Below are 107,500 nucleotides of genomic sequence, written 5' to 3'. Positions count from 1 at the left end.
ATCTTCATCGCTCCTGCAGCCACATCAGACAGTGTGGAGAAAACAATTAAAGAAAAAGAAAAAGAAAAAGAAAAACACCTCGGAGGCTGTTTTGAAATAAAAACACTGACGATTAAAGAGCTTTACGCACAGACGGGCCTCTGGGATCGGCTGTGCGTAAAATCCATCTCCTGTGGATCAGAACTTGTTTTCTCGGGAGAGAAAAAAAAAAAAAGCAAAAAATTACTTTAATTACCCAAAAGTGGTTTTAATTGTTTGTTTTTTTGACTCTCCTGATTTTCAGCAAGCTTGTTTTATTGAACAAGAGATAAAAAAAAAAAAATCTGCACCTTCGTTTTCTGTTCCGGCGTCCCGTCACTAAAAACCAAAAAAAGTGCAGAAAATGTTTAAAATTTTCGCTGGAAGTCTAAAATCTAACTTGATAAAGTGCAACTCGTTAACGACAAGATAATTAAATAAAGCTGCTAATTTAAAATCCGGTCCGGTCCGCGCGGGTTTCTGCTCCTCCCGGATCCTCCGGGACCCTCCGGCCGCCTGCAGACGCTCTGGATGCGGTGAACTCGCTCCTCAAACATGCGTCAAACTCTCCGGGCTGATTGGCTACCTGCACACACACACACACACACACACACACACACACACACACACACACACACACACACACACACACACACACACACTCAGATCTCCAAACTTTTTTCCGTCTCCTCTCCGCCGTGAATGATCGAGCCTCTTTAACATATTCAGACCAACGTCATCCGCTGAAGGTGGATCACGCCGAGCTGCCTCTTCTATAAAACCCCCCGCGGCCCCGCTCAGTGTGGAGGAACAGGCACCGGTCTGACGGAGGAGGAGGAGGAGAAGAAGAACAGAGAGAGGAAACTTTGCTTTTAACGCGCGCGGATCGTCCTGAGCGCTCGTCCGGAGGTGAGTCCGCGGTTCGAGTCTCGGTGCGGAGAGAGAACTTAGAAAACGAGCTGCTGAATCTTTATTTCACTTCTCTGCGCTCAGCTCGAGTTTACTGCTGTTGATCCGCTCCACACTGCAGCGCACTGTATTCAAATCCTCCTTTCTTCTTCTCTGTGTGTTTTTTAAAAGCTGATTTATTGCCATTGCTCTATAAACCTCGGGCCGCCCGGGGGCCGGCTGAGCCCCCTGAACTGTACCTATAAAGGCGCAGAACCTAATAGACAAGCCGGCGCATGTAAACCTGTAAAACTATTTGGAATAGTTGACAGCTACTCCTCATGTTGAAGGAGCAGCGGAATGAAGGGGAGTTTCCTCCCAGCAGAGCTTCTCCTGTGTGAGGCGCATCCATCCGGTCTGATGACTGGAACTCTCCTGCTTCCATCAAAACACGAACTTTAATCTCTGATTTGTGGAAGGAGGAGAAAGCAAACTACAATAAAATCATTCAACGAGCGCACCATCAGTGCATGTGTCTGAATGAAGGTCCAGCCAGTTGGATTTTTCTCTAACTCGCTGGAAAAAGCGCGGCTGCCTGCAGAGACTCTGGGTTCATTCTGCTTTGGTGGGGCTGCAGGTAAACCCGCCCGCACCGAACTAACACCTGCATCTGTATGTGGACAGATTTATTACAGGAGCGGAGAAGAAGAAGAAGAAGAAGAGGAAGAGGAAGAAGAAGAGGAAGAAGAAGAGAAGCAGCCGGAGGGGAAACTTTCCGCGACAGAGTTTTGAACGGGGACACACGCGCCTTTACGCACAGACACAGGTGGATGCTGGGAAGCGGACCGGCTCGGAGGAGATGTTACCCCTGGCCCAGTTCGGGGTGCTGTCGGCCCTGGCCACCGCGCTCACCTCGGTCCTGTCCGCGCTCCTGCTGCTGGCGCTGACCCGGCAGCTGTGGAGCCTCCGCTGGAGCCTGACCCGGGACAAAGAGAGCAGCCTGCCGCTGCCGAGGGGCTCCATGGGCTGGCCGCTGGTCGGGGAGACGTTCCACTGGCTGTTCCAGGTGAGCGTTGACCCGTCCGGGCTCCTGTAGCTGCGACTTTTTACGAGCTTTTCCAAAATATGGGTTAGCCTGCTGCGCACACGTGTGTGTGTGTGTGTGTGTGTGTGTGTGTGTGTGTGTGTGTGTTCTCTTCACGTCTCTTGTGGAGTTTCACCAGATTCTCCTGCAGGTTTGTTAATGAAAGGCTTTGCACGCAGCAGGATGTGTTAATAATCAGATTATCGATGATGTGTCTGAGCGCGGGAAGCTCCGAGCAGCTCCGCGGATTCTTGTGCTGTTGATGCGGCGTGTGCGGACATGATGCTCGGTGCGTAATTCCAAAAACAGACGTTTTCTGTTCAATTCTTCCAGCCCTCCCTCCCTCCCTCCCTCTCTCTCTCTGCAGCAGTGAGGAATGCGCTCTCTCATCCCTTCATCTCTCTTTCTCTCCTTCCACACATCCATCCATCCTCCACTCCGCCTCGCTCTCTCAGTTTTCACCTTCTTGTTCATTTCGACTTCATGTTTCTAAAAACTGAAATCAGGCAGAAACACGCTGACTGATCTTCTTCACTGTGGACAGAAGTATGTGGACACCCGATCATTAATTGATTTTTGAGGCATATTGTTTAAAATGTTTCCTGAAATGTTGTTTTCAAACACTTAAGATAAAGAGGCAGAATATTTCACACTCTAACAATAGAATATATATAAAATGATGAACTTCTGCCTGACTTCTCTCACTGATCAGTATGTCAGAGCAGCATGTTGGTCAGATTCTGATCATGGAGCCCAGACACGAGTTGTGTTTTAGTCATTTAAATAGAAGCAGTAGTGAAGATAGAAAATCTGAAGTCCTGCATTTGTTTCTTGCAAACCAAACAAACTTGAAGTTTTGAAAAGTGAAGTGAAATCTGGAGCGGTGATTTAAAAATGTTCATTCAACCCAAGAAACCTGAGATGTGTTGAAAAGTTGGGTTCAGTCTCACATTGTGTCGGCGCTGCGCTCGTGTTAGGTTTAGTTAAACATCACGGTTTGGTGTAAAATACCTGGTTGTGTCGCCACAAACTCAGCTGGAAAATGTCTTTAAGATATTCAGAGTCTGGAGCAGCTCCGCCTCCATCGCTCCTCCATCTGCTCATATAAAGTCAGGTCATAAACATTTACTGTGAGCGTGATATGAGGCGTCTTGTATGAATGTCTACATGATCTAATCCAGGTTTCTTCTTCTTCTTCTCTTCGCTCTTCAGGGATCCAACTTCCACATCTCGCGCCGAGAGCGTCACGGTAACGTCTTTAAGACGCACCTGCTGGGGAAACCCGTCATCAGGGTGACGGGGGCCGAAAACATCCGCAAGATCCTGCTGGGCGAACACAGCCTGGTGTGCACACAGTGGCCCCAGAGCACCCGCATCATCCTGGGACCCAACACGCTGGTCAACTCCATCGGAGATCTGCACAAGAAGAAGAGAAAGGTAGGAAACGAGCCGTTGATCATCAGCACCGTTTAGTTCAGTTGGATCTGAGTTTAACGAGCCGCGTCACTCTGGAACCGACTGATTAGTGAGGAAAGGTCATGATGATGGTGAGGTGCTGCTGTAGGTTTGGCTATAATCAGATTATTGTTTCACCATCCGAGAAAAAACAGATGAAAACCCGAATCAGAATCAGAATCAGAATCAGAATCAGAAAAGCTTTATTGCCAAGTACGATTTTACACATACGAGGAATTTGTTGTGGTGATGTTGGTGCATGCATCAAATGACTATTAAGTGAAAATATAACAAATTAACAATATAAACTATTTAAAGAATAGAAAATATAACAAATTAACAATATAAACCATTTTAAAAAGTAGAAAATATACCTATACAATATAAATATATATACACATTCTGTTTTTTGGGTAAAACAGCCCTTGAAACACGTAAGTGGAGGGAAGATGGAGGAAAGTTTATCATTTATCATCCAGATGCAGCTCGATTGTATATTTCTGTTGGAATTTTACATTTGTTCAGATTAAATTATGTGTTTTGAAAATGCTGATGCTTCTGCTCTGTTAGATTCAGACACTAAATCCACTTCATGTTTTTTACTTAAAATCCTCTTTTGGTCGCCACAAACTCTCGTCCCTTGAAAATTCGCCTCCACCTCAGTGTGGATGAAAATGCTGATGGACAAAACATTTCTTGAGTTTCACAGCAAAACAGCAACGCAGCACAAAAATCACCACACGTCTCCTCACAGCTCGTCTGCTGTCATCACAGTGAAGATGAAGACAAACCGCATCGCTCTGTCCATCCTCTCTCGTCCCGTCTTATCTCCTGTATCTTCGACATCCTCACCCGCCCCACCCTGTCCTCTGTAGTACTGAGAGGTGTTGACTGTCGTGTACCAGGTTATAACTTTTTATGACTCCTCTCTCTTTGTTTCCTTAACCCTTTCAAGATCCTGGCCAAAGTGTTTAGCCGGGGGGCTCTGGAGTCCTACCTGCCCCGGCTGCAGGACGTCGTCAAGTCTGAAATCGCCAAGTGGTGCTCAGAGCCGGGCGCCATCGACGTTTACAGCGCCGCCAGGTCGCTGACGTTCCGTATCGCCATCAAGGTCCTGCTCGGTCTGCAGATGGAGGAGGAGCGGATAGTTTACCTGGCGCAAATCTTCGAGCAGCTGATGAACAACCTGTTCTCGCTGCCCATCGACGCTCCGCTCAGCGGCCTCCGCAAGGTGAGAGGTCACAGAGAAGCCAGTTTACTCATAGCTGTGAAACAAACTTCCAGAAATTCAGTTTCATTTTCGCCGGCTGTGCTGACATTTGGTTCTGTGTCCAGGGGATCAAAGCCAGAGAAATCCTTCACGCCAACATGGAGAAGATCATAGAGGAGAAGATGGAGCGGCAGCAGGCGGAGGAGGAATACCACGATGCCTTCGACTACATGCTGTCCAGTTCCAAGGAGCACGGCCACGAGCTCAGCATCCAGGAGCTCAAGGTACCAGAGCGACGCGACGATATGACTCAGACTCCAGTTTTGATGGGATCAGACTGCACAAACTAAGATACAGACACACGAGACTTCACACTGAATTTCAGGTAAAATAATGTATCATTCCATCCACAGGAAACAGCAGTAGAGCTGATCTTCGCCGCTCACTCCACCACAGCCAGCGCCTCCACATCGCTGGTTCTGCAGCTCCTTCGCCATCCGGCGGTGGTGGAGAGGGCCAGAGTGGAGCTGGAGGCCGAGGGCCTCGGCCACGAGTCCAGCAGCCCGTTCAGCGCCGCCGCCGACACCGAGACGAGCTGCCTGCTGAACGGAGGCTGTCTCCAGAACCACGGCGGTGGTTTCCCACAGTCCCAGTCTCATGTCCCGTATCTGACCCTGGACAAGCTGAGTCAGCTCCGCTACGTCGACTGTGTTGTCAAAGAGGTGCTCCGCTTCCTGCCGCCGGTCTCCGGAGGTTACCGGACGGCCCTGCAGACGTTTGAGTTAGATGTAAGTTCAAGTCTCAACCCTTCATGTTTTCTTTCCCCTGTGATGTCAAAATTTAAGATTTTTTTTCCCAAAGCTACTTACAACATGCAGGGTGAAATCTACAGAACAGATACAGAACAGAACAGAAAACTTCTTGCACCTTCTCTTGGAAACATGGTGTGAAAGTTGTATTCAAAGTTTAATGTCATGTAAGGTGAGCTAGAGGGCGCACGTGAGGGTGCAACAACAAAAAACATCCCAAAAACATTTCAACATGCATCGAAATAGAAACAGAAAAGTTGACGTGAAATTTGTAATTTTATTCTGCAATAATCCCAAAGAAACCCTGAACATTTCCCTCCATGTGTGACGGGCACCAGCTCTTCCTCAGACGTGTCATGAACGACTTCCTCTGAAGAAAAACTAAATCTCGCTTCGATTTCTCTTCAGTCCATTTGTTGCCTGGCTGAGCCGTACCAGACGAAAACGCTCCCATAGGGTTGCGAGGCCTTTGCTGAGAAACTGCCCTTACATGCCTCCATCCCTCGTCCTTAAATGCCCCTTCCCTGCCCTCTGCGCGCCCCCAATTTACTCTGTTCATTGCAAAGGGCCGATTGAGGTTTAAGCGAATGGAAAGATTCCCAGAATGCCATTGTAATGCACATGACACCATTTATGCGCCGCTCTCTCTCTCAGGGTTATAAACTCCTATAGCTGAGACGTAATTGCAGTATTGAAAATGTAATTATTCCTGTTCATTCATCTGCGTCTTCCCAAAAGCCCAAACAAGGAATCCCAACTCTGCAGAAATAATGGGAATTAGGTCATATGAAGTCTGGATTAACAGAACGACTGGATGAAAACATGGAGCTGAAAACCAAACGAGAAAACGTTTTACACATGACGAAAATCATCTGTTAAATCTGATAATCTGCATCTTTCCTAAATCATTTTCAGTTCCGTCGTATTTGTCGCTTCAGATTTCTCAACATTTTTTTTGTCCTGTTCATGTATATTAATGGATTTCTGTCCTAATCTCGCAGGGCTACCAGATCCCCAAAGGCTGGAGTGTAATGTACAGCATCCGGGACACTCACGAGACTGCAGCGGTCTTCCAGAGCCCGGAGCTGTTTGACCCAGACCGGTTCGGCCCGGACCGGGAGGAGAGTCGGTCGTCTCGGTTCAGCTACGTCCCGTTCGGCGGCGGCGTGCGGAGCTGCGTGGGGAAAGAACTGGCACAGATCATCCTAAAGACTCTGGCTGTGGAGCTGATCGGGACGTGCAAATGGACTCTGGCCACAGAGAACTTTCCCAAGATGCAGACGGTCCCGATAGTTCACCCGGTGAACGGGCTTCATGCCCACTTCTCATACAGCAACCCGCTTTAGATACTGTACAGACTCACCCAGGAGGCATTTTAACCTGCCCGCGAGAAAGGAGACAGAACCACCTGGCTGGGCCTGATGGTGCAGTTCAGACCCTCTTCGGACCTGAAGACAGTGGTGTGGTCCAGACTGATGCAGACCGCTCTGTTGTAGCACACGTACCTGACGTGCTCACCTGCATTCGTTTTACACAACTTGTCCCAACTTTTCTCTCCATGTTTAAGTTATTAATGTTTTCCGTGTGTGTCTGTGCAGCGTTCTCTCTGCTGATCTCAGACAGAAGTTCTGGGTTCTGGGCTGCTGCTGACTGGACTGCATGTTCACCTCGCAAACAGAAGGTTTCTCTTCAGGGTGGTTTAGACTGACTGACAAACACACTCATCTGCAGCGATTTTATATTCTGTCGCCTCTCAGAAGTCCGTACATGCACATTAACTTACTGAAACATCCAGGCAGAATGTGCATCAGTGAGAATGAGCTACGACAAGTGAACACACACCAAGTTCATTTCAGAAAATGAGGGGAAGTCGTCTTAGCTTCAGTTTCTGCCGGCGCTGGTTCGGACCAGTTTGTTGTGAAGTCTCGTAGTTCACAAAACATTTCTGGAGCTTCACAGCAAAACTGAAGTGGCAGGATAATTTAATAAACTGAAGAAAACACGAATTGGCTCCGAACACGACCCATGTTCCCACAAACCCATAGATCCCAAAATCATTTCACAAGATGTGATTTACAACCTTTTTTAAAAAATGGAATCTTCACTGCAGCTGCTGATGTAAAGGTGTTTGTGCCCGTCCCGTCTTCTCAGATCAGTTCGATTACAGCAGTTGATGAAGATTTTATGGTAGTTTGATCCGTTTTAAAACGCGTCTCCAGCGTCTTCAGTTGTTCAGGAAAATGCTGCAACACCAGAAATGTTTTGTTGGCTACGAAACGTCTCCTGTAAGCACGAGGGTGAGAAGATGATGACTGACGAAGGTTTAAGACTCAAAGACGGCCATTTTGAAAACACATCAAAAATTCAATTGGTAACACTCTTCCAGATGAACAGTCCTGTAAACCGATCCTGTCTTCTCTTGTTCTCCAGCCCTTCAGTTGTCTTTATTTATGTCTTTGAACCAGGACTTGTCTCTCTGAGCAGCCTGTGAGCAAGGCACTGGATGCCTGCTCGCTCTGTGGCAGTCTAAAATAAACTGTGACAGTTCTCATCAGAACCCAACTCGAGCCAGACGTTCAGCCATCTGCAGTGGAAAACTATTGAACACTTTTGGAAGATAGTTCAGGACCCACGTGGGCCGCAGGAGAGTCCAGAACCACCACAGAAACTGATGGACCTTGCACTTGGATTTGACACATGGGACATCAAGTCATCACTCAAATGGTTCTACTTTGTTTTTAAATATGAATGTAATATATATATATATATGGTTGACAGTGCTATCATGTGTGTATCAAATGAAGTAGCATTCTGAATAAGCTGTATTTAAAATGCAGATGTACAATTTCTATTGAACTTTTACTCATTCTGTAATAATATTTGCTGTAATTATGATTAGATAGAGACACTAACCTGTAATGTAAAGGACTGTCCATCAAACCTTGTTTCACTGCTAGAACATAGAAATCCTTCATTGTTTAGAGCAGCATGTATTGAAAGTAACGTTATTATTATTATTATTATTATTATTATTATTATTATTATTATTATGGTCTGATTTTAGGACTGTTTCTGTGTCGGTCTTGAAGCCTAATAGACGTGCTGTGAAATGTTACGTACGGATGGATTCGTGGAAGGAGATAGCACTTTCTCCACTTTAAGGAGTTTGTATATATTTGTCCTGTCAATGCATTCGCTGAGTGTATCAGATGTAGCTGCTGTACAGTTGATGTAAAGAGTAAATTAGAAGACGATAAACACGGTTTGTTGGTGTTAATTATGTTTCAGCTAAATCAGAGATCGTGTGACGGTAATATTTCATGCGCAGGTTGAAAGTGATTTTTGTTTGAACTCCTTCATGAAACATAAACATATACACAGTTATTTTAGGGTGAATGAGATCAGGATGGTGATGATAATACAGTCAGCATCTTCACATTAAAAGCCTGGGAAACATTTTCCATCAAGTTCCGACTGCGTTTGAGCATCGAGCATCACTGACGTAAACACAGAGTCTCGTTTGATCTGATCTCTGCAGTGAGTAACGGCAGTGAAGTATCATCCTAATGGTAATATTAAATATCTAATCGTCTGCAAACAGTCGGTGAAACTTTTAGAGTCCAATCACCAAATCTTAGAAACTAACAGCTGCTGCCAATGTAGCTGCGGTAGCTTAGCTTGTAGCTTAGCTTGCAGCTTAGCTTGCAGCTTAGCTTGTAGCTTAGCTTGTAGCTTAGCTTGTAGCCATGCAGCATGCAGGCTAACTCGCAAGAAGACCACCTAGGTACTGTAGTCCCTGTCGTCATACTGGCCTCAGTCTGCTCCGTATGTCAGCTGACTCTTAATACTACAATACCCAAAGCCTCAGTAACTGCTAGTATAGAGAAGAAGTCAGTCAGAAGTTTAAAACACTTTATTGCTGCAATCAAAAACTGACCTGGAAACAGATTTCTGTGAACATTAACAGTGTGGAGACCTCTTGACTGCTGCTGTGGTGCTGTTAGCTGTATCAACAACAAGCTGATAACAATACAACTTCATATCTTGACCTCATTAAAGGCAAAACTGACAGTGAGGCCACCGCTGAGGTCACTTCTGAGGTCATCGCTGAGGTCATCGCTGAGGTCATCGCTGAGGTCATCGCTGAGGTCATCGCTGAGGTCACGCGTCATTTCCAGCCTCCACCTGCCGCCTTCATTGACAGGCAGAGAATGGGGTGAAGCTATGTGGCAGAAAATTAACAGGACACAAAGAGCCTGGTCTAATTATGTCCGCTGCAGGGCCTGGTAGCGCTGCCAAGGTCGTTATCTGATGGACGCTCAGTCACTGTGAACGCTGCGACGTTTTGAACCAGAGTTCACTCCGGTGCCACCGCCTGTGCAGGTCAGCCACCGGTCAGCTGATGGGAGGGTGCATGGGAACCAAAGAGGGGTCGCAACTCGACACAAGACAACACAACAGTCATCGCTGTGCATTATACAACTGGCACAACAATGAAGTCTAACACACTCGCTAGCTCCCGCTCCGGGCCGGAGAGGCCGGACTGCGTCCACGTTGAAGCTGGGCCCCAAATCCACATGACAAACCCGTTCTGCTGAACATGTGAAGAATACGTATTCGTAAACATGTCAGTGAGCTGAAATCTGCTTCATTTTTATGTTTAGTAAAGTTTATGAAGTGACATATCAGGTATTGGCCCTGAATGACTGAAGAAAATGTGTGAATATACGTTTGTGGAAGGAAATACGGGGGAAATGAAAAGGTAAACAAAATACAGGAGCGAAGGATTTGGTGAATCCATTCCTAATTTTATTTTTGTGCATTTAATGTCATAATAATTAATTTACTGAACCTTGGATTTTCTTATTTATTTGTGTTTGTTTGCAGTTCAGTCCTCCAAACACAGACTTCACCACCAAGTGGCTCTTCTGGACGAGCTGTATGGGGCCATTTTAAGTTTTTATGTTTTTTTTTTTTAATGTTTTAAATCAAGTCAGCAGCTGCTTCAGTTGTCGAGGAGAATTCTGCAGCGCTGTTTTACTGTGAAGCTCCAGAAATGTTTTGTGGACTATGAAACAAACGTGAGTTTAAATGAAGCTGATGATCCAAAGACAAAACATACAAAATCCAAAAAAAGGTGAGCAACAATGGCAGGCAGAGAAAAGTCCAGAAAGCAAAGGTAGTCAAAACAGAAAGTGCAAAACTAAGATGGGAGGCACACAGGATGGAGGCCAGGTGAGACAGGTGAGACACACAGACAAGCCAAACAAGAGATGAGAGGAAACACAGGTGTAAATACACAGTGAGTGATTCATTAACGCGTCTCAGGTGAGGAGCATGACGGGCGGGAAAACAGACAAAGGGATGAAGTAGAGAGTAAAACCTGATGCGAGGATACGATCACCAAAATGTAACGCTGACAAAATGACAAGAAACCAGAACTGAGTCAAACTGAAGTGGAATAAAAGTTTTCTTTGTTCATCGTCACTTGTGAATGAAAACTAAAGAAAACATCCAAAAACAGACGATGTTTCTCTTTATCCGTCCCGTAAAATCTATTTTTTCTCCCCCTCTGAGCTATAAAAACCTTCCCACTGCGCAGCTCTCCTGCCTCCTCCTGCTATTTGCTTGTTTTCTGGTTCAAAGGCAGTTCTTGGGCACGATAAGAGACACCAATTTGCAAAATGAGGGAGAGAACGGGGTCAGATGGTGACATGGATAAAGCGTTCGGTGGCCTGCATCAGTTCCCCGGCCAGCCGGTGCGTGTGTGTCCAGATATTTTACCTCCAGCTTGTGTTTTCTTAAAGTTTATTTTCATCGCTGCTGCTGTCACAGGAAAAACCACAACGCTGCAATCTCGGTGGTTTTTCTTTCTCGTGCTTGTAATTGAAAGTTTACATTGCCATTTATGTGCTGAGTCAGTGTCAGGGACCTTTCGGGATTCATTGTGTGACTTCGGGAATAAAAACGGACCGAAGTTAAACCTTGGCAGCTGTGGAGCTCCACCAGCAGTTCATTCATCCTGAGCAAGCAGATCAGCTCTGCCAGATACGTTCACTGGCTTAGTCGTATTGCAAAATTAGAATCATCCATCCAAAGTAACCAATATTTAGCTTCTGAATATGTGTTTTCAGTCTGTTTTAGTCCACAGATTGACGTCCATTTTCGCCTACAACTTGCAAAACGCTGACAGCTTCACGGAACCTCAAGCTGTGTGTGTCAATGACCCGTTTTGTGTGTGTGCTGCCGCACATGATCATTAATGTTATTAATAGTAACATGGGTACCTTGAGTAACACATCCTCATAGCTAAATGACCTCGCTTCCAGGAAGGAACAGAAAACATCTTAAAAAATGTAAAGATTGTTGAATGTCTCGATGGTCAAAAGGCCCAAAAAGAGTTGATAAAAGAATCCAACTGGAATCCAGCGAACAGGGGACGCAAATACTGTTCCCAAGACATAATGTGGGTGTTTAAAACTGGATTAACAGGCAGAGAGAATGAACAAGACAAACATTCCTGCAGATGAAACTCACGCTGGGCCAAACCGCTTTGTGTCAGTAAAGTTGTATTCTGATTAATGCGTTGTGGCGCGTAAACACATCTGATCCTCTTAATTAAACATTTCTGATCAGAATGATTTCAATCGGATTGAAGAAACATTGTTGGTGTTTCAGTAACTCCACAGCTTCAGTTACACGATGAACCTCCATTAACTTGACTGCTTTAGTAAGTAAGACTAATGTTTTTCTGACGGGCTGAGATATCAGTGACATCATGTTGTGTAGATTCTGTACCTGTGGAGCTAAAAGACGTACAAACTTCAGATCGCTTCAGATTTTAAATTATGGATGGAAGCAACACTTTTTGCCTTGTGACCTCTTAAAAGAAAAATAGGTTTTCCAGTTGGCAGATAAACACAAAAATATTGGCTGCAGTTGTCTGTTAAAGTTGTGAGTCACACCCACATGAACTAAACACGTGTGTGCTTTATTGTTTTTGGTGATCAGCTGTGAATAAAAGAAAGAACTTTCTGGATTTGCCTGAAGTGTGTGGTGCTGTTTCTGTGGAGCGGGCGGTCACAGATGCAATCACTCGCTCATTAGTGCCACAAAGTGTTTTTTTCAAGAAGGAGGTTCACTGAAAGAAAGTAGGTCACAGTGGATCACCTGTTTGCTCTGCTGTCATGCACTTTGTTCACCATGAAAGAGGTAAAACTAAAAGTAGAGCAACTGAGATGAATTAACAGAGTCGAATCAAAGGAAGGCATTGACCTTGATAAAGAAATTGGATGTGAAAATCATCATTTTCAGTTCAGAGAAAATGCTTCTACTTATTTCCACTTCATTCTCTATTGGAAAAAATATGAACACAGATTTCAAAATTCAACAAAACAATGATTTGGCAGCATTTCTCAGGCCCTCACACGCCGCCTGTACGTGACCTCCTCACCTCTCTGGACTCGTGTCGCTTGTGTTCTGGTTGAAGAACAAAAGATACACATCGATAATGATTTCTCTAAACGGCTGTTTCAGGTCATTGGGAGAGCACTTAATTATTATAATGAGGTAAAAGAGCGGTCCTTAGAGAAAAATTAACTAACTGACTCGGGCCAGCGGCGCGTTACAGCGATCCGCCCACCTCCGCAAACAAAGTCAGGTCGGGCTTATTTATAACAAGACTTTCAGGGAAATCTGTTCACGTGGCGACGATGTTGACACGAACACAGAGAGAAATGAAAGTGACACGTGATGCAGCGCTGAAACTAAAGCGGATCAGCGCCAAATGTAGTCAGATATTCTTATATATGTATGCATAAGTTTATAGACAGCACGAGTTCAGCTGGCAGCAAGAAGTTACACCACAGCAGCGACTCTCACACGCGTCCGGTCCATTTTGTTCCACTGTTTCAAAGTGTAGAACAACAAAAGAGAAGCCAAACTTTCTGTACACGGTGCAGTTTTCAGTCTTTCATTGATACGTGTGAGTATTTGTCGTCCACAGCAGGTCATTTAAAAACCGCACAGTCTCATTCTGCATCATTTTAGCAATAACAGACATGCAGCATACCCAAACACCTTCAAAATAAAAGCATCAAAAATACAAAAAATCTCCTCCGTTAGGTTTAGATTGACATCATGAAAACAACAGCTGGACTCCCCGACTTCTTCCATTAAGGACTTTCTGGTTCTTTATGCAAAGTTCCTGCGCCCCCGTTATTATCGCCCCCTACAGGTACTTCACACACCTGCATGTGTCATATACAGGAAACCTCTGTCAGTGACAAGCTTTGCCATTCACCTGGACTGAGTCTAGACACGAGGTTAGTGTTTGGTCACAGCAGAAAGTGGCATAGAAAGCTTAAGAGACACATAATTTATACTCAGTTCATTTCAAGTTTAGCATTGTCGAAGAAATAGTTGGGATTATTCACAGTCACAGTTTCTGGAGAGACATTTTCAATGCTGATTGGATTTTTTTGCCTCACTCACATTCAGGATTTCTTAAAACTCTGCTGAATAAAACAAAAAAGTAAGCGAACGAATACTTGGAGATGGAAGTGATTTGTCATGGAGGTATTTCGGTGAACCTTTAGCTGGAATCTAAACATGAAGGGTAAATGTCTGACGGTGCAGCCGAGTCAGAGACCAGCTGGAGGAAACATCGATGGTGAACCAGTCGGAGGAGGTGGAGGAGGATGTGGAGAGGGAGGAGGAAGAGTGGGTATGGACATACAGCCGTACAGCAGATAATTATTGGTTTTGTCAGACAACATCTGTTATGTCAGCATTCCAGCCGTCAGCCTGGAGGAGGACGAGCTAAAAACCGCCTGCAGAGTTCAGAGACAGACAGAAACAAGGCCAGACACAGGAAGGCAAAACCCAGCGTTCACTTTGGACACTTTGGAGTTCACCTTCATGTTTATGTGAGCGGAGAGTCTGAACATTCAGCCTGAGGGTCACAAGTTCAAATCCCCGTCTGCCCCGCTGCAGTGTCCTTGACCAAGACTGTCTCCCCTCAGGCTGACCATGACCTCTGACCTTCTTGGAGTGTCCTACAGATTTTACATGGACTACCTGGTCTGGTCTGCAGCCACAGCTAAACATTATACATTAACAGTTATGTGACTCTCACCTGGAAATACTTTGCTTTGTCATTTTGCCCTGACGACAAATTCACAGCTGCTCCAGGATTTACAAGGAGCCACCAAACGAGCAAATTAAACATCAGTGTTGTTAGAGGAAAATAACTTTTCCATTACAAATTTTCAGAACCAAAGAATCTTCATGGGCTTCATGTGATCATTAATTATCGGGATCTTCTTCTTCTGTCAGTGATATATTGACACCACATCAGTGAACATGTTTCTATGCGTGTTCTTTTCACTGTTATCCTCGTCCTCCCGTGTGATAAGTTCACACTTCTATCGTTAGATGTGGTCGATGTGTAAACGCAGCCACTGATTCGTCTTTTGGTCAAAGTATTCTGAACTTCTGACAATATTCCAACTAAACAGTTTTCATGTCACTAATATTCCTGTTGTCATGCAGCTGTGCAAATGCTGATTAACAGGACAACGAACAGCTGGAGGACTCGCCCTCCTTTTCAGACTGCAGTCGTGCTGCTCCTGTGGTTTACCCTCGTTAACTCCCTTCTCCAGGTTTTTGCAAAATGGTGTTCTTTAAGCTTTTCTCCTTCACGCATGAGAACAGACTCTGATGCATATAACCAACACCACAGGCAGCTAATGCCACCGTGGACAACATGGAGGTTCTGGATGAGGTACAACAGCGTGAATGTTGGGAGGCTGATGGTTTTAAAATGGTGCACCACATCTTGCAAGTCATTAGATTCATTGATGGGACCCATATTCCTGTTATGCCACTATCAGACCAATACTTTTTGGTTTCTGTGATTCCTCTATATGTAAACTGTGGTATAAACCCCGATTAAGAGGTGTATTCTGAATGCACTGTCCATAGACTGATCTTTAAACAACAAGTCTTAAACAGAAATTGCCATTTTGAGAATAAGCTCTAATCTAGGTTGTCTAAATGAAATATATCGTTCTCATAATCCTGATTAAATTCAGAATTATAGTGAAAAATGAGTCTCAGTGTGTTGATGCGTTCCCATAAGAGACGGTTTTCCATTATCAACACATTACCTCCCTCCACTGCTGTGTTTAACTTCCCTTTACCGTCACTGTGGACGTCGAAAGATGAAACTTTACATGATGCAGCAGGTGTGTTTCCCTTTAGGGGTCATATAAGGAAAAGTGTGTGAGAGATGAAGGGATGTATGGAGCTGGAGAGAAATAAGAATAGAGCGAGAAATAATAAGAGAACTGGGCAGAGGAACAGACCAACTGACTGGTGATTTATTGGTTGTCTCCCTGACTGATAACATCACCGTTTGAACAAAAGACTGAAGGACGGATATTAAAGACTTTGTTCTCTGTTGGAGGAATGTTTGTTTTAAACCCCAAACTAAATTATTTTCAGCAATTTCTTAAATGTATGTAAACAAAATACAGATAATTAAACCTTTTTGTTCTCTACATTACATTTACGTCTACTGAAACATATTTTTCATCCTTCAGAATAAAATTTTAGGACTCAGTTGCAGACTTGTTAAGACAGAGATTTTTCCTGCGCACTTCGACTGACTGGTTGTCTGACTGACTGTCTGCCACATACCAGAGTACAGTTCAAGAGTTCAGTTAATTCATGAACTCTGTCGGGGCACCACACCCAGCCAACGGCACATTAAAGCCTCCTGCAGGAGTGTGTTTCTGTGTGTGTGTGTGTGTTTGTGCTGTTGTGTCCTCATGCATTAGTGACTCTACACTATGTGTGGAAGTGTTTGAGTTCCAGCTCCTCCACACGCCAGTCCACCTACACAGGTGTTCTCACTTATTGTGCCTGACTGGACCTCTATAGGTGACTGACATGTAAATATGAAACCTTTGGCATTCTCACTACCTGCGTCCTCTGGTTACAGCGGTGTCAGAGGGGGAGTGTCTTGAAGCATTCACTTCTTTCAGCAGAAACATTTCAAATGTAGTGTTTTTGTAGGTTTTAGGTGATTGTGCACATTCAGAAGTGATTTTCAGGGCTCAGAAGTGAGAGCTGCTGCAGCAAAAATATAAACGCTGTATAAGGATGGAGAGGAACGCAATGGTGTCACATTTTCCCACAAAACACAAAAAGACAAATCATAGAAACATCCCTAGTCTTGCTCAGGTTCCTCACTCCTCTCCTGAATCCACCCAAAACTCTTATTTCTGCTCCGAGGAGCGAGACGGGATCTCTGAGGAGCCACGAGCCTTCCTCTGAGGTTTTCAGCTGACTGCCATGATGTAGACTTCCACTGCCACCAAATCTGGCTTAGTTTCCTGGAGTCTCTCCATGTATCCCTGCTGAGACGCAAGGAAAAGATGCAAGCGAGGTCCACTAACTGTGGCTGCAGTGAATGAGTTCAGCTGTGACATCAGGAGGGCAGCAAACACATATTTTATGATGTAAAAACAGAAACTAGAAGAGAACAGAAGGACATGAAGCCTGCGTTGTGAGGGAAGTACCAGGTGGGTGTGTTTTACAGAGGAACTTCATGCCTCGAGTCTTTTTACAATTAATCTCTATCTTTATAAATATAAAGAGGAAACAACACCAGCACAAGAACAAGTTTGTTTTCTTGTTGGTAAAAAGTCACTGGAGAATAGAAATGTATGAAATTAAACCATGACAGGAACCAAGCAACTTTTATTTTCTTTGATATTCCTGAAACTGCGTCTGACAACCTGGAGACAAGCCAGAATTCATGAAGACTCACTTTAAACTTCCATTGGATGTGAAATCCTCTGGTCAAGAACTGTCTTCCAGCCGTGTCCTCCCTCATCACAAAAATAATCAACTCCTCCCTCATCTCTGAAATACTGGAACGCACCATTGCCGCTGACTCAGTTCTCCTTAAAGTCACCAACCACCTCCTCTTCTCCACAGACTCCGGCCACCTCAGCATCCTCATCCTCAAATCCTGGATGTCACAGTCATCTTTGACACCAGCCTCTTCTTACAGCAACACATTCATCAAATCACCAGAACTGCCTTCTTCCACCAAAAAACCATGGCCAGTGTCTGAACTATCTCTGCTTCAGGGACACATGTTGTTGGTTATAGATATAGATAAGATGTAATGTTGATTAAAAGTGGCCTATGCAGCATGAAACTGAGGAACAGAGTTGAGGGTGTGAAAACCGCCTGTATGGTGACACAACATTACTTACAGAACTTGACACCACCTTAACAAGCTCAAAAAGCAGAAGTATATTATAAAATCCAAACACAGCAGACTCGCCACCATTTGGGGAATAAAACAGTTGGTCTCCAGTTGCAGCTCTCGTTTCAGACCGCTGGTGGATCGTTCGCTCTGAGCAAGATGAGGAAAACATCCAAAGAGCCCGCAGTTACCTTCATCGATCCTAATGTTTATATGTCTGCTGGTAAGATTTATTACAACTTGTTTATTTACAGGGTGATCATCCTTCTGCACACCATGTCCCATGTGTGCTCGAGTTCAGGCAGCTGAAGCACTTGAAGTAAAGGAAGTACATTTATTTTTTATGCACTGGGTTGAAATTATCATAGAAACTCTACTGATAATTTTTGACGTGTGTATACCTCCATTTTGTTTCAACCAAATCTAAATCTTGTGTTGTAATTATCTAGTTATGTCACATGAAAAAAAAAACACATTTTGACAGCATTATTTAATTTCCTTTTCCTTTGTTAACTGTTAATATTTATTGTAAAAATATATTTAAAAACTAAAGATATATCATTTAATATTGTTAAATTTTTTTCTATTTTTGTATGACATATTGAGTCAGTTTTCCATTGTGGTGAGGACATTTGCAAGTCACAGTACACCGTCTAATGTCTGTAACTGTAATATTGTTTGCTGTGATGACTTTGCTCAATATTATTATTAATATTATTTTGATTATGCTTGATTCCAGTCTGGCAGCAAATAGTTACAACTGATCATTAGGTCCATCTTTGGCATTTTAATTTATATCCAGCTTTCTTAACACTGAATTGCTACTGTAAATATGCCTCAGTGTGGATATTGCTTTTCAAACATTTTTTGCATTTGACTATTTAACTGTTTCAGATGAGATTGAGGAAGAAGACGACTACATTAACACAGACGAATGCACCGTGGACAACATGCCGCCCACTTCAGGTACTTTATGAACAAGGCTGCAAATGTGTACAATTTGTACAAAAATGTACAAAAACCCCACATTTGACTATTAAATCCTATCTTTATGGTGATTCAAATGAATTCCTGTTGTCCTGTCAGATAAGAAGATTCCTCCCTTGGCTCAGTCTTTTTCACCAGTAGCAGCGTGTTGGGGGATCCTGTTGATCATCATGGCTCTGCGTATCCACTGTGAGTATAAAGCCAACAGTTATTCTGTGTTGTCTCTAAGCAAAGCATCAAAGGAGACGATGGATATAAATCTTAAATATATTCATGTAAATGTTATCCTGCCTTCACACGAGGCTGGAGGTGTTGTCTTTTTCATGTCTTTCATGGATTGTATCATTGATTTAAAGCTGCCCGGAAACAAATTCTTCCAGACCAACACCCTTCTGTTTTTTTTTTACATTGTAGTTACCTCTGTCATTTCCACCAAGCTGAGCGAGCAACTGAACTATTCAGAGGAAGCTGACGAATACATCAAACATGTCTCCAACCTGTCCTCAACCAATGACAGCTTGGAGAGGGACCCCGGCAATATGAAAGATCAGATAGACAAGATGGCGCGAGCTTATACTGTCTTACAGAAAAAGATCACAACCCTGAGTGGAGAAAACAAGCACCTGACAGCAGAAAACCAGCAGGTGAAGCAGGAAAACCAGCAGGTGAAGATGGAAAACCAGCAGGTGAAGATGGAAAACCAGCAGGTGAAGACGGAAAACCAGCAGGTGAAGACAGAAAATGAGCAGGTGAAGACAGAAAATGAGCAGGTGAAGACAGAAAATGAGCAGGTGAAGGCGGAAATCCAGCAAGTGAAGACTGAAAACCAGCAGGTGAAGACAGAAAACCAGCAGGTGAAGACAGAAAACCAGCAGGTGAAGACAGAAAACCAGCAGGTGAAGACGGAAAATGAGCAGGTGAAGGCGGAAATCCAGCAAGTGAAGACGGAAAACCAGCAGGTGAAAGCAGAAATCCAGCAGGTGAAGACAGAAAACCAGCAGGTGAAGACAGAAAACCAGCAGGTGAAGGCGGAAAACAAGCAAGTGAAGACAGAAAACCAGGAGGTGAAGGCGGAAAACAAGCAAGTGAAGACGGAAAACCAGGAGGTGAAAGCAGAAATCCAGCAGGTGAAGGCGGAAAACCTGCAGGTGAGGTCAGAAATCCAGCAGGTGAGGGCAGAAAATCAGCAAGTGAAGGCGGAAATCCAGCAGGTGAGGGCAGAGAACCAGCAGGTGAGGGCAGAAAACCAGCAGGTGAAGGTGGAAATCCAGCAGGTGAAGGTGGAAATCCAGCAGGTGAAGACTGAAAACCAGCAGGTGAAGACGGAAAACCAGCAGGTGAAGATTGAAAACCAGCAGGTGAAGACTGAAAACCAGCAGGTGAAGACTGAAAACCAGCAGGTGAAGACTGAAAACCAGCAGGTGAAGACAGAAATGAAGCAGATGAAGACAGAAATGAAGCAGATGGCGGCGGACATCAAGAGGCTGAATTTGTTGTTGGAGGGGTTCCGATCTACAACACAGGTTCCAGTAACGATGACATCATCATATGGATACTGGCGTTGAATGAGGTTGACAGTGAAGTCACCTGGTTGGATCTGTTAGAACGACTCTTGTTGTCATAATTACTATTGTCTCCCAGTCTCTCTGTCAGACAGACCAGGTGTTCATAAATACAGTTAAATGTCATATTCTATCAGAGAAGCTGTATGTATATGGTTTTCATGACACATATGAAAAAAGACGGACTACTCTGTGGGGTTCCTCAGGGGTCCGATCTCAGACCATTATTATTCCTTCCCTATGTTATTAATTTGTCTAAATGTCTCAAATCTACGATATATATCACAACTCTGTAGCTTTCACTCGCTCAGTGTTCACTGATAAGGATGCTAATTTGAGTTTAGGGACGGAGGGAACTTAATAAAACACATGAATAAAAATGCCAGAATTCTCAAAACGGCATTTTTAAAAAAAAAAATCATATGCAAGTTTAATTGTGAAAAACAACTCTGTTAAAGTGGAGGGAAGGTCATACTTTTTAAAATTTCAATCATGCAGTCACTTTTCTTGTTTTGGCAAAGTAAAAGGAAAGGACGTTTTTTAAGAATATTTAACTGATCTCTTGTAACAACTTTTTTTACTTTGTGTAATGATCCATACATCCATGTTTTATCTGTTTCACTCGTAAGTGATACTGTATACGTATTTACTGTTGCTCAGGAATTGATACAATTCATTTTGATATCATCATTGTTATTATTGTTGTTTTTTGATATATTGTCTCACTATGAGTTTAACGTTCCCTTCATGTTATGTCATGTCATGTTGAGTTTTGTGTGACTTTTATAACTTTCCTGCCTCTTCCTGTGTTGTTTGTTATGTTTTTATCATTTTCCTTTTTAAGGATTTATTCAAATCATGTGAAAATAAAATCTAATAAAATATACTGTAGTTATTATTTTTGGTAATTAAAACACTAAGGAATTTTTAATGACCGCCCACACCAAATGGAAGCGTAATATATTGAGTGCATGGACTGCATTTCACAAACATCTCAGAAGTGATGCGTGATGTGTGAACATCCAAACAGTCATTTGAACCCAGAATGCATTTCTGTGTTGCTGACACCAAAATTCATTGTGCATTTTCCTGAAGTCTGGCAAACATGCTGAATCCATTTCTTTATTCAGAAACATTTTGCACAGCTGATTTTATCAAATTATTTACATGTACGTCCATATTTATCTTGGCACATCACCATGTAGGCCTGAGCCATGAATGTCAAAGCTAATGTGTGATTCAAGTGACAAATGACAGGGTGGAGTTTGTCACCACAGCTCGAGCTGACGCGTCACTATCATGTCATTACGCTCTTAGCTGTCAAAAATGTAATGTAAAGCGTGAAAATCATGAGTTCCTCACAGGAGATAATCCACAGACAGTTCAAGAGTTCAGTTAATTCATGAACTCTGTCGGGGCACCACACCCAGCCAACGGCACATTAAAGCCTCCTGCAGGAGTGTGTGTCTGTGTGTGTGTGTGTGTTTGTGCTGTTGTGTCCTCATGCATTAGTGACTCTACACTATGTGTGGAAGTGTTTGAGTTCCAGCTCCTCCACACGCCAGTCCACCTACACAGGTGTTCTCACTTATTGTGCCTGACTGGACCTCTATAGGTGTGGGTCCTGACTGACATGTAAATATGAAACCTTTGGCATTCTCACTACCTGCGTCCTCTGGTTACAGCGGTGTCAGAGGGGGAGTGTCTTGAAGCATTCAGTTCATTCAGCAGAAACATTTCAAATGTAGTTTTTTTGTAGGTTTTAGGTGTTTGTGCACATTCAGAAGTGATTTTCAGGCCTCAGAGCTGAGAGCTGCTGCAGCAAATAGCAAGTAATGTTGTTTTGTTCACTGATAAGGATGCTAATTTGAGTTTAGCTATTTGTTGTTATGATTGTTTTTTGATATACTGTTTCACAAGTTTAACGTTACCTTCATGTTATGTCATGTTAAGTTTTGTGTGACTTGCATTGTAAATTATGTTTTTTATCACTTCCCTTTTTAGGGTATTATTCAAATTGTGTGAAAATAAAATCTAATAAAATGTATTGTAGTAGGAATTTTTGATGACCACCCACATGAAATGGAAGTGCAAGATATATTTGCATTTCAAAAACATCTCAAAAGTGAAGTGTGATGTGTGAACATCCAAACATCCATTTGAACCCAGAATGCATTTCTGTCTTAGAAAGTTCTGTCACCTGAAAAAATGTTTCCTTAAAGCTGCCTGTTGAAAAAGAATTACATTCATGTGTTGCTGACAACACAATTCATTGACCATTTCCCTGAAGTCTGACAAACATGCTCGATACATGAGGAATCCTTCCTCAAACATGTATTTGTACATGTACGTCCATATTTATCTTGACACATCACCCTGTAGGCCTGAGCCATGAATGTCAAAGCTAATGTGTGAATCAGCTGACAAATGAGAGGGCGGAGTTTGTCACCACAGCTCGAGCTGATGCGTCACTATCTTGTCATTTCTAAGAGAACTATAGAGAAGTACCTGTGTCGCTCTCTTAACAATATACACACTTTGCATTCAGAAATGTAATGTGCAACACGTTTGGCACTCTGAGGAGCTCAAAGGTGCCAAAAAATGTCTGAGTGAAAATCATCAATCAACCGCTTACATGAGATAATCCACAGAGCTTCATGTAGAAATTGTTTTCTATCTTCTGAACTACACCTGCCGACTGCTGTAACCTGTAGAGGGAAATGTGTGTGTGTGTGTGTGTGTGTGTGTGTGTGTGTGTGTGGTGTTATTGGCTCAACAATCAAGGAGTTCAAAGAGGCTAATGATAGCAGTCAGCTACAGTTTGAAGAGCGACAACAAACAATCAAGCGCTGCTACTCATCCTGCACTTCACCACACACACACACACACACAAAAGAGATAACACACAATTAAAGTCTTTGGGAAAATTACGGAGGGTTTGGTGCTCGTGCACATTCAGATGAATACACATAACAATCACATTCATGATCATAAGGCAAAGAAAATAAAGTCCAGAAACTGTCATTAAATACACGCGCATGATCACAAAATTGTCAATTCAAGTGATTCAAACCAAAACACTAGTGAGTGTGAGTGTGTGTTTGCAGTGTTGGTCAGTGTGTGTGGAGGCAGTCTGATCAGTGTGTTGTGTTAGAGACCCAAACAGAGATTTACGAGTGAACATGAACACACACACACACACACACCGGGTCACGGTGGGGTCCGCGGCCGAGTCAAACGGGCCGCGGCTGCCTGCATTCCTGTACGGAGGTCTGTGTTGATACGTGCGTCGCAGCGCTGCGCGGCTGTCTGGGCTCCCAGCCTGCGAATCCAAACACGGTGGGGTCAGGACCTCGCTGTATTTGCTTAACGCCGAGATAGGTGTCACCACGACGGGGTTACATCGAAGCAGCGCCAGGCATAACTGGCTCCGGAATGACAACAAACACTGCCGGAGTGTTGTTCTGGATAATTTGCTGGTGTTTTCCCAAAGCCGGAGCTTAGCTGACAACACAGGACGTTTAACTCGATCAGTGTTCCGTTTTTTATCTGTTTTATTTTTCACATAACGTGTTGTTGCTGCCCTCACTGTTCCTCCACCCAAGAACTTAACCCGGTCCAGCCGAGCCCGGTCAGCCCCGGTTCTGTTTTAATAGCTTCCTTTCATCGGCTTTAAATTGTTTTGGTTGGCCATCATAATTCAGCAGCCTCTTCAGATAACAAAGAACCGACATGAAAACAGAAAAGGACATGAACTGACAGCCACCCAACCAATGGACTCGCACCGTTTGATGGAAATTTTATTTCAACTCGGCTTTTTTGTCGTTCTGACGCCTCTTTTGACTCCTTTTGTGCAAATTACAATAACATTACTACAGACGGACAGATATAAGAGCGCAGATGGCAGAATAAAGGCTGGCCTTGTACCGCGCTGCAAACCACAGATAAAGTAACAACTTTACGTTTCTTTAGATTTGAAGTTTGACCACTTGGTTCCTGTAAGACAAAGATCTAATTTCAGCCCCAAATTCTTGTGTTTGGAGCCTCAACCACAGCTGGAAAATGTCTTGACACCTCCCAACATCTCATATACATGTAATGTTGACATGATAGGACAGATTTGGTTTGTAATGTGGTCACAGGTTGTTTGCACCCTGTCTGGTCGAGCTCATGGTTCCAACTTCAGTAGACGCTGTTTCGCAGTGAAGCACCTGAAATGTTTTTAAGAATTGGAGAAAGAGGTGATTAACTTCACAGTTGTGGCCACTTCCAGAAAACCGACATTGGAGAACATGTTCCTTATAGATAAAATAACATCAACCAAAGAGGAAACACACACAAAAACATCGTTTCTCGAAGGAGTAATGTTGATTCTCTGGATTGAAAATATAACCACACCCCCCTCCGATGATGTCATCAAAGGTACAGGTGTTTCAGCTTTGACAGGTGACTGGAAACACTTCACTACAAAATCACAATCATGTTGCATGTTTGCAACCAGAGCGACAGAAACTGAATCCGACCTGAACCTGAACCGTTCTGAACCGAGCTTACATCACAGCTTCAGACGGACATTTTTTACAGTGTATCCGTCTGTCCCTGCTGTAAAAGCAGGGCAGACTGTCTGTGTGTCTTTGTGTCAGTGTTGTTGCTGAGTGCAGTGACCTGGGGTTACTCTCCCTCTCTGTTCCCGTTAGGGTAAATATCCCTCTATTAGCAACAAGTGGTCTGAAAGCTCTGATCCTCTCAGAGCTGCTGGCTGCTGGAAGCTTTTAGAGAGAGATAAAGAGAGAGCAGCTCCGTCTGTTCAGCCCTCACAGCCGCGAGAACCGAGGCACCGCCTGGACCTGCAGATTCCAGCTACCGGTCGTTATGTTGATGTTTAAACAGAGCAGAGTTTCACATAGCTAATGTCTGCAGACACAGTATGTGAGACATGATGTGTGCGACACATCCACACACTTTACTTCAGATGGAAGCCCACAGACACGCAGCAGTGTGACACTTCAGGATACACAGCTCGATAATTCTCCAGAAACAACCCAGTATCCAGATTAAATGTCGGGAAAACAGGGGTTCTTTGGGCTCAATTTCAGTTTAATAACTTTTGGTCAGGTTTAGGAGAAGATCATGGATAAACTCAACAGATATCCCAGCTTTGATGCCATGAACACGTCTGGAGACGTCCCAACATCTCAAAAATATCCTGGATGGTCACCAGAAACACTTGGAGACATCCCAGCATCTCAATTAAAATATCTTGATCTCATCCCGACACATAGTTGGAGATGTCCCGGAGTCTCGTTCTGTTGCCAGATACACGTCTGTTGATGTCCTGATGTCTCGTTAAAAACATCATGTTTTGCTGTCTTAGCAGAAGTTTTTATCACGTGACCAGCAAACCTGCTCTGCCAACAACTACAAGCTGTTTGCTTTAACTCCATGTGAACAGAATAAAGAGCTGGTGAATCTTTTGTAATTTAACTCATGACTTATATTAAGTTATATCACACAATGGACGTGGACGTTCAGGACGAACCAGCAGCGACCTGTAGCTGATCCTACAACAGTTGATGAGTTTGTCTGAAGGCCTTTTCTTCCTCACAGACACTGTTGAACTTTGTTTGACCCTCCGCTCCTTCTTTAATAATCCATGACACAAACACAATCACAGCTTCAAAATGGCTCCTGTCTCTTCTTACTGTAAATATTTATGACTGAGGTTTCCTCATCTTCCTGTTACTCAGACGTCCACTCAGCGTCACTGTCAGACCTAAAAGCCTGCAGTCGGACACTTAGCTGGGACAGCTCCCTCTCTGTCGTCCTCTTTTGGTCTCTATCTCAGGTGTCTGTCCTACTCTGTCTTTCGTCTGGAGCAGCCGTGTCTAAACTTACAGTCCACGTCCTCCATGTCGAGCTTACGTTAGTCCCTGCAGGTCGCAGTAAGAAGCAAAGGATCAGTAGTGGAGTGTTCACAACGGAAAAACTGAAGAGCTGTGAAGACAACATCAACGTGTTGTTAAATTAAAGAGGAATCAAAACACGTCACAGCTTTATTAAATATTGTTTATTTAAAATCCTCACAAAGCTAATATTATCAACAGAATGTGAAGTAACAACTTCTTTGTGCTGTGTTGCAGAGATAGCCACTGAAGTTAGCATGCTAACCAGCTAACCTCAGAGGTGACATGTCTCGTCTCATCTCTGGAGTCATATTCATGGTCAGAGCTGCTGTAAATCGCCTCTGTAGTGCATCCCATGTTTTCATACCGACTTCTGTCACTCTCAGAGTTCAGTCCCAGTCTGGTGTCCAGACCTGTTGCCCGCGGTGATTCACCTGATCTGACTTTCATGATTCAGACAGGGATCCCACCAGCCGACAGTGCCACTTAGCTCCAGAGCTAACGGAGCTACTTGCTAACTGTAGCTAGCCAAAGATAGCTACAGCAAAGAGTATGTTGTTTGAGTAAAGTGTCTTTTCTCTGATCCCATTTAGTTCTTAATAGAGCAAAAGTGTTAAATAGATTCTATCAAAGATCTTTGTTCCAAAAGTCTACACATACTTTCCTCCAACTATTTATTCAACGTCTTTATTCAAGTAAAAGTAATAAAGTACAGGCTCTGAAATGAACTCAGAGTGTCAAAGTAACAAGCCAACAGCTTCAACAGTTCACTGAAATAAGTCTGTTTTTCAAAATGTGAGGAAAAGTCAAAGCTGTCAGGAAGTGAAGTAGCTGCAGATACCTGAAAGTACTTTTATTCTACTAGTATGTGTCACTTCCCTCCTCTGAACACACACATCTTCCTTTCTCAGCAGCAGCCAGAGGCTACAGACCACCTGTGTGTGTGTGTGTGTGTGTGTGTGTGTGTGTGTGTGTGTGTGTGTGTGTGTGTTTCTCGGTGACCCTGCCATGTGTTTGCTGTCAGACAGAAGGATTTATGACTGGACCTCTCTCTCTGTCTGTGGTTATCACAGAGGTGTTTTCTAACCACAGGATACAAACACAAGTCGAAATGGAAACAACACTAACACAAAATTTTGGAATACAGTTAAAAGTCTAGCGATGTGTTATTGTTATTGTCGCTGTCGGTCCGAAGCCTCCCTGTGAATCTCTAAATTCACTTTTTCACTTGAAAACACACAAAAGACTAAAAATATCCTGACAGTGAAGAGTTTATAGGAGTCAGAGCCAACGTGGCCGATAAAAGCTCTCGACTCTAAGAAACACATGAACCCTGAAAACTGGGATAAGATCTAAAACAAGCATGGCTGCCACAGTAACACACACACACACACACACACACACACACACACACACTTGTTCTCCAGGGTCATCATCCCTGCAGAGTTCAGCGGCGGGTCAGTGTCGACTTTCTGTTTCTTTCACTGCTCCTGGCACTCGTCTCTCACTCACTATTTTTTCTTAACGTTTTAAACGATGGAAACTAAAAGGTGCATGTTGTAAACAAACTGAGGCACATTTAGTTTAATTTACAAAAGCAGGTGACAGACTGCGACGTGATGGATCGTCCTCCGGATATCAAACATAATTAAAGCCTGTGGAGGGTAAACTTTGCTGCCTGCGACGTCAGAGAGAAAATCCCACAAATTAAAGTAACTACAGGTTTATTTTTTATTACACGATCCGGTTTTCTTCACAGTGCAACCCGTCTCCTCCAAGGTCTTTATAGTTTACACTTTGAATCCAGTTTCTCTTTTCCTTCCTTTTAATTACAGAGTGGCGCTCGCAGGTGAGCCGCGCCCTGCCGGCCGTGACGCTCTGTTTATGTTAGCGCAGGCAGAGACGTTCACCTTTCAGATGAAGCCGCTCCGGCGAGTTCACAGCGTGGCGAGTTCGTACAAGTTCAACTCCACCGCAAAAACACACACAGACACACACATGCACAAACAACACAGACGTGCACACACACACACGCAAACAGGCCTTTAATCTAACAGCAGGTACACAAGCTGGTTAGTGGAAGGAGCTCGAAACACTTGTGTGGAGTTTATTTAGTGTCAGCGCAGTGAAGACGACATGGATGTTTTCTTCTGTGGTACTTCTGCACATGAGTAAAACCCAGAGATGAGCAGCGGTGTGCAAAGTGTCCAAAAGAAACTTAAAAGTCAGTGACATGGTCAAAACTATTATTTTATTGTGCTACTCCTTTGGCTCCGATGCAGCATGCAATCTGTAAAGTAACGAAAAAGTAAAAGTTTGCAAACACATCAGGTACAATGAACAAAATCTGAACGTGTGTAGTGTTTCCCTGCGCTGGTACAGCTGTTGGCATCGTTAGCAACATGGCTACTGCTAGCAGCTAACTCTGATCTCAGAGTAAAACAGTCGGTCGTATAAATACGTCGGCAGCTGTTGTAGAACGGAGTCCCGGTTGCTGTGGAATTGTTTCTTCTTCTTTTTCTTCTGCAGTGTGGATTTTTTTCCGCAGTTATTCCGGTTGTTCCACCGTCACCTGGGAACAGTGACCGGGGAAATCAGCGCCTCCTCCTTCATGCACTTTGTCTGTGTGGGTTCCAGGACACACATCAACATGTTACACACATCTCACCGTGACGTCAGGATTTACTGCTGAACACGACGACTGTTGAGTCCACGAACACCAGGCGAGTGCACGGCTGCTCACACGCGCAGAGACCAAAACGACTCTTATTCAAAGAAACTCAAAATAATATACACAAAGACAAGTGTATAAACACACACACACTTACACAAACATCCCACACACACACACACACACTAATCAGTTGCTCCTCAACAGTCAAACCAAAACAGTGATTAGAGTTTCAACTCTTCACCTCGGCGTCATCAGATCTGCAGGTGAGGAGGAGACGGGTCGCGGTCGCACCCCATCAGCCCGCCTGCGTCAGAGATGACTCTGCCTTCACCTCGCCGCAAGGTGCACGGCAACACACACACACACACACACACACACACACACACACACACACATTAAATGAGCACATGTAAAAACAAGGCGTACAGTAGCAACCACAAGGAATGGAAGTTAAAAAAAAATCAAATTGGAAAGTTCAGGAATGACACACACACACACACACACACACACACACACACACACACACACACACACACACACACACACACACACACAGATGACAACACGCTCATGGCGGCGTACACTGTAACATACAAACAGGCCAATAAACACTGACACTCAGGTTTGTGTGTGCGAGAGGTTTTTATGGAGGTTCATGCGAGGACAGATTCATTATCAGGCTCCGGGGAAACATTGTAATCAATGTTTTGAATCCTCGGGAGGAGAAGTGAAGCTGACGTCCTGCCAGTAGTAGATTACAGTTCATTTACTGCGTTCACTCTCAGTTTAGGTACATTTAAAAGACGAAACCTGAGAGTGAACTTGTGATGATGCACGAGTGATGACGGTCAAACTGTTTTGCATGTTTTAACCCGTTCCAGCTGCAGCAGAGCGTCTTCTCATCAGACTGTAGATTGATTCCTGCGAGCGACTCGAAGGCTGAGTGATCAAACAGTCGGCAGGAAGTGATGTCAGCAGTTAACACTTCTGCAGACCACAGGTACGTCAAAGTCTGTACGTGGTCGTACCATTCTGACGAAATGTGACATCACGTTCACTTTACTCGTTTGTTAGGAGACATACTGAGAGGTGGAGGGGATGATGGTGGAGTTTCAGGAGATGAAGCTCACAGACGGAAACCTTGAGCTGATCTCCAGCCGCGTTGTGGCGACAGAACCAGGTGTTTTTAATGAAAGATCTCGGAACAAAGAGGCACATTAAACCGAACCACGATGTTTTCTGTAAGTATCTGGTTAGCTAACATTCGTCCTGTGCACAGTTCAGTATGTCTCTAACATCACTGGAGGTCTTTAATGGCACCTGTGGACATTTCCAGCCGTCGTTGTGGCGATAAAAACAGGCATTTTAGTCCAAACCATGATGTTCTCCTTCGCCATTCTGTCAGCGTGACAACACAAGACATCTAAATGTTTTTAAAAGGAGACCTGAGTCCAGCATTCACTCATCTTCATTGGATTTGGTGTGAAATCTGTTTCTTTAGCCTCTAAATGTTCTTCCATGTTCTCCTTCACCAGCTAACAGAGAGCTCACAGAAAGGTTACCAGACGTATTAAAGCAGTTTATAATTACTCTACTTTCCTGTGAACCATTTTCCGAATCATTGTGTCCGCTACCTCCCCACATGTGCAGGAAGGATGAGTTTCATGTTGTTACCCTGACAGCTCTCCTTTGTTTCTACTCCACAGTTTAAAATACATATGAACTCATGAATAAAAGGTGAATAAGTTGAGTCTTTGTGTTGGAGCATCAAGCTGACAGTAGACACGTGGCGCCACCTGGTGGCCACATGTGTTTTATAACAGCTCATCAATCAAGAGGAGTGAAACTCTGCAGGAGGATTTTGAACAGTTTTGCAGCTGCAGTCGATTCAGTTCATTCAAAACTTAAATTATAGGCTTTACAAAAACTTAACTGAGTCGCAGAGTTCAAGTGAAAGTTTTTCTACTTCACCTCACTGTGTTTCCACAGTTAAACGTGTGTGGCTTCCTTTGTTCAGACGTACCTGATGTGTGAATGTGAGGACGTGTTAGGAAACCACAGAAAGTAAAAGCCTCTTTCAGCTCGGAGCATGAAAAGCTGCTTCTCTTCACAGCTCAGTCCGGCCTTGACTTGACTGAGTGCTGCTGACTCGCAGTTAATACACCTCTGAACAGTTAATACACCTCTGAACAGTTAATACACCTCTGAACAGTTAATACACCTCTGAACAGTTAATACACCTCTGAACAGTTAATACACCTCTTAAAGCATAAAGCAAAGGCCAAACCCCTCGATGAACTGAATCCTCTTGTGACACGAAGCCTTCACCTTTTCATTCTGTGTGACTGTCAGTTCATGTTAAACTCTCCTGGAGTTCTGGTGCCTTTTAATGAAGCAGCTGATACAGAACACATCGAGTGCTCGAGCCAGCAGAGGGCGACCTCACGACCCACAGACTCTGAGATCCGGTTCAGAAGCCACATTGTTCATCACTGGATCGATGCTGTTCAAGCAGCACTTGAGCTCACAGAGAGATTAATCTTATTGAATACTGTTTGATTAGAAACTGGCAGAGAACTGATGCCAGAGCGCGTCTCAGTCAGTCCGCGAGGATTTTAGAACTGTTTCACCGTCAAATCGTCGAGTGCATGACGGCTCGCTCGAGAACATTTTTATTGTTTAATGCCGACAAAACTTCAGAAGAATCAGCCACAGCTCATGTTCACTGCTTCACATCCTGAAGAGACAGTGAAGAAATGTGAAACATGTCTGTCCATGTTGGACGTCCTGAGTGCAGAATGAGCCACGCGTGATGTGTCAGCCTGGATATGTGCTGCTCCACAGCTGCACCCGCTCGGTCATCAGCAGCTCGATTAAACACACATGAGGCTAATTAGCAGCATCACAAACACACCAGCAACACAACTGCAGAGCTGTGAAACACTAGCCGTCTTTCCACAAAACATTTAGACGACTATCACATCAGAAGTTTTATGGAAACAGAAACATTTGAAAGATGTCCTCTTATTCAGTAAAAACACTTTGTACACTCCCTTGAGGTGGTGTTTGTCTTCTGGAAAACAGAGTTCACGTGTAAGACGTTTGATGAAAACAGATTTGCAGAATAAACGTTGAAAACATGAAAACATGTCTGTAAGCAGTCGTCACATGTGGACCGATGAGCAGGATGAACAAGTCATGGCTGAAGACTTCTCTCTGCACTCGTCTGTCCTCCAGCCTCTGTGGCCTGCACCGCCTCATCCTCTCACCAAGGCAGAGGTCATTGTGAACTTCCAAAAGTTTGCATAAAATTCACTCGACATGTTCTGGAAACACGGCTGCTGATAAATAAAAGACACACTGTGTACTTTTTGCACATTAACAATGAGTCGAGTCACATTGAATTCCACATTTGAACCATTAAGTTGTAGAGCTTTAAGGTAAATATCTTCATTTTACTGTCAAGAACACTTTTCTCTTTGAGCTCCAGAGTTTGAAGGACTCATCAGGTCAGTTTTAATCTGTGAGGGACAGAAAATTAAAGAAATGTGATGAAACGACTTTGTTCAGAGGCTGTGGATGTTTTTCAGTCTGTGTGAATGAAACATTCAGTATTTTTCTTCACCGCCTCAGAGGACAGGCGGAAGTCAGGACATCGATCCTAATGACAGAGTGCTGCCTTCAGGGACACCAGCATGTTGTGTGAGTGAGAAGCAGAAAACAGGATCGCTGATGTTCATCTTGTTGTTATTCTGCTCTGTTTGTGGCGTTAAATCCCACCAGCAGGAGGACAGAGTGTCAGACTGAAGGACAGCCAGCTGCTGCTGCTCTGCTGGTTTATTCATCCTGCAGATCCTGACAAACATCTGTTCGTTATCTCTGACAGTTTGATTAATATTTCTTTCTTCGTGCGAGAAAACGCACAAAAGCGGCTGCGCGCAAATTACGCACACACCACGCAGGTTTCCCTCTTCGGTCCTGATCTCACACTCATCGTTCTGAAGCCGTTTTGCTGATTGCGCTCCTCGCTGACTTCCATGGCAGTAATCTGTTACCTGTGCTGAGGAGGTAACGAGCCTCCGCAGCCACAGAGAGCGAGCGCGTCACAGGGAGAGACTGAGTCCACCATGAGTCACGCTGGGACAGAAGACCGGGACACAGACCTTCTCCACCCCCCTTGTGGAGACGCTGAAGTGGGACAGGGTTTATTTACAACACAGCTTTTAATTTAATATCGTATTTATTGATTTTAATCTTTATTTCTGAGGATTTACTCGCGCTGCGCTCTCCGGATCTCTCAGGATCTCCTTTTCTCTTCAGGATGGTTTGTGAGGAGGAGGAGAAGAGGAGCAGCAGGGTTTAATCTCTCCCTCCGTGGAAAATATGGAAAACTACACGACCTGGAGTAATTTAACTCAAGTTCTGTCGGAGCTGGACGGGACGAGCGGCGAGGAGGAGGAGGACGAGGAGGAGGAGGAGGACGGCGGCTCCGGAGGCAGCGGCGGGCTGCGCGTCCTCGTCGGCTGCGTCCTCTTCCTGCTCATCGTGTCCACGCTGCTCGGGAACACGCTGGTGTGCGCGGCGGTCATCAGGTTCCGCCACCTGCGGTCCAAAGTCACCAACTTCTTCGTCATCTCTCTGGCCGTGTCCGACCTGTTCGTGGCGGTGCTGGTGATGCCCTGGGAGGCCATCACCGAGGTGACAGGCACGTGGCTGTTCGGGCGGTTCTGCGGGGTCTGGATCGCCTTCGACATCATGTGCTCCACGGCCTCCATCTTGAACCTGTGCATCATCAGCGTGGACCGGTACTGGGCCATCGCCAGCCCGTTCAAGTATGAGCGGAAGATGACTCACCGGGTGGCGTTTGTCATGATCGGGGTGGCGTGGACGCTTTCCATCCTGATCTCCTTCATCCCGGTGCAGCTCAACTGGCACCAGGCCGAGGAGGAGCAGGAAGAGGAGGTGATGGAGGAGGTGGTGGCGCTGAACTTCACCAACAGCAGCAACCTCAACACCAACACCAGCACCAACACCAGCACCAACGCCAGCACCGGCACCGACGCCAGGAGCTGTGTCGCCAACCTGAACAAGACCTACGCCATCTCCTCCTCCTTCATCAGCTTCTACATCCCCGTGGTGATCATGATCGCCACCTACACCCGGATCTACAGGATCGCTCAGACGCAGATCCGCCGGATCGCGTCCTTGGAGAGGGCGGCGGAGCAGGCGCAGAATCAGGGCCACGGTGTGAACCGGAACCAGCACCAGCAGCACAGATCCAACGATGAAACCTCGTTGAAGTCGTCGTTTAAGAAGGAGACCAAAGTCCTGAAGACCCTCTCCATCATCATGGGCGTGTTCGTCTTCTGCTGGCTGCCGTTCTTCGTCCTCAACTGCACGGTGCCGTTCTGCGACCCGCCGTGTGTCAGCGACACCACCTTCACCGTCTTCGTCTGGTTCGGCTGGGCCAACTCCTCCCTCAACCCGGTCATTTACGCCTTCAACGCAGAATTCCGACGGGCCTTCGCCACCATTCTGGGTTGCAACCAAATCTGCTCAAACAACACGGTGGAAGCTGTGAACTTCAGCGACGAGCTCGTCTCTTACCACCACGACACGACGCTCCACAAGGAGGCGCTGGTCCCGGCGCAGCCGCAGCAACACCCTCGCTCCATCAACGTCGGGTCCGACCGCCTGGAGGACATGAGCGCTCAGTTTGACGAGGAGTCCATCATCTCCAACGGCTCCCAGAGCAACAACAAACTGCTGCTGCTTCCTGCCACCGTCCAGCTCGAGGACGACCCGGAACTCTCCCTGGAAACAATCACGCCGTTCACCTCAGCGGCGCGGCTCGAGAGGGACGCTCTAATACCAGGACAGGTCCACCAGGACGGGTAGGACGGTTCCGCTCTGAGCTGACTGACGGCCACATCCAAACAGGAAGTTGGGTTGTGTTGTCTTCAAAATAAAAACATGATCTTCGACATGACTGTAATTGAACTTGTCCTCCAAAATGGACAGAATGAACATCAGCAAAGTACATTTCTGCAAAACCACAGATGAGTTAGAACGTGTTCAGGTTGTAACGTCACGTTCTTTTAGGTTCAGGAAAACATCTTGGTTTGACTTTAAAATACGTGTTTATGTCACGGCAGGAAACTGTCGACCATGAGCGTGATGACACTTTTAGTTCAAATGTAGACTTTGACATTTTTTTGAAAAGTTGAATGTTTTGCAGAAATGTTAACTGTCTTTCTGACTCTGTATCCTGGCGACTGGGCTGCAGCGTTACACATTATAGAACTTTTCCCTGTTGGACGGCTGTTTATTTGCACTTATTTAAACCGGAGCAGGTGTAGTTGTAGACGTAGGCGACAGTGAGGTGGAGGATTGTCAGAGAGCTGAGTGACGGCTGCTGCAGCAACCTGCTTGTCTGAACATTTTATTCTGCAAATTTTCAGTTCTGAAGTGTTGAAACAGTCTGATGGAACATTTCCTCCCTGAAATAACGATGTCTGAATGTTAACTGTGACTGAAAGATGAGCTGTTTTGAAAAACACATTAAAATTAATGTCAAAATGAAACCAATTTTCATATGTTGCCTGGAATTAAATGAAACGAGTCGCCAGATTATTGTTTGATGCATTTTTTTCTCTCCAAAATTCCTCAAGCATTCCTGTGCTAAGCTAACCGTACGCTACATCACTGTGAAGCACCTGTACATGATAGCGAGCTCGTCTGCTAGCTCTGCAAGACCTGAACATATCGTCCAGTGATCTGTATTATCACCCCACAGACGATCGCTTTCTAACTTATCGATCAATAAACTGACTGGAGACATTTCATATGCCCCAACAGTTGTTTGTTTGCAAGGATGCAGCTGAGCCGAACCCCCCGCCAGATGTAATCTGTTTCCGGTTTCTTCGGAGGTTGTTAATAAAGATTTATTGCTCAACAGAAGCATTTAGCACCGAGGCTGCGGCTCAGGAAGCTCTAAAATATTCAGACTCTCGGCGGCTTCATCGTCTCACCGCTCGCCTTTTATTGTTCCTGGGATCAGAGGTGAGAAAATTAAAGTCATTAATAAGGAATTAGTGTGAAAGCAGAGTTTTAATATGCTGTGGAGAACAGTAACAGCTCATAAGCTGGTTTAGACTCGTGTTGTTACTGACCTCTGAGGGGAAAGTTGGCCAGGAATCAGTCACGTCGCTTGTAGAAAATGAAGATAAGGAGGTCAAAGGTCGCAGCTTTGACTACAGAGGAATATTTTAGTGTTAGCTCATCATTTGCTCGAGCTTGTGACAGGCCGGTTCTGAAAGTCCGGTCAGGTAATTTGTGATCACAGGTGATCGACCTGCCTGATTATCTGCTGTTATTCTCACAGGTATCACGTCTACATCAGCTGCCGGAGAACAAAGTGATGCCTGAGATAATGATTCTGTTTTTAACTTCCCCCAGTTTATTATCTTAATATATCTTCTAATGTTTAATTGATCGAGTCCACCAGAGTCTCAATAAGAAAGCAAAAATAAACAGCTACACCTTAGAAATACCTGGTGAGAAGTAAAACACTAAACGAGAGACGAGCTTGTGGGTTTTCTGTCCTCGTGTTGGGTTCAGTGTTTCTCTCTCTGCTCGCTCCTTTCATCTCCACTCAGTGGTGGAGTTGAAACAGGGTGGAGGCGCCCCGACCCGGCGAGAGGACGACCCGCCTGAACCCAACAGGTGTCTCCCACAGGTTCAGCTGCTCAGACTCGGAGTGCGTCATCGCAGCGCTTCTGTTTCTGGTGTCGTAGTTTCAGACTGCAGTCGTGTTCAGACGCTGGAGGAGAAACTGAAGACGAGTGTTTCTGGGTGCTGGACGATCGCTCGAGTAGTTTGACTGTAAACTTTCTCCAAGACTACTGTAACATTATTAACAGTGAAGGAAACATCAGTAATATAACAGGAGATAAAAAAAGAAGACAGATACAAGCGGAACACAGGGACGAGGCTGGACAGGTCTACAGGACGCTGACCTTTACCTCTTCATAACCTCAGACTAATGATGTCCTGAGGGCAGGTGTGTGAGCAGGTGACAGGTCAGGTGTGGGGAACTAACTGTGTCCAGGAGACGATGTGTGATAGGACAGAGTCAAGTCAGGTAACCATGACAAATACAGGACGCTGAGATCCTGACGGAGATCCTGTTGATTTGCATCACTCATCCAAACTCCTGCAGTCAGTCGGCTCCTCCCTCCGACAAGAAGTGATGGATGAAAATCTAACATCCAGGAACAGAGCGTCTCTTAACGAGAGCAGCGACTCTGTAAGAGGAGAAAAAGGTTCTTCACTCCGAGATGTCGGCGTTTGTGTCACATTACATTATTAACCATGCAGGCAGCGTCGGTCCAGAGGAAGAAATGTCAGTCGGGAAAATGAAATAATCTGGTCCAGACTGAGACACTTCACCATTACAACATGGATTACTGAAACATATATTCATGGTCACATCTTAGCTGAGCTCGTCACAGCGCTGTGTTGATGCTCTGGTGTTGTTTAGGCACAAAAAAACAATTGGTCCGTGTCAGGAAAGCTTCTTAAAATACCTGTTTCTGTTTTTGCCCTAGTTTGTCTCCAGGTGTCCTTCAAAACGTCCAGTCGCTCCTCAGACACCTGCTGCGACAGGCGGCTCATGTGAACCTGAAGCTGCTTTAATTCGGGGGAAGTTCTCTCGATTACTTACTTGAAATGCACTTGGTCACATTGTGAATTGGTGACAGCAGAATGGAGCATGAATAATACAATGAGACTGAGTTGAAGTTGAAGTTAATTAACTGTTTTAGTTCACTTGATGGAGCTCCATGTTCGTGAAGCTCTGGAGAGCTTCGGCTTGTGTTTCTGCTCACAGGCGAGAGATGAATCGGTTCTGTTGTCCTCGTGCAGCCCGCATCATAAAATCCATCACAGTGAACACAAACACAGCCGAGAGTTTTCATGTCGGAGCTGCATCTCGTCACGCTCTGCTGCCCCGGAGTCACCTGACGCCATCAGGACGAGTCCAGAAAATAATCCCTTCAAACCTCAGACTTCTAAAGACAAACCCAGAGTGTGCAGATGATTATAAAGCAGACGCAGACGGTAACCTGCTGTCCATCTGCAGAGAGACGATGAGTGTCTGTACAACATGAAGGTCACCGTGTGTTCAGGTTGTCCGTCTGTCCGTCGGGGAACAGGACAGAAAACTAAATGTCAGGACTGTAACTGCAGAGCTGCAGAGCTGCAGAGCTGCAGGACGTCTTCCAGAGGCTCAGCGGCATTTAAACCACATTTATAACTGTGCTCACGTCTCTGCACACAAGACAAGTACTGCACAAACACACACACACGCCTGTATGTTAACAAGCTCACTTCAACTTCCAACACATTTAATTATTACAAAGAGGACTGGACGAAAAGGTTTCTGTCCTCCGGTGGAGCCTGATCAGGTATTTTATATGTTTGGAGGCAATTTGAACACATTTAATGTTAAAGATGATGCAACCTGAGGCGACGTTTGTCTCGTAATTACTATAAACTGATTGATGTTCAGACAGTACAAAACAAGATGGAAGTAGCAAATGTCTCGACCGGAGAGTTGGATCCCACAGCACAGGAGAGAATGAGACTCTAAAATTAGCTTTTTAACGAATCACCGGTCTTAATTTAAATTTGATGACTCAACCTTCCTTTGTAAGCAAAAAAACCCCAAGACAATTAAAAAACAGATTATATTTTAAGGCAGTGAAGTAGCCACGATCAGTGATGTCACCACAGGTGTCGCACCCTCCTCTGGATTCTGAGCTTTCATAAAGGTCCAAAAAGTGATTCTGGGGAAAGATGCCGGTCCAAAGCATCAACAGTCAGCACATGAAGTGTATATATCACAGCTGAGGTCACACAAGACGTGAATGCAGGCGGATGATGAATAAAAATCAGAGGTGATTCTTCCTCGCTAACATACAATGACAGTGATTATTCAAACGTGTGAGTGGAGTCTTCACTCTCTCTGAGGAAGACTTGTGTGAGATCTTTAAAATGTCCCTCAGGATTTTTAGCTCTGAAACGACTGAGAAATGTAATATTTGATCATCTGGCTGGTGCAGATAACGTCTCTCCTCCACAGATCTGCTCTTTGACTCTCCTGAGCAGAGACACATTTCTCCCTGTCTGACAGTAAAACAACAAACAATCTTAGCAGCGGTGATATTTCAAAAACATGATAATTACTTCTTGATCATGTAGCACCAGGGGTTTAGTATCATCTCTCTCTGCTTTTCTTTACATTTACACTCTGAGCTCATTAAACAGCTGGTGTTAAAATGCCGTCTGCATCCAGATAATAAATCAGCCGGTCGTCGGCCTGCATGTAAACCTGCTGTCTGTCTGCATCCTCCACATCTGCATTCAGTCCACACACAGATTAAGAAGCAGCGTAATTAAACCGACTAACGGGAGATATGTCATTTATTTTTTCCTGCATCGGTCCTGAACGAGGATGCTAGGTGCTAGCTATCTTTAGCAGCAGCTAGCTCAGTTAGCTATGGAGCCAGTGGCACCAGAGTGGATCACAGGGAGGAGTTAGCAGGGTGAACACAGTCTGACAGTGGTGGATGCAGTACAGAGGTGATTTACAGCGACACTGACCAGGACTACGACTGTTTCCTGTCCCAAAGTGGTTAAAAAAAAGTACGGTAATGGATGAATAATTAGGCCAAATCCAATAAATCACTTGTAAAGAGCTTTGGATTGCATTTGACTTGAAGATAATATATAAATAAAGTTTGTTGGAGTGATGTTTTTTTAAACCTAACCGAATGTTTTTCATGCCTAAACCTAACAAGCCAAAGAGAGAAGGAAAGACTGAACCCAGAGAAATGTTTCAGCATATCTGGGACTTGTATAAATGTTCATTTCCAACATTTCTTCCTGACATTCTGTCGGTTTTTACCTCCACATCAACAAAAAGACCTGCAGCCTTCACTGCTCCACACGACACATCACTCCAACACACTTTATTTACCGGCACTGCACGACAGAAATGACATTGTTGAAACAGAATAGCTGCGTGTGAAAATAAAACCCAGACGAGCGGCTTGTAATGAATTCAAACATCTCGACCAGCTCGACAGTCCTCGACCAGCTCGACACGTGACGTCCTTTAAACATGCCGACAGAGGACGACTCTCTCAGCTGTTAATGGCTTTTCAAATGACATCCAGCTTACTCTCATCCCATTCTCCTTCAGTTTCACCCCCTATCTACTGCCCTCACACACACACACACACACACACACACACACACACACACACACACACACACACACACACACACACACATTCAGGGTGTCATAATCAGCGCAGTAATCACGGCAGAGGAGGTGACAGTGCTGATGGAGCGCCTGATTGCGGCCGCCTGTCAATGACCGTTGAAAACGCCTCTGTTTGCTTTGAAGGACTCCGATCACCAGCTCATCACACACACACACACACACACACACACACACACACACACACACACAGTGATATTAGATGTTATACTCTCCAGTCAAGGAAGCAGGAGCTGAAATCGAGCCTGAATCTGTATGACGTGAAGAATATTTACACGTTATTGATGTGTTAAGAACAACTTCTGTCCCTGCTAACACAGATAAGATCTGTCAGGTGCAGAGGTTGGATTTCAGTGCAGGTATAAAAAGAGATGCAGACTGGGCTTTTTTAATATTTAACTCACTTGCAGCAGGAATAAATGTGAAGAAGTCTGTCTAAGATATTAAATCTGAAGCTGATTTGAAAGCAGACATGTTTGTTCTTGTTCCATGTTAGTTTAGCTGTTTGCAGGTCAGATTGATGAAGTGTTTCCTCGTCTTCCTCTCAGCTCTTCACTGTGTTTGTTTCCACAAACCACCAGTAGGAGGCAGCAGAGTCCCGGCTGCAGATCTGAGGCCAACACTGTCGTCTGGCATTGTGAGGTCAATTAAATACACATTAATTAAAAAAACAAACCACAGTACAGTCACTGAGGTTGGTCTGCTGTGCCTACAGTTTATTTTATTTTGGCCGTGGGTTGCATATGGTCACTATTCATAACAAGAGATCCGTATTGAGCTTGTCAGGCTGGGGAGGTTCCAGGTCTGCAGAACTGGACCGACGGTGAAACAGCAGCCAACCAGCCGGATATTTGATGAAACCAAGGACATACGAGACAAAAGCTGCTGCTCTCAGTAAACAGTTTTTACCTTTATCCCAACATCAGTACACTCTCTTCACATTTAAGGTCAGGATGTCCTGATAAAGTGTTGAGGTCACACGGCTCCTAACAGACAGAGTTAGAACTCGCTAGCCAAGGTTACATTAATATTGCTGGGAGAGTTTTTATTTGTCTCCATCTGAGCACTAAGCCTCCAACATCTTTAACTTCAATGCATCCTGCAGGAGAATAATGTTGCTTCTCCCAGGAAGCGAAGCTGATCGCACCCTCTCACACTGAAGGACAGAAGTTATCTTTGTTTGTTCGTGAGATGTTTTCTGTCCAGGGTGAAACATGTAGAATTGTACTAATTAAAATACTGATTTCTTTTCTTCCTCGTTGGTGTGTCAAAACAGTTTTGGGAAGCAGAAAACTTCCCTGGCGTGAAAACAAACTCACATCAGATTGAAAGAGGGATGAAAAACGACTTCTTCTTCTCCACACATCATTTATTTCCTGACACTTCACAAACGATCCTTCTCTCGCTCTTTGTTCTGCCCTTCAGATTGATGCCGCTTGGCGTGAAGAGAGACGTGCACTCTGCAGCTGAAAACAAGGTGACATATTTGTTCCTGATTGGTCCAGACTGTGCGGAACGACGCGTTTGCAGTCGTTGGCTCGTCTTTTTTCTGAGCGACCTTCATCTCGCCAGGCAGATTTCTGGCAGCGTCTGCAGCGAAAAGAGCCGCACTGAGATCTCCTGCGAGTCCCGAGCTGAATGAGAAGGAGCTGGGCAGCGATGACATGGTGTCAGCAGGGGGTTAAGCTGTGACCCAGATTTCTGCACCAGTCTTTGTCCTGGAGGACAGAGAAGATTCTCCTCATTCAGATCTCCGCGGGCCGAGTTACTGTTATAACCACGGAGAGAGAGCCAGCAGAGAAAAAGTCACTCTGAGTTCTGCTGGTCGTTCATGCGACAGGTCATGCATTATTGATTTCTTTTGGAGGGGAAACATGCAAATGAGGAGCTCACCAGATTTTTGTCTGTCGTGTATTTTTTTGTTTATCTCGTTTAAACACCAGCTGCAGGTTTGAGCTGTGAAGACCAGCGGCGGCTCAGCAGGAGGTCACGCCACGTCGCTCTCAGACTCACAGCCTGTTAATTGTCTCAGCGTGAAGCTCAGAGCTGCTCAAACTGAAATACAGTCATTTAAACATACATAAAACAACGTAAAGGACTGTTCAAACATGAAAACTACCCGACCACACAGCAGCAAAACTTCCTGATGAGGTTCAGTAACGTACGAGAAACGTTTGTATGTGACGACGTTCAGGTCGACTGTGTTACAGGAAGCTGAATGAACTCACTGATGACTTCTTGTTTCTCCTCAGTGAGGTCCCATCCCATCCAAACTCATCCTGCTCCTGCAAAATCAGTTGATTTTTACTTCACCTCAGTTTCTTACATAAATATAGTTTCTTTAAACTGCTTGCACAACTGATAGAATCTGTACGGCGTAAACTAGAGCAGAGAGTCTGAAGAAGTCCTGAAAATAATATGAAGAAAACAGAAAAGCAAATTAATTACATTTTAAATACATGAGGTGTATTTATTGATGTTATTCGTCTATTATGTGAAGTCTAAAGCTCAAGAGGACGTCTTTTCTCTACAAACCTTCAGAAGGTCTCTCTGCAGCACACGATCAAACAGAGAAAACATCAAGTGTGAAGGACTGAACCGTCTGAAATGTCCTCTGAATGTTCAAACAGACAAAGAAGACGTGGTTCCGATCGAAGTTTATGTTGCATGTTCAGGTTTCTTTGGGTTTAAATGTGATGCTGTGATGTTGGTTAGTTTCGGCACAGATACCACCAGGAAAAGATCTACTGGTTTTATCACCATGAACACGGCTGGAAAACGCCTGGACGTCTGGTGAAACGTATCCAGTGGTTTCACAGGAATAAATGTAGGAACATCTTGAACAGCGGTCTCTGGAAATGACGTCTTCACCTGGTTGTGTCGGCACAAACACGGCAGGAAGACGTTCTGACTTCTCACCAGAAATATCCAGTGGTGTCAAATTTACAAATGTTTGAAACACAGTCTGAGATTTCATCACAACATATCTCAATTTGAGATTTGAGAGACGTCCAGACGCCTCCAGTGGTTTCACACTTAATGAAAACATTAAACCCAGTCTTGAACAGCGGTCTCTGGCTTAGACCTGCCGTAGATACAGAAACGTTAACTACTGCCCTTAAACTCAGATTGATGGATTTAACATTTTTCTTTTCGTCATGTTTTCACCTCAGCAACATCCTCGATGACGAGGTGAACATGTTTACGAGCTGCTGCAGGTGAAGTATTTCTACATTATCTCATGAAAGATATTTCACAGAAGTTTTTGTGTACGAGCTGTTTTGTGGAGCGTAGAAACCCGGAGCTGTCGTCACTGTCGCAGTGAGGAGCCTTGGCAAGTACGTCCATTGTCGTGTTTCGGGGGTTTTTGTCAGGAGGGCTGAATGTGGGAGGGGTCCTCGTGTGTTTTTTTGGGTGGGCAGTTCTCCGTAAAGTCCTCCTCATTCCCCGAACCCCTCCACCTCCACCTCCTCCTCCTCCTCCTCCTTTATCCTCGTCTTCTCCCCTCTTTTATCCGAGTGCTGGCGGCCCCCACATTCTCACAGCGACTCAGAGCCGTGGAGCGTCACATGGTAAGAACACCGGGCCTCTGCTCACAACTAACAGCTACACAACAAACCTCCGACACTAACCAGCTCTTATTTCTGCCTCTTCCTGCGCCTGTCACAGTAAATATGACAGTGTTGGAGTCGCTGTTTGTGCTGCTCGTCATGACTTATTGATGAGGGTGTGTGTGGTGGGGTGGGGGATTATTTTTGTTTTGCTGCAGTGCGTCTTTGTTTTTTTTCATCTCCAACAATCTGCTGTTCAAACGCTGCAGATCAGTTCCATCCGTCTTCTTTTATTTATTCCTATTTCAGAACTTAAACTTTAGAAAAGAAAAGCCTGGATATTTTTAAAAGACAAGGAATCAAACTGTTTCAAATTTGAGAAGAAATAAAAATGGATATTATCTTTTATAAATTAAAAAAAAAAAGATTAATGCAGAAATAAAGCAAACTTTCCTCTTAACAGATGAATCTTGTTTCTCAATATTGCTGCAAGAAAATTCGCTTTGGAAACTGATTCACTGAGTTCCTAGTTTAATTATACACTAAATATTGAATAAGTTCAACTTCAGATACTCGTCCGTTGATTATTTCCTTTGCTATAATTATTGTACTTTTCACTGCACAGCAACATTTCTTACTTTCTTTCTTACATTCAAACAAATGGTGCGATTTTCTAGATTAAAACATTAACGACCTGCTGAAGGTAACTTCCATTAAATCTTCCCAGATCTATGAACCAACTATATAAAACTGATAAACACATTAATGCTCCTCAGTGTAACAATCTGTAGTCGTGTACGTGTTGTTGATGACAAACGTCTCTTTCAGCTCCGCTGACTGAAGATCAGAACCTGCAGAACAACAGAAGCTGCTCAGAGACGATTTCAGACACAATAAAATAACGTTATATATTCTGATCGATGTCGTTCTGCATGATCATTTGTTACACTCACAAACTTTTCTGTGAGATCTGAGAACACGAGCGGACGCTGCTGGTTTTTCCTCCGTGTGTTTTGCTGGATAGGCCGGAGAGGACCATAATCTTTATGTCTCTGAAGCAGGTGGCAGTTGATTTGACGCTGTGTAAGTTCAGATTAGACGCCTCAGTGTCGACATTTTGCCTCTCACATGGAAGCACGCTGCTCGTTGACGATGTCTGTCCATCGTCTGATCGCCAAGCAGCAGCTGGTGGAGGAGAAACTGGTAAACCTTCAATTAAACTGTTCAGATTCGCTGGTGGAATATGAATATCAGGTCGTTTTGTATTTTAGAGCAGGAACAACGTGCACACCCAGTTTCAGCCGACAGCGTTGTTCAGGTTTCGGTGAACGAGCGCCAGTGGACCGATACTATCATCGTTTCACAGAAGTACCTGAACTTTCCTTTTAGACATTATGAGGCAGAAAGAGACGCTCGGGAGGATCAGAATCATTAAAGTCAGTTGTTTTATTGTTCATGATCCATTAAGCATCTCAGTCACGAGCTTGTGACTCGATGAAAAGCCGGAACGAGTGAAAAGATACTAGATGTTGGACACCAGATGAACATGAACACATTGATTGTATCGTAACTGAACCTGACAGAGAACTCCAGCTCGCCATCATTCTATGTTCAGTGCACACAAATATTTCTCAAATGCACAGAAATCCCTGTTAGTCAGCGACCTGTTGGCCAGCAGCTGGACCGACGCTGCTGAGCTGCTTTAGTTACGCTGCTGCTCCTCAGCCAATCAGGACGGAGTATTCCCGGTGGTATAATTCACAAAAACTCACCATGTGACAGAAAAACATTTTTATCATGCACAGCCGGAGCTGAAGCTTCCATATATTCATCGTGTTTTGTGGTTTTTTTTCGGTGAGTTTTGAAAAACGAGCAGAATAAAGACTCACATCAGTTTGTTGTTCGTCTTCAGGCTCCAAGTGTGAAAAAAGATCCCACTCATTTGTTGAAAGAACACTTCCACCGAAACAAAAACTCCTCAAAGCTCTGGAGCTGCGTGTTCTTATGATTTAATGTCATTAATGCGACTCATTATGGCGACACACAGCCTGTTCTGTTCATTAGCCGTGTTTCAGTCTGTTTGGTGTGTCTGCTCTGACCCGACGGCTCAGAGATGCACAGAATGAGGATTCTTTCATTAATAAAGGACTCTTAATAGCTTAGACTGCAAACAAGTTAATCAAAACACACAGAAACTGAGCCGAGGGAGCGCTGAGGACATTTAAATTGACTGAGATCAGTTTCATTATCGTGGAGCGAGAAAGAGTTGAAGGATGAAACGTCAGGAGAGCATCAGAATGAAAAAGGAGGCAAAGAAATCTTTGGCTGTATTTCTTTTTTTACTTGTCAGCCGTCCAGAAATTGTGAAAACGTTTTTATTTCTAGAAGAGAAATAAATCATTAACTGTGAGTTCAGCTGTAATCCTCCCTCGTCTTCGTCTCCTCCCTCCTCGTCTCCTCCCTCCTCGTCTCCTCCCTCCTCATCTCCTCGTCTCCTTCCTCCCTGCTTGTTGTCTGATAGCAGCACGTCCGGTCTGGACTCTTCTTGGGGGGGTGTTTCTGACGCTTGGCTGATTCTCAATACGTCTCTGACGGAGGCTCACTCCCCCGCTCTGCAACCATTGTTCACTTCTTTAACATTTACCACTCTGGTCGCGCCTCCCCGTGGCGGTCCGGCCTCCCCGTGGCGGTCCGGCCTCTCTGGGGAACTCGTGAAGTTATCTGAAGACGGCAGCCGATACAGTCGTCGTGTTGCTCTGACCTGCTGATATGTGGGGAGGATTTCTTTGAGTTACATCACTGGAGAAAGTGAGGCAAAGGAAAAAATTCAGTTGAAATGTAAAAGAGGATTTTATTCAGCCTGTGAAGCTGCAGTTTAATTCCTCCTGTGGCCTTGTGGGGAGATTTTTATTATCTGATGAAGAATCCCAGCTGAACATTTAATAAACTGTCTTCTTGTCCAAGCTGGTCATAAAATGTCTTTTCCTTTTGAAAGACACGAACATCTCTGTTCTGTGCTGAGAGCCTGACCGACACTTCAGACTATCAATGTTGATACTTGTGGTTTGGAGTAAAATGTCTTGCCAACTGTTAGATATTAACAAGATATTCTGCTTCTGATTCACTGAACAAAAGCTAACGAGACGTCCTGTGATGCAGATCTGAGGCGGGACGGTTTTACATGTGTAGATATCGTGATGTTGTTGGTTGTGATTGGATTGTCTCACAGGTACAAACAGGAGAAAATCCTGACCAGAATTGTTTGCCGTGGTTTTCTTATATCGTGAATGATGATTATATGATTTTGAATGACACGTTTCACCTTTCAGCTCTGATCATGTTCCAGAAAACGTGCCGGTGAAACTCTTTCACAGAAACAGACTGACGGTGAAGTGAAATCTCTCTGGAATTATTCAGAGCTGCAGTTAGCAGTGGGACGCTTCCTCTAGAAGGACTTTTCTTGGCTAATGGCTGCATTTCTTTTTTCTGGCTGTTTTTTTTTAATATAAAATGGAAAGAAAAGAAGGTGAAGAAGTGTTTGTTGACCTGAGCAGATCGACGTGTAGGTCAGGAAGTTCTGAGAGAACCCAGCTGCCTCTGAGTTCAGTCAGTGTGCCACATGATTTTAACCACCAGCTACAAGAGGTTAAAATGTCGACTTCTCTTCTCTCTCAGCCACCATGAGCGTCCTGCCGTGCAGTTTCGTCCTCCTCCTCCTCCTCTGCCTCCCCGTCCTCGGTGAGGCGAAGCGTCAGCCTGGTCAGGCCAAACCCGACAAACCTCGCCAGCCGCCGCCGTCGCCCCAACCGGCGAAGAGGCCCAGAAACCGCTCGGTGCCCGGCTCTGGAGAGCTGAGCACCAAGGAGGGCCATCGCTGCATCTGGCAGACGTCCGGAGAAGGCCTGGTGAGCCTGCTGGTGAACTGCAGCACTGAAACACTGGGAGACCCGGAGAGGTGAGAGAAGAACCAACAGCTCTGGAGGTTGTTGGTGCAGCGTCCGGGTCTGTAAACACTTCAGTTTTCTGCAGGACAGGTCTGATGAACAGAGGCAGAAAACCTTTAAGAGAAGATCTAATCCTCCCTGCTTTATTAAAACCCTTATGTCACTCTTTATTCTTGCACCTCTTCATTGTTGCTGTTTCCTTCTCCAGGTACTGGTGTCGGTACGCCGGTAAACCGGACCTCTGCCAGGCCTACGGGGTGAAGTCCAGCCAGTACTGGAAGCAGCTGGTGGGGAAGCTGAAGAAGAGGCAGAACGCCTGCGAAGGAGAGAAAGTCCTGAAGGCCAAAACCTGCAAGAAGGCTCCGAGCGAGGCCCACATGAAGCTCGCCCAGCGCAGCGGAGAGGACGAGAGGAAGGGAGGCAAGGAGGGAGGGAAGAAGAAAGGAGCGCCGACCGGCAAGAGCTCAGACGGAGGGAAGGCAGAGAGGAGGAAGAAGAAGGAGGAGGAGGAGGAAGAGGAGAAGAAGAGGCTGGAGGAGAGGACTGGGTTTGACGAGGATGGAGTGGTGAACGACATGGACCCGGCGCAGAGCTACTGCAGCGAGGGCTGGAACTCCGTCTGCTCCTTCTTCGTCAAGTTTTTTGAGGGTTGATGGGAAACGTGGAGCTGTTTGATGGAGCGTGTTCACAATCTGGACCCAACCCACGTTTATACAAGCGCCAGGCAGCTTATTTTATAAAACCCATGAGCGAGAAAAGAAGTTTATCACAATGTCAAATAGAAGGTGAAACATTTACAAATGAGGCCCTGTGGCATCTAATTTGTGAGGTTATAGCAGGGCGGAAATTAAAATCCTGGCGATCTGAATGATATAAAACCTTGAAATCAAGCTGCAATTCATTATTAACGTCGCTCACAGGCGTCAGACACGCCGACAATCTGCTGATGTGAACTCACAGCGGAGGAAAATCAAGCAACATGATATCTGGCTCCAGTTTGTCGTGATGAAACATATTTAGCTGTGTGTCGTATGAAGCTTGTTGTAGTTTGTGTTTTAGAAAGGTAAAAAGAGTTTAAACAATCAGCCGGAGATCATCGCCGACGATGTGACAGCCGTCGTATTGATAATTAGCCGATTAGACGTGTTGTTGATTCTTATTCTCGTGATGTGAAACTAATATTTTCTATAAACTCTGTGAAACTGTAAAAACAATCTGTGTGATTTGTGACGGTTAGACTTTTTTTTATACATATTTGTAAAGATGTTTTAACACTGTTTTCTGGAATTCTGCAATAAAAAAAACAAAATGCTTGAAATAAAGAGACGTTTCTGTGGTCGCACCACTGCTCAGCTCTCATCTTCTTTAAGATTCATTGTCCTGAATTTGTAAAATGTTCTACGTGTTCCTGGATAATAACAGTGAAATCAGTGTCTCAGAGCGTTTATGAACAAATATTCATTCTGCAGGAGGGAGAAACTAAATGCTCTGCCATGTTTGTACGTCTTTAAACTGATCACATCACTGAATCAGAACGCAGTGTTGTAAGGAACTCGTTTTGCACATTGTGAGCTGGATTTAGAAATTACTAAATACCCACAATACAAGAAGACAAGAACAACTAAAAGCTAACAACCAGGCTTGGATGCACCACAGGAAATCACTGGTGCTGCTGTTTCTGTGACGTGCCTCCGTGTGATTGGCTGCTGACAGGGTTAATATCTCTAAACTGAAAACTAAAACAGGACACGTTCTGTATCTGCATCAGTCAGACGTGCAGCTGTCAGTGGTTTCAGCCGAGGCCACATCTGATGTTTCATCGTTCGTAGAATATAGACGAGCGAGTCGTATCCAGTTAGTTACTGATTCCTGCAGATTCCTTCAGATCGAAGCAGGATAGTATAGAAAGTGGCAGAAACGAGCGCCGCTGCTCCTGGTCAATACTGCAGCTGCTCTCTGGATCAGACAGAAAAACTCTGAGTGGTCAGAAAGAGAAACAGCTGCAGAAGGTCGAGGTGGATTTGTTGCACATGAAACAGACTGATGGCTGATTCAGTCTCATATATTTGATATAACCTTTAAACAAATCGCCCAGTCTGCTGCCTGAGTTAGTTTCAGATTCACCTTCACTGCAGATTCAGAGGGTCTTGGGTTGGAGCGCAGTGAAGGGAAACCTAATTTTAGCCCCTGACGGTGATTCAGGATCTGAAGATGGCGGCAGCGTCCCTGACGGTGCTCCAGCGTGGTAAATCAGAGGGGAGGCGAGTCCGGAGCAGCTTGTGGCGGTGGGGTGGCCCTGACATTTACAGGATTTTGGGAACATCTTTGCGGCCTTTGTTCGCGACGCTCGTCCTGTTTGGAGCGAGCGCTCAGTATTCAAGTCAGCGATCGGACGCCGCTTTAAAAATAGAAGGTCTAACTTTGTGGTGGAACGATTCCCAAGGACGGAAAAAGAGCGAAGAAACGGGTGTTTGGAGTGCTTGGACACCTCTCAGTGGTTACCATGCCAACGGCCCGAGAGGTGGAGTGTGTGTGTGCGTGTGTGTGTGTGTGTGTGCGTGTGTGTGTGTGTGTGTGTTGTAGTTGGATCTATGGTAATCTGGCAGGATGTGTAGTCAGCAGTCTGCAATTTGTTAAAAGGGATTGTTTGGACCTGTGGGCACAAGTGTGTGTGTGTGTGTGTGTGAGTGTGTGTGTGTGTACTGGCTGACACACACACACAGGTTTTTATAAAGTATCTAAAAGCTGTTAAGATTAAACTCGAGTACGTGGAGTTTAGAAACACGTTTTTATCATGATCCAATCTGACGTCTGCAGCTCTGCAGGTAACTCAGGTGATTCCAGCCTTCACCTGCCGTCAGCATCCAGACTGTTACAGCATGTAGATGATTTTTGAATTTGAGGCGATCCTTAACAACAACAACAACAACAACAACAACAACAACAACAACAACAACAACACCGACTTCCTCCAAAAAGGTTCCTGGTCGCTGGGGAAACACCCTGCGGTGGAAATGCAGCTGCAGATGGAAAATCCAAAAACGTAGGAAAAGCGATCAGGTGGGTCGCCTGTTCCTAACCTTCACAAGTGGGATACTCACTTCACGTCTCCACGCTGGCTTGACTGTCCTTCACACACACACGCAGCAGGAGGCAGCATGGGTCAGGTCCTCCATAGACTGGGACTCTAAGACCCCCCATGTTGGACGCTGGCTGCCTGCCTGTGAGGACTCGGGGCACAGCGAGGGTTTGGCAGCTCCTCCAGCTCGGCTCAGCTCAGCTTTTATTCCCTAGCTTTTCTCCACCATCTTCATTTTTCCTCTCTTTAGACACACACATCTTCACACACACAAATACACACACACCTTCACACACTGACAAACAAACACTGAGCTGCAGACGAAGTCGTGAAATCTTTCTGGGACACAGATTTCTCTCGTTCAACCTCCAGGAAACTTAAGGACACAAATGTGCAGTTTGCAGATGAAAGCTGGATCTTGACGTGTTGAACAAAATTGTCTCGTTTTTCAGTGACAGAAATTGAACCCACAACCTCTCCGTCACCAGAGCTACATCAGCTCTCACACAGGATCCAGTTTAATCACAGAAATAGGCTCATCAGAATATTCATGAAACGCTCAGTTTGAGTGTCGACACTTTTCTTCGTCGTGGTGCTGAAGCTTACGTTCAAACTCTCTGGTTAAGATGAAAAACCTGTCAGTGTGACATGTCGAGGTTCAGCGCTCGGTACATCCAATCATCCGCCCACGCTAATTGCTTTTGTGTGAGCGGAGCATCACATTTTTCTTTAATGAGTGCCTCTCTGTGTGCAGACGAGGCTGTCAGAGCTGCCTTTGTTTTCACTTTAACTCTCTGAGAATTCATGACTCTTCCTCTGACGCTGTGATTCCAGGGCTTGACTTGTGGTGTGATATGTGACACAAGCTGTCATCACAGATCTGTTCGTTTCCCCTCCATGAGATCAGCTGGTGGAACTCTTCACTCTGCAGTCTTCTGGCCCTCTTTTGTTCGTGTGCGACAGCCCTGATTTAAATCAGCAGCAGCAGCATCACTTTCACCCCTCAGTTCAGTGAGTGTCTGCCGTCCTCTGCTGGAAGGTGTTGAGAATTACAAAAAGTCAGTGGATAAAGGAGATATTCACAGTATTTTGTTGTTTGTTTGTCTGATGACCTTTCTCACCTCTTCGTTCGCCTGTGGAGGAGTAAATACTGCACATCGATTATCTGTGGGACTGCTGCTGTCATTTACCTCCTTGGCTGCTCACGCTGCATGTGAATGTTCTGGAGATTAAGAAGTGATGCTGAAGTGACATAACAACATTTAACATTATTCAGATGAATGCATTTTGCACAGCAGCCACCAGAGGTCACTGCTGGATCGCTGCAGTACAAACACAATGTGACTTGTTGGAGTGAACACAAGAGAACGAATGGATGAAGAGTCGAGAGTGAGAAATAAACAGATTGTTGTCGTCCACATGAATCATTTTAGTTTCTGATCTAACGTCCTGCAGCTGCAGACTCACTCGTCATCATCAAAGCTGCAACTAACAGAAAGAAATAAAAGATGATGTTTAAAGAAAAGCCAGACTTCTTCACAAGACACAAGATATTTCAACATGTTTTATTGCATACAAGCAGTTTAACTCTCACTGGTGGTCTACTGTCGGGTAAAACCTTCTAAGAGGAGCTGAGTTTAGTCAGTTTGCCTCCATATTTCATCACCCGTCTTATCTCGGCCGGCTGGTTTGTCCTGTTGAACCGTGACCGTCCGCCTGATCACAGCGTGCTCGCCGGCGTTTCACACAGCTGCTAACATTTACATCAGAACGAAGGTTGAGGCGTGAAGCAGGTGACCCGGCCTGGCCTCATTCTCAGCACCACCTGTGTGATTGATGAGTTTTGTGACTGATTAACTTTAAAAACACACAAACCGCTCCCGTCTGAGCGGGAGAGTGATATAATGACTGTGATCGGTCTCACAGCGTAGTTCATTTATCTTTAATGTTTGTCTGAAGGAGTTTAGACTGTCATCATTTTGTGTCTTGGAGGGAAAATATACACCTCACAGTCTGAAGTAGAAAATCATTTTACATTTGTTTGCTTCAAGAAAGACTAAAAAAATAATGACACTGATTAAACTCACTCAATAATCCTGCAAAATAACTCCAGCTTCACAAATGTCTGCATCTGTAGTTTGTCCCGGCGCTGAACCGAATCAAAATGTGCATTCTCTGTACGGAGGGCGTTCACCAACCTCGACTCTACTGATACTGAGTTTGTAACATGTTTGACTATTTCAGCGTGCATCAGTGTCGGGGGTCAAACACGATTAATGTGCTGAAGGAACATTTCTTTCAGCCAGCTGCAAACGTCCTCATCACATCCCGACTGACGACACACGAGTCCAGGCCTCTCGGTGACCTCGTGTCGTGTTGGACTGAAGTGAACGCTGGACTGTTTACACAGACTGCAGCATCAGCCCACATCAGTCTGCACACGGACACCTGGCTATTTCAGGACCAGCAGCTCTGCCCACTCAGGACGCTGCCAGTGTGTGTGTGTGTGTGTGTGTGTGTGTGTGGGGCTGTCCTCATTTCCCAACAATGCCTCTGCTGTGTGTCAGACTGAGGGTCAAAGGAGGACACACACCTCAGCCTCATGTAGAGACAGAGACCTTGACTTCCCGTCACACCAGAGAAGAACCTCACACACTCCAATGTTTTACTGCATTATTATATTTTTATAAGACTGTCGTGACATCACACCTCCGCTGAAAACAACGCTGACATCAGCGTCCTCGTTAACAGTTTCGAGCTCTGTATCTTATTAACCTGCTCGTGACAGATGAACAGGGCTTATATATATATTTTATACAACTCACAAACTCTTTAAGCTGTCGGATGGATTTCACATCAGCTGTTCCAGTCACTGACTTCACCCCTCGTCGGTATCTGTGGTGCTGATATATCAGACGTATGATAGGGCTTGTAGATAATTGGACCAACTGATTAGAGAGGGAAAAAAAAGGCACAGACACAGGTGTTTAGGATTAACAAGCATCCATGTTAACATGGACTCCTCAGGAACCTGAAGACTGATGCTTCAGCGGCTCTGTCCACTCTTTATACAGTCAATGTCAAGGTCAAGGTCCAGATGACACACTGAGTTTGTCTGCAGACTGTTTTACTCCTTCATTCTCTCTCAGGTCTCAGAAGCTCCGGCTGAGCTCTCCTTCTCTGTTTCAGTGCGACTCGTGTTTCTAGAAGTCTACAGTAACGACCCGAGTGAGCCGCAGCCTCTGGACGCATGTGAGGGCGACGTGGTTGAGACTCTCTCCTCGTGTTGCTTTCATTTTGAAAGGTGTGCAGTAAGGATGAAAACTTGATCCTGACTGTGAGAGACAGCTGCTGTGTGTGAACACCTGTGCAGTTGTCTGCAGTTTTCCCGGCTGATTAAACATTTTCAGCTGTGAGACCTGAATGAAATTCTTCCGATGCCTCCGTGTTTGTTGGTTGATGGAGGGAGACAGATTACACCCTCGACGGCTCATGAGACTAAATGAGGTCTGATGGCTTCACAGATTCTTTGAATTCAAATTCTTTCACACAATATGAAAATTGTTGAGCCTTCGTTTGTTATTAACGTTGAATTGTTCTGCAGACACCAACAGACTGAACTCAAAGGCATCCTGAAACATTCTGTCCTCCGTCCTGTGAGCCGGGACACCACAGCGTGTTGTGCAGCGTCACGGCGGGGGCGTGTCCGGGGTCACCTGAGGTCGGCTCGCAACCCAGCAAACATTTATAGAGCGAATCAAACATCAGGGGAAATCGTTCCTGAGCGCAGGCTGCATGCAGGATCATGTTTATCAGCCGGTCTCCCACAACCGCCTCACCAACCTCAGGACAAACAGACAGTGAGGGGCGTGTCAGCTGACTGCCAGGGTTTACCTGTCTCACCTGCCCGGGCTGCAGCCTGCCGATCATAAACACGTTAAGCTGATGATGAATTTAACGTCTGAGCGTCTGAAGGTGATGAAGCTCAACAAAGTCAGTCTGACGAGTCAGAACTAAACCGTCATTCTTTTGTTTTTGCTCACATCCTTTCTGTTATTCATAGACTTTAGTGTTGGTGGTTTTAAACTGTGTTTTTGGGGCGAAATTAATCCAAATAAATATTTTCCTATTGAATCCTTATTTACATCAGGTCAGTGGGCTGAGCTGATCAATACCCAATGAAACGTGGTCTCATTCTGCATATTTATACTGATACAAACAGGATCAGTAGCAGATAGAAACGGGCCCACGAACACTTTTTTTTAGTGCATGCCACTGATTTATAGTGATCAATAATACATGGATATTGATCATTGTGCATCATCTGATCTGAGCAGCGTGCTGCTATCAGAGAGCTCTGGTATGAAATCAAAGTGCTGAAATCAAATCAAAATAAATGTTTGCACAAGTTGCAAAAGTTCAGTTGAGTGTCAGTTTTCCCCCTCTGACCGTGACGGGACGTGTCCACAGCGGCGTGTTTGGAAGATGGCGTGTCCAAATATTTACATCCTCTGACGACCATGTGAACATTTATCACACGCCACTGCAGTTTAGAGATTTTATACCATCACAAAGACATACGGTGGCTGAAACTGGTGTTATATTAATTCAATAGATAAGAATGGTTTTCTTGGGTTTCTGCTGGGGGACACAGCTCAGCCTGCAGCACTCGGAGGCATCGTGTCCAGAAACGACTCCTGTGGACACAAACCGTCACGATGTGCCGTCACCCTGCTGCTGCTGCTCATACAGGCTTCTACTGTTTGCCTACTTTCACTCCTGCTCAGGACAGACCAGGGTTCATATCTCACAGTGGTGCAACAGCCACAAGGTCCATGTGCAAAAACAAAAACTCTCTGTGGTCAGTGTGTATCGACGAGCAGTGTGTGGATTGATCTTTGCTGTCAACATTTTCCCTTCACAGTTCAGTGTGTTGGTGTCTCGTCATGTTCAGCTGCTCTCAGTGTTCACAGAGACAAGGTGTTTGTTCTGGCTGCCATCACATCAGGTTACCGTCTGAATGTCTGAACACAGGTTTGACTACTTAGACCTGATTACACTCCCCAATAATAATACTAATAATAATACTAATAATAATAATACTAATAATAATACTACGTTTGGACTGTGTGGAGGCTGAGATGTGAGCATGTCTCTCCAAGTGTCCCCTGGTGATATTTCCGTCACGTAAAGCTGACGATCAACACCTCGTCTCGCTCGGCGGTCCGACTGAGCTCGGTGCGATCCGACCCGCTCGCTGTACTGAAGTCTGGATCTATTTCAGGAGCGCTGATATGTGAAGTGTCGACAGCTGCATTGTTTAAAGTGCACGAAGGCACCTCTGCTCCACTGAACACACACAGAGTAGAATTACGTACGTAGCTTTCAGAGGTCTGATGCATTTTATCACAGCTAACACACTCTGTGTCTCCGGGCTGCTTTCAGGCAAAGTGTGTCTGTAAAACTCATTTTTAAAGCTGAAAAACTAAACGTTCGTGCAGCTCCAAGTGTCGCTGTCCGCTTCATCTTTAGGCCCCACAAAAGGTCAGTGAGTAAAGTTCCCCTCATCCTCCCAGCGACAGACGGATTAAGGTAAAGAGGTCAGTCATTCTCTCTCGCTGCTGGAGATATCACTGGATTCAAGTTGTATTTATAGCTCTTGATACAAGAGTCAGTGACCAGGCATCGCAGCCAGACCTACATCAAGGACCTGGATGCAGCCCAGATGACAAGCATGTCCAGAGCTGTGGCCTCCACGTGACCCAGAGAGAAATAAGTTCAGTCTTAAAGATCACAGTGACCAGCAGCACATGTGAAAGGTTTATTTAATGTTAAACTTTTCATCAGGACGAGAGAGTGAGGAGTCACTCTGGACTGTAACATGAAGTCAAACACTGGAGAGGAGGAGAAGATTTAATGTGACAGAACAACCTGATTAATCTCTCTGGCTGAGAACAAACCGGTTCAACTCTGACGGTGAGCGCTTTTAACTGGAGGCATCAGGTGCTGATTGGCCGACACCTCCTCAGAGGGAACCAATGAGCAGCATGGACACACTGCAACAGCTGGAAACCAATTAGGTCTCTGACGCCCGGAGAGGAAACAGTGGAGGAGGAGAGACAACAGGCCTCGCTCAGAACAACTGGACATGATCAATAACCTTGAAAATATAGACACAAGATAATCCTTCAAAGTTACAGCACAACAAATGTACATTTTAATTTGGATTTTCCTTCATTAAACCTTTAAAATCACATCCTCAACATTCAGTCCCTCCTCAACTGGCAGGTGAAAACACACACCTCAGTCTCTCTGCAGGACGCTGAGTCACATCAGGTAAATCTTATCTGCTGTTTATTCACTTTGCTCTGTTTCATCACAGCTGCAGATGAGGGAGAAAGTCATGGATTATTGATCACAGCTTGACTTGTGCAATACTTACCAAAGTGTTTCACAGATACCGGCTGTTGATTCTGATCTCTGTGCACACCTTCAGTCACGAAGAGGACTCAGTATGTGCAGTTCGACTCTTTGCAGCAAAGTTTTGATGCACTCGTCCGTCTCCAGGTTGAATGTTGTGCAGGATTTCAGCTTTTTCACCCTGAAATACACAAAAAATCCCCAAACACAATGAAGCGTGTGGCATGTGTTCACTGGACCACTGACTACTATCATCATGAGACCTGAATGAATTAAATGATATGACAGATGTGACGAATCGAGGCTATTTCTGTTCTTGGCCAGCGTAACAGATAAGCCTGATATTACAGTCTCGCAGGTGTTGGTCAGAAAATATAGAGTCACGTAAAACCTCCGAGCTGTCGCCAGCTGGGGAGAGATCCGAGTCACGTGACCGTCGAGCGCTCACAGAGCCCGGCAGCCTCTCCTGACCTCTTCAGCCCGCCGGCCATCGAGTGGTTATTGCATGAATGAATGGGTGAGCTGACGGCGTCTCTGTGTGAGTGAGTGAGTGTCACAACCTTCCTGCCGTCCTCTGATCGCGTCAGGTTTCTGTGGTAATGCTGTAATTTCCAAAACACACTGAAAAGGAGAAGACGCGCCGTCGTGCCTGATGTTTGCACAGGAACGGTCTTTCCTCTGTGGTGGATTCCCAAAATTAGATTCTTCTCGTGAAAAGGTCAAACAAAGTGGAGCCTAAAGTACCCAGAGGTCAAACTACTACTACCATATTAATAGTAACCGAGTGAAAGTGTTGGATACTAAATGTCTTTAACCATCAAAAGAAGTAAAAATGAATTATACAGTTTTCTGATTATCAGAAGCATCATTGTCTTTGTCTCTGATGCAGCGTGTTCTCTGAAAAGTAACGAGTAATGAAATGTAGTCGAAGTATAAAATGAAAAATACTGCAGCAAAGTACAAGTATATTAAGTGAAGTACTTTATCTGTACTTCAGTGTCTCCTGATGAAAACAGTTTTAGTTCAGCGGTGAACTGCTCCTGACGCGGTGATGTAACGGAGGTTAACAAACACTCTGATAATCTTCCACTTTTTTTACGGTTTATCTCGACTGGTCCGTGTTTGTTGGCTCTGATTCTCAGATTTAGCAACATTCAGTACACAAGCAGCAGCGATGAGCCACTGAATCTAAATAACATGATGTGAAAAAGCTCCAGAAGAGACACAAGACTGGAAGAAACGTTCATGTTTAGATGCTTTTACACGACATATTAAATGTTAAATGTAGGTTTGTTGTCATTATGAGTATTGATGGTTAATGTTTCGCCTCATGTGACCTGACGGCTGGCTGCTTCTCTGCCTCTCGCTCGGTGCATTCAGGGACTCAGAGCTCAGAACAGAGTCATCTCTTCATTAGTTAGAACAGAAACAGGGTTACAAATTGAATTAACTGTTGGAAGAAGCAGTTTCATTATGTGACTCTGTTAAATCATTAACTGATAATGTAAATAACAGAGGATGATTGATTGTACGTGTGGACAGGTGATCAATCAGCCCTCCTGTCTGTTAGCTTTAGATGATTAGTGTTTGTTGAAGCTTTTAGTTTTCTGGGTTTTGTATCTTCAGCCTCTGACTCTGTGTGATAGTACAGAGATTGAACTGTCACTGACTCGTTACTGAGATTAACTGATGATTGATCCCAGTAAAGACGTTAAATATTAATTATTAGGACTTATGTTTCTAATATAAACTCTTAAGTAAGGTTTCTTGATGATCCACACATTTCGTAGTCGTTTCTCAGTCTAGAAAACATCTCAAACATTATATCTTGGTTTAGAGTAACTACTGTATTTATATAACTTAAGTTTAAACTGCACAGACGTCACATACTTAACACTGATGTGGCTTTTCATTTGGACACGAGCCTCCTCCATCTGATGTTTCTTTGGTTGTTTTAAATCAAGTCTCCAGCTGCTTCACTCAGTTTTACTGTGAAGCTCCAGAAATGTTTCATGGACTATGAGGAGATACAGACTGAATCTCTTATTTTTTGGGTGACCTGTTCCTTTAATCTGTCTGTGTTTATGAATGTGTTGTGAGTGTTTTAAACATGTTTCATGGTTTTCTGTCTGAAGCCTGTTTCCTCCCTGCTCAGTTTACTGAATGCTGCTATAAAAACCTTCTGATGCAACCCTGAGCGTGTTGTGAGTGACTGAAGCGACCAGACGTGGCTGATAAATACTGCGTGTTGTCTTTACCAGCATGTGAAAGTGGCGTGTTCGCTGCTCCGAGTCTAAAGTCTCCCTGCAGATGATCCAGAGGAGCACAGAGGCATCGCTGGGGGGGGGAAACCTTCAGTGACACGAGGACTCGATGCCTCTGACCTCCCACAGGACAGAAACAAGATCGTGTCCGACTGTTGTACACAGAAAAACTTCATCCCAAGAGCCTGAAATCAACCAGAGTTCAGATTTGTGACAGTAAGACTGTCTAACTGACTCTGAGGACGACAGTCAGGCTCACAGACGGACATTTAACTCTCAGCCTCATCAAGAAGTGATAAAAAAAATGGTCACAGCCATAAAAAGCCAGATCTGCTGGTCTGGAGCAGGATTTTGTCCTGACATTATTATCTTCAGATATCTGTCTTTCATTTCTCGAGTATTTTCATTTTCACCAAGACTGGTATTGTGCTGACGGGCAGCGTGTACATGATGCTGCGTCATCTGGTTTCTTGTCTTTTTTTGTTTATTTTAACTCATCTTTAATGTTTTCACACGTGTACATTTGTGTTAATGTCTAAAAGAAGAGAAGGGAAACTGAGTTTCACCTAAATCTGCCTCTGTCCTTCAAATAAAGTCGACTCAGTTCCATCTGAGATTTCTCTGGATAATGTTTAACCTGCGCCTGAAAATCAATGAAGCAAACAAACTTTAAAAATAGAATCTCTGTCAACAAGCAGATGTCAAAATCAGCAACAACTGAGAAAAGAGATTCTTACATTTAGTTCCATGATTCATCTTTAAAACTTTTAATCAAAGTGTTGTTGTCGTATCAGATGGATTTTTGATCTGATCTGTGTCGACGTCTTGGTGACGGGTGACATTAATTACTTTATTTATGAAGAAAGGTGTTGAAGTGCCATCAGATGAATCACATCCGATCAATTCATCAGCATCTTCGTGTAACACTCTGAAAATATGAAAAGAAAAAAACACACTGGCATCAAGAAAATGTGATTTCTGGAATTTCTGCTGAATAAATATATGTTTTTCCCTAAACGCTGAATTTGTGATTTTATCCTGGTCATGAAACAGGATAAATTTAAAAGCGATGCGTCTGTATAACCAACCGAGACAATCTGTGAGGATTAATAACAGTTATTAATCTCTCTACTCATTCTTTAAACAATGGTAATAAAAATATCTTTATAGCTTTCTTTGGACACATTTAAAGAATTCCTTTGCTGGATTGAAAAATGTTGGTCTAAAAATGTCATCACACAGGAAAAATTAATTAATTAACTTTATAACAGTTTATTAAACTTTCAGTACTAGTGAATTGCTTAAATCATCATTTATTAAGCAATTATTAAGATTTTTAAAGATCATTTGCAACTTTTCAATCAAAAAAAAGTAACTTGATAAATGTCAAATAACCATGAACTAAAGCTGAATTAACTTAATTAAAGATATCAGTTATTAATGATGTTATTATAAAGTGTCACTGGTTCATGAGTCTGATTTGTTTCAGGAGCTGCACTATTACAGTTTCCACAGAGTCACTGTGACAGATTTAGCAGTGTGGTGTGTGTCGGGGGTCCCGGTCGTGTCGGAGGATTTATGCAACAGTGTGCAGTGAGTAATGTGGAGATCACCTGCAGCCAGCAGGGGTCCATCATGTTTCTCAAATAGCAGCTGAAGCAACAGGCCGAGGCATCCGGCCATGAGGCGACACTCCCCTATCAGCTGGATGTCAGCCACTTCAAATGCTCTCTGATTGGCCGAGCAGGAATTCCACAAACTTCTCATTGGCTGTTTCAAGAACCATATGACAGCGTATGCAAATGGTCTCTATGTGGCAGTTGAAATCCCTGAGTGCTGAGCAGCCCTTCACTGAGAGGCAGCCAGAGAGAGAGGAGGAAGAAGAAGAGAAGGGGGAGTGACGGCAGCGTGCACTGGCAGAGAGAAGCTGTTCCAGCAGAGGAGCTGAAGACTTTTACAGAGCTCGGTTTCTTTTTCCCCACATCGCCGTTTCATTCTTTACCCCATGAGTGCTGCAAGGTAAGAATCACAGAGAGGGTTTGGTTTAGTTTCTGCATTTTCTTGTCCTGTAGATGATTCAGATTCCACAAACTGTTTGCATTGTGTTTGCGTAGTTTGGAAACGGAAGACGTGGTTTGTCAGATCTTGCTGTGTCACCGACCTCAAGCTTTTTTTAAAGTTAGAAAACTGAAGCGTGACAGTTTATTTTTTACTTACGCCACAGTTCTAATGTCTTCATTTTGTCTCCACCCTCTCCTGCTCACTTTCCTGCCTCCTCTCTCTCCTCTCCACCCTCTCACACCACCTCCCTTCTTCTCCTCCCCTCCCTCAGTGTGCTCAGGTCCTTCAGCCCATCAGCAATGCCTGGCCCAGTGATGCCGATGGACGTCGCGATGAGATTCTACATCAGCCACTCTCCGCCTCCTCTCCGAGGCTTCCTCAGCTCCTACGAGGAGCTGCAGAGGAATAAGAACCGGGTCAACCAGTCCACCGCCCGCAACCACAACCAGCAGCTGTACAAACCGCTGCGGCCCTGCCTCAGCAACCAGCAGAAGGCGGCGGATGACGACGGCTGCATGGGCTGGAGCAACAACAAGGTCAGCAAGAAGAAGGTGGTGTTCGCAGACACGAAGGGCATGTCGCTCACCGCCATCCACGTCTTCTCCAAGTTTGACGACGAGCCGTATCGAAACAAGCGGCGCGGGGGGATCACGGAGGAGCTGCAGTTCGACATGACGGACCTGGAAACGGCCACGATGGATCTAAAGATCAGCTCGACACGCAGCCTGGCGCTGGACTTTAAACAGCCCTCAGCTGACTATCTGGATTTCCGGAACCGCCTGATTCACAATTCAGTCTGCTTGGAGAACTGCTCACTTCAGGAGCGCTCGCTGACCGGCACCGTCAAGGTCCGAAACATTGGGTTTGAGAAGTCGGTGCAGCTGCGTGCAACTTTTGACTCGTGGGTCAGCTTCACCGACGTCGAGTGCACCTTCATGAACAACGTCTACAGCTGCCAGGACAATGACACCTTTGCGTTCGTCCTGGAGCTGCCCACAAACATCCCGCCTCAGAATCGGGTGGAGTTCTGCATCTGCTTCAAAACCCAGGACCAGACCTTCTGGGACAATAACGACGGCAAGAACTATTCTCTCAAGCACGTTGGCTGGAACGGAGAGGACCTGAATGGTCTGATGCCCCCGACTTCTGCTGAGCAGAAGAAGCTCTCAGAACACAAAAACGGGAGCGTGAACAAGCTGCTGGAGGTGGAGTTCGATCAGTTCGGCAGCCCACGCATGTCCAACGGACTCTTTCCCGGCTGGCAGAGCTGGGGTCAGATCGAGAACACTGTGCCTTACTGGTGAAAACATCAGCATGTTAATACTGATACAAGATAAGAGTCACTGACGGGGCATTCAGTATGAATCCAGCTGTGGGTCTGGTCCTCGGCTGGCTCTCAGCCAGAGACGAAACTGAAGCGAACAACCTCAGCTTTTTATTTCTTGTTTTTAGCAGAGGAAGTGCACAAACCACCCAGACAAGTAACTAATGTGTTCAACTGACCTGCTTTCTGCCTGAGAGACTTGATGGTCTGTGGCTGGAGGACGAGGGATGAAGGGGGGAGAAAAAAAATGTTTGATTTATTCCTCTTCTGTAAAATATAAATGTGCCTTCTCAGAGTGCCTGTCCACTAAATACAGACTGTTTGTGAAATATGCACTGATTGAGATGTTCCCTCTCAATGTGATGTCTGTCAGAAGTGGAGTTGATTAAGTCCTTCATATTGAAGGGAGAGGACGGGGCGAGTGCATGGCGACGAAGCGCTTCATGAGAAACCCAGCTGATTCTTTTTCTAAATGATAAATGCACACTAACTATTTGCACCTTCGACGAGGAGGAAATAATTCAACATGATTCAAAAAAAATGGCCTTCATTTTTTTTTTAAAAGTCGAGTCATGCAGCCCTTTTCTTTCCCTCCGTGTACATTGCACATGTTTTATCTGATGAAAAAAAATGTTGGGCTGATGTAATTTTTTTGATGTAAGTTTGCTGAGGAACTGAGCTGCTATCAACAGGTGTGTCACAAGAAAGAAAGAAAGGACTCTGCATGTGATTGGTTGTCTCCAACTGGGAAGACATTTTGAAATTTTCTGTGGTTCGGGTATGTTGAGAGGTGGAATGATGCAATGATCGAATGTTTTTACTCGCTTGCTCTCACAAAGTGCAATGATGTGATGAGTGTACAGTATGTGTGGCTGGAATTGCGATTTTTTTTTTTTTAATCTGTTCTGAAAACTTTTTTTCTTTCTCACGGTAAAGAAAAAAAAAAAGTGTGTGTACCCCAGCATTTTGTTTCACTTGAAGGTGTGTGTTACTGACATGTGCCCACGTCAGTCAAATGTTTCCTTTTCACAAATAAATTTCTATATTTGTGCTAAAATACACACGAGTCCTGAATCTTTTTCTTATACATACATGAAAACAACATGTTTCAGAGATAAATAAGTTCCAGTGTGTCAGAGAAGTTAAAACACCGACCCAGTGGTTCTGTAGGTCGGCCCGGCCAACGTCCTAAAGCTTCAGTGATCGATCAAAAATTAATAATTTACCAAACTGGACATTTAGAAGCAGCCCTAGTAGTTCATGTATGTACGGACAGTGGATATATTTTAGATTGATTTGAATTCATCAAGAATACCGAAAAACTACAACTGTTGTCACGCAAACACTAAAATATTCAGTGATATTTATTATACAATCGAAATAAAGATAATAAAAATAAGAATCAACACCTCAGAAGTTGTTTAGTGTAACTTTTCTAAATAGTTTTCAGCTCTACAAGCTTATTGTTTTTATACATCAGTGCCTTCCTAATCTGTGAGAAAATGCTATAAAATGATTATTATTATACAATTATTAACCCAAATATCAACAAACACACACGCCCCCCACAAAAACACAAAATAAGAACCGCCCACCTGCAATGTGATTGGCAGGTCAACTTATAAACATAACAAATCAAAGGTATTCATTGTTTATGATGAAGGTGAGATTACATAAGTTAAGTTTGCAAACACAGGAGTAAAACAAACTAATGTTTACAAACACTTCACTGAATCACATAAGCATGTGAATATGTAATGAGGGGGCGGGGCCTCAGCAAAAGGGTAAAACCAGGCCTTTACTGGAGATATGCCTTTGTTTACAAATGTGTTATTGTTATTATTATTATTATGAACGTAATGTTATTATTCACCGCTCCGCTTACACATTTAATACAAAACAAAACACCTGTTACACAATAAAAGTCTTTCAGCAGGAAGTGCAATGCATTAGCTAACATGGAGAGCCTTTATTGTGAAACTTCGACAGGAAATAACATCAGACTTTGTACTTCACTGCTCTCAGACATCAGTGGTCTACTTTGTTGTGCAATATATTGTCATTATTTTTATATTCTATATTTTTATATTTAATCCAAATAAGCAATATATTTCCTTTACCCCAAAAATTCTACAATAAAAATGTTGTTAAATTCTGATAATTGATAGCTTAGTTTTCTGAGAGACTTCCATCCACCATTTCAAATGTATGATGCTATATTTAAAAATGCAGATGAGATATTAGGTTAATAATTAACTGTGGACGAAGCCTCTGGGATCCACAGCAGGTGAATATAGGGACATGTTACTCAAACTTAAATAGTTAAATTTAAGTTGTGGACTGGAGTGGACCCTCTGCATCAAAGGGTTCAACTTACAGATACAAACATCTATAATTTCAGGACACTTCAGTCGACGTTTTAAGTCGTACACATGTAAAAGTGTTTCTCAAATAACTGATTCTATGTTCAGATGCCTCCTGCATACCCAAGTCGACCGAACACACATCGATGTTGCACATTTCCCCTCGAGTTGCAAGACCTTGAAATAAATAATTAACCCTGAAACTCCACAGACTGCAGCCCCCTGCAGATAAAAACACACTTTAACAGTCAACTTTGCAAAATTGTACAAACCCCGTCCATTTATCTGGAATGAGGAAGAAAAGCAGGAAAAGCCTGAATCGCTTGCAGCCGTTTTTCTTTGCTTCACTCAGACTCGTGTCAATTATCTCTGCTGCTGTCCATGCTGGATTCATATTGAGCAGGAAGTATGCTCACTCCCTTTCTCTGGCATGCACAAAGGAAGGACCTCGGGCTGCACCAGAATGACCTCAAATTCTTGCATCCTCATAGTTTAACTCTTTAAGTGCAAGCTTAAATTTGGGCATTTTACTTATCTGAGAGTCTTTGCTCAAAGCGCTTAAGAGTACCGTGACATAACCTTCCAGCATCAGAGCAGATTTAATAAACGTAACACTGAACTCTTCCACTCCGATCTAACGTCTGTTCAGACACATCTGGGGGGATTTACTGTCACCGCTGTTACTTGCCAAAGTTCTGAGCCTTTTTATTGATGTCTTAAAAAAGTAATGGCTGATCATTGTAACGTGTCGATCAAGAGAAACAAGAACAACACAGACTGTTAAAACGATTTGTTTCTTTTGGTTACAGTTCTGTGTTTATGGTCTGGTTTGGTTTCGGCACAAAAAAAGAAACACCTGGTCAGGAAAATATCTTGTTTTGGCTCAAAGCAGCTGGTGTTGTTGTCCTCAACATGAGGCTCTGGTTTTGTTTCCACACACACACTCTATTATTTAGCTTTGCTGCTACTAACACAACATGAAACTTCCCTGATATCTCATCAGAAATATACCATTTTATTGCACACAAGGCTGGAAAAAGGCCTGATATCTCTTCAGACACACTGATGAAAGTTGAAATGCAGCAGATATTTTGTAAGTTTGCAGCTCCACTAACACGGCTGGAAAAAGTCCCGACATCTCGTCTAAAACATCCAGTGGTTTCACACTTACAGATGTTGAACGTAGTCCTGAACAGTGGTCTCTGGCCTTCACCAGCCCCTCAGCTCATATTCAGGTGACGTCAACATGATATGAAACCTTTAATCAACACACACATTTGACAGTATTGGTGGTTTGAGTCATTTTATTGTCGACCGACTGGCTGAACTTGAATTCTTCCTGTGGATCATCCTGTTTTCATTTTCGAACAGTGTGTCAGATGATCCCTGCAGACTCCACTCTGATCCTCAGAGGTGAGTCTGACCTGCAGGACTCGTTAAAGATCGCGCTCCTCGTGCGCTCGCTGTGGGGTTTATTGTAGAAAATGGAAAAATGTGATCAGTGTTTGAAAGTCACCTTCATCCCGAACATAAACCCGCCCTCAGGCGTCCCGCTCACCTCCACCTGCTGGCTGCTGGAGCCACATTCCTCTAACACCTGTAATTTCCTGATGGATCACTGTAAACAGCCTCCCTCTCCCTCCACCCCCACATCTCACTTTTTCATTCCCTCTGCAGTCGGATGGAGGTTTTCTGTTTCTACAGTGAATTCGCTGTTTTTCTTTTCATTGCACGGCACACTCTCATTTCCTTTTCTCATTCTTTTTACATTCCTTTCTCCCGCCTGTTCAGAGGTGAATCCAAAAGATATGTCAGTAAAGAATGAAGGAAATACCATTTCACCGTCAGCGGTGCTGTTCAAGAGACATCTGTCCTTTTACACCAAGTCCAGTTTAACCAAGCAAACTATACAACTTGTTTTATTTTTAAAAAACAATCTCTGTTTATTTTAAATCTGATCTATAACGACAGCTACACAGCCACCAGCTCCACAGACGGCTCGCTGCTGGACTCCCTCAACAGCTTCCCTTCTCGCTTTGACCGCCGGATTTCTCCAGACACTCCCGGCTCCACCAGGGAGGGACGACTCCATTCAGCTGGACCAACACGAGCGTAGAGTCAACACGAGGGAGTACCTGTTACCTGTTCTCCTCCCCGTCCTCTGGGCAGAGATATAGATCAACCAGATCCAAAACAAACAGACTGATGAAAAGTTTCTTCACACAGGCAGTGACAAGCACAACCACCCCTCCCCCGCCACACACACACACACACACACACACACACACACACACACACACACACACACACACTCTCTAAAGACTTTCACACCAGTGTTGTATATATTCTACTACTGTTGTAAATGTAATGCGTAAATGTATTTTTATCCATCTTTTTGTTGTTTTTTTTCTGAAAACAATGACAATAAAAAAATCTATTCTATTCTCTTTTACCTCTCTGACTTCTGGAAGAACTGAAACACACTATCACCTTTAGTAAACTTGGATTTCTATGATTTGAAACATTTGCGACAAAATAGATTAATATTTTAATGCAACAATCTCATGACATGAAACCTTCGACTAGAGAAAACATGACAGAGATGTTGGTTGTTTCATATATTAATTTAAGGGCGGTTACAGTCTCGTCGCTCCACACGGATCACACGTGTCCATCCTTCAGTGACAAACTGATGTACGTCATGATTCATTCACTCAGCCTGTTATCATCACACTTTGTGTTTGATTAACACAAAGAACAAACTTGTGTTATTTGTCTTTTGTTTCAGGTCAAGCTTCAGACTGGAATACAACTTTCTTTGCCTTTCCCATCATGTTTTATTTGGCACGGTCCACCATTACAGAGAAGCCTAAAGTGCAAGGGATTCACAACTTGTAGAAAAAAGATACAGTCGACCAAAACAAGTGAATTTTAGAAGCCACACATTCCAGCATCAGGTAGGGAACCAGTGGTACTGATCACTAAGCCTGAACTGATTCCAGTCCTGTCTTACCTGAAGCATTCATCAAGTGTCATACTATCGTTTCAGTACCAGCCAAGAAATGTGCAGCTGGAGTCACGTGCAGCTCGCGGCCTCGCGCCGGTGAAACATTAATGGAGGTGGGCTGCATCCAGAGAACAAGGATGTGAAAACAGATCCCTCCTGTGCAGCGATGGTAAGGTCACGAAAACAAATCAGAGCCTTGGAGATCTGGAGAGGTTAAACAAAGTCATTCAAGGACAATTTGTTTTATTTCTGACTGTTTATTGGGGCGAGAAACAGACGATTTATAGAGCTGAACAACCTGTGGAAACACAAAAACACGTCTGTGACCCCTCGCATGAAGGGTCAGTGACCGCAACCACCGTATGCACAGTAAGTGTATACTGAAGAGTACGTTTGTAACTCTGAATGAAAGAAAGAACAAACAACTCAGAGTAAAGAAAGGGAAGAAAGACAAAGTCATAACCAGAGACAAAAACCTGGTCATGTTTCTGTCCTTTTAAGGTCGTCAGTGTGCGCATAAAAGTTTTAGGATTGATGTATTTGTGAATAATGATCCTTATCCTGCCAAAACAAGTCCGGTTGCCAACGATACAGAACTTAGATTTACTGGCAACACACTGCTGAATGAATCATTGTTTATCTTTAAATCTACCGACTTACTGAGGTGTGTGATTCAAACTGATGAAGCTAGAGTTCAACACTTGGTTAAGTTTAGCGAACAACAATCCTTGGTTGGGTTTAGGAAAACATGATTTGGGTTTTAAATGAACCCTTTCACAACATTAACCATGTGTTGAGGATAACTTCCCCCATGTGTCTATTTTTCAGGTTGTTTTTTCCTCAAGTTGCAAAACTATGACATTACAAAAAATGAGATTGAAACTTTACATTAAATTTGAAATACACTCAGGGTGTATTTAGGAGTGAAGCAGCTGTCATGTAAAGCTCAGCGAACAGGTTGACACAGGTCAGGAAAAAAAAAAACACAAACAGCTGAAATATTTGTTGCTGTGTTGGGCAGACGAGCTCGAGCAGAAACACGACAAGCAGGTCAGAACACATCGGACTGTCGGAGCTGAAGGAACAGAAGTTATCTGGAGTAAAATAAACAAAGCAGACAGATGCATGTTCCTCATATGATGGACGAGAAATAAGGAAACTGGGTGACGAGGTGGAAGTCGTGCATTTGTATTCGTCCTTTAATAAGTGAACATAAGAAATGTAACACATGTACTTTATATTAAGATACGTGTGTGTGTGTGTGTGTACATGGACTCCAGACACACACACACACACACACACACACACACACACAAGAACTTCCTGTTTGTGTCCTGTTTGACTGGCCGAGTGTATCATGTCTCTTTCATGCATGTTGTTTAAGTTGAAGAGTGAAAAGTTCATCAGATTAGACCGGCTGTTTCTCCGACACGTGAGCCCACAGATAAGCAGTCGGTACAGGTGGTTTTGTTTCAGTGTGTTTTCTGTGTTTGATTAGTTATCCTGGTCGTCCCGTATCGATCCTCAGGGGATCCACGATGAGGTCAGAGTCTGAGCAGGTATTTTATGTCACAGGATGTTATTTCTAATTATTATCTTTTTTCTGTTTTGGGTTGTCGAAGATATTCCAGTTGTTTTTTTTCTTCCCTGTGACTGATTTTGAAGCAGGTCCAGATGTGTCCAGTGGTGCAGCTGATGTACAGGTGTACAGGTCTCCTGTAAAGAGACGTTATGATGCTGGGTTTGCTCTTCAGAGGCGTGTAGCCATATTTTTTCAGTCATGGACAAAATAAAATGAAAATTGTTGACAGTAATTCATCTCGAGTTCTGTTCCCTGCCAGAGTGCAACTGGAGAACAATGAGGACAGTGAAAAAGTCTCAGAATCTCTATGAGATCTTATTATTTCCTCTGTCTGAACAGAGCGCCTATAGAAGCACTTTGAACGCTCTGTGTTTGAAATGTCAAACAACAAATAAAGCTGCCTCGCCTTGAACAAACCCTGGAGTAGAAGGAACTTGTTGCAGTTGAGCGGCTGTGTTTTGTTGGTCATTATTCAAAGTGTACAAAGTTAACCCCACTTGTTTCTGGTTTTCAGACCATCCATCTGTCAGGGAGCTTTGTCATCATCATCACTGCGGTCAGACCTTCAATCACAGAGACGCTGATAACCTGCACTCACCTGTATGAACCCAAACACATCAGCACATGCTTTAATGTCCACACACACACACACACACACACACACACACACACACACACGGATAACTAAAGGTAAAAGGTGATTGTATTCTGCGTGACAACAGCCGAGGCGGTGACAGTTTTCACCTGGAAGGATGTAAATAATCTCTGCTGCTCTGTCGTCATCGTACGAGCGGTGACTGGTACATTTCTGCTGCACGGTCGATGGAGATGAGTCACGCAGCTCTCGCTCCATGAACTCATCCAGAAAGGTTTAACAGGAATTAGTATCTCTTCTTCTTCTTCTTCTTATTATTATTATTATCCATCTTATCCAACAGCCTTCGGGCTCCTGTGACAGACTTTGTGTCATTTATGTGAGAACATGTATTACACAATAAAGCTGTTGCAGATCAAGGAGGCACAGAGGAGTGTGAGAGTAAACGCGTGATCTTTATAGAGTTACATATGCACCGCACATATAAATACACTGGACATAAAACACAAATATAAGGATATGATTTGTGAGGACACGTCTGTCTTCGCACAAACGTTCTGCTCTGTCCTGAGCAGGAGGAGTCTAACGGTGGTTTACCAGGACGGAAATAGTTTGTGTGCAGTCGACGTTGGTCTGCAGAGCTGCTCGCTGTCACACAGAGTCTGTATCTGAGCTGGAAGAGGTTCACCGGGGTCGTCTGTACATGACACAGCCATGCAGGCATGTACGTAGAGTCGGACATGAGCCAGAAATACACATGAAGACATGCATGCATGCACGCAGAGCAAACACTATAATTAGCACGAAGTCATGAGTCATGTAATCAGCTGTGGTGCCAGGAGACAAAGTAAGGTGGAGTCCAAAATGTGCCACACAAGTCTTTCTACCATGACATACTCTTATAGATGTTATATACAGTACATGTTCTCCTTATAACTTACATTAACAAGTAGAATACATATATAAAAACGTCTCACAACGGTAAGATGTGACTGTTCTGGGCGTGAAAAGCAAAATGATCCAGAGAGGAATCAGAGCTCACTGCAGGGCAGGACAGCTCGGCAGTGTCTGGTTGATGTTGTGGCCGTGTTGGATCGTCCACGGTGATGATGAGCTGCCAGAAATAGTTTTACTAAATTCCAAAGTTTGCACTGCGGCGTTGTGTCTCTTTGTCTGACAGTGGTTTCAGTCTGCAGGGACAAGGATGAGGGTGATTAAGACACAATGACCTAAAAATAAAGAAACTCTCATTATAAGAGTAAAACAAACATATGCTCATTTTCCAAAAACTACACAATCCTTCACTCACAGCTGCAGCACAAAGCACAAACGCTGTCCACATCCAGCCAACAGACACATTAACACAGCCGTGTGTCCATGTGCTCAGGTGCTGAAAAAATACCAACCAGCAAACAAAGAAGTGCTTGTTTCCATGTTACCACTGCAGGCTCAGTCACACACACACACACACACACACACACACACACACCGAGATCTTAACAACTGCTGGGAACTGATTCTGTTTTAGGGAAACGCCTCCGGTTTAAGTCTTTATCTTTCAGAGAGTCACGCTCTATTCGAGGCCAGCAGGAAGGTGGAGGATCTGCGGATCAGTCCAGATGTTCTGGCGGATTAGCAGGGCTGCATTTGACCACGACACCAAATTTGGGTACAAACTGCTGTTTCAGGCACCAGTTTTAGCTCCCGCAGGACTAAATGAAACCTTCGGCCAGATTTGAAACCGTGCTGGGAACTTTCCTGGCTGGGCGCTGCATCACACGTGATGACAGAGTTCTGTATCTGGTTTATGGGGAGACGTGATTGGCTCTGGCTTTCACTGGTACCAGAGGAAATCTAACTCTCTTTGTTTGCCTCTGCCCGTGTGAACACAGTAGAATGCATTTATGGCTCACAGAGGTTAATGAGAGCGGCCCAGCTCCACCTCAGCATCTGATAAAAACCTCTCAGCTCACCGGAGTGGAGCATTGCTGCCCGGCAGCAAACGGCTCCTCGCAGAGTTTCTTTATAGACGTTTGCTTACATAATGCAGTGAAAAAGAATGTGTAATGGCATCCTGTGTTTATTAAAGCGCTGACGTCAGCCAGTCAGCAGCACTTTATTAAAGGGAATAAACAGAGACGGCTGCCTGGGAGACATTAAAGTGTGCTGCTGCTTCTGGTTCTGCAAAGGAACAAAAGCAGAACTATACGTGCCGCGTCTGCACCATGAAACTTCTCCGTCCCTGTGGCTCTTGAGTGCTAACGAGCTAACTGCGACCCACAGGAGCATCACATGTATTATTAGCTGGTGGACCTTTGGAACTGAACCTCTCAGTAATGAGGAGTGCGACGTCAACACAGCCCTGTTCAAACTCATTTAGTAATAAACTTTAATAACCGTGGCGTCAGGAAAAGGCCACTGCTAACCGTCACCGTGCAGTTATTACGCTGAGATTAGATGTGTGTTGGTTATTGTTCCGATCGTTCGGTCAGCTGATCATCTGATGGTCAACTACCTCTGATGTTTTTCTCTCTTATCTGCAGCTCAGCTCACGTGTTGAGGTGAGGTGACCACCTGTCAATCAAACGATGCAATCTGAAGGCCCTGGATGGGTCAATGTCAAGGTCAGAGGTCAGCGTTTCCTCTCAGGTGAGCGGAGCGGAGTCAACACTGGATCATGTGACTCAACTGATCTGTTAGTCCAAATCAACAGGAGGATGAGGAGGAGTCCTCTTCATAAAGTGTGCAAACAAATCTCCACCACACACCAGATTTCCAGAACCATCTCAGTGTTTTTACATGTTGAAGTCCTCTTACTATCTTTACATTTGGCTTGAAAGAGAAAGATAAAGCTCAGAGTTAAACCTGTTTAAGATTAAATGTTAACCAGTTGCTGAGCCTGATGACCAGATGGATGACATGGTGAGCATCAACTCAACAAGATATATCAAATGTTTAAACCCAGAAAAATCCACGTTTAGTTTTAAGGATATTTGACCCAGAAGTCAGCGAGTGAAACTTAAATACATGCAGTATTTTCAGTATCATCCAAAAATACACAAACATATGAAACTGCATGTGTTTTCTTACCCAGCAGTGAAACTGAAGCTACAGTCACTCTTCACTAGTTGAAACACTTTTGATGAACTCAAGAAGCTTTTTCACCTCGAGAAACATTTTTATCTGCAGTTCAGACTCAAAGATCTCCAGAAACAGTTTGAGTGAATATCATAAGATGTTGTTTGATGTTCTTGGTGCCGGTGGAGGAACGTTTGGGGACCCTCTGACTTTTCCTCTTAGCTGTTAGAAAAACATCTCAGAACTTGGTGCTGATATCCACATAACTTCCGTGATCTCCTGACTTTCTCTCTCGCACCATCATTCAGTCCAAATCCAGTCAAAACTCACGAGCTTTCCCCTCAGCAGTGAGCTGGTAAGATGATAAACCTTCTACACGTTGCGTACAGTGGAACAGTGAACATGTTGGCGTGGCTGTAAACTCCTCGTCTTTAATTGTCACAGTGACACGGCGCTGCGACGACATGCAGCAGTGAGAGATAATAAGAGGTGAAGAGACTGTCGACAGGCTGCAGATAAAGATAATATCACAACTTCAAGGGTTCCTGTCTTCACAGCTGAACTATCTGGAGTTCACTTCATTTCCAAGAATCTTTGTCAGTCTTATCTGTTGCAGGTCATCTCATTCATGATGATAATAACAGGAGCTGCTCAGGTCAAACGCCCACTTTAGAAGGTCGATGATTAATCTGTGTGCCGTTATCAGCGGCTCGGGCCTCAGGGACGAGGTGAATGTGAATGTTACTGAGAGAACCAGAAGATTTAAAACCTTCCTGCATGGACGGCGAGACACCGAGTGGATGAACTCCACATCAGTGCAGTGTGAGCTGCTGGTGTGTTGATGTTCTGACTGGTTTACACAGGAATGTTTCACTCACTGAGTTTGCAAACCGACCTTTTATACTGAGAATGACACGACGGGTCTGATAGCTGCATGTTCTCAACCTTTACAAAGCATCTTTGTTCTTTACTCCGCTGATCCACGTCGAGGAAAACATCCAAAGTCTTCAAATTCTTTGGCGAAGCTTCAAAAAGTGACGCGCTGACGAGCCAGCAGCGAGGTTTTCCTGACGTTTTTATTAACGTTCATCATCGATGTCACAGTGAGATGATCACACACGTGTATCGTCTTTTTATTGAGACATCATTCTGCTCGTCAGTGAGTTGAGCATCAGAGCTCTCGCTCATCTATGAAATCGATCTCTGCAGTGACTTTGTTAAACATAGACACTGTCGCCTGGCTAACATTCTCTGGATCTATTAAAACGCAGCGGCCGACACCTGCAGTTCACCCTGCACATCCTCATGTGTCCTCAGTCTGTCAGCTGGGGTCACGTTTAGGAATGAAGAGCAGCTATTCCTGCTGAGCACCAGCAGCTGACTGGGTTTTCTGCAGGTGTGTGCAACTGTAACGCGATTCCCCCACGAGCGCCGCCACGCCGAGTCCACGCTGTGAGAGCGTGATCAGCCGGAGAGGAGGAGGAGGGTTAACGAGAGAGTGGTGAGGGACGACAGAGAGAGAAAGGAAGGAGCAGAGACGAGCAGGGGAAGGAGGAGGAGGACGAGGAGGAGCCAGGAGCCAAAAGTCCTGAGAGTCAACCACATAGTTCACCGAGTTCACTGTTAACTGTCAAATAGATCTACATGATATATACACTTGACATTTTGTGCAACAGTATAGTCAGCTATCGTCTTTACAGTGCGTTCAAGTGCAGCATTTTGACCGAGACACAAGAAACGCGAGTCAGTGAAGTGTCTCTGAAGTGTTACCAAGAGTTTCCTCAGACACGTCGAACTGACATCAAGTTAATACAGTTCACCCAAAATACAACCAAACATTATTTCAAAAAACCCAGAGGGCAGCTGTGTTCATCAGGACAATATCAGAAGATCCCAAAAACTAAATGAAATGAATGGAATCTGGTCTGCACACATGTTGGTGGTGTAAGTGATCTTTATAAATGATGTTTATAGAAAAGTACAGGTACAAGAAATGTGGAAGCGTCACTGCAACGCTTTGAGTCAGAAAGTTTGTTCAGAAGAGATTTTCAAAAGAGAAGAAGTGTTTATTAAGGGCAAAATCATTTAGTAGATAAACCTGTTAATGAAATATTGTACACTTGTGTTTTACAGGTCAGCTTTGAGCCCGAGTCAGGAGGACGGACTCATTTATAGCAAAGTCATTTTAATAAAAAAAATGAAAAAAACAAGTTATGAAACAAGGTCTTTGCTCACTGACCTGTTGGTCTATTATAAAAAGTTTATTTCTACAATATTTTGCTTAAACTCTGTAAATGGTCTTTAAGAAGCCAATTTGTCATCATGAGAACATAAAAATGTGTCTTTACTGCATGAAAAGGCAAAGAAATCTGGGTCTGGAAACCAAACAGGGAAAGTGCAGGAATGGATGGTGGTGGCTGGGAGGAAAAAAAAATAAAAAACCCTTAAATAGCGTCCGGCTGCAGGCATCTGAGGTAAAAGCATCCATTAGCACTGGTGATGCACGTGCAGGAGGCCGGCTCAGCGTCCTGCAGCCTGAGAGACGACGGTAATGGGGACTTGTTGTGTCTGCTGTCAGAGACCAGAATCCACGTGAGTCCGGACATCAGAGAGACGAGACAAAGAGCCTCCTCATCAAACACACACACACACACACACACACACACACACACACACACACACACACAGTCCTCTGTAATGTTCCATCCGTGCGTAAACATGCTGAAATACAACAACATATCACACACAACACAACACAAAGCTCCATGCAGATAATTGTGTGTCGTTTATCTGCACACTGGTTTTCAGAAGCATGTCAGCCATGTTTAAGGAAACTGTGTGTGTGTTGAACATATAAATCCACACATAACAGGAGCTGTGATAGATGGTTCTGTTGTGTCCTGACCCATCGTACAGACAGCCGACATGAGCTAAACAAACAAGTGAACAGTTGTCACAGTCTTATGACACACAAACACGCGCACACACACACACACACCCTCCTCTAACGAGCAGCAAGGCATTTACACTTTCACACACATGAACACACTCATTTATAGACTCTCTGTGGCCGCTCATGAATAGAAACAAACACACGGCATACAGGTGAAAGGTGAACAGTCACCACACACACACACACTCACACACACACACACACACAGACACACACAGACAAGAGGTCATTGTCTCTGAAGACTCAGAGGTCAAAGGTCATCTGTCAGATGAGGCAGTAAAGAGCGCTGACATGCTGCTGGAGGCCTGTTGGTACGCATGAGCTTAAACATGCCAATGATGCTACAGGCCTCCATTTTGTGCCCGTCAGACCATTTTAAGAGAGTTACATGTGAAGAAATCCAGTCATGAGAATAAATGTTAGCTAAGTCCATCTCTGCTAAACCTCGGATAAGATCAAGCTGTAAGTTTCTTTACGTTCAGTTTTCCTTCTCTCGTGTTGCAGCTCTGCTCTGGTTAGGTTGAGGAACAACAAACACTGAGTCAGCGTCAGGAAAACATCATAGTTTGGACATTTCCAGACAGGTTTTTGTGACAAACAGATGTATTTTAAAGTAGAGGTCTCCTTAAAAACATCTGGTTTTGTTGCAACAAACACAGCTAAAGGAGAAACCTGGCTGAGAAGATCTTCAGCTCTCCTGACAGAAACACCACCGATGTCCATGTCAGTACGGTACGTAGACTTTACCAAGTAACAAGTTTGTGGTTTTGCAGAAACTTGGCTGTGTAAAGACTCTCGTGTCTTTGTTTTAAGTTGAGTGATGTTTCTGTGACGTCTTTAGCTTCGTAGCTTTAAAGCCGGAAGCTGTCGGTCGTGTCAGCATTGGTAAAAATATCCAACATGTGGCAACCAGCTAACTAACTGTCAAACAGGTGAATATCGGTGCAGGTCATTCACCTCACTGCGATTGTTCTGAGGTTTCCATTTACTGAGCAGGTGCAGAGGAAGGTTGCATTGATTAAGGGGTGTTGAAAGTCACACAACACGCCGCCGACACACGAGTCCAGAACAAAATGTAACAGGAAGCCTCGTGCAGAACACAGCAGTGAAGGAAACTGGAGGACAGGAACACGTTAGATCCAGCAAAGATAATTAGTTTAATATGTTTATTAATTATTCTCATTGCTTCCTCTCACCACTTACATATAAAATCTAATCTTAGGTGGCAAAGTTTTATTTTTCAGACCAGCACTCCTCACAAGCTGCTGGTTCTCTTCTCTGCCCTCATCAGACACAGTGAGACTCAGTGAGAGGCACTAAAAATACTGCAAGTCTTCCTCTTCAAGTGATGCATGTGACACACAGCTCCCTATAGGTTATGATAGGTATGATATACAGCCCAATGTCCACTGAGGACAGAAGATATTCACCATCATGTCGTGATAAACGTGGGTGCAGCATGTTCAGACAGCTCAAACAGGTGGACGGCAGAGAGATGGAGTGTGTGACGGGTCACGTTAGCTGGAATAAAAGCCCCATGTGAGGTAAAGGCCGAACACTGTATATAACACTGCAGAGAGGGTGAAGCATGCGGGGGGGAGGGAGATGAAAGTGTTAGAGAGGTGAAAGATTGGAGAGGGAGCTATAAGAGCTGAGGACAGACATATGTTCAGATATGAATCACAGCCGAGTCCTCAGCTGACTGTGAATGTCACAGACCGAGGGAACACGAGGTCATCGCTGGTCCAAAGTCCACAAATCCACTGGATTTATTCATATCAGTGCAGGTTCTGGTGCGACTGTTCCCATGTGTGCATGCTGTAGGGACAGATAAGGACTCTGCCTGTCTCCATCTTACGTCTGTTGAACGATTTCCATCAGAAGCTCGTGGACGTGCCTCATTATTCTAAATGACTTAAGCATTAATATAAAAATAGTAATAATAAACATTTGTGCAACAGAGAAGCTTAAGTTGAAGGTTTAAACTGTTTCATTCTTGTGTTCTGCAAACAAACACACAACTGGACTGTGTATCTTTGTGTTGTCTCACAGTAAAACACTGTAGGACAAAATGTACATGTTGACACTGCAGGATGAAGCTGATTGGCTGAGACTTAATGTTGCACCCTGTGGCCCGGGTGAGAGTGCTGCACTGTGGAAACTGTCCGGGCTCCGGTCCAGCACCAGGGCTTTAATGGACCTCAGACGGATACATTCACAGAGCAGAGCGAGCAGCACAGGCAGCTGTTTATAACACTGCTTTACAAAGTTATACTGTCAGCGCTTTTCATTTTTCATCCGTATTTACCAAAGAGAACTGAAATACATGTAAGTTGATGTACAGAAGAGGAAGCAGAACATGTTTCATACAAACACACACACACACTACTGGAAGTAGACACAGTAGACATGAATGAGAGAACTGCAGATGTGGATTTCTCTCTCGTATGATTCAAAGTTCAGGATTGAAGTGGTTGGTTTAGAGGTGAGAGGCTCCGATATGAAATGACTGACCTGAGTAATATTTGACCAGAGTGATGAAGAAAGCAGAAAGGAGAGGCCAGTTTGCCAGTGTGAGAGATGAACAGAGGGCCTCTGGAGGGGATGTTTGCTTAGCTCGTCTCATACGTCTGTACGAACCCATCCGGGACCAAGTGTGAGTTTAGTTAAAGGAGGTCGACAGGGCTGGTCAGTCCTGCTGCAGCTGAGGTGAAAGATGAGAGAATCAGAGGAGAGAAAGGAAATGTCTGAGATGGTCAGATAGCCGGACAGTTGGCACCTTGCGTGGCGGCCTCCGCCATCAGCCTGTGAATGTAACTTGGCCAATAATGTCACAAAGCCATGCAAAGGCTCCTCCAGATGCTCCTCCAGATGTTCCTCCAGATACAGCCCACAGATGCTCCTTCTTTTCCCTGTTTCTGGAGGATGCACCACTGCGATCCTTCATGGCCTCACATATCCCAAGATACTTTGAGAGCCCAAAAAATAAGAAAGATAGAGAGAAAATGGCGACATCACGTGGTGTAGATCGTCACTTTTGGCCGGCCTGAGCGGCAGAAACTTACTGACTTAAGGGTAAAACATCTGGTGATGCAACCAGGAAATGTTCCAATGGCTGACGCTGTTAACGAGGTCTCTGAAGGACTCGCCTTCAAAAACCACAAAGACCGGGTCCTTCAGAGGACGCAGACCCTGAAGTGAGATACAGAGTGTGTGAATGGGCGCTTTGAGTGGTCAGTAGACTGGAGAAGCGCGACAGAAATGCAACACCATTTCCAGAGAGTTTTTCAGGCGAGGTGTCAGGCAGGTGGTGGTGAGGCTGCAGGCTGCAGTCAGGTGGGACGATGGGTAGAGTCCTCCACGGTACGTTCTCTGGTTGAGCTGCTGCAGAGCTCCTGGGAGGCAAAGAGGATGTTGTAGGTATAAAAAGCTTCGACCTGTAAGTGACAGGTGATCGTGTTCTGACCTGCAGTCGGGGAAGTCAGAAAACATGGTGTCTCTAGAGAGAGAAGGAAAAAGACAGTTCAACTGAGATCTTAGCTTAGCCTGGAAATCTTTAAGTCTGTCACGTGGTGGAACACTTGCTGAGGAGGGCCAACGAGCTGCAACTTCAGAAAACAAGCACATAAAAATACCTTTTTGTCAGTTTGCCCTGCAAATAATCTGATAAATTACCTCTAGTGATGATAATCAAAATGAACTGCCAACTGTAATACTATGGTGAGGTTATTAATGAGTCAGCATACTGTGAGTTAAAGCTTTTACTTCTCAGTTCTGCCCCACTTTGTGTTTCTGGACTTTATTTTAGAGTCTGACTGTCAGTCGTCTGAGCAAACAGACTGCGCAAGGACAGAGAGGGACTCTGTGTTCTGTCCAATCAGGGCTTTTTGCTGTGACCCGGTTAGAACGCATTGGTTCCTGCGCAGCACTGATCTGGGTTTGGTACAAACAACTCCATATATGATGAACAGTGTGAGATCTGTTGCAGTCCAGCATGGAGCCCTGTGAGCCCTGCTGCCGACACCACGCCTCCTCAGCCGGGCTCACAGACTGAAAACTGAAGCAGAGCAGATTCCTCCACTGATGAAATCTTCCTCCACATACAGTACGAGTGTTTCCTGTTTCCACACCTCACACCAGAGTCACATACAGAAGAGATGCAGCACCAGAACTCTGATTAATTCTGACTAATGCAAAAACCTGCCCCACTGAACTCAATACTGGAAGCGGAACTGACCGCTCAGTTCAGTGGAACAAGCCTCAGCCTGTTATGTAAGACACACACACACACACACACACACACACACACACACACACACACACACACACACAGGGGAACATGACTGCAGGGAGTTACTTTTTAAAGATCATCATTAAAACAGCGATTTCCTGTCTTCACAATAATTACATGACTGGAGTCTGTCCAAACATAAATGGACTTTATTTACTTTTATGTTGCACTTTTTTGCCTACTGACCCACTCGAAGTGTGTCATACACACTTTGATACACTGATATCGATAATATCATGACAGCAATATCGAGAACGTTCAATTCATTGATTTTAATACCCAAAGAATTCAAACTTTGCAGGCAGAAGCAGCAGCAGCTGTGGAGACTTCTTATCTGATGCACCCCCACATTTTAACAGAGACGTCAGTGCTTCTTGCTTCAAAAAGTCCCAGTTACTTCACTGAGATGCTACTTTCTGCAGGGGTTAAGTCTATTTTAATGCTCACCGTCACCTGATTTGAGTCACGTCCTGTTTATCTGCCGCGGAGTGATAACACCAAAACTGCCAACGTTTATGTGAGTGATGCAATGTTGGGAAAAAAAAAGGCTGCGGTTGAGCAAAAAGGCAGCGGCAGAGAGAAGAGAGAGGAAGGCACGTACACACCTGGAGTGTATTTATTTATTGGTTATGTAAAGCACACACACACACACACACACACACACACACACACACACACACAGACCAGCACAACCTGTGAGTTTAGTCAAGTCAAAGTTTAATACTTGTTGACTGTGGCAAAAATACAACACAAAAAGGAAGAGCAACGTGAGATTGCATGCTGGGTAACATGTGGGCTTGAAGGTTCTGGCATCAAACTGAACTCTTGGCTCGGGTTTGAGTCCCATCTGTTCGGTCATTGGTTCCATTTCACTGTTTTTCCCTCTGCACGGAAAAAAAGTCACATCTGACACGACTACTGATGAAACATAATAATAATAATAATAATACAAACTTCTGTCTTCTAATCATCATTTGTTACCCACGTTACTTTGTCTGATGTGTTAATATCAGTTGTCACTGTGCATTGGTGTCACTGAAAAGGGAAAATGACTGTGACCTAAAGCAGAACTTCCCTCGGGGCCGTCGGTGACATGGAGGTGTTACACAAACCATTTCACAAGAACCAGCAGAGCAGCTGGGATTTCTCCCGATATGTCGCATGACCAATGAATACCTGCATACTGTCCTACTTTCTAATTTGAGAAATGCCACACAAACGAAGCACCAACAGAGAGAACGAGGCAGGTGAGGATGGGACCAGGTGAGTCCCACATGGAGCCCCTCTGGGAGTCACAGCAGCTTGTGGGAAGTGTGCAGGTAAAGTCACGTTACATCAAGAAGTAAAACGTAGAAGTGTTGGTATCTCTAACTCCGGGTGAAACCAAGGGAAATAATGGCCGCTGGTGTTTTACAGTACCCAGAGGCCGTATGCAGAGGATGCCACTGGTTCCTGTGGGGTTATTTTAGCTGCCAGCATTTCTCAGAAGTTATAAAAGGTCAACATCCACAGGTCGGGAGGATCAGAGCGGTAAATTTAGGCTGCCAAAGATTGACGTCACAACCACAAGGAATGTCTGTATGACCTGCAAGAAATGTTGGACATGTGGGGAGGGGGACACACACACTGGACTTCAGCCTGCCGGCTGGTTTAAATCATCAGTCGAGTGTTAATGTCTTGGTTTAGTTTGGCTTTATAAAACTGTGTTTGTCACACGAGACCATGAGATGAAGAAACAAGTGTATCCATCTGATGCTGGCTGGAGGGGGCGGGGCTTGGTGGTGCTGTGGTTGGCACCGTTGCCTCACATGAAGGTCCTGGGTTCAGTTTCTGGGTTGGCATCTTCTCCACATCCTCCCACAGTCTTACCACATGCGAGTTGGTCAACTGGTTACTCTAGATTTGCTGAACGGTTGTTTGTCTCTACATGTCGGCTCCTGTGATGAACTAACAGTCCTGATGTTAGCTGGGATGAGCTCAGAAACCCAGAGACCAAACACAGGACGAGCATTTCCACAAAATGGTTAGGATGTGTAGAAGTAGCATCCAACCTGCTCAAGGACACGTCAGCAGTTTTTGTTTTTATTCATAAACACCAGAAACACAGCGGCGCTGATGTCAACGTTAACGTCTTTCAAGAGAACAAGTCGAATTCATATCAACAGCCTCCAAACAACTGAGCTCATAAGATTCAGTTTAGCGTAATTATAAAAACATCTGAAGAAATGGAGGCAATGTGCAATGTTTTCTTCTCTGAAGTGACGAGATAATGTCTGCTGAGGGGAAGTGAGGCAAGTTTAAACTGCCCTGGTGCGTCTTTACAGTCTGAGCGGTGACACACCCGCCTTCTCTGCTTCTTTAATGGTGATGAGGTTAAAATAAAACAGTTCCCCTTTAACCACGTCATACTGTACTCGCTCCTGATACCAGCCGGATAAATACACGTTTTTGTTCGTCAAAATAAAGGAGTAATTCTCAGAGAAATTGATGAAAAATGTTAACAAAAAGGCCTTAATTCACAATGTCAGCAGTCTTGGATCCATCGCTTTATCTGAACCCACACCAGAATTCAATGGGCTCGATTCTGGGCCGAGACTCATCCTCTAACCAAGACTGGCATGAATCTGTTGTGTAGTTTTTGTGTGTTATCATCCTGAAAAAAAAATGGACACTGCGGCAAACTTCTGAAACAAATACTTAGCTTGTGTAATTAATAATACATTTTATTACTTAGATAATGCTTTTCATAGAACTTAGAGACACTTTAAATGATTCAAAAAAGAAAACATGAAATTACAATGTTCTGTTGTGGCACAAAGACGCTGGAGGACAGCAGAGATGTGAGCAGGTGAAAGTTCTGGATGTACAAGTTTATTTTAGACTTTGGATGATTTATTATAAAGAATGCAGCAGTAATACACAAAAGTGTGTGTGTGTGTTTTTCCTCTGACCTGAAGCCTGTGATGTACAGCTGAGAGCTGCCATTTAATGTTTAATGATCATCTGATGACCTCTCTGCTTCTATCAGCTGATGGAGGGAACAAACACGAACATATCAAACAGGAACACTGAGTCTACAGAATATGGAGGAACACCAAGTCTCTGGTGTACATTTACAGGGTCACATCCAGCAGTCACACAGTGTGAGCTGCCATCAGTTCAGGACCTTGAGATGCAGAACAGTCACGTTATCTGGACGTGGTGACACCATGTTCTGATCTGGATTCATCACAGCACTTTTATTTTGTCGTACTCCAGTTACATTTCCATTTCTCGTTGGAAAGTCCTCTTCAACATCTGCACCTGAGCAGCTGGACTGAGGGGTGAGAGCGTGAGAGGCAGCTACAGAATAAAGACAGACTGTCAAAATCAAATTACCTAATTTTCCCCCGGCTGAATTAAAAATAACGTCAGACCGGACCAGACTGAGCTGGAGGCTTTTGTCGTTCACCCAGTTTGTTTGTTTGTTCGGACGTGAAAAGTTCAGAGATGTAACATCGTGTCCCAGCTGCAGGCTGGCGTCCAATGAGACACGAGGTGGGAAGCTCAGTGTGGAACAGCTCCACCGGTGCATCACTGCCGGACAAGCTGGAGCGACACTGAGGAGTTCCTGTGGGATTTGCAGAATCAGGTGTGATCACAATCATACATGTTGTTACAACATTTAACTACTAACAGACGAAAGGTTCGAGTTCCCAGCTGGAGGGTTAGAAGACATAGGAGAGATATGTGAACTGGCATCAACATGGAGGGTTTTAATCTAACCGGATGTTTTGATGATGTTTCGGTGTCTGATTTCCAAAAATAGTGGCAGACGGCCGGAGCTGCAACAGAGTAGATACGAGGAGCCAGCGGAGCTGAACACAGTGCTGCCGTGGTGGACCGAACACGGACCGAACACGGACCGAACACGGACCCGAACATGGACCCGAACACGGACCTGGTGGAATTTGGGGGTAAATCTCTCTTTTCAGACAGTTTTGTCACTTTTTGACCTTTCTGTGTTTTATTTCTCCTGTTTCTCATCTCTTGTTTGTTAGCTGAGTTTACGCAGCTTGTTAAAGGTTCAGGGAGGGGAGTTCTTGGTCCTACAGGCTGGATCCTTTTTGTTCTGGTCTCCAGACTTTCAGAGCTTTGCTTGATAAATTCTGGTTTTATCTGTGAATAAAGTCCTTTTCCTTTTAAACCCGTCCTTAGGTTTGGCGTTCTCTTTGCATGTTGCCGGTCACCAGGTTGAGCCAACTGTTTTGTTGTTACCGAAACAAAATTAAACGACAACATACTTGTTTTGTAATTCTCTGATGGATTGACACATACGAGTGTGTTTGTCTTTGTTGCTCTGTAATGTCACCTGACTTCCTCCTTTGCTCCAGGCATAATCATGAAGTCTTTGTCACTCGAATGCAAACACATTGCATATTGATTGATTCTGTCATACTGTCTCCTGCTCAACAGCCACAGTGTGCCTGAGCCATATACTGATCACATCACCTCCCCTGACACCAGCACAGATTATGTTCACAGCTGGGTACTTTACATATCGCTGATGTTGTTTACATGGAGGGAAGTGAGTCAGATGACTTCTGGCTGGCACCTCATGGACATACTGAAGATACTGGATATCCACAGCAGACAGACAGATGGAATGATGGCCAGGAAGCGAGCGGTCACGGAGGAGGAAGAGAATTCAGAGGAGAGGATAATCAGCTCATATTCTGTCTTCTGCTTCAAATTATTCCAGGCGTTTGGCATCGATGGCAAACATTTTTTTCCTTATTACACTTAACTTTGATGGTGCTGAGAAAGAGATGAGGGGCTTAGCAGGGCTTCGTAATGAGAACCTGTGCAGAGGACCGAGCGCTGAGGTCACTGTGAGCAGGAGTCAGCTGAGGGTTCGACGTGACCCGACGGCCTCTCGCAGGTTGTAATGTGCCTTTAAAAGCTGCTACATGTCACATCAACAAAAAAGGAAATCAGTCTTGCGTTGCCATATCTCCACAGCGCTGTGTCAGCACTGGCTGCTTTGCATTCTGGTTCTCTAAACCAATCACAGAGGTCTTTGGGGGCGTGGCCAGGGATGGTCCCCCTGCGAGACGGTGTTGGGGGGGATTTGTTTTGCACATGTCGAGAGGAGTCCTGGCACTGAAATGACAAAGGCAAACCTAAGTGACGTCCAAGTTTGACATGTGGCATATCGTTCATATTTTACACTCATGAGCCAGACGACTGGAGTCAGAGTCATCAAAGACATTAGACATCTTTGCAGCATCAAAACCAGCTGGTTTTTTTTTTAAATTAAACCGGGAGAGTTTCAACGTTTCCATTGGTTTTTGTAGCAACCAGCTACTTTTCAGCCAAACCATTATGTTTTCCTACCCAAGTAGTTTCTGAGCCTAAAACTAACCAGAGCACAAGAGAATGCAACTTAAAACAAACGGAAAGGCGCAAAAGAAAAAAGATTATCCTCATGTTTTCTGCAACATTTCTGGTGATTGTGTTGCCAAACTCAGCCTGCAGGTTGTTCGCTCGGAGGTGGTGGTTTTGAAACAGTAACGTAGTGGAGGAGAAAGTCTACATTAAGTGAGTCAGACAGAAAGGATGTAAGACCAACCTGTGGCCCACATTCACAGTCTACAACCAGGTCAGACTGGGAAACAGCTGGATGACCTCATAACACGAAACAGAAAGACGGCTGTTCGTCAGAGCAAACGGAGAAACAGATTCATGAGAATTTCTGAGGATGTTTGATGGTGAAAAGGCTGAAAAAAAACAAAACACATGGACGTGGTTTTACATATCTTGAGTGAGGTTGTTAGTGGTACGACGTCGTCTTGACCTCGCGGAGGAGATGGAAGTTTGGTTGGGTTTCATTTTGCACAGCTTAACCTCAAATGTTCGCCTCGAGTTCAGCTTTTGCTAAATTCGACGTTTTGAAATTGCTGTGTTGGGGAATAACAACCCATCTTACTGAAGTAGATTCTGTGATAAGCTCCGTCCAAACTGGAGTTATTGTTCTGGCTGATGCCTTTTTCCAATACCACTGGTCTTTTCTACGTCTTGTCATAAGATCAGACTAATGCACGCCTGATTCCTGCCCGTCATTAAACTGAAGTAACAGAAGAAGAAGCACACAAAATGGTGCTATATGTGTGACGACGTGTGAGTATATAATATAAACGTTGAATCACTGTTATATATAGTAAAACGTCGGTCCAAACATATTGATCTCAAGAACTGATACCAAACCACAGGAGTGTCGCAGCAGAATGAATCCAGGACACACGTTCAGACACACTAATGGGTCCTTCAGCATGTTTTTCCCCTGACACACCCAGGAAACAGGTAAATCTGTCATGAGGAGAATATGTTATAACTCATGAGAAGCAGAATCCTCTCTTCTCTTCAGTGTGATGAGGAGGCAGTGACGAAGCTTAAAAGCAGCTTGTGTAACTGTTCTCGCTCTCTGCCAAGTCTTCTCTCTCTCTCTCTCCTTCCCAGACCACTTTGTTAAAGTCTGTAAATCTGTCGAGTCAAACGTTGAAGCTCGTCCAAACCGCGGACGGCCTGAGACTCCGCTGCAAACAAAGAGCTCCTCTTTACATCTGGAGACGAAACAACACGAGCTTGTGTGGCTGCGTGTGTGTTTGACAGACATATTTTAGCATTAAAGAAATGAATAATATCGTGAAGAAACAGGAGAGGAGTTTTTACACCAGCTGAGCTCAGGATAAAAAACTGTTAGGCCACAGTGTAAGTAGTTAAGTTAGTGCTTATTGTAGTTGTTAGTCACGAGGGATCGTAGAAGGTGACAGCAGACATGAATACAACTCAAAGAACTACAGCGAGTCGTGACTGGCAGCGCTGGATCACAACAACTCTCGTGTGAATCATGTCGCTCACTTTTACAGCCGCCTTTTAAAAAATAAATCACGTTTTTCCTGCCGATTCATTCATGATAAATATGTGAAGTGTCAGATTTCTTGCCAGTTTCCTCCTCTAACAGGAACATTTTTCACTCCGCACATGTTCCAGTTTCCAAAACGACACAAACACTTGTGAAACTGTCTTTGCCTGTAACTATACAACATTTAACACACACACACACACAACATACACGACTCAGATTGATCCAGTGTTTTCTTCACTAAATAATCTCTTACTACTGTCAGAAAATCAAGATGAATTTACATCATACACTCATTTTAATTGTCTGGTTTCTTCATCTGTCAGTACCAACACTGAAGCGTATTCATTAGCTTCTGTGCACGTCCACCTCTGATACAGGTGCAGAGTTTGTGTGTGTGTGTGTGTGTGTGTGTGTGTGTGTGTGTGTGTGTGTGTGTGTGTGTGTGTGTGTGTGTGTGTGTGTGTGTGTGTACTGAACGTCAGCGCTGCTCTCTGCATGTGATTTACAGTCTGTTGATGTTCGGCCGACACGCCTGCTTTCTGGAAGCTACGACTGAAGAGAGCAGCCTCGGGGGTCAGCAGAGGACGGCAGCCTGCAGGAGGATTTAACCACAGGAGGAGGATTTACTGCAGCGGGAGGGTCTGAATACGGCCCTGCTGGAGAAAACCTGAATCTTTTGGGTTGAAGTCGTTGGTCCTTTTCGCAGCTGATAAGCGTTTGCATGCTCTGAATTTCTGATAGTCCTGATCATACTCACACCCACGTTTGGCCTGACGAAGTTCGTTCAGGCTTTACCTCACAACACAAACAGGTCCGGAGAGAGAACACCCGACGTTCTGTGTCTCAACAAACCAACATTTTGTCCTGCAGGGAGGTTTTGTAACTCTGGTGTGACACCATCACCTGTTACACCCGTTTTATTGTGGGAACGTTGTTGCATTCGCACCAACTGCAACTCAACCACACCTCAATCTTTAATGATGGAGTCAGTGAAGCCACAATCTGAATCATGAGAGATGGAACACACATCGCATCCAAAACACTGTGTAGACCTGCAGCTGCTTTAAAATAATACCTCTCTGCACTTTTCTACATGTTGCACTACTTTGCTGTGTCACTTTAATTTCAGGTGCGTCTTATAGTTTTTGCCAACAGCACATCTGATTCTACATTCAGTAAACTGAGACTGATTGTAAAGCACCTTCATTCACCTTCTAAATAAAACGTGTTTTTGTGTGATCTGTGATCGGGCGATGTGCCAACACATGTGGGCCGATGCCAGCAGCACGACATCTTCACAGGAAGTGATGAATCGTGTCCTGCACACCCCCAGATGTCTGACAGTAAATGTAGAGCTGAATCATGACGATGAAGGGAAACTCGCCTGCATCGTCTCCTCCTGCCCCTCCTCAACAGCTGAGTCAATCTAGATTGAGAAATGACTTTTTCACAGTTTAGTTTCACCTGGTTGGTTATCAGGTATGAGGTGTGATACGCAGGACAGTGACAGGAGTGCCTGTCGGGAGCTCAAACAATAAGCTATTACAAAAGTAAATTCAGACTTGTTATACATTTTAATTTCCTCCCAGACTGTCAGGAGAGAGCTGGGTGGTTGTATCAGGACCTGCAGGTGGATGTGATCTGCAGGAGAAGACGAGGACACATGAAGAACTCATGGCTCCACTGAGAGAGAATTAACAATAAAAAAACAAATGAACAGACCAGACAAATGTTGATCTGCTTTCATAACTAATCTGTGGAGCGTCTGCTCAGACTAAACTATTTTAAAAACTCCTTCTCCCTCAGATTCACCTCGCAGGTGGAGACGTGAAGTAATCACTTGATTTATGTGAACCAGGCGTCAGAAGATACGTGACGCTGATGAGTGAGTGACGTTATGTAAAAATAAATAAGTAAATAAATAAATAAAGCCTTAAAAAAAACCATAAATCTTTGGTAATGGCCAAATATGAAAAACGTAAATGGCACAAAAAAAGAAAACAAACTGCTGCTCAAATAAACACTATGAAGAAACAGGGTCAGTTGTGTGTGTGTCCTGCTGGAGACGAACCAATGCTAACAAACCATGAACTTTAACTAACACACACACACACACACACACACACACACACACACACACACACACACACACACACAGAAAATCTGTCATGTTTCATAACTTCCTCTGTGACAGAGAAAGCATTGTTAATATATCAGCCATCAAGAGTGAAGAGGAATCATATTCACAGTATCATCATCATCATCATCATCATCATCATCATCATCATCATGTGGAGGTTGATGATCAATACAACATACACTGCAGTGATCTCTGTGATCAATTAAAGTTTCACTTTGTCAAATTGTAGATTAAAAGAACACAGTGTAACATGCAGCTTCATCAGATGGAGCTCTGATTGATGCACATCTGATGAAGAGATTTAACTAAACTACTTTTAAGGTTCAACAACTACATTAATGATTAAATCCGGGTCAGTTATACGTTTGTGAGCGTTGCTGGAGACGGACCAACACACACAGTCCATGAACTTTATTACACACACTCAGAAAAAACACATTTTATTTAAGTCCAAATGACTAATGATCTGATGATAAGAGAATTAATGTCGAAACTCATGTTTTGTATTTGTTATGCAGAAGATGATGAACGCAGCAGATATCTGACAACACATCTGACAACACATCTGAACCTGCAACAATCACTTCAGTTTACTGTTATAGATAATCATGTACATTATAGTTTTATTGATATGGTTATATAATAAGATATTGATTCGCGGTTGTGATCACTTCTGTGTCATTCCACTGTGTCTGAGGTCATCGAGTCGCAGGAGAAATATAATTCAACACAAAGAATAAAAACAGTTGCTGAAGTCAGATCAGGTGAACAAACTCGACGGGCGTCAGAAGAAGATACATTTGGATTTGATCTGGATTTTGGGGGGTGAGCGAGAAGGACACATATCGTTTCAAATTCTTGTGTTTTTTGACAAGATCCTGGACTCGAACTTTCACTGCTGCTTCAGTCCCCAGAAAAACCTGCAGGTCGGCTTTTTGACAGGCAGGAAACATTAAAACTGCCCTGGTGAATAATTTCCCTCAACTAGAAACAAAAGCACTCATCAGGGCTGATGGAGCAGAGCTTCAAGAACCGGATCAGACTGATGTTCCCCACCTCTCTTAAGCCTTCACACACGTGATAATGTGCTTTGGATAGAGAGCGTCCAAAGCTGCTTCCACTTGTTAATTAGGAGCCACACAGGTGGAGTGAATCCACTGCAATCACCTGCAAGAAGTCCCTGTTGACCCGGAGTGGTTCCTGTCTGCAGCCTGACACTGAAACGTTTGATCGAGTAGACGTGACTGCAGAGAGGGAAGATTCCTCTGCACAACAACAACAACCAGACTTTGACTTTAGCTCCAGAAGAGGAGTTTGTGTGTGTCAATCCAAAAACCCTCCAATAACCACAGTACCGACCCGACTCCTCCCCCGGACGCGACTCAGATCGTGTGTGATGGAAAGTGACGGATCAATAAGAGGCTGATCAGTATTTGACGTAATAAATGGATGTTTGCAGGCCTCGGCTCCGCACCACGCTCAAACAATCGACAAATTCAAAATGGCTCCAACTTAAGGTCGCTGTCCCGACGCTTGGCACCGCCATCCGATTATTTTGGTGAATTAATAGGCTGAAATTTGCTGACGCAGCTCGTCCACTCTGCTATTTAAAAAGATAATGGTGGCCTGTTGGCAGGTTACTGAGTGTCAAAGCTGCTCCAGCCATGGCCTACATACTTCTGTTTGTTTAATAAACGATAAGATCTCTTGGTGCCGGCATTAAAGTAGGGCACCTCCCCAACACAGGGACGGGAAACAAAAGATAAGCAGAAGAAAAGCATTGTCGAGGATTAATTGGAGAGAGAATCACAAAATAAAGAGTGAGTGTGTGTGTGTGTGTGAGGGCTGCAAAGGTGACGGGCCATGACTGAAACTCAGTTCACACACACACACACACACACACACACCATTAAACATCCCGTCTTGTGCTGTCACTCTAAACATTTTACTGTGCTGCCGTCTTTGTCAAAGCGTTACAGACTTTTGTAGATTTAAAAAAAACGTGTTTCTGGTCCTGGTCTGCAGCGACAGATCTGAACTCATCCGTCAGTTACATAATGAGCTGCGAACATTAATGGGTCAGAGTTACACAACGACTTCACTGCTCTTTAAAATCCTGAGCAAACACTTGAAGTCCTGCTAGTGCATCCGACCGGTGACCCAGTAAATACTGGCTTGTAACATTTCTCCAAAAAACACTGATGTTCCCATTTGTGTGGAAATTGTTTGGCATTTTATGTGTTTGAATGTCGTTTCCAGAGTTTAGAAACAGTCTGCCAAGCCGCGATCACAGGTCGAGTCTGTGTTTCAACGTTTGTTAGTGTGAAATGAACCCACGTCCTCGAGGAGACTGTGGGAAAACTTCCAGAATTGATTCTGCCGACAAAACGTGGGCGTCTTCAACAAGACCTCCGGATGTCTTGTGCCTCGTTCGTGGCGACTGAAGCAGGTGCTTTACACTCACCTTTGGTTTTGTGTGCGTCAACTGAACAAGAGCATCAGCTCAGTAAGATACGAAAATTCAACCTAAACAAACGTAAAGTTGCACCAGGAGAAAATATACTGGCATTTACGTTTTCCACAAACCACTGACATGTCTTGCGTATCATACTGACATTTTCTTGACAGTCATATCTGCAGGTGGAGCAGGTGGAAGGTGGAGCAGGTGGAGCAGGTGGTGGTGGAGCAGGTGGAAGGTGGAGCAGGTGGAAGGTGGAGCAGGTGGAGCAGGTGGTGGTGGAGCAGGTGGAAGGTGGAGCAGGTGGTGGTGGAGCAGGTGGAAGGTGGAGCAGGTGGTGGTGGAGCAGGTGGAAGGTGGAGCAGGTGGTGCAGGTGGAAGGTGGAGCAGGTGGAGCAGGTGGTGGTGGAGCAGGTGGAAGGTGGAGCAGGTGGTGCAGGTGGAAGGTGGAGCAGGTGGAAGGTGGAGCAGGTGGTGGTGGAGCAGGTGGTGGTGGAGCAGGTGGAAGGTGGAGCAGGTGGTGGTGGAGCAGGTGGAAGGTGGAGCAGGTGGTGGTGGAGCAGGTGGTGGTGGTCATGCAACTAAGTAGCCGTTCCCCGATCGCAGCTCGAGCCTGGGCTTGTTAGCGCAAAACCACAGAAAACACATCTTCGAGGAGATCGTGGGAACTGACGACAAAATGTCTTCAACAATTCATCAGGAAATCTGCCAGTCAAGTGACGATCAGAACTGGTATTTTTAGCCGAAACCAAGAGGTTTGTCAGTTTGAACTTGTCTGTGGGTTCTGCAGAACAGATCGGGAAGCTCGTTCATCAACCGTGAATGAAAGACCGCCAGCAAATTTTACTGGCGAGTATTTCTCATAGTAATCAGATGCAGAACACAGATCCTGGATCTGTGACGTGTTCATGGTTTTCTTTGCTTCAACCTAAACTGATGACATCAAACGTTATCTATGAAAAAACAAACACGCAGAGTCGGCTTTTCTTCTAGACAGGGACGAGCCCTCAGCTTTTACTGTACAGTAAATACTTGACATCACTGCAGTACGTACATTATATAAGACTCGGGCAACAGAAGCATGAAGTGTTTTCCAAAAATGGGTCATGCATGGTCATTCACTCAGGAGAGAGAGAGTCAGTCGATACAAACTCATGTTAAAACCCAACAGAACTGAAGTGAACAGACATCCTGACAGACGGATACAGAACCTGAACGTTTACAACAGTTAAATAATAAAAACAAAAAGTGTGGAAATAATTACATCGACACATCCTGAGAGTCCATTTGAACTATTTTCAAACAGATCTTCAGATTTCTCACCACACTGCCGTCCCCACTGTATAACCTGACACAGTTTGGTCCCACTGTACATACAACACACCTGGGTCAGATTCACAAATATAACAAAAAAAAAACTACTTCTCAGACATCACATTATCCCATTTATCCCAGAATTCTTCCTCCCATTTCCTGTTTTTGGTTTGTATTCAGCAGGAGGAGGCTGACATTTCCTCCAGTCAGCAGTTAGTTTTCGTGATGCGACGGCGGCACGCAGCTCTCCTCCGACAGACGAGCTGCTTCTGGTTCCTGGACTCGTCATTGAGTAACACCAGCGAGGATCCGTTGTTGTGTAAGGAGCTTTTTTTCCTCAGACGCTCAGTGAGACCCAGTGAATGAGTGACCCAGATCAGTCTGGGCGCCGCGACCATACGAGCTGCTTGAGTGTTGCTCGGTAACTTCTGGGTTCACGCCAGTCATTCTTTAGGACTTCGGACTTCTTGCCATGGTAACCTTACATAAGAGAGTGCTGAGTGTTTAAACCAGCAGAGAGTTTGTAGGGAACTCCTCTGACCCGGTACTGATTCACTGTAGAGGCCCAGTGAAGTGACAGCTTTACCTTCTTAATGTGATGTGACAGAAAAGGCCATCTGGGTTCAACGTGACGTGAACAACACATACATGCATGTTCTCACTCCCAACACGTCAAACAGCAGCTAAAACTAATCATTTAGATCTCTTCAAATCTTCTTGAGGGGAATTTAATGAAATAGTTCTTTTGATGCCTCCTGACGTCCCCGATGACGTGAGACTGGGGAGAAACTGACTGTGGCTGTGATACCAAACAACAGAAACCTGCAGGCGTCAGGAGACTGACAGAAATAAACCCGGACCTGATGCAGATGATCTGATCGAATTCAACAAGACAGAAAAAGGACAGCAAACAAATCTGACCGGCAGTCTGGAGGACGGGTCTGCACGCTGTCATGGACACAATCAGGATGGGAACCAAGCTGCTTCCACTCATTAATTACAGGCCAGTCTGCAACACCAAGCACACAGGTGATCTGAATCCACTGCAATCAACCCAGAGGGACTCTGAAATTCAGCCAAATTAAAGAGAACAGGAAGTAAGTACACAACAAGACCGCTTCAAACCCTGTGAACTTGATTTGCAGACCTTTGCACCCTTGAGTTTGAACTCACTGCACACTAGAAGGTTTCCTACAGTCGAATAGTTTGAAACTTACTGACTGAAGCTGCTGCGGGTGATAAGATGGGAGAGAGAACATGCTGATGTTTAGTACCAGGTAACGATTGTCTTTGGGGTGAAGGGTTAGACAAACCTCATTTCCCCTGGACACCGACATGGTTACAGTATTTAGTGATAATCTAAGTATTCAGACACATTCACTGAAACATCTGAACACTCAAATTACCAGTCTGGCTTCTCTTCGACATGCTGATAACAGAAGATCCAGACGAGGGTTTCTTCTTCGTCCTGCTAACCCTAACCCTACCAGCCGCGAGCTGCAGCTTCAGCCACGACACAACGAAAAACAATACGAGAAAACCAAAAAAGCGAACACCGAACTGTCGATCAACAGCTCCGTAGCAACTGTATCGTAATATTTCAACATTTAAAACAACATTAAAACGGTTGTGCTGCAGCCTTGAGTTCAATCAAACAGGCAGCAATGTCAAAGAAACAAAACGAGCATTTCACAAGACAATCTATATCTCATGACACACGGTCGCATTCTTCTCCCAGCAAAGCTTTTATATCCTGACAGTGTGCTGCAATCAAAGCAGATATAAAACACATTTTTACGCTTTCATAAAAAAAAAATACATATTTTAAAAAGTCAACAAAGCAGTGAAGTCAGACGCAAAACAGGAAGCAGCGAAACCAAACGCCTCAGAACTTCTTCTGTTCTATTCTATATTCTTTTTACCTTCGTTTTGTACCATTAAAACATTTCTCTCTCATTTATTTTCACCTTACGTTTAACTCAGACGGATGACTCAAGGATAAAATATAGCTTATTACCTCCACTGAGGAGGTTGTGTTCTCATTAGCAGGAAAACAGAAAAACTACTGAACAGATTTCTGGATGGAAGGTGGGTCACTGAGTGCTGATCCAGATAAAGGGATGGATCCAGGTTTTCTCTAAGACTGAGAGAGTTTTGAGAAAGTTCCAGGGGAACAAGTGTCTTTAACTTGAAATTTTCTGAACTACTTTTAAGTTTTCCCCTGTAAAGACGGAGTAAATTTGTAAAAGTCCTGTCATGAGACCGGCTGAAACTGAGACCGGGAGAGACGGTGCAGTCTGTGTTTACTGATGGCTGCGTCACAGAGCGAGGTCACTGTCAGGGTCGGGCCAACAACCTGTTAGAAATAGTAACAGGATGATAATAATTACCTGAGCAAATCAATTATTGCTAATACAAGGTTTCTAGAGAACACATAATTGATATGCTCAGACTGGATATTCGTGTTTTTAAAAACGAGGCCGTGTGTGTGTGTGTGTGTGTGTGTGTGTGTGTGTGTGTGTGTGTGTGTGAGACGGCTGCCTCGCCTGTCCTGTCCAAATATTAACGCTACGCATCCTCAAGATGCAACACCCACATTATCTAGACACGCTGGTGCAGGTATACCTCTGTCGCCTGACAGTCGACGTGCAGGTGAAAGTGTTTGTTTCTGTTGCTGCAAATTAAAAGGTTTAACATTTACAAACTCTTGAGTCCGATCTCTACAGTCTGATCCACGACCACAGAGATACGCAAGGTGCATTGTGGTAGTTGTGGCAGATAGTCTTTGTGTGTTCGTGTTAGAGTGTGTGTGTGTGTGTGTGTGTGTGTGTGTGTGTGTGTGTGTGTCACTCCAGGCCGAAGCCCTCGGCGTTGGAGATGGCGATGGTGAGTTTGTGTTTGAGCTCCTTCCTGGTTCGATACGGAGGCAGACAGATCTGATTGAAGCAGGTGTGAGAGATCGGCAGCCTGCGGAGACAGAGAGTCACAGAGAGATGATCAGGTAAAACTACTGGATATATACGGGTCAGTATTCATTTGTAGTATTTGTACTTGTTTCGAAACTGAAGAACACCCGACGGGATCTGACGGCCTCTAAATGAATCGTTTGGAGTGAAGACATAAAAAAATCATCTAAAATTAGCGACCGACTTTAAAATTAACATTAGTTTTGACACTGTGGCATCTTTATATTGTGTTGCAGAGATATTTACTAAAGTTAGCATGCTAACTGGCTAGCTGTGGGTCACCCTGCTCTAAAAGCTCCTGGTCCAGACTGCTAACTGCATGGCTAACGGTGCTAACTGGTGATATGCTGCCCTCTATTTGATTGGTGTGTGTGTGTGTGTGTGTGTGTGAGACACAGCGGTGGGGCAGCTTGTCCGTTCTTTGACCCAGATTCTGGGTTTTTCCTGTTAAAGTTCAACAGCGCGTCTTATCTCCTGCAGCTCGGCCTGTGATTACAGTCAGTACCACCCACAGAGACCAGAGGGAAAGAGAGGAATACCAACAGTTGCACAATTAGGAAAAGTATTCTCCTTTCATTCACTTCACTGTGAGCGAGGGATTGAATAGAAACTTTGACAAAAGTAGCAAACAGCTGTGGAGTCGACGAGCCCACACGGCTGTAGTTTCATTAGAGAGACTTTGATTGTCGTGTGTCTGACTGGAACTCTACCATATTTCCCATAAAGCCCAGCAGAAAGAACTCAGCAGGAAACTGGTCCAGAGCCTCTGCAGGTGATGGTAACGCCTGTACCTGTTAATACTTCACCTGCAGTATCTGTTGGGCAGCTCATCGCGTCAGATAGTCAAATCAGAAGGTGAGGACACAAAGTTAGCTGTGTGGGTGAAGGTTGTTGTGGTGTGTCGGTTCACTGTGTGTTTAACACTGTCAGTGGACGAGCTGAGTTCTGTGTCTTGGTTCTGTCGGCGTGTGAAACCCACCAGTCGGTCGAAACTTCGATCTTGGCGATTTTGAAGTTGAGGTCGGCCATTCCTCCGACGGGAACGCGGTCGCTTCCTGTGGCGAAGTGGAGCAGCTTCTTCTGTAGCTCCAGAGGGAACGCCAGCACCACGTCCCAGAAGCACCTGGTGCAACACACACACAAACACCTCACACATGAGTACTCGAGGGACGGATCGAGTTCTTAAGTTTTACATTTTGCTCACTGAATCCAGTTTATGTGAAGTTTCTTGTGTCTGTTTTTATGGTTTTGTTGCATCTCATCATGGTTTTCTGGTGTCATGGATGTCTGGAAGATGTTTTTAGCCTCAGGTTTATTTTTTCTGCCCATGAGAATCTGTTGCATTCACACTGGACCTGTTATTTGATTTAAAGCAGAGCAGAGGACGGCACCGAGGTCTTTAACTCTTCTCATGACTGGTTTAGGGAAGAGTCTGATTTACCAGCTGGAAGTTTCGGCGTCTCAGTGTGACGAGGAAGACACTTGTTGCCTTCTCCAAACAAACCAGCTTTCTTTCAAATGTTGGATGAATAATGGATGTTTTTTGGTGATTGTACTGTGGACAGAGAAAACAAAACCTTTCCAAAAGTAGGTCATGCCACTAGTTAGGAGACAGACAGACAGACAGGCAGGCAGACAGGCAGACAGACGTGTTGCGTAACAGGCCTGCAGCTGCTTGTTGTGAGCTGTCAGCGCCGTGCTGAGTTACATTATCTGCAGCTCACAAGTGTTGGCTCACTTTCCTCCCCTACTGCTGCACACAAAGGACTGAAGGGCATCTGTGTGATCTGTCTGTGGGTATGTGTGTGTGTGTGTGTGTGTGTGTGTGTGTGTGTGTGTGTGTGTGTGTGTGTGTGTGAGACAGTGCCACACAGTTACTTCCTGTTACCAAATTCTCGCCACGCATGCTTGCAGCTCAAACTCTCTGCAGACCATTAGTCGATCATCAGTGACTGAAACAACAAACGGGAAGCGGAGCAGTCCTGACACGACGATGATGATGATGAAGAAGATGTTTACACTCTGATGAACGTGTCATGTGTGATTCCTGATACTGCTCTGACACTGGGATCATTCATAACATGAGATAACAGAAGTGGAAGGCGAGCTGGTCGGGCTTGTTGTGCGAGCGGCGAGCGTGCGTGTCACGCCGACTTCCTGCTCAGCAGTGTCGGTCAGTCTCTGTAAACAGGAAGTGCGTCTCACCGTACGGTGCTGTCCGTCTTGTTGTATCCTTCGTACTGAGCGGCTTTCTGCAGAGCGCTCATGTCGAGCTCTGGACTCCCACACACCAACATCTCCACCTCCTCCGGACGCAGCAGCTGCACAAAAAGATGATGCAGAAAAAAAATTACACAAATAATTACAGTCGTCTCTTATAATAATGGCATGACAAGAACATTACAGCTGCAGTGATCAATCAATCCATCTATTTATGGCAACATCTGCTTGATAACAGTTTGGATTAAACATGAAATAAAAAAACAATCAAAAATCTGTCAATGTGAATATTTTGGTTTGTATTTTCATTTTCTGCCTCGTTGTACTTCAACCTATCAACTTCATTTACTATTTATTTCATCCTGTATCAGAGCCAGAGGTAGCACATTTTTAAAATCTATTTGTTTTATTGGCAAGCAGAGAGAAAAAAAAAAAAAGCATCCTTCGCATAAAGTATAAACACACATGTAAATATGCATTTAATTTACTTGTAATACATTTTTAACCGGAAGTAACAAATAATAATATCTTTACTTTGACTGAGATCAAACTGAAAATCTTTGGGTTGAGGATGAAAACTCTTGTGCATGTGTTAATGTGGACCCAACGTCAGCCTTTCACTAGAAATTCCACTTAAACACAACAAGCAGTCAGTCGCAACAATCCCTTCCGGAGTTTGAACACTGACAGTAAGTGAGCAGCAGAAACAGGAAGTGTCTGCGTCATCAGAGCAGCTGCTGACAGAAAGTGTGTCACACCGACAGCTTCCAGGAGTGAAAGTTTAATCAGTAACGAGCAGGTCAGAGTGATACACATCATAGAATCTGTGAGTGCTGCAGTTTACAACTTAACATCTGTCTTGTCTGCAGGCAGGAGTCTGCAGAAGAAGTCTTCACGCTGCTGAATAACGAATGTGACTTAACAAATATAAAAGCACAAACACACTCTGAGTTTGACCCACATACATGTTGCTGTCTGATATCGTAACGATCTGCTCACCAGAAACCCCCCCCACCCACACACACACACACACACACACACACACACACACACACACACACACACACACACACACACACACACACACACACACACACACACACACACACACACACACACAAACCTCAGACTTCACACCCTGACACGTCAAACAATGCGGACGTGACTGAAGCAGTGAATACAAATGAAACTGTTTGAACGAGGTCAGAGAGAAGTTCAACTCTCCGTGCCTGAGTGAGTTAATAAATAAGATTTAAATGTTTTTCACATTTTGTCTGAATGTGACATCTGTCAGCGTACGACTGCAGTGAGGAGCTGACAAAAGAGGCTGGAGAATTAAAATCTTAGCACCACTTTATTCTCGAGGATGACGACGTCCATCTGCACGTCCGGTTCTTTAATGCAGGGTAGGATTGATAACGAGCATCAGGTCCGATTACATTAAAAACCTTCTGTGGTCACTGCCTGACCGTTCATCTCCTAAATCTGAAGATCATCCTGAAATAAACATGCAAGCTCCAAAGAACACGACACTCTGTATTGATACTACAAGCTCTCCTCTAAAGTTACTACTGCTGAGCTGCAGTGGACGGACGCTAACAAGGCTGGAACACGACAACACATCCACCGGATCAGTCGAGCTCAGGCTCATCACACACTGAGAACAAGGTCTGATTCTAAAGTGAACATCTCAGCGCTGATATGAGCGCCTGATGAAACCTGTGCAACAGGTGTGTGTATGTGTGTGTGTGTGTGTGTGTGTGTGTGTGTGTGTGTGTGAACCTTCCCTCCTCAGACAAATTGATCCTTTTTTTATTTCAAGTACAGAACATCATCTGTTTGAGTCCCTGCAGTTCAGATCAGCCTGGCCCTCGTCTGACCCAGATTCAGGCTGATGCACTGCGGTCAAACCGTCCATCCGTCTTATCTGCAGTCAGACACGCTCACAGATCGACACATCGGAACAACAAACCACCTGAACAACAACCGGACACACAGTCCAACATGAACTTGACTTTAAACAAAAGGTCAGAGGTCAAATGTCCAAGAGCACCATTAATGTAAATATGAGGTTGTTGTCTTGTCACTGTGAATGAAAATCTGAAAATGTTCAGATACAAATTGATCTTATCAAGTTTTAATAAACATAATGTTTATTTATGTCGGACGTCTCATCACCAGAAGTTTTATCTTTGAATCTACACAGTGTGTGTTTTTAAGGCCCTTCTAGCTAATTAAAAGCCATTTAATGAGGAAACAATACAGACTAAAGTCTGTGTGGCGTGTGTGTGAGCACCTGACAGGACTGACAGGACTGGATGTATGTTGTGGGTTTGCTCCCCTGTGTATATTTGGGTTCCTCGGGGGTCTTTAACCCTCGTCAAGGTTCCCCGGAGTTCAACAAACAACGACATGATGGGATTGGAGTCAGCGGTTCTTTATCAGGGAGAGCTAACATTTGACTAGAGGAGGAGGACAAGCTCACTCTACTGCCTGAGCTCCATTACTGGGAAAAACCCTGAAAGCCAAGTCTTCGGCCTCGATGGGGGAGAAGACGACGTTTCATTCACAAAAGTGTGTTTCTGCTGACCAGGATGTGATCAGTTCTACACGAATAGTTCCAGGAAATGTGTCTTTACAGTTTTTTGATCATCCCTGAGTGATCACAGCTGAGTCACATCTGCTCTGAGGTGTGATGATGATACTTCCTCTCTGAATTGACCAAATACTCAGAAACTACAGTTTACCACGCCGTGAGTTTAATATGCTTATTAACAGGATGTCGTGGTGGTTTCAGGGAGGGTTGGTAAAATGAAGAACCATCTGATTTTCTGTGAATGACGTGAGCGAGTGAACTCACAGCCTCCACCAGCACTGCAGACCAACACCAGTCTCAGTTCAGACGACGCAGTGACGACTTTAATAAAAGGTACGACATTTAGTTCTTAGTGAAACACAAGTGAGAAACACGCTGTCTCCACTTCAAGACTATTTTTACAGCGCGCTGTTGGAGCGCTTCATCACATGCTGCAACAACAACAGCCTGAAGATCAACATTTCACATTTCATTTCACTGAGACAAACAAAAACTCAGTCAAACGTTGTCGTGTCTCTCGTGTTGAACCCGGTGAACTCCAGCACAGACGCACAGTTTGAAGGTGGCAGCTGGGATTACTGCAGAATGTCACGATGTCACACAGGAGCTGACCTCTGACCTTTTCTTTTTAAAATGTCATCGCTTCATCATTTTATCCTGCTGGACTGTTGTGTGTAATTCTGTTAGAATCCTGGATAATAGTCGCCTTATCTCTGAGTCCAAGTGGACGTTTGTGCCAAAACTGAAGAAATTCCCTCGAGCAGATTTGCGTCACTCATGTATAATTAGGCGTTGTCACGTCAGCAGAAATATTCATGTGCAAATGCCGATAAAATGCCAATAAATGTGTTTCTCTGCCTGTCATGCTCAAATACTCACACAACTCTTTAAACTGTAACGCTCATTTCACTTTCAACTAAGGTGGTTTTGAACCATTTTTGGCTGCAATCGTTAAAAACTGGAGCGACTGACTAATGGAAAGTTTGCGTGTTGTGTTTGTGCAACCAACAAGTGAGTCTGTTTGTGTACACACACACACACACACACACACACACACACACACACACACACACACACACACACACGGTGAACTCACCATGAGAGCATCGGAGGCACACACACTGTGGAAGCCATGGTAGAAGGCAGCAAACTGTTTGTAGATGGATTTATTCAGCAGGAAGTCGACGTAGAGCTGGACGTACTCTGTGGACGGAGGAGAAAACACACCAACTGTGTGAGTGAAATTATCCCATTACAAAGTTTTCCCATCGAACGCTCGGAGGGATGCTGGCAGAGAGCTGGAGCTGGACGGCAAACAAGAGGGCGCTGGATGGAAAATGAGGTTTAATAAGAGAAATCAGTTGATGTTCAGAGCTGAGCAGCTCTCTGCAGGACGACTGGCTGATTTACCGGACGTGCTTCTTGTTCAACGCTCTGGTTGTGTTTTAAATGTAAATCAATATTATCTCCAAGAGGAAGAGAGAGGAGGAGTCTCCCTCTAACATTAGTCTTTACAGTAAAACCTTGCTACCTGCAGGAGTCTTCATCCTGCTGCTTCATACGACTGTAACAACCTCGTTCACAGCTACAATACAAATAAATGAATAAGTCCAACCCTGCAGTGACTGTGAGTGTGTGTGTGTGTGTGTGTGTGTGTGTGTGGACTCACCCTTCCTGTTCTGCTTGGTGACTGGGATTTTGTCTCCTCCAGGCTTCAGGTTGTAGGATTTGACCATGCCCATTTCCTCCTGGAATACCTGCGACACACAGGAGGTGTATGAGGCTTCAACGTCTTCCTCAGCAGTTTGGGTTGATAATGGAGGATTATACGAGGTGGAGATAACATGAGCACAGTGTCGGGTCCAACATCACTGTTGGTAGTGTCAGATGTCGTGGTGAGTGAGGAGACCCAATAAACTCACTTCATGCATTTGTTAGTGTCCACAGTTAAACCATGTTTCTCTGATAGCGCAGCACGCCTGGCCTTCACTCTTCTCTCGCTTTGTGTTTCTGAAATATTTTCTGTGTTTCAGCTCAGGAAGCAGTTGCACTGATTTATCTATTATACATGTGATTGTCCGGTCGTGCCTGCAGTCCCAAGTTGCAGCCTGCTGTTTTGTCCAAAGTGATATTTAAGTATCTGCTTCCTGGTTTTGAGCCCATTTCCAGATCTGCAGCCCAGGACTGACAACACTCTGGTTATAGATGACCTGCTAACAAGCTTTTCACAGACTGGATCAACCCCCCTGATGCTCTAACTCTTCCAATGAGGGAGAATAAGTCCGTTTCTCAGGAGACTCTGAGTCAACAACTCTTCACATATATGGGACATTAATACACTTTGGGTTTGCAGGTATAATTAAGTTTAGGTGAGGTTAGTCTGAGGGGCTATAGGGAATGATTTATGTCAGTGAGCACAAACTTACATGTGTGCAGAAAATAGAGGAGTATAAATACAGTGACAGAGACACAGACTGATGGACAAACATACAGGAAAAACTGGGGAGTCACGGCGAGAGAGAGACATGGAAAAGAAAGCGAGAGAGCTGCAGTGTGCTGCAGGTCGGAGGGTTGAGGCGCCCTGCAGTGGTGTGACTGAGCCGGCCTGCAGCTCAGTGTGTTAAAATAACACCTCCACTCAGCCGTTTACATAACGTTTCCTCTCACGTATGTTCCAGCGTCATATATAACCCCGGCTGAACTATAAAGCGCTCCATTATATCTGGTTCCTGCGCTGAGAGCGGCCCGGCCCGGCCCGGCGCAGAACATGCTGATGTCATGTTATGTAAAAGTCAGCAGCAGCAGCACCTCCTGATGATTAATGAGTACTGAGGAGCATCGTTACTGAATTCTGAGGCAACGTTTGTGATTTGAAATTTAATTAGCATTTTATGATTTAAAGCTGCTACATGGAACTTTCTTTTAATGTTGATTCTGGCGCCTCCTGTGGACAAGAGCTGCAGCGACTCTGACTTTCTCATCTTCACCTGTCCAGCATGTGCAAGATTTAATTTTCTTCAGCTCTATTTTTGTTTTAAACACTGTGTTGTGTTGCAGTTAAGACTCACTGTTCTGCCTTCAAGTCTGTGGGAAAAGACTTCATTGACAGAACAATCCAGTGAATCATTGTGAGTATTTAGCTCCAGGAAGATAAACGCTATGTTTGGCAGATGAAGATGAGCCGTTTGTGAACATTCCTGCACATTTCTGATAATCACAACAGATATCTAACCAGGAAGTTAGGGTTATTTGGGGCACTCTTTGCAGGAAATTCCCATCAAGCAAAAATCACACAGCTTGATTTAAAACTGCAGTGCAGAACTTTAGTCTCTACAGTCTGTTTATAATGAGTCTGGGTGTCTTTATCGATATATGAATTTGAGAATTATCAACATGTTAAAAAGACCAAAGAACTCCTTAATTCTCATTCTCGTTAACTGCCACGAAAAACTAAACGATCTGATCAAACAGATTATTAATCTAACGGTTCTTCTGATGTAAGAACTTGTATAAGATTTAGAAACTGAAGTGTTTTCTGCTCATCAGCACTCTAAACTTTGATGTTTAAATAAATGACTATAATTATCTCTGAGGTGGACAGCTGACTGATCTGCTGTCAGCCTCCAGTCTTTATTAAAATCACACAACAGTGACAGCAGTCACAGCTGTCCGTCAACACGTCACACCTGCCAGGACACATCACGGCATCTGAGGTGTGTGTGCGTGTGTGTGTGTGTGCGTGTGTGTGCGTGTGCCCTGACTTTTATGTACTCAGATCTTTCTCACATCATTAACAACAGTGATAAAGACTTCTGGCATTAGAACAACCGTCTTTGGTTCAACAGCTTATCAAGATTGCTGCTAAAGCTAAACTAGCAGTGAGTCTGAATATCAACAGAAACATTTCTTCTGTGCACTGAAAACATTCAAAAATGTATCTAACAGAGAAACAATTTCCTTTGCAGCTGCTAAAATCTGATGTTCATGCATCATGAAGCTCCTCCCCCGGCTGTAAGAGTGTCCTGATACCTGGAAGGTGAGGTAGAAGTCCTCCTCTACGTTTCCGTCGTAGTTCAGCAGCTCTCCCAAACCATGAGCCAGCTCCTGCAGGGGGGCGAGAGAGGATACAGGCTTGAGAGAAGTCAAACGAGACACAAGATTCCTCTACAAAGGACGGGAACAAGAATGCCAAACCAAAGCTGCTGTTTCATGTTGATGCATTGTTAAGAAAACATCGGCTGAGCTGACGGGAGACGAGCCGTCATAAGTGCTGCTGCATCGTCCAGATCTGTGCTGTAACAGGAGCCTCACAGTTATGTCACATGTTTGAATAGTGAATATCCCCAGCAGGACACCAGCACCGACTGTGGTTGCACAGAATCGTGTATTTGGTGAATAAAGTTTGAATATTTGGCCTGACTGTGGTCACAGGAGCTGACACAGGCCTCATATCTGATATCCTGCTCTTATGTAACCTCAGGGCCCGTTTTAGTATCCCAGTGTGTGTGTGTGTGTGTGTGTTTGACCTTCACGGTGAGGCCAGTTTTGTGGGTCGGGTAACTTTTGAGCGAACAGTTTCAGGATCGTCTCCACAGTACGGTGGAATTGTTCCGCCGGTCACAGACTGAGTCTTTGTTGCAGAAGTGAGCAAACAGTTTCCACTCAGTTTCAGACTTCATGTGTCGGCCCTGCAGCTCAACGCTCTGCTTAGATGCACCTCTTTGTCTTTCTTAGCGACTGAATCCAGAACATGTCTGTCAGAATCTCTTTGCAGCAACATATAAATATACTGCAGCAGTTTTAGGTGACACATATTTCTCTTCACTGTGGTTTAGGATGAGCTGCTGTTCTGCCCAAAGTCTCTGGGCTGCATCCACAACAGAGTACCAACCCTCCACAAGCGTTCACACAGCCTGAGAAAAGCAGAGTACACGATGTGAGTACAGTATGTACTCCTGAGGTGTATACATTGGCATCCATGAGTGTGGTGGAAAGTGAATGTATGTGTCAGACTGGACCTCTGAACCAGCATGTGCACGTGAAAAAGAGCCGGAGAGGGAAGTGATGGAACGAGCTCCACATCTGGGAACACTCAGCAGGTTAAACAAAGATTCAAACTAAGAATTACCTAAAACACTTTGCTGATGCAACACGCCGCTATCATCAACACAGTAAAGTGTTAAAATCCAAGACTTGTAGTCGTCGTGTGCACAGAGGAGACAGATAAGTGAAGAACAAGAGTGAACCAGTGTGCAGTTGGAGATAAAGGGGATCACACTGTGCATATCATCTCAAAAAATGTCTGAAGAATTAAAAGAAGTCACGAAGGAATGAACAAAGAAAACATGCTGTGTGATCCAGTTAGAGTAGAAAACTAAAAGCATGTGAATGTCTTCAATCAAGGAGAACAAAGCTGAAGCTATTATCTAATGGGCGACTTGAATCCAGGCTGGTAGCAGCACATGAAGTTAAATTTAGCCTCGACACAGCGAAGGGTCGGGGGGGACGGGAGGCAGCGGCGGTGACCAAAGAGAGGTTAAAAGTTTGACTCTGGTGTCCTCTAGTGGCCGAACAGAGAAATGCAAGTAGAGAATGCCTGAGGGAGTGAGGACGGGAGGGGTCTGAAAGTCTGAGATGTTGGAAATCAATAATATTGTCACGCACATCTGGGAATAAAGTGAAAGTGAGAAGAGACAGGGAGGAAGGGGAAGACTTGGAGCATTATCGGCCAGTGACACCGTCAGAACATCGACACGTCGAGCTGAGTCCTCCGAGACATCTTCAACTCCAAACACACCTGAACACCAAAGAAGACACCTGACAGCCGAGAAGCTTTGTTGAAGACCGTCGTACACAAACTTGTGGATTCCATAACAGGTTGAGCACATGATGTCACTGAAGCAAACATGTAAATATTCAGATTTTCACTCACGCTGTGACGCTGATACTATCATTTGTACAAACATGCAGCACTTTCCTGACGTTCGGTCTCAGCCTGTGTGTGCAGATAAATGTCCTGTGGTTAAATCACTTTCTGACGTCATGTGGTTTTAACTGCACCTTGAAAAATGTGCATCAACAAGCACAAACACAACATAAGAAAAGTCCAATCAGAGTTTCCCCTCCGGCTTTAAACTCTTCAGTCTCTGAGTCTGACAAAAGATTTT

At 44.5% G+C, this 107,500-nt stretch overlaps 7 protein-coding genes and 1 long non-coding RNA gene across 10 annotated transcripts in view; 6 read left to right on the top strand and 2 right to left on the bottom strand.

Annotated features, from left to right (window-relative positions):
• Positions 1-837: 837 nt before the first annotated feature.
• Positions 838-8,712, top strand: LOC119033069 (cytochrome P450 26B1). Its single transcript, XM_037122677.1, has 7 exons — positions 838-927; positions 1,591-1,972; positions 3,203-3,427; positions 4,401-4,676; positions 4,781-4,939; positions 5,069-5,443; positions 6,466-8,712. Exons 2-7 carry the CDS (start codon positions 1,766-1,768, stop codon positions 6,808-6,810), a joined length of 1,587 nt encoding a protein of 528 aa, XP_036978572.1. The 5' UTR covers positions 838-927; positions 1,591-1,765; the 3' UTR covers positions 6,811-8,712.
• Positions 8,713-17,818: 9,106 nt separating this feature from the next.
• Positions 17,819-21,180, top strand: LOC119033718 (flagellar attachment zone protein 1-like). Its single transcript, XM_037124147.1, has 4 exons — positions 17,819-17,970; positions 18,642-18,713; positions 18,834-18,923; positions 19,149-21,180. The coding sequence occupies exons 1-4, from the start codon at positions 17,907-17,909 to the stop codon at positions 20,297-20,299; spliced, it is 1,377 nt and encodes a 458-aa protein (XP_036980042.1). The 5' UTR covers positions 17,819-17,906; the 3' UTR covers positions 20,300-21,180.
• Positions 21,181-31,166: 9,986 nt separating this feature from the next.
• On the top strand, positions 31,167-35,700 carry LOC119034127 (D(1)-like dopamine receptor). Its single transcript, XM_037124876.1, has 2 exons — positions 31,167-33,066; positions 33,194-35,700. Exon 2 carries the CDS (start codon positions 33,257-33,259, stop codon positions 34,769-34,771), a length of 1,515 nt encoding a protein of 504 aa, XP_036980771.1. The 5' UTR covers positions 31,167-33,066; positions 33,194-33,256; the 3' UTR covers positions 34,772-35,700.
• Positions 35,701-43,668: 7,968 nt separating this feature from the next.
• fgfbp3 (fibroblast growth factor binding protein 3) lies at positions 43,669-49,062 on the top strand. The gene is made up of 3 exons (XM_037124315.1): positions 43,669-43,792; positions 47,447-47,726; positions 47,924-49,062. Exons 2-3 carry the CDS (start codon positions 47,452-47,454, stop codon positions 48,366-48,368), a joined length of 720 nt encoding a protein of 239 aa, XP_036980210.1. The 5' UTR covers positions 43,669-43,792; positions 47,447-47,451; the 3' UTR covers positions 48,369-49,062.
• Positions 49,063-53,839: 4,777 nt separating this feature from the next.
• On the top strand, positions 53,840-54,916 carry LOC119033865. Its single transcript, XR_005079400.1, has 2 exons — positions 53,840-54,301; positions 54,399-54,916. It is a non-coding gene; the product is annotated as an uncharacterized LOC119033865 (long non-coding RNA).
• Positions 54,917-61,309: 6,393 nt separating this feature from the next.
• On the top strand, positions 61,310-63,922 carry LOC119034176 (protein phosphatase 1 regulatory subunit 3C-B-like). The gene is made up of 2 exons (XM_037124965.1): positions 61,310-61,497; positions 61,811-63,922. Exons 1-2 carry the CDS (start codon positions 61,484-61,486, stop codon positions 62,841-62,843), a joined length of 1,047 nt encoding a protein of 348 aa, XP_036980860.1. The 5' UTR covers positions 61,310-61,483; the 3' UTR covers positions 62,844-63,922.
• Positions 63,923-83,800: 19,878 nt separating this feature from the next.
• LOC119033857 lies at positions 83,801-85,935 on the bottom strand. The gene is made up of 2 exons (XM_037124420.1): positions 84,498-85,935; positions 83,801-84,342 (listed from the first exon to the last, which is right to left on the bottom strand). The coding sequence occupies exons 1-2, from the start codon at positions 85,011-85,013 to the stop codon at positions 83,887-83,889; spliced, it is 972 nt and encodes a 323-aa protein (XP_036980315.1). The 5' UTR covers positions 85,014-85,935; the 3' UTR covers positions 83,801-83,886.
• Positions 85,936-93,159: 7,224 nt separating this feature from the next.
• Positions 93,160-107,500, bottom strand: part of hectd2 (HECT domain containing 2) — a 42,186-nt gene continuing 27,845 nt past the window's right edge. Inside the window, exons 17-23 of one of the 3 annotated variants that reach the window (XR_005079370.1) lie at positions 105,363-105,437; positions 103,003-103,090; positions 102,430-102,536; positions 98,723-98,838; positions 97,497-97,640; positions 94,138-96,518; positions 93,160-94,031 (exon numbers count right to left, since the gene is read on the bottom strand). Coding sequence is in view for 1 of the 3 variants with exons in the window: in XM_037124323.1 (XP_036980218.1) it covers positions 96,398-96,518; positions 97,497-97,640; positions 98,723-98,838; positions 102,430-102,536; positions 103,003-103,090; positions 105,363-105,437 (651 nt within the window). In the remaining 2 variants the exon portion in view is untranslated. Of the gene's footprint in view, positions 96,519-97,496; positions 97,641-98,722; positions 98,839-102,429; positions 102,537-103,002; positions 103,091-105,362; positions 105,438-107,500 lie in introns of all 3 variants that reach the window. The other 2 variants (XR_005079371.1, XM_037124323.1) reach the window with 2 other exon arrangements.

Source organism: Acanthopagrus latus, chromosome 15 (genome assembly GCF_904848185.1).
Source record: "Acanthopagrus latus isolate v.2019 chromosome 15, fAcaLat1.1, whole genome shotgun sequence".
In the NCBI taxonomy this organism is placed as follows: domain Eukaryota; kingdom Metazoa; phylum Chordata; class Actinopteri; order Spariformes; family Sparidae; genus Acanthopagrus; species Acanthopagrus latus.
The sequence above is the reverse complement of the archived record's forward strand: the minus strand, read 5'-3'. Positions and strand labels throughout refer to the sequence as shown.

What these genes read in the sequence shown, in the direction of transcription:
- fgfbp3 (XM_037124315.1), top strand. Translation starts at nt 47,452, where the DNA reads ATGAGCGTCCTGCCGTGCAGTTTCGTCCTCCTCCTCCTCCTCTGCCTC. An exon ending in ACACTGGGAGACCCGGAGAG is followed by an intron (nt 47,727 to 47,923) that starts GTGAGAGAAGAA and finishes TTCCTTCTCCAG; the next exon opens with GTACTGGTGTCGGTACGCCG.
- LOC119033069 (XM_037122677.1), top strand. Translation starts at nt 1,766, where the DNA reads ATGTTACCCCTGGCCCAGTTCGGGGTGCTGTCGGCCCTGGCCACCGCG. An exon ending in CGTTCCACTGGCTGTTCCAG is followed by an intron (nt 1,973 to 3,202) that starts GTGAGCGTTGAC and finishes TTCGCTCTTCAG; the next exon opens with GGATCCAACTTCCACATCTC. An exon ending in TGCACAAGAAGAAGAGAAAG is followed by an intron (nt 3,428 to 4,400) that starts GTAGGAAACGAG and finishes AACCCTTTCAAG; the next exon opens with ATCCTGGCCAAAGTGTTTAG.
- LOC119033718 (XM_037124147.1), top strand. Translation starts at nt 17,907, where the DNA reads ATGAGGAAAACATCCAAAGAGCCCGCAGTTACCTTCATCGATCCTAAT. An exon ending in TAATGTTTATATGTCTGCTG is followed by an intron (nt 17,971 to 18,641) that starts GTAAGATTTATT and finishes TAACTGTTTCAG; the next exon opens with ATGAGATTGAGGAAGAAGAC. An exon ending in CATGGCTCTGCGTATCCACT is followed by an intron (nt 18,924 to 19,148) that starts GTGAGTATAAAG and finishes TTTACATTGTAG; the next exon opens with TTACCTCTGTCATTTCCACC.
- LOC119034127 (XM_037124876.1), top strand. Translation starts at nt 33,257, where the DNA reads ATGGAAAACTACACGACCTGGAGTAATTTAACTCAAGTTCTGTCGGAG.
- LOC119033857 (XM_037124420.1), bottom strand. Translation starts at nt 85,013, where the DNA reads ATGTTGTCGTTTAATTTTGTTTCGGTAACAACAAAACAGTTGGCTCAA. An exon ending in AAACATCATCAAAACATCCG is followed by an intron (nt 84,343 to 84,497) that starts GTTAGATTAAAA and finishes CAAATCCCACAG; the next exon opens with GAACTCCTCAGTGTCGCTCC.